The sequence below is a fragment of the Sciurus carolinensis genome, chromosome 11, assembly GCF_902686445.1.
Source record: "Sciurus carolinensis chromosome 11, mSciCar1.2, whole genome shotgun sequence".
Classification (NCBI taxonomy): domain Eukaryota; kingdom Metazoa; phylum Chordata; class Mammalia; order Rodentia; family Sciuridae; genus Sciurus; species Sciurus carolinensis.
Genome location: NC_062223.1, coordinates 14,445,736 through 14,563,718, shown reverse-complemented (window position 1 = coordinate 14,563,718; position 117,983 = coordinate 14,445,736). Strand labels below are relative to the sequence as shown.

General features: G+C 37.6%; 3 protein-coding genes across 7 annotated transcripts; all 3 read left to right on the top strand.

Moving 5' to 3' along the window:
* Positions 1–4,484: 4,484 nt before the first annotated feature.
* Ms4a1 (membrane spanning 4-domains A1) lies at positions 4,485–16,551 on the top strand. 2 transcript variants are annotated; one of them, XM_047518832.1, is made up of 7 exons: positions 4,485–4,599; positions 10,071–10,245; positions 10,696–10,815; positions 12,112–12,168; positions 13,752–13,988; positions 14,692–14,793; positions 15,679–16,551. In XM_047518832.1, exons 2-7 carry the CDS (start codon positions 10,087–10,089, stop codon positions 15,895–15,897), a joined length of 894 nt encoding a protein of 297 aa, XP_047374788.1. In that variant the 5' UTR covers positions 4,485–4,599; positions 10,071–10,086; the 3' UTR covers positions 15,898–16,551. The 2 variants fall into 2 exon arrangements, with proteins under 2 accessions (XP_047374788.1, XP_047374789.1); XM_047518833.1 differs by lacking the exon at positions 12,112–12,168.
* Positions 16,552–39,764: 23,213 nt separating this feature from the next.
* Positions 39,765–53,171, top strand: Ms4a12 (membrane spanning 4-domains A12). The gene is made up of 6 exons (XM_047519540.1): positions 39,765–40,016; positions 45,174–45,311; positions 45,899–45,955; positions 47,973–48,089; positions 52,574–52,684; positions 52,848–53,171. The coding sequence occupies exons 1-6, from the start codon at positions 39,765–39,767 to the stop codon at positions 52,953–52,955; spliced, it is 783 nt and encodes a 260-aa protein (XP_047375496.1). The 3' UTR covers positions 52,956–53,171.
* An 8,528-nt stretch (positions 53,172–61,699) lies between these two features.
* On the top strand, positions 61,700–100,516 carry Ms4a13 (membrane spanning 4-domains A13). Of its 4 annotated transcripts, none has more exons than XM_047518976.1 (10): positions 61,700–61,986; positions 64,011–64,120; positions 65,140–65,280; positions 67,036–67,092; positions 68,024–68,143; positions 72,866–72,961; positions 74,871–74,955; positions 75,152–75,223; positions 75,412–75,498; positions 99,270–100,516. In XM_047518976.1, exons 2-9 carry the CDS (start codon positions 64,076–64,078, stop codon positions 75,471–75,473), a joined length of 678 nt encoding a protein of 225 aa, XP_047374932.1. In that variant the 5' UTR covers positions 61,700–61,986; positions 64,011–64,075; the 3' UTR covers positions 75,474–75,498; positions 99,270–100,516. The 4 variants fall into 4 exon arrangements, with proteins under 4 accessions (XP_047374932.1, XP_047374934.1, XP_047374935.1 ...); XM_047518977.1 differs by lacking the exon at positions 61,700–61,986 and adding an exon at positions 62,404–63,265; XM_047518978.1 differs by lacking the exon at positions 64,011–64,120.
* Positions 100,517–117,983: the final 17,467 nt, after the last annotated feature.

Here is a 117,983-nt window from a genome sequence, read left to right as displayed (position 1 = left end):
GCCTGGATCCTCCATTTGGCCCTTCCACCTGCCCATCTGCTCTGGCCTTTTGGCCATCCCACCAGCATCTCCTGGGCCGAGTCACGTAGGCAGGAAGGAGAGAGATAAGCGGGGAGAGAGCAGGAGAATAAAGGAAACTGTAGTCTATCAAAGGGGCAGCGCGCTCTCACTTCTTGGGATACCAGAAGACCAGCCATGGTCCCTTCTCCCTCCTGGGAGAAGTCTGTGTTACTACCTTTAAATAAAACCTGCTTTACATGCTTGCCTCAGCGTGCTTCTCTAATGTTCAAACTTCAACATTTGAGGAAGCAGAACTTGTCACTGCTAACAGCGGTATCGCAAGGAAACTGATGAATAGAAAAGGTATGTAATTTGCTTAAAGTCACAAAGCTTGCAGTGACATAGCCATAATATCCACAGGCAGTCTGGCTGCAGAGCCTAAGGTCTTAACCTTTAAACCAATCCCTGTTAAGGATGTCGGTCTCAGAAACCCTTCACACCTTTTAAAATTAAAAAGGAGTCTTTACACATTAGTACGAATAATATTTTTCCTAAAGTATATTTTTCAAAATAAAATAGTCTGTTTTCAGTAATCTCTTTAGTGCAATGGTTCCTAGACTCAATTGTATATTCAAATCAACTAAGGAACTTTCATAAACGCTAGTGCGCCAAATGCAAACACATACCTATTGGATCCAAATGTGGTGAGAGCTGAGTATCAGTCATTTTGTAAAGATTTACAAAGGATTCCAATGCAGAGAAAAATTTGGACGCTACTGCTTTACTCCAGCGCAATGGAAAGCAACTGGATTCTCATCATGGCTTTGCCATTCACTGTCATGTATCTCAGGTTCTGAAGTCTGTGGAGTAACTCCATTGTAATCCCATGAAAAACAGAAATAAGTTCTTAGTATTATCAATGAGAATAGTTTTGAGCTCATGGGCCCCTGAAAGCGTTTTGAGGACCCCAGGAAATTCCCAGACGACATTTTGGGAATCATGGCCTTCCACTGACAATATCTACTTGGCATTTGAGATCTGCCCCGGTCATCTCAGTTTTGCTGACAGCCCTCTGAGCTAGCTGCACCTTTGGTCATGGATATGAAACCGACATTCCAAGTAACTGACTTTCCTGAGACCACAAAGGGAGTAGGATTTAGAACCAGGATTTGAGTCTAGATTCCCTAACTCCAATTCCCATTATCTTATGCTCACATGGACATTGAACAAACAAAAAACTTAGCATAGTAAAGAAAATAAATTAGCAGGCTTATGTTTATAGGTACCTAAGAACGGAAATGGCAGGAGAAAAGAGGGGCCATTTTTTATTTCCCAGGGGGTGAGGATCTGATAAAAAATATTTTGGCAACTGAGTGATGTTCAGATGTGGGAGGCATGAGAAATATTTAAGGTTGACTATCCTCACCAGGTAATGGAAATGGTTTTTAAGTCAGACCTAGGATCACATATTGGTTTTACCCCATAAAACTGTGTGACTTGAACTGGCTATTTAAACTTTAAGAATTTTAAATTCCTGGACTAATATGCAATAATAATAATATCTACCTAGTGGGTTGACTATAAAGCCAAAATGAAATGTGTGAAGTGATTTTATCAGTACCTAGAACTTAAAAATCACTTCATAAATAGTAGTTTTTTTTTAAATTTATCATTGAGATTATCCTGCTCCTGAAACATCACTTACTTTGTGATTTACTAGCTGTGTGATTTGGGTCTAGTTTTCCTCTTTTCGTGAACTATAGTTTCTGCGATTATTAAACAGAATCAATATAATCCATGTTATGATACTTTTACATGGATGGTGCTTGGCAAGTAAGTAGGTAGTCAATGTTACTTACTGTGGAAAAAATAAAGTAGTCCCGCAGGACAGAAGGAAGTATAAAGCTTGTAAGTACTTGAATTTACACTTTCCTTAGCATGACTTATAAGTACAACATTTTCTGATCTGTAATCAAAATTCTATTTTAAATTAGATATTTTGCCTCATTTCTCAGGGAGCCTCTATCTTCCTTACCAATGCTCTGAAATGAAAGCCTTCCAACAGCAGATAATCATTCTGGACGTCGGGTCTTGCTGAGAAGTTGGTAGTGGGCCATATTGTTACTTCCTAATATCGGGTCATCTGGGAGGGAGCAAAGGTTCAAGGAGAGCTGTTGTTTCTCATAGCACTACAGAAGGCACAGCAATGGGAAAAACCAGCCCTGATTCTGAGGGACATGGAGACCAAGGGCTGAGTAAGGAAAGGACACAAATAAATATGAAAAATGCAGTTTTCATAACAGAGGAAAGGAGTTTCAAGGATTTAAAAAATCAGGGTATTAGGAGATAATGGAATAAACTAAAGAAAAAATTTATACCACTAAATAATTCAAACACTAAATAAAACTGGTATAGTTTTTATGTTCACTTCATGAAATAAATCATATTTTAGAAATGAGAAGACTGCTAGATAATGACATCTTGGTTAATTCAAAGAAAAACTTTTCAGTGTGTCATGGATATTACACAGCAATGAAATATCCTCAAACATGCAACAGGGAAGAAAGTGACTGATCCAAGAAGAGGCTACTATCAACCCTCGTTGTGGGTGGGCATTTCGGCACACTCAAGCCCGGAGAGGACCACCCATCCAGACCTGCAATGATTTCGTGGAAGTTCATTTGTATGAAATCAGTTCAAACCTCATTGAGAATGTATTGCCCACAAAGATTAAACTAACAAACAACCCAAGACTGATGGCAGGAGAAAAGAAGGCAAAAGACTAGGTTGCACACAGTGAGCTCAAACCTCTTTGAGTCCATACATTGGCCACCTCCTGGCCCGGATCCCACACTCACTAAAACGAAGACACACACCTCTAACCAGCTCACTGTCCTACACTCCATCCTTGAACCTCAGGATCATCCACAATTCAGACCCCATATCCTGCGTTCTGAATGTGTCCTCCAAAGTCCAGGTGTTGGAAGCTTAATCCCCAATACAAGTGTTCAGAGGGGGGACCTTCAAGAGGTAATTGGGTTGCAAGGGCTTCACCCTGGTGATGGATTATACCATGATCATGGGAAGGGGTTAGTTATCACAGGTGTGGGTTCCTGATTAAGAGATGAGGTCAGCTCCCTTCCACTCTCTAACATGCGTGTGCCCACTCCTGCCCTGATGCCTTCTGCCAGGGAACAATATGGCCCTTGTCAGATGTAGGGCCCCTGACCTTGGACTTTTTAGCCTCCTGAACTGAAAAAAATAAATCTCTGTTCCTCATTGGTTACCCAGTCTCGGGTACTCTGTTACAGCAGCCTCAAACAGATTCTGACATGATGTAATTACCATCCCTGTCACCAGCTGATGTGCACAGACCCACTTCAGCAGATATGCATAGACCCACAACTAGAGTCTTAATGAAATCTTACCCTTTGTTCTAACCATCTTAATGAAAAGAGAGGCAGAGAGAGGAAGAAAGGAGAGACGAATTAACCTAACATTAGTCAACAGAGCTGCCATAATTCAACCATTTAGATTAAATGAATGATTACCTAACTATAGCTCTGTGTCTCTCATGAAATAAAGTCATAGACACAGAAATTCAAGAGTAACCAAAAATTCAGCTTATGAACATAAAGATTGCATATGAAGGTGAGCGATGATGATATCTTTAAGTAAATCTTTCCTTGATTCGTCTCCTGATTGTTTAGATAAAGATTGCATATGGAGGTGAGTGATGATGATATCTTTAAGTAAATCTTTCCTTGATTCGTCTCCTGAATGTTTAGACTTTCCCGGTGCCACCAATTTCTACCATTTCTCCCTTTGATCTAGCACCAAGCTTGATGGCTATGCATCGAACTGAAAAGAGAGCAGACACGAGGGAACTCAAGAGATGGATGAAAACGCTGGATTCATACAAAAAGTGCTATTTCAATTTATATCCCCAAATATGGAAGTTGACTTTTGCTTCAAGCCTCTGGGCACCACATTATATTTTTAGGCCGTTTCCGCTAATTCTGACATAAGACATATAGGGTCTGCAAAAACCCTAAATGTGAGAAATTGAGGCCAATATTTGGGAAACAAAAATACAGTACTCCCAAGTGTACATGCTTGATGCTTCTTGAGTCTCTGCATGGATACCGCCTCCCCACCTACTCACCACCAAAAACGAAACATGAGGGTCAAAGGCAGCCCAAAAACCCATCTTTGGAGAATTTCTCGGGCCCTTCTTTCCCTAGGGACCCACCATCCGCACCTGCTCACAGGGTGGGGGATGCAGAAGTTCTTCTAATTGAGGTACCATGAAATGTACCAGGCAGTCCCTTGGGGTATTTTTTAAGAAGTGAAACCCTCCTGGTAAGGCAGAATTTTTTTTGTATCTCCTCTGACTCTGGTAAGTTTATATCAAACCAAAATAATTGGAGCAAAACTCAAGGTAGCAGAAGCTACTGATTTCCTGTCACCTGGTATCTGTCAGAGGTACCACCCCTAGGCCTAGACCATCTTGTTGGCCCTCCAGTCCTTGAGAAACCAAAGCAAGGACTGAACCCAGAGGCAGGTACTCAAATCAGCCCTTGAGCCCTGGAGAGCCAGGTAAGGAATTCCTTTTCCTTTGATTCAGTGCTATGGGGAGGAGATAAAGAATAAGATGATTTTAAACACTAGAGGTTCTGATTTAATTCTAGGGACTTCGAGTCAGACTTCCTAATAGCCTCATGATTTGAGCCAGAGTGATTTCAAGGCTTACTGTCCACCAACACCCTTAGCTATTCTCTCTCCCACAACTACTCTGAGTCACTCTACAAAAGTGGCAGATTGCAGCATGTGCCTTAAAACATGGCTTCTCACCAGCCGGGTTTAAACTGGAGCTCTGCCTCATGCAAGTCCTATACTTTAGGCCAGTAATTAAACCTCTATGTGCCTCAGCCTCCTCATCCATAAAATGGGGCCAATAGAAATGCTGCATGATGAAGATTAGATGAACTAAAATAGAGAAGTGCTTAGGACTCCCTGCTACCAAATAAGAAAATGATCAGTCATGGTCCTATGAAAATATCTCCATGAATTTTGCTTTAAATGCTTTGGTCTCCAAAGATATACTGCTAAACCTCACCAGCTAATATTTCTGTAGGGGATATTGGCTATGAAATCCTGCCTCCCACCTATGACCTCAGAAGCCAGGGCTGAGAGTGGGCCCTGGGGACAGAGATAGAAGGAAGCTCTAATGACAGCAGCAAGTAATAATTTTAACCATGTCATAATGGTCTCCTGAAAGCTGTGTGTATGGTGTGTGTGTGTGGGTGTATGTGTGATTTCCTTTCCCTGTATCCCTTAAAATGACTTGATCTCACCAGTCACCTTTTGAACCTCCATCCTGAGCTTTTGTAAATCTGCTCAGAGGAAGTAACTGAATTTGATGTTTAAATTTGATGTTCATTTTAAATTTGATGGTCAGTTCAGAGTAGGCAGGAAGCAGGTTCCCCATGTGATCCTACTGGGATGCATGATTCCCTTAAGGAATGCACACTCCATTAGAAGCGTTAGAATAAACATTAGGAAGAAAGTGGTGGGGGAGAAGTGACAGATGCTGAGAGCTGGGGGCTCTGAAGGGGAAGTTCTTGCAATCAGGTGCTGAGAGCAAGAAATAACCTCAGGTGATGAGAATGTCTCCTGCAGAGTTTGACAGAACCTAAAGAGGGAAGGAGAGAGAAGCGTTTCTAAATAGAGCAGATTCTGAGAAGGTAGAAGACACGTCCACACCAGTGGCTCTGGTGGAGACAGGAGCTTTGGAAGTCGTTACAGCTGATCTGAAAAGATCTGGAGGGGCCGGGAGAAGGGTTTTTCCAGCAGGCAGTAACAGGTCAGCAAGAGTTGAAGCTCAGGAAGAGCATGACTTGAGCAGAGATTTAGAGAGTTTGATCTAGCAGCCTGTGAAGAATGGATTAGAAAAGAAAATGACTCGCATCCGTATATCAGAAAAAACATTCGGCCTTTGGTTTTTTGGGGATTGGCTTATTTCACTTAGCATGATATTCTCCAGTTCCATTCATTTACCAGCAAAAGCCATAATTTCGTTCTTCTTTAAGGCTGAGTAATATTTCATTGTGTATATATACGACATTTTCTTTATCCATTCATCTGTTGAAGGACACCTAGGTTGATTCCATAGTTTACCTATTATGAGTTGAGCTACTATAATCATTGATGTGGCTGCATCACTGTAGTATGCTGATTTTAAGTCCTTTGGGTATAAACCTAGGAGTCAGATAGCTGGGTCAAATGGTGATTCCATTCCAAGTTTTCTGAGGAATCTCCATAGTGCTTTCTAGAGCGGTTGCACCAATTTGCAGTCCCATCAGCAATGTATGAGCGTACCTTTTTTCCCACATCCTCACCAACATTTATTGTTGCTTGTATTCTTGATAATTGCCATTCTAGTTGGAGTGAGATGGAATCTTAGAGTCGTTTTGATTTGCATTTCTCTAATTGCTAGAGATATTGAACATTTTTTCATGTATTTGTTGATGGATTCCATTTCTTCTGTGAAGTGTCTGTTCAGTTCCTTTACCCATTTATTGATTGGGTTACTTGTATTTTTGGTGTAATTTTGAGTTTTTTCTATTTCTGGATATTAATGCTCTGAGGCACATATGGTAAAGATTTTCTCTGATTCTGTAGACTCTTCACATGGTTGATTGTTTCCTTTGCTGAGATTTTCTCTGATATGCAGATACTAATTCACAATAAGGGGGAGGGCTGAGAAAGAATAGAATTACTTTGGATTAGGTAGAGGGGAGTGAAGGAACAGGGAGGGGATATGGGGAGAGGAGGAGTAGTAAAATGAATCAGATGTTATTACCCTATGTACATATATGACTACACGACTGGTATGATTCTCCATCAGGTACAACCGGAAGAATGAGAAATTATACTCCATTTACATATGATGTGTCAAAGTGCACTCTACTGCCATGTATAACTAACTAGAACAAATTGTAAAAAGGGAATTTAGGGTTTACTACCTGAAAAAAATTTTAAAAAGAGACAAACTAGATAAGTTTTGGATTTAAGCCTTGAATATACTCTGTTGTATTTTGCACATTGTTGGCTCTTTTATAAAAATGGTTTTATTTTAAAAAAAAGAAAAGAAAAGAAAATGATGAGGATGGGATTCCGTAGCAGAGCAATAGCCCTGCAGGCGTGATGCCCTGGGTTTGATCCCCAGCACCAAATTAAAAGAAATATTTTCTGGTAAATGAGAACCAAACTCATAGAATAAATGGACAGATATAGAAAAAAAAAAATAAGGTCCACATGCAAGATACCTTGCGAGGGAGAATTGGCAAGATTTGGCCACTGGTTGCAAATGGGAGATGAGGGAGGTGGAGTTTAATCTGGCTCCAACTTTTGAAGTCTGGGGAATAAAGGGAATGAGAGCAGGGGACCTGAGGCTTGTTGCTGAGAAAGGGGTCCTGGCTTTGCAGCACAGTTTTTAAACAGAGAAGTTTCAGGAGGGGGACTCTGACAGAAACTAGTCCAAATCACTGAGGAGAGAGTGTGGAAGTGGGAGGAGGGGAGCCCAGTGCAAAGCTTGAGGAAGCAAAGGCGAGGGAGACGGAGGGTGGTGGCTGGGGTCATTGGCAGACTTAAGAAAGGGAGCTTTAGGACTGGGACAGGGCAGCACAGTTTGGTCATAAAAACAATCAGATAATAATTATTTTTTGAGTATTTCGTACTTTATCAATTGCAAATTATCTTATGTTCTCAAAGCAGTAGTTTGAAATGAGCAAGGTAGCTCTTATCCTAAATTTTAGATCACAACAGTAACAGGCAACAGAGGCGAAAGTGTTTCTGCAGCATAACACCATGAATGAAGCAAGAGACTGCAGCTGCAAGTAAGGGCCCATTTCTTGGAAGGGCAAATGTCTTGTAAAAGGAGATGGACAGAAGAGCACAGAGGGGGGGAGAAAAAGAAAGTCGGAACTGCGTTCTCAGAGACAAGCACCCACGTGGGCGGAAAGGATAAAAATGCAAAGCTATTCTGAGCCCCAAAGGAGGAAGTCAGGCAGCTTTGAACTTCTCAGTACATGATGGAGTTAGTGGACCTAAAAGTCATTATGCAAACAAAACCCATAGAGGCTGTAAGAGCTTTAGTGCATGGACACGGAAATGGCCATGCCTCCAAAAATCCAGAGACTTGCAAAAGTTGCTGTAATAAAATAGGGCAGTGCCTGATCAACTGAGTCTTGATTTTAGCATCAGTGCTGATTTTAGTATCTGTGAAAATAAAATCCTATTTTTAACACATTTTGGCCGGTGTAGTTAGAAGTCCCTGCTAATCTCCCAGCTGGCTTTTTTGCATTACTGTGAGTTGAACACTATGAAAGGCATTAGGTATAATTATTTTAATGATAAGGCAAAGTTGTGGGAGTGTACACTATCCTTAGGAATAGGTAGGCTAGCTGTAGTTTCATGTATATATATATATGGTCATGTTCTTCTTTATATAATGCTATTTCATAGTAATATTTGTTGAAGAATTTGTAGAACTAGAGTCGTCATAGTGAGATACTATTTAAGAGAAAAATAAAACATCTCCCCTTCCGTGGTCACTGCTGCCATTAGCCTTTACAGACAGCCCTAGTTGAACTTGCCCACATGAAAGGTTTACCTTACCAATAATACAGACACAGCCTTAATCAAACAGCTGACAAGTAAGGAGAAATGAAAACAATAATTACCCAATTATCTCCTTCAGTCCAAACAATTGATGACCTCTGCATTGTACGTTATCTCGCTACAGTTACTCCTCTGCAGAGGAGGGTAGTGAGTTCCAGCTCATTCCATACCTGCCTAAGGACCTCGGTAAAGTTAATTACTTCTCTGAGTCACCATTTTCATAGCAGCAAAAAGGAGACACAATGCCTGCTTAGGAAGAAAGGTATGGGGAAAGTTGGAAATGGCACATACAATATTCCTGCTACATTGTAAGAGCTCAATTATTTTTCATTTTTCATATTTTTTTATTTTTGTAGAAGCCTTTAAGTTCAAGCATTATTCTAGATACTGAACACGACAGGACAAAATCTCTACTTCGTTGGAACTTACATTCTAGGGGAGAGACACACAATACAAGCGAATCTCCCTCAAGGATAAATGCCAAGAAGCAAATCAAACAGGATGTTGCGAAGGAGAGAGTGAAATAGGAGTGTGCACTATAGGTTGAAGGTTCAGGGAAGGCTTCTCTGAAGAGATGACATCCAAGCTACATCTGCCAGGAAAGGCACCAGCCTGTTTGAGTCTGACATCCATCTATAAAACAACAATCATTATTAGTCCCACTTTATAGTTGAAGAACCTGAGGCCCAGAGAATTTAAAGAACCTGTTCAACACCTCAGAGCAAACAGATGAATGAGTGTTTAAACCCAGGCAATCTGACTCAGGAAGCACCTGAGTACATAATAGCAGCGTCCTTTGACGTGACTTCCTCGAGGTCACATAGTTAGAGCTCCTCCAGATTCCAAGGACGGTCTTCACTGTGCTCTCTGGCTTGTTGCAATGTGCAGGGGAAGCTAAGTGACAGGAGCCAATAGAAAGCACATTTTCCAAGAGTAAAGTATAAATAAAGGCATCCAGGACTGAGGAGGCAAAGAAGACACGCAGAGGGGTCCGGGTGTAGCTCAGTGGTGGAGCCTTGCCCAGCATGCACAGGGCCCGGGGGTGGAGGCCCGGCACTGGGGAAGAAGGGTGAAGAAGACAATGACCACACCTGGATCACACTCATGGAGTTTTCTTATGAGGTAAAGTGTACCCCAAGTGAGGCTGTCAGGAGCGCTGACACAGACTGCTAGGCCCATGTGTCCCAAGAGCCCCTGCAGATGGTTCTCAGAACTCAGCAGTAGGTCCTGCCTCAGATCCCAGGACACCAGGGAGGAGCACTGTCTACCCCAAAGACACCCACAGGGGGATGCTGAGCAAAGCACTCAGATGCCTGATGAGAGATTATCAAAAGCCTTGTCTTTGCTCTCCTTATTTTATTACTATTTTTTTTCTTTATTTTTAGGAGTTTTGAGGACAAAATGACAACCCCCAGAAATTCAGCGAGCGGAACTTTCCCAGTAGTGCCTACGAAGGGCCCTATGGCCATGCAGCCTGCTCCAAAAGTCAACCTCAAGGGGATGCTGTCGCTGGTGGGTCCCACACAGAGCTTCTTCATGCGGGAGTCTAAGGCTTTGGGGGTAAGTCAGACACCCTCCATTCCCAGTCCTAGAGACTCTCTGGTCTACAGAAGCTGACGCTGCAGGCCATGGCTGGAATTCAATCCAGCTTCACGGGGTGTTATCCCACCCGGCATGTCCCTTATGGCTGACCCAGCAGGTCCAATCAGCAATGTGCCAAAGGAATAATCAACTGGGTCACTGCTGCGGGGGGGGGGAGTCTTAGTCACCACTGGTTTTGAAGCAAGTGTCTTGAAGGACCTTTCATCTCAGTCTCTTGCTGGAATACCTGTTCCTTGGAAAAATCCTCCCAAAAAATGGATCTGAAGAAGAAAAAGGCAAAATCCTTGGCACCGCTGCCACTTCCCTTAGGCAATTTACACGGTTCCAAGTTAGAGCCAGGGCTTCCCACCGTGCTTTACCTGCCGGTAGTGATGAGGTCAGCTCACCATCCTCCTCTTCTCTCCCCAGGCCGTCCAGATCATGAATGGGCTCTTCCACATCGCCCTGGGAGGTCTGCTGATGATCCCCACCGGGGTCTATGCGCCCATCTGTGTGACTGTGTGGTATCCCCTCTGGGGTGGCATCATGGTGAGTGAAAACACAATGACCACTTGTAAAATGGTGAAGAAAAAAATACTAAAAAAAATTTAGACTATTTGTGTGCTGCGGAAAGTATATGAACAGGAAATAGCCTCTTGGTGAGGTGGGACGAGAGGTTGACTAAACCGAGCCAGCGCGACTCCCAGGGTTGGGGGTCAGTGGTCGTGCTTCGGATGAATTCAGAAAAAGATGCTCTGCGTGATCCAGGCGGGAGGGAAGAGCGTTGGCGTTGGGCCTCTCCAGTCAATCATGGTGAGGGGAGGCACTCGGGTGTGGTGTCTGGGAAAGCCAGAGGGAGCATGTGCTCCCATGTGCTCCCATGTGCTCCCATCTGCTCCCATCTGCTCCTCTTCCCTGCGATTCTTTACTTGCTAGGGCACCTGGGGAATCAGTCCCAGCCCACGTAAATTTCCTTTTGAGTATGAGCTCAGCAACCTTGCCTTCGGCTGTGTCACCTGCATGCTGTCCACACCTGAAGTCCTGTCAGAAGGGCATGGGGCAGTGACATTTATTTCCCCAGGGCTTTCATGGCTGCCACTATGAGTCCAGAGTTAAGAATCCCAGAACAACTAGAAATGAGTAAGAGCAAGGGTCTCCCTCCACGTTGCAGGTTGAACCTCAGGAAAGCAAGATGAGAAACCATCACGGTACTTTCATTTTAATGAAGTGCCTATCGATTCAGGCCTTTCCTTCTTCATTCGTATGTACTTCGTGGGCACCAGAGTCACTTAGATCACCGTGACCCCAAAGAACATTCTCACAAATTAAAAACAGAAAGAAAAGAAAACTCCTAAAACTTTTTATTCACACTGACATTCTGTCACCTGTGCTACACAGGGACATCAGCCCTAACGGTAGCTTGAAAGATGGTGGTCTGGGACCTTCTTTCCCACACAATAAAGAGTAGGGGTTTTATTGTTGCTGCTGCTTTTTGTTTCAATTTGATGGGACCAGTCAAGATGTTTCTATCTGCTTGGTGTACTAATTGAAAAGAAAATGTCAGTTCTCTTTGCTCTTACTATATTAATCCAAGTTACACATTTCCAGATGGTTGAATAACATGGACTAAACATAGACAAATCTGAATTAAAAAAAAAAGAAATATGACTAAAGAGAAGTGAATGACCTTCATAAAAATGGGCGCATGGTTTAGTGAAACTGGCTGGAAATGCATAGGACTTCTTTCTGACCAGTTCTCAATGTTAAAACGTGATCTCCCTCTCTCCCCCTTTTCCCAACTCTCCCACCCCCACCCCACCCACCACCTCGCCTCTCTTCTTATAGTACATCACTTCTGGATCACTCCTGGTAGCAGCAGAGAAAACCTCCAGGAAGAGTCTGGCAAGTAACCGTATGTCCTTCTTTCCCACACGTTAGAGAAATAGCTATTTTCTCAGTTGAAAACAAGAACCTTTAAAGAGCTCGAAAGCAAAGGATCCTCCACAATGCCAGTGATGATTTTATTCATGCAAAACCTGAAAGTGAGATCTACCCTACGTATGTCCTCAGAAACACAACTGAAGGCAGAGCCACGAAGTCTGTGCTTGCAATTGCGTAAATGTTAAGTGCGTGTGAAAATAACAGACCTTTCTCAAAGCCATGCTATTTCTCCTAGCCCAGCACTGAGGACAATTAGGTCATCAACATTGTGACTGATTCCTTTTCTAGCTCAGTTAGAACCTTAAGTCGTAATCTCGAGCAAGTCCGTTTCTCTGTGAACCTCTGAGTTTTCACCTACTAGATGGAGATGGTGTGGCAGCAAATGGTCACCATACCTATGTCCTCCAGAGGAAATCAGTATGAGGATAGAATGGAATAATGTCTGGCGGTATTTCAGAAGCTGGGAGCTTCCATGTGCTCTTGTTCCTATAACACCTAGGAGTTCACACCCAGCTCCTGATTTCTGGATGGGTGATGAGGAGCTTACAGCAAGTGTCCTCTCAAGAAATCCTCTCCCAACACTTGCACTTACTAAGCTGAGTCACTTGTAAAGTCTGAGTCACTTGTAACTTCAGTGATGGACTGAGGTGGTTCCTTTCTAGAAGTGGTCTAACAAACTCAGTTTTGGGGGAAAGAAACTGTGTAGATCAGATGCTTCCAATCTCCAAATGCAGCCAGACTTGCCCTCTGTAGATCTCATAGCCAGGGATGAAATGTGTGTGTCCTAAAATAATCAGCAACAATCCCATGCCATTGTGCCACGTGTCACATAGATCTTCCTGTTTTAACCTTTTATCATCCCTGAAAGGCAGAACATTCACACTGATATTCTCTCACCTACACTGCACAGAGACGCCAGTCCTAACTCTATCTTGAAAGATGGTTGACTAGGGTGGATTGAAACCGATGTCAATAGGCAGTGGTATTATTGCTGCTGCTGCTTCTTTTTGTTCCTGATTGATGGTACAGTTGATGGTACTGATTGATTGGAGGATTCTAGTTCCTTCCCAACCTATACCCACAGTACCATACTTAACTGTGATGCGAGAATCTCTCTCTCTCTCTCCTCTGCCTTCTTATGCAAAGAGATAATACTCTGGATGTCATTCATCTTCACTTACTTAACAAATATTTTTTGAATACCTAGTAGGATGATGGCACTGATATGATACATGATTTGAGATTCAGGGATCGCTCCTAGGTGTTTGCCTTAAACCCAACGGATGGTGATAGCATAAAATGGAATGGAGAAGACTGAAAAAAGGAACAAGACACTTGAGTTTTTATTTACATAAATACAATATACATGTACAATGTAGATTTTATTTATAGTGACGAAGAGGCTAAAAACAGCTTAGAGAAGACCTCCAGTAATTTTAGGTGCAGTACTTTGAGAGTCAGAGAGACGACATCTGGGATTCCTTACTGATATTCTCCAAGTGGAAGTCAAACATAATTAATGGATCTGTTTGTCTCTGTTTCAGGTCCAGGTGAAAGTAATAATGAACTCATTGAGTCTCTTTGCTGCCATTTCTGGAATAATTCTTTTGATCATGGACATACTCAATATTACAGTTTCCCATTTTTTAAAAATGGAGAGTCTGAATATTATTAAAACCCCTGTGCCGTATATTGACATATACAACTGTAAACTCACTAAGCCCTCTGAGGAAAACTCTCCATCTACAAAATACTGTTACAGCATGCAATCTGTGTTCTTGGTAAGTGTGAAACTGGATTTCTCTCCAGAGAAGGAATATGGCACTTTTATCCCGATTATCAACTCTGGATCCATAATGTCTGTCTGCTACTTATTGCATATGTGGTTTCGGCAAAAATTTTTACCTATTCTCTGCCTAAGTTTCAACTGTAAAATGAGGATAGTAACAGCAGTCATTTCATAGGCTTTTCTTTCTCTTTTTGTGGAATAAATGAGTTAATATATGTGAAGAACTTAGAACAGTGCATGGAATACAAAAAGTGCTGAGTGTTTCAAGATTAATTATTAATGTTATATGTGGTGTTAATATTTATCATGATTGTTAATATAATCATGGAAGAAAATCCTAAGATGTCAGAGTTTGAGGGAAAAGATTTCATCCCTCAAGTGTGAAGGGGTGCACTGAAAGCTAAATACAGTTTAATTTAGGACTCAGAACTTACTATTTAATTTACATAAAACTGATTATTCAACTGACTATTCTATCAGCAACATGCATTAACCATCTGCTATGTGCCTGAAGTCATTTTAAGGGTTCAGGTTATAAAGACACTGTCTTCCATATTAACAGTTTTCCTGGTTAGTTGTTACTGAGCTAAAGAACAGATCTTTTAATCATTTAGTCATCAGTCATTTACAGAGCATCGGACGTGTTCTGTGTGCCCTTATTACATTCTCACCTTCATTCTTCTGTTGCTTTTCAGGGCATTTTGTCAGTGATGCTGATCTTTGCCTTTTTCCAAAAACTCGTAACTGCTGGCATTGTTGAGAATGAATGGAAAAGAGCCTGCTCCAGGTCCCAAGCTGTAAGTGGGAACCACTCTGTCCCTAACATCCCTTAGCAAATGCACATCGACAAAGGATCATATAAGGAGAAGGGGATCCATTGAGACCTTAAAACTGGAAGCTTCACACACACACAAATGGTCTTGCTATGTTTCTGGAGAGCAGAAAATACCAGTAATGAGGGAAAATATCTTCAAAATTGAAAATATTTCTATAGCTAGACCGAAGGGATAGTTCTATCATATGCAAACCTTCTCACTACCCTTTTCTTCTACTTGGTCTCATGATTCCATACTGGATGTTTAAGGACGGTTGAAGGTTAAAGGCCGATTTAAATCACTAGTTCTTTGATTTCATTTCTCAGTAATTCCTTCTTCCTCCCACCCATTTCCCCCAGTTTCTCTTCCAAAAAGTAGATAGGTCCAAAGAAGCTCCAAAGTTGGGAAATATGAACATCCCAAGGATAGTTCTATTGATAGCTGCTTGGGAACCACAACCTATTAGACTTGGAATAGAACTTAGAAATCATCATTAATTCCTTTACTGTGCAGATGTGGAAAATAGAATCAGAGAGAGAGAAAATTGTTCTGTCAGGATTGCAACACCTAAGGGCAAATCAGAACCAGGGGCTGAATCCTCTATTACCACAAGGTTCTTTGCCCATGTTGTGTGATCATTCCAGGTAAAGCGGCAATTGGCCGCAGCCTGGGCATTTACTCACACTTCAGTTTTGATAAGTGACTTGATAAGGATTTTAGCACCTGGGAAATCAATCCTGGTTATGGGAGGCATGTAGTAAGTAACATAAGTTGCCTAAAAACTTGAAGGTCTTTGATAAATATGTGTAGAGATGGTTGAAAGAGGCCCCAATGGTAAAGGTCAAGAAAAGTTTGTTTGTGTTCTAGAATGTGGTTCTTCTGTCAGCTGAAGATAAGAAAGAACAGACCATTGAAATAAAAGAAGAAGTAGTTGAACTCAATGAAGTGTCTTCTCAAACAAAGAATGAAGAAGATATTGAAATTATTCCAGTCCAAGAAGAAGAAGAAGAAGAAACAGAAATAAATTTTCCAGAACCTCCTCAAGATCAGGAATCCTCACCAGTAGAAAATGATAGCTTTCCTTAAACTGTTTCTTCTGGGTTTTGCTTCCTCTTTTAAGCATTAGTGTTTAGCTTCCAAGAGACATAGTTATCCCATTTCTTGAGGCACTCTGAGCTTATTCTCCATGTTTCCACCTGGTCTTTGCATGGAGTGACCACAGTCCCATCTCTAGCACATTCAGCAGATTTAGCAATTGTAACAGATTGTATTGTCATATTTCTTGTTTGGAGAAACTTTCATACATTGGATAAAAGCACAGATTGTGTTCTCATATTTCTTGTTTGGAGAAACTTTCTCCAAACAAAAAGCAGAATAAGTGCCGCAGCACATGTTTCCCCACTAGATCTTTCCTTGGTTAAGCTTTTTAGTAGTAGTGTTTTGTGGTTGTTTCTTCCATTAGCAACAGGACAACTCAGCATCTGATAGAAAAGAAACATGATTGATCCATGCCATTCCCTTAAACTGTCTTTAACTCCTCCCACATCTACATTTTTGGGGAAGTTCCTTTTGTACCATTGTGTAAAGCAATAAAGAATCAATCCATCAACATATCATAGAGCTGACACTGTGGCATGTTCTTGGAGTCTCTGCACCCACTAGGGAAGCTCTAAGTGGTCACTACCCAGTCCCTTATTTGTCCAAATGGTTCAGCTTCTATTTGAACATGTTTTTGTCTTAACTTTCCCCAACTCTACTCTGACCCTTGGTTGCATTGTCTCCCTTCTTTTAGCCTTTAGGCAAAAAGAAGAAAAGAATGACTGGAGAAAACTACCCTAATGAGTATCCAAATCTCAAGTAATAATTAGCACTTTTATTTACAGAATGTTTTATAGGTGACTATTTTATAAAAGAGTTTTGTTTGATCTTCCATATTCAAGAAAGAATCCCATCCCCACTGAATAAGTAATTCAAAAAGGTGAACACAACCTGTCAACAGTCACAGCTAGCAATCATGAGAAACTTGTTTCATTCCCAGATCTTCATACTCAGATCCTGGTGATGTTCAAAGCAACCGAACTATCTAATCAGTGTCTGCATAAATCACCAGAGCCATGTCATCAGGTAGGATCAAGAAGCTACATAGAGAGTTACATAGAGAATCAGAATCAGATTTCACCCCTTTGGAATAAAAACCCTTAAAAATTCACAACATTCAGAAAACACGTTATAGCATAAATATATAATCAGCTGGTAGACTATATAATGCAGACACTAAGTACTGCAGACATCCTCAGGAAGAGGATCACGTATGAAAACAGCGTGATTTAAGTGCCAAATCGCAGGCAATAGCCACCCTGCTTTCCAATTCCTGTTCACGTTCAGAGATACCAGTACCTTACCCCGAAAGAAAGTCAACCTGGAAGATATCACGGTCATTCTTCTACCCAGAGCTACAAACTACCAGCTTCCAGATGTGGTAGGTGTACAGAACAAGGCAATTTCCATCCCCTGGGATTTTTCCACTTTGTTAAGGACTATCTGAGGAAGATATTTCCTGTAATTACAAAAGAAGGAGATTAACCATTTCTCCATGTAAAGTCCTCAAAATTTGCTATAAGTGAATAAAGTTTTGGGTTCTACTAAGCACAGTAGGTGATTCTCATCTGAGTGTCTCCCCATCCTTTACACTTGAAATGTCAGACCTTGGGGGTTCATCATCTTCACATAAACCCAATCTGGGCTGCAATGGTGAGGGGTTAGGTCATTAATATTCATGTTGGTGCTTTCTTATGCACAGTCCCAAGGAATATCTTCACAGACTGGGTTGTTAATAATGTATGCTCACTCTCAGCAATCACGCCATGACCAGAATACATGGCAGTTCTTCCTGCTATAAATAGAGACAAGAGTATGGCAATGGCAGGCCCTTAAAAACAAAAATAAAGTCAGAAAGACTTCAAAAAACACATTTGATTTCTTATTTTCTCCATTTCTAAAGTCCATCTGAGAACCCCTCTCCAAACTCATGCTTTCCTTAGGAATTTCATTTTACTCATTTTTATGATCTCAAGTAATTGTTTTTACTGAATTCACATAACTCATTATAAGACACTATCAATGCCCAATAGAGAAGAATGAAAATTGTTGCCATAACCTTCTCCCCACTTATCCCATCAACATAGAATCAAATAACATTAGCCAAAAGAAAATATGCTTTGTCCTAAAGTGAAAGACGCATTCTCTAGCTTTAGTTTTTCCTCATCAATTTTTACTTTTGTAAAAAGAATTTTATTTATTTATATACTTTTGATACTAGGGATTGAACCCTGGGGCTCTTTACCACTGAGCCACATCTGTATCCTTTTTTAATATTTTATTTAGAGACAGGGTCTTGCTAAATTCCTCAGGGTCACACTAAGTTGCTGAGACTGACTTTGAATTCATGATCCTCCTGTCTCAGCCTTCCGAGCCCTAATATTACAGGCATGTGCCACTGCATCTGGCTGTAAAAAGAATTTTATAACCACAGAGGAAGTTACCTTTAAAAATTAATTTCACCCACTGATTAGATTGACTTACCTCCTTTCAATTTTCCTTTTTTTCTTTAGTTTCTTTTTTTTAATTTTTATTTATGTTTTTATTGTAAACAAATGGGATACATGTTGTTTCTCTGTACATGGAGTAAAGGTGTACCATTTGTGTAGTCATAAATTTACATAGGGTAATGTTGTTTGATTCATTCTGTAATTGTTTCCCTTCCCTCCCACCACTCCCACCCCTCTTTTCCCTCTATACAGCCCTTCCTTCCTCCATTCTTGACCCTCTCCCTAACCTTAACCCTAACCCTATCACTAATCCCTCCCACCCCCCATTATGTGCCATCATCCACTTATCAGTGAGATCATTCATCCTTTGGTTTTTTGACATTGGCTTATCTCACTTAGCATGATATTCTCCAATTTCATCCATTGGCCTGCAAATGCCATAATTTTATCATTCTTTATGGTTGAGTAATATTCCATTGTATATATATACCACAGTTTCTTTATCCATTCATCAATTCAAGGGCATCTAGGTTGGTTCCACAATCTGGCTATTGTGAATTGAGCAGCTGTGAACATTGATGTGGATGCATCACCTGTAGTATGCTAATTTTAAGTCCTTTGGGTATAGGCCAAGGAGTGGGATAGCTGGGTCAAATGGTGGTTCCATTCCAAGCTTTCTGAGGAATCTCCATATTGCTTTCCAGAATGGCTGCACTAATTTGCAACCCTACCAGCAATGTATGAGTGTTCCTTTTTCACCACATCCTCGCCAACACCTATTGTTGCTTGTGTTCTTGATAATCGCCATTCTAATTGGGGTGAGATGGAATCATAGGATAGTTTTGATTTGCATTTTTCTTATTACTAGCGATGTTGAACATTTTTTCATATATCTGTTGATTGCTTGTAGATCATCTTCTGTGAAGTGTCTGTTCATATCCTTAGCCCATTTGCTGATTGGATTATTTGTATTCTTGGTGTAGAATGTTTTGAGTTCTTTATATATTCTGGAAATTAGCGCTCTATCTGAAGTATGAGTGGCAAAGATATTCTCCCACTCTGTAGGCTCTCTCTTCACATTACTGATAGTTTCCTTTGCTGAGAGAAAGCTTTTTAGTTTGAATCTATCCCAGTTGTTGATTCTTGCTTTTATTTCTTGTGCTATGGGAGTCCTGTTAAGGAAGTCTGATCCTAAGCTGACATGTTGAAGATTTGGACCTACTTTTTCTTCTAAAAGATGAAGGGTCTCTGTCTGATTCCGAGGTCCTTGATCCATTTTGAGTTGAGTTTTGTGCAGAGTGAGAGATAGGGGTTTAATTTCATTCTGTTGCCTATGTATTTCCAGTTTTCCCAGCACCATTTGTTGAAGAGGCTATCTTTTCTCCATTGCATATTTTTGGCACCTTTGTCTAGTATGAGAAAATTGTATTTATTTGGGTTTGTGTCCATGTCCTCTATTGTGTACCATTGATCTACCTGTCTATTTTGGTACCAATACCAAGCTGTTTTTGTTACTATTGCTTTGTAGTAGAGTTGAAGTTCTGGTATTGCGATACACCCTGTTTTGCTCTTTCTGCTAAGGATTGCTTTAGCTATTCTGGGTTTCTTATTCTTCCAGATGAATTTCATAATTTCTTGCTCTATTTCTGTAAGGTATGTCATTGGGATTTTAATTGGAATTGCATTGAATCTGTATAGCACTTTTGGTAGTATGGCCATTTTGACAATATTAATTCTGCCTATCCAAGAACATGGGAGATCTTTCCATCTTCTAAGATTTTCTTTAATTTCTTTCTTTAGTGTTCTGTAGTTCTCATTGTAGAGGTCTTTCACCTCTTTTGTGAGATTGATTCCCAAGTATTTTATTTTTTTCAAGGCTATTGTGAATGGGATATTTTTCCTAACTTCTCTTTCTGAAGATTCATCACTTATGTATAAAAATGCATTGGATTTATGAGCATTGATCTTGTAACCTGCTACTTTATTGAATTTACTTATGAGTTCTAAAAGTTTTCTGGTGGAATTTCCAGGTTCCTCTAAATATATAATCATGTCATTAGCAAACAGGGATAGTTTGTGTTCTTCTTTTCCTATTAGTATCCCTTTAATTTCTTTGGTTTTTCTAATTGCTCTGGCTAGAGTTTCAAGGATGATGTTGAGTAGAAGTGGTGAAAGAGGGCATCCCTGCCTTGTTCCTTGTTGGGGAATGCTTTCAGTTTTTCACCATTTAGAATGATATTGGCCATGGGCTTAGCGTAGATGGCCTTTACAATGTTAAGGAATGTTCCCACTATCCCTATTTTTTCTAGTGTTTTGAGCATGAAGGGGTGCTGGATTTTATCGAATGCTTTTTCTGCATCTATTGAAATAATCAAGTGATTCTTAACTTTAAGTCTGTTGATATGGTGAATGACATTTATTGATTTCCGGATGTTGAACCAACCTTGCATCCTTGGGATAAAACCCACTTGATTGTGGTGCACTATCTTTTTAATATGTTTTTGTATGTGATTTGCTAAAATTTGGTTGAGAATTTTTGCGTCGATGTTCATTAAGGATATTGGTCTGAAATTTTCTTTCCTCAATGTGTCTCTGTCTGGTTTAGGTATCAGGGTGATATTGGCTTCATAGAATGAGTTTGGGTGGGTTCCCTCCTCTTCTATTTCATGGAATACTTTGAGGAGTATTGGAATGAGCTCTTCTTTAAAGGTTTTGTAGAACTCTGCTGAGAACCCATCTGGTCCCGGACTTTTCTTTGTTGGTAGGCTTTTGATGACTTCTTCTATTTCATTGCTTGAAATTGATTTATTTAAGTTGTGTATGTCCTCCTCGTTCAGTTTAAGTAATTCGTATGTCTCTAGAAACTTGTTGATGTCTTCGAGGTTTTCTGTTTTGTTGGAGTATAGATTTTCAAAATAGCTTCTAATTATGTTTTGTATTTCACTCGTGTCTGTAGTGATATTTCCTTGTTCATTCCGAATTTTAGAAATTTGAGTTTTCTCTTTCTTTTTTTTGTTAGTGTGGCTAAGGGTTTATCAATTTTGTTTATTTTTTCAAAGAACCAACTCTTTATTTTGTTAATTTTTTCGATTGTTTCTTTTGTTTCAATTTTGTTGATTTCAGTTCTGATTTTAACTATTTCCTGTCTTCTACTACTTTTGGTGTTGGTCTGCTCTTCTTTTTCTAGGGCTTTGAGCTGTAGTGTTAATTCATTTATTTGTTGATTTCTACTTCTTTTGTTGAATGCACTCCATGAAATCAATCTTCCTCTAAATACTGCTTTCATAGTGTCCCAGAGATTTTGATATGATGTGTCTTTGTTCTCATTTACTTCTAAGAATTTTTTTATTTCCCTCCTGATGTCTTCTGTTATCCATTCATCATATAATAGCGTATTATTTAATCTCCAGGTATTGGAGAAGTTTCTGTTTTTTTTCTGTCATTTATTTCAAATTTCAATCCATTATGATCTGACAGGATACAAGGTAGTGTATCTTCTTGTATTTGCTCACAGTAGCTTTGTGGCATAAAATATGGTCTATTTTAGAGAAGGATCCATGTGCTTCTGAGAAGAAGGTGTATTCATTCTTTGTTGGATGGTATATTCTACATATGTCCATTAAGTCTAAATTGTTGATTGTGTTATTGAGATCTACGGTTTCTCTATTCAATTTTTGTTTGGAAGATCTATCCAGTGGTGAGAGAGGTGTGTTAAAATCACCTAGTATTATTGTGGTGTGGTCTATTTGATTTCTGGAATTGAGAAGGATTTGTTTGACGTACAATGTTCGGGGCATAGATATTTATGATTGTTATGTCTTGCTGATTTATGCTTCCCTTAAGCAGTATGTAATGCCTTTCTTTATCTCTTCTGACTAATTTTGGCTTAAAGTCCACATTATCTGAAATGAGGATGGATACTCCAGCTTTTTTGCTGTGTCTGTGTCAATTTTCCTTGTTTTTTTTTTTTTTTTTTGTTTGGTTGTTGTTGTTTTTTTAATAATTCTTGCTCACAACAGGGTAATCCACCATCCCAGTTTATCCAGGTTAAAAGGATTTCCTAGGATGTGGGATTTTCAATGTTTAAACCAAGACAGTTCTGGTAAACTAGGTGGTTGATCACCACAGTTCATAATACTATGTAATTTCAAAAAGTTACAATCACTTTAGCAGTTACAATATAATATACTTTCTACATGTAACAACATGTCATGATTTTCTTTAATTTCACAAGTATCATTTTTAAATTGCAACTGAGTATACCATGAATCAATCAAGATTAATTCAGCATTCTACTAGTCCACTATAATTGGGTACTTGAGGTGTTTCCTTTTATAGCTTGTTTTCTTCTTTGGTTGTTGTTGTTATTGTTGCAAATCACTTTTGGAGCTGCAGAAACTAAGTAAGGTACATATTTCCCCTTCTTGTTATCCAAAATGTGGCTTCATATTCAAGCCTTGTCAATGTCTACCAGAAGTATTGTCACCTGTTAAAATCCAGGAAAATTAATTTTGAATTTCACTGGTCAAAGTGAAATTGTCAAAGATCCAACCCACAGACATGGTAGCTTCGGATGAACTTAGTGTGAGTTCATTTATGGAATTTCATTTGTTCTAAATCCTTGGTCAATAACCTAGAGGAGGGTTCAAATATGAATCTTTTCTAGGGTAAGGCTGCAATTATTAAGGAGGCTCCCTTTAATTCAAACCTGGTTATGTGCTGTGAACATACAGAACCGAGCAATAGAAAACGAATATGGTAGAATCGTGTAATGGAAAAATCAAAGCAAATTTAGGATTATCCTATGGAACCATGATTGGCCCCCACTCATCTCTTCCCTTGTAACTTCCAGTAAGAAAGTATGCATTCTGCTGCAAGTGAGAACAAAATCCTAAAGGAAGACAGAACTGATCATTGAAAAACCATTGATTCATTTATCAAAAAATAGTTATTGATCACAGACTACTCTGCAGCACAAAATGGTGAAGAAAATAAGCGAATTGTCTCCTTAGAACTTACTATCTGGGTGGAGAAAGAGACATTAATAGATTATCTATCAGGCATCTACTAGGAGGTGCTAATCAGTTTTCTGTCATTGTGACAAAATACCTAAGAAAATCAATTTAAAAGGAATGAAGTTTGGAGGAGCTTGTCATCTCAGGGGTTTCAACCCATGGTTGGTTGTTCCATTGTGTTTGGGTCTGTGCTGGGACAGGACATCACAGTGGGGAGCACGTAGTGGAGAAAAGTCATTTAGCTCATGGCAACCAGGAAGCAAAAAAGGAGAGGTGAAGGGGCCAGGGTGCCAATATCCTCTTCAAGGGCACACCCCCAATGATATAACTTCTCTCCACTGGGTCCCACCTCCCAAAGTTTCTGTCACCTCCCCATAGTGCCACAGGCACAGGGATTGGATCACAAACTCAGATTAGAGTAGTTCTGTAGTTTTCTACTGTAGATGGGAGATTCCCCATTAAATACTTTTCACATACCTGGATACAAGGCTTGGAAAACAGAAAAAAGAACAGAATCAAAAATGAATTACATGAATTAGGCACCTAAAGTTGCTAGATTGAGTTACAGGGATGGATGAGGGTTCCCAGTGGACACTGACACTTTGTTCTGAATGTCCCCATTTAGCTGTCAGAGAAAATACAACTTGTAAAGATGAAATCGAAGACATCTAAGAAAGTAGGAGAAGGACGCAAAGAGATTCTTATCTTGGAAGCTGGGGAAGGACAGGTGTCTCAAAGAGCAGGGAAGCAGTGTTGTTGAGAAATCCTGAAGAATAAGAATTGAGTAGAGACCACTGGATTTGGCAATTAGGAGGTCAGTATCAGCATTAGAAGAAACAGCTGTAGGTAAGCATTAGTGAGAGAAGACAGATTGTAAAGCACTGGGAAATGAATAATGATGTGAAAGCATTCAAACTGTGAAAGCAGACTGCTTTTGAGATATCTGATTGCACAGGAAAGGAAAAATGACAAGTCAGTAGTTTGTATGAGAATCAAGGCAAGTGATCACTTTGAATAGTGGGTAGTCTAAAACCTGCAGGCACAGAGAAGTACAAGGCCACATTCATTTAGCAAATTGAACAAACATTTATTGAGCATCTAAAAGACAGAGGATATTGCAGTAACATAGGCAAAAATTGCTGTATTCCTGGAATTTATAGAATTCAGATGCATTAGTCTGCTTCTTACTAGCAAGTAGTCAAGAAGACAATGCAAAATTTGAGACCTATATTCACTTAGAGCTAAGGATCAGTCATGTCATGTTCACCTTATTAATATTCTAATAACGTATTAACAATTGTGTCTTTTGCAGTATTTTCAATCTTCACACCAATATTGTTCAGCTTTGATAGAAACAATCATTATGGCTAATGTGGTAGAAACAAATTTGTAGGCTGCAGTATCAATGGCAAGAACAGTATTACCGAATGGACCAGATAAGATTGAGGAAAAGTCCAGGAACTTAAAGTGTCAAAAGCTATTGTCATGTAATAATTCTGGTACCATTTTTCATCAGCTTCGACAGTAATGGAACTACCCAGTGATCTATCCACAATTCTCTGTGCTTTTGTCTTTATAGGAAATGAAACTTGTTAAAGCTATGCTTTTGCATTTGGCAGGAAACAGCTGCGATGAAGGCAAGTGTATGATAGGAACAATGTGTGTCACCAGATAGTAGAAGACTTATTTAAAATTTATTAAATGAGACAGAGACATAAACTTGAATTTGGCGACAAAATAATAAGCTAAACTCTATTTAAGAGCATTATTCATAGACCTTTTGTTTGCCGATGTAGAACTGCAAGAGATGCTTTTAAATGTCTTTTTATTCCCTGAGTCCCTGAAAATTTATAATTGGGAAATCTCTGAGAAAGACAAATTCAAAAAAGGATATCATTGAAAGGGAGAAAAGGAGTAGACATAAGCTTAATTACGTCTTGTGTTGGTGTTTTAGTATTTTAACCTGGAACGTACAACATTTTTCAAAGTCAATGGTTTTCAATAGCAGCCATGCCTTGGAATCATATCGGGAAATTTCAAAACATTCTGATATTTCAGATGTTAAAACTAATTACATCTGGCTTGGCTTGAGTGTAGGGTTGTTTTGGTTTTGTTTTGTTTAAGTTCCATGTGATCCCAGTGTGGATTAATTTGAGGACCTCTATTCTAAATTATTTCTAAGGAGTCCAAGACATACCTGTTATGGTTTGGATGTGAGGTATCCCTCAAAAGCTCACATGTGAGACAATGCAGGAAGGATCAGAGGAGAAATGATTGGGTTGTAAGAGTCTTAACCCAATCAGTGACTTAATTCCTGAGATGGGATTAATTGAAGTGGAAGGGTGTGGTAAGAGGAGGTGGGAATTGGGGCATGGTTATGGCATATATATTTTGTAACTGGGGAGTGGAATCTCTCTGCTTCCTGATCACCATGACGTGAACTGCTTTGTCTGCCACCTTCTCCCACCATGATGCTCAGCCTCACCTTGAGTCCCGAGGAACGGAGCCAGCTTTCTATGGATTAAGACCTCTGAAACCATGAACCCTCAAATAAACTTTTTCTCTTCTGTAATTGTGCTGGTCAGATCCTTTCAGTCACAGCAGCAAAACAGCTGACTAAAACAATACCAAAACACAAAACAAAACTGAAGGGAATAAGATTTGTCAGGTTGTTCCTCCCCTCCTTCTCTTTTCCCCTTCACTCTGCTTTTATTTGTTTTGTTGTTCTTTTGTCAAGTCTTGCTTGGGAGGCAACACCTTTAAAGAAAGTAGATGACATAATTTCTGGAGAAATGAAATAAGAAGAATCCTTTGAGTAGACAATTTAATAAAGAAAGTAGAGCTGGTGACAGAAAAGATGCAATGAGTTAAAGAGGGTATGATTAAAATTTTATTAGAGAAAAATAAAAACTGGAGAGTCCATATTTAACAACATTCTATAGTATTCTCCAGGAGGAAGACACCTAACCTGCGGGATACCCTTGCAGAGTCGAACTATTTCCTTAAGATGTGAAATGATAGTTGGTTTTTTTGTAATCATATGTGGATATTCAATAAGCCGAGGATGCTTGTACCCACGTGTGAAGTGGTTGGTGTATCAACCACTGAAGACCACGTTTCGGTCAGCAGGACAAAGAGCAAGGAGACTCAGGTAGCAAGACAGAACAACATTAAGACTAAGACTCCTTCTAAAGCAACTCAATTAAAAATTATGCCTGCACTGCAGAGACTCAGCCAAGAGGAAATGTATTTAAATTGATACAAGAAATGCATTGGTTGAAAAGAAGAGGAGGAGAAACTCAGTGAAGTACACACTAATGCCTGTCATTAAGTATACAGCCCAGCAAGCATTAGAGTAGAAACGTTGCATTCAATACGTCATTTATTCCTCGCTTCAACCCAATTGATGTGTGATTCCTTTTCACAGATGAGGATATGGAATTTAAAGAAATGTCATTTCCCAAGGTCACATGGCTTGAGAAGGGGACTGGGATACAAACCAGCCTAATGACAAAATTTTCATCCTTTCCCCTTTTTCTTAAGACTAAAAAGAAAAATCTTTATATTTTCCATAAGGATACACCATATGATATTAAATATCATCCTGGAAATCCTGCAGTATCATAGGTTAAGTAGCAGAGTCTTTCTTTCTTGCATTATATAAAATAATGGTACATTTCACCAACCATGATATGAGAGATTGAATGAAATGCTTAGATATGTGACTTACTTGAGGGAAGTTCCACCAGAGATATTTAAGAAATAATAATAACAAAATTGTTTAGATTCAGATATTCACTCTTGGCTGAAAGGCAGGGTCCTGGAAAAGAACATCTCCAAGAGGTGGCTTCATTTAGCTATGTTCTTCACTCTTAGTTTGATGAGGCTTCATTCTGAAATATTCTACCTTCCAATACTTGGGGGGGGATCATTTTTTTAACCAAACTTCTTTTGCCTTGGTTATCTGAAAAACAAACAAACAAACAAACAAACAAACAAAAAAAAGACTGTACTCACGAAAAAGAACCTTTCACTAATAATGCAAAAGTTAAAGTGTGTTTGGGAATATTCTGTAAAATCAGAGCAGGATCAGAGAGAAGAAAACTTGTCCCTCAAGAAACTGATCCCATGCTGTAGCCCCCAAGCCTCTTATCCCACAGAGCAGAAACTAATGGGGAAGAGGAAGTAAACAGGGTGTCCATCTGGTGGTGGAGATGGGGCTGGCCAGTCCTGTGTTCCCCAAGTCCCTCCACCTCAGGCTCCCAACACAGGGGTGGGGTGGGGCTCCATTGCAACTGGAGAAGAACACGAAAGGTGGACACCAGCCAAGACCAGGGGCCTCATCCTTTTCCATGGGTGAAGTTCAGACCTGGGGAAGTGTAATGAGACAAGGAAATAATAGGAATTGCTGTAGTTGTGTGTTATGTAGTAAAAATAAGCTGTATTTGGTATTTGCCTAAACGTATAAAACTAAAATCATAAGATGCAGCAGACACCTGGTGACAAACTTGCTGTGTGGAAGCATGACACAATGCCAATATGAACCTTTATCTATGATTTAGTGGGGGCTCCTAGTCTAGTCATGTTCTGTCTTTATCAATGAAGACCAGAGCATGACTGGGATGAAAATCACTATTTACACCCCTGGACTTTTGGAGCAAACTGTCGGCAGCACCATGACCACAGGACTCCATGTCGCTCTGTCTCTTAACTGCCACGACTGCTGTCCACACCATCACTGATTGCTGATGGACCGTTGTCACCAATCCCAGATGACTGACCACCTCTCCCATGATAATGACTGCCATCCAGCCTCTGACTCATTGGAAAACCGAGGACATCCAAGGACATCTGAGGAGCTGAGAGAGGCTACAGCTGAGAAGAATCTCCTCGGTCTTGCTGACTGACTTCTTGGCTAAGAGATGTTGCACTAAGTAAGTCCATGGAGATTGGACTCTAGGTGAACAAGGGAGTGAATCTTCAATGCATTCGTTACCCGCTATTAGGAATGTTAAGTTGACTTGCTATTATTAGGAATGTTAAGTGAGCGTGCATTGCATGAATAAAATCCACTTGTTAGAACCAAATTCAATTCCTCTCTTACTTGCTGCTTGAGACAGGAAGATCAAGGAGTGAGGATAAAGAGGTCTCTCGTACCTGCAGCCTGGGCCAAAATTAAATCCTCGTGCTGCTGCTTATACAGCAAAGGTTGCTTCTGAGCCTCTGAGGCCCCACAGACCCTCTGTCTCAGAAGTCCTGCCCAGAGGTAGATTCGAGAATGAGGGCGCCTGGGAAGCTTCACCCACCACGCACTCCACCTGCTTCTCTGAGGTACTGACTGGATCTCAGAGCAACTGTGCACTTCGTCGTCTGCCTCTCAGCCAGATAAAAGCTTTTAGAACGTAAAAAACATCTTTTACTCACCCCTCAGCTTCCCGTCCCTACTCAATCAATCCTTCCTAAATAGTCATTTTAGACTCTGTTCTTTAAAACCCAGGGAAGAAGTTATTCCCAACACTATTTCCATCAGCAGTGGTAACTCCTCAAGGCATTCAAACTGGAATGTAAGTAAAGATGTTTTCTCTTCTACATAACTTTACTTCCTTTCAAATAAAAAGAATGTGAGGGGATGGCTATGCTGATCAGTTGGATTTGACCACTTGACAAGGTATCAGAACACTGTGTTGTATACCATAAATATATACAATTTTTCATTTGCCATTTAAAATTACCATTTTAATCCAGAGTACTTCATTTTTAATTTCTTGACTCAAACCGTTTGAGAGGGGAACATAGTTCAAATCACAATTTGTAGCCAGTGCTCTCATCTGTATCTTCCTAATGCCCTTCACTACACTAAGCTGTGTGTCTACCTTTCCTGCTTTATCCTCACAATACCCTTTGGCAGAGATACTGCTACTTTCCTCTTTTCAAGACAAAACCCCAGAGTGGTTGACTAAGATGCCCAGGGTTCAAGTATTAGAAGAGGTAGATCAGGAACCCACATCCTGCTTATCCTCCATGGGGTCTGCCTTCCCTTTTACTTTACAAATGCCATGTTCAATCCTTACATTGATGACTTGACTTCTGCCTTTACAAACGCCATCTTCAATCCTTACATTCATGACTTAACTTCTGCCTAGCTTTGTTATTGTTTTGTGCTTACATCTTTTTTTTTTTTTTTTTTTTTTTGGAAATAATTTTAGATTCACATAGAAGTTGATAAAATAATCTGAGATGTTCCTGGGTACCCTTCTGCCAGCTTCCTCCTCATTCACATCTTATGTAACGTAGGACAACTGGCCAAAGCAGGAAATTGACATTTGTGGAACACTGCTAACAAACCTCAGAACTTAATCAGATCTCACCAGCTCTTGCGTGCACTCACTATATGTACTGTGTGTATGTATAGTTTATTTATATCACATGTAGAGATTCATGGAACCACCACCATAATTGGAACTCAGAACAGTCCCACCAATCCCTAAAACACTCCCCAGAGAGTGTATATCTTCCAACATCACCGACTCCATTATTGTCCATTTGCAGTACAAGTCCTATTCCTAACTTTAGTAATCACTGGTCTGTTCATCATCATATATCTTGTCACTTGAAGAATATTCTATGGATAGAATCATATATAGCATTTTGAGATTGGCTTTCTTTTTTTAACCACATGGTTTTTTTAACCCATGCCCTTGGGATCCATCAGTTGTATGTACCAAGAGTTTATTACTTTTTCTTAGGAGTAGTATTCCATTAAATGGGATTTTACTTAACTACCACTTACGTGTTTATTTTTTTTTTTCTCTAGCCCTTCTATGGTTCTTCATAATTCCATGATTTTCAAAATTCATCAGAAGGCCTTCCTTCAACTAGGTATAGAGTTAAAAATGCAGAATTCTGGGTCTCATTTCAGATCCACTCAATCTGAATGTCTTTATACTGGTAAAGACCAGTCTTACAATATCTATAGTTCAAGTTCTTCAAGGTACATGATACAATATTGGTTGCTTTTCAGTTGCATTCAGATAGAAACCTGTGTAACTACCACTTCAATTAGGAATGGTGATGGTTAATTGACATTCTAATCACAAAAACTATTCTCCAGAGGCACATGGTAGTATTGATCCACATCAGACCCCTTTCTAGTTAGAATAGTTAAAGTCAGATTTTTTAAAAAATGAGTGTCTTGTCTTGTTACATAGCATGTTAGTAATGAATTCTCACTGATGAAAATAAGGTACTGATACATTAGAGATAGACCCCATTTTAGCATGGACAGGACATAAGTATCAAAGAACAGTGTCTGTAGGCCTTACCCTTATGCTCCAAACATGCCAGATATTCTGTTCCTTTGTGAACTTGGAGAATTGATGATTGGTTTGCTTGACAATTGCACCTTCCATGTAGAACAGTGTAAATGGGAAGATTTAAAAGGATACCGAACCTAGGGGTGTGGTAAGCATTCTTTTATCATGGTCACTTACCAGTGCGTGGCACAGAGCTGGCCCTCAGTAAATACTTTGTGAATTTAAATATTGTATCCTATTCTTGATAGTTCCTCAGTGTTAGCCAGAATCACAAATCCAATTAATCCTTAACTAGCAGAATTCAGGTCTTCAGTAGACAAATACTTAAAGTTCATAATACTTGACCCAAATTGACATAATATACCAAAGGTTATACATGGTTATAACATTCCCAATCATTTGTCACTTTTGGGGTTGCCTGACATCAAGGAAGAAGCAAAGAAAGACATTTTTTGTGCCTCTCCTCCAATATAACATTCTGATGTCTGAAGAGAGAGAGGGAGAGTGAGAAAAAAAAGAGAGAGAAATATAATTGTAAACAAGCAAGAAACTAAAAAAAAAAAAAAAAAAAAAAAAAAAAAAAAAAAAAAAAACAGAAGAAAAAGAAAGCAAAGATTAAGCATGAAGGACACCTGGTGGTGAAATCTGTCACATCATGTCACAACTGATGTCACAACTGCTCCTGTGCACCACACTTGCCCCTGAGGACCATTACCAGCCTGTGATTCCACAGTTTCAAGTCTGTGGAAAATCACACCGTAGAAGCCTCATGTGTTTGTTCTCAAGCACACTCCACCTGTCTCGCCCCTGGTTGACTCATGTTTCCCTGGGGATGTCCTGCTTTTAGAGAAGCAGAACAAGGCTGAGACTCAGACATACCTGGACACAGACCCTCTGCCATCTCCTAACTCCGTGACCTTGATCAAATTGCTCTCCATGCTGAGAAATGGATTCCCTGTGTATAAATCGGCAATTAAATTTAGTGTGGAACTGCTGTAACAATTAAGTAAAGGAGATTTATATAAACAAACATCACCCAATAAATGGCAATAATATTATTATCCTAGCTTGATACTGATATACTACCAGCCTTACCTCTAGTGACCAAGGTTTGGAATTTCTCTTATTTCCAGTACAGTATCTTCAATAATGTGCTGATTATAGTAATTCCATGAAGATAAGGATTCCAGCATTTTTACAGTGGCACATAAGATTGAATGTTCAAAACAAGTGTAAGAAGAGAAGAGTGTTTACATAAAGTGATGACATATTGCTTAATTTAACAACTAGTAACAAAATGTTTGAGGATTTTGATACTACGTATCTGCAAAGGTTAGTAGCAATCAATCACCTTACGAATTTTATATTCCATCAAAAGAAGACCCAAAAGTTAAAAATTAATCTTCCTGGAATCAATTTTTTATCAAAAGGAAAAAAAATGTCATTCTGTAGCTTTAAAAGATAAATTGCTGGAGCTGACTACTGATGGGCTGAAGGTGCACTTCGAAAATACTTTATCACTTGTTTGATTTTGCTTGAATTTTAAAATAAATATCCTGTGTTTCTGAAATTATTCTAAAATGTCTTCTATTCCTGTCCACATGACTCTATGAGACTGATTTCTGGACTACGACTATTATTAAAACAAAATGTAGAAACAGTTTAAAAGCACATTATCTTCTGCAAGTGGCTTTGCCATCAATCCAATTTAGATTAAGTAAATTAATAAACACAAAGGAAGCTCATTTAAATAATGGAACTTTAAATAGTGATATGTATCATGTTCATGCCAAAAACAAGTATAGATTTTCAAAGTAGGAAATCATGATTTCCTTTGTAACTTTTTGTTTATTTGCAATTGTGGAAAACCAAAGTTATGTGTAGTTGTGATTATACTAATTACTGATCAATGTTTTCAGACTTGTAATTCTTTTCTGCTTTTCTAAACTATATTTGTTTATATTTATTATGATTTTATGCCTACTGACTGTAATGAAAATTAGACTTGAATTATTGTTGTTTTGATTTTATTTTTCTAGTAAAAAATAAAGGTATTTTATTTACAAAAAATATTGACCCAAAATGAATTGATTCTTTTTTTTTTTCCCCCCAATGGAAAATGGTCTTTCTCTACAGATAGTTTGTGAGCTTAGAGCTGGGACTGCCCTGGGGCCAGTGCTGTTGTTATTTGATACCACCTGCAGAATTGGGGTGTGGAGCAGAAACCAAGCCCTGAACCACACCTCTCTGAATCTTGCTTGAAATTTGGCCTCATGACTCATTTCTTAGGAATCCAGTTCCATAATTAGGCCAAATTTCCCAGAATTGAAACTTTCTAAAAATGTCTTTCTAAATATTTATCAGAAAAGCTAACTAGAGAAGTGTTTTTGTGTTTAATTTACAACAGATATCATGGTTATGTAACAGACCATGAAGCAGCATCCACACACACTAAAATTTCACTGTCTAAAAAAAACAAATCATTTGCTCCCATAATTTACCCATATAAGTTTACTCAGTAATTTGTGTGCAAATACTATAAGATTGGGATATAGACATTTTAACAAATGGACCTGCAATTTATTTGTTAATACATGACAAATTATCTTACACTGAAACAAACGTAAGGGCAGCAACCAACCAGTTTTTACTACAAAGTCGCCTTGGCAGCCAGCCTGTGTTCCTGAGATACAGTACCAGAAAAGAGAGTACTCTATGAATTTTTGTGGTATTTTCTAAAAGGATCATACCCCTCTCCTGATTCTTCCAGTTTCTGAGAAATCAAGTAGGCATGGATCAATGCACTTTTCAAATGTTAGTTCAGTGTCTGTAGAAAGCCCGTGAGACTGGCTGCTTTCTTGCATTAGTGACTCAGCAAGGAAAATCAGATGTGGTATCACCCTTGTTTCAGAGAAATAGGGTGGGAGACTATTTTGAGATGACTAAGAAATAAATATAGTTGATAGATATTAGATGAGAATACTTGAAATATTGCTGAAAATTCATAGAAAAATAACGAGTATTTTATTTTTGGTAAAACTAAAGTAACTTTCAAAAAAACAGATGAAGCTCAGCAATCCATGCACTGGCATTTTATTTTTCTTTTATGAAATGAAGAGATGTGATCAAGAAAGCAATACAAGGAAATCTGGACTACAGTATGGTTACCCTGTTTTAGAAAGGTACAGAACCTATTGAGAGATTTCCATCCAAAAAGGTTGACAGGAAAATATTTGTATGCCTAAAGGGTTAATGCTCCCTTTTTCTACAGAGATTCAGTTTCCCAATTAGGGCATGAAAGCTGTTACAACATATGTAAAGTAGTCTTTGTGGGACTTTATTCTTAAGTACTAACTACCTGTATGACCTGGAAAGTTACTTCTTTGTGACTCAATTTAAGAAAGTTAATCTACCAGAGTCTTAGAACTAGGCCTTGTCAACTTAAATATTCTTAGTGAATGCTATTATACCTATGTTATAATAATGCAGTAGTAATAATAACAGCAACGTTATTCCACACCCCTTCTTCAGTTGAATGTTTCTTTACCTGCGAGCACCATTTACATGCTTATCTCTAGAGATCTTTTTCAGTCATACAATCAGAACTCCATAGAATATGCCCACAGGTATCACTTTCCCCAGCTAGTTGGTAAGATCCCTCAAGGTAGAGAAAATATTTTCTAAATTACTTATAGAACCTAGTAGCCCATAACTCAGAAGTCTGAATAATGAGTGTCATGCTTGTTTAGAAGTTTTCTCTCTTTTTTTTTAATAAAGAGAAAATAAACATTTTTTTTTAAAAATTAATGTTAAATGACTTGAGTCATCCTTCATAAACATTAAATTCAATTTTACAAGCAGGTTCCTATGTTAATGGTACAACAGAGATTATGAATTGATGCTATGGCTCTTTCCCTTTTGGAAGCCAGGAGATGGTTGAAGAAATAAGTCAGAGTAATGCACAGGAGGACCACATGGCATCCATCACACAGTTTGAGAGCAGGAAGGAGCGAGGACAGCAGAGCAGTCTTGAAGAAAGATTTACTGCATGGAGCTGAATCTGGAAGGTCACCAGGAGAAGGAGAGAATCAGGGGATTAATGAACACCATTCATTTTCTACTTGCCTGCTGCCCGGATAACAGGAATCAGGTTGCTTATGTGATACCTTATCCAGCAGCAGCCATGATTCTCTGGCCTTCCTAAAACAATGCTGACTCCTTATCCCTTTAATTATGCTCAGCTTTTCAGCAATAGATAGCCTGAAGCTGTCACTTTCTTAATTAAGCTCATAACAGCAGGAATCTTCAGCATCTGTTTTTTCCCATTTTAGAAAAATACCCAAAAATGTAAGCCCATAAGAAAGAGAAGAACAAAACTTCAATAACACACTTGAAAAAGAAAAAAGCTTGGAAAAATGATCTGCACTCATGCCACCAACTCATTCGATATACATTTAAAGTTGTTCACCATGTGGACACCATACCTGGGACTAGAGGTGAGAGTGGATGCTAGCCCTTTACACGAGGATCTCTGACCTTAAGGTACCCACTTGTACCTGTGAGATAGGACTGAAAAATAAGTAACTGACATATAACAGGACACTTCCGAAAATATAATATCATACCACTGCTAAGAATCATAATAGGGCTGGGATATAGCTCAATGGTAGAGCATTTGCCTCACACGTTTGAGGCCTTGGGTTCCATCCCAGTACAGCAAAAAAGACCTTAAAGTCTAGAATTGGGTTTACCTCTCCAGCCTACAGAATAGGATGCATTATAGAACCCACCAGATAGACCAACCTCGTTTTGGTTTGGGTGCAGAGATAGGGAGAGCTTTTATATATATATATATATATGAGAGAGAGAGAGAGAGAGAGAGAGAGAGAGAGAGTGAGAGGCATATATATCCTAATTGACAAAATCATGTCTATAAAAGACATAAATACTAAATTTACAAATCTAAATAAAATAATATTGTTAATTATGCTTAGTGTTGGGATTATGGGTCCTTTTTCTCCCTCTTAAGTTTCTGCATTTCACTGTGCTGTTTATCTAAGTTAAAGGGATTAAAATGCAATCTGATATTAGATTGAAGAGCATCAGAAAGCACAGGGGGACTGGAGAAATGAAGACCAACCTGCTGGAGGAGTCAGAACAGGCTTCCAGCATAATCAGGAAGAGAGAGTATCAGTGGAGCATGTTCCAAAATGTGAAAATGAGCTTGCGCATTCACTTGGGGTGAAACAGTGAACAATAAAAGGACTTTGGAATTATACGACTATGTGAGACAGTTTGGTTAGAAGCAAGGAAGTAAAAGGTACTTATAAAATCCAGGGACATATCTGTGACGGGAACAGAGTGAGGAGCAGAGACCAAGAGAGAACACAGAGGTGCCAAGGGAACCGAGAGAGTTCACTGAACAGCTCTGCCTACCTCCGTGCTCCAACCACAGGGCATAAGGTGAGGAGGGTCTGCCTGGGGGTAGACCCTGGCTGCACACTGTTCTGTAGGCTGCAGAGGGGAAGTCAATTCTTGATTCTGTGCTGAGACCAGGAGATAATGAGTGGGAAAGAAACCTGGAGGGAAATGGAACAGGACGGAAATGAAATGGGAGAAGAACAAGAAGGAAGTCAGTTACTGAAAGACAGATAAAAGGTACTTACAGAAAAAAAATAGCAAAGCTAATACTGAGACATAGCAAGTTCAAGTGTAGCCTATTCCATGAATATTAACCAACAGGGGGGAGCAGTTGCTAGGAATGTGGCTGCCACAGGGCTGCACACATGGTAGAAATTCGGTAGCACTTGGGTTTCAACACATTCCTTAACTAGGGTGCTGCTTCTTTCTGGAAAAAATTGAGGAGGGGAAAATCATTCTTTTTCACTCGGTCAGCCCATTTACTTGTGGAAGTTCATATACTTGTCTACTTTTGGATGTACTGAGTGATTCTGTGGAAATGATTTGATATGCTATTTCACTATATATTATAATACATTCTAAAAGATAGGAATCATCTTTGCTGTATTAAAAGTAAAGTTAACAGGGAAGAGGGGTCACAAGAAACTAGAAAAAAGTAAATTTTTGCAATTTTTTTTACAAATTATCTGTTCATAAAGCACATTGGTAAGTTTTTCTCTTCTTGCTATGGTTGTGAACTTTTAATCTCATCAGACATTATAGCTGTATGTTTCCCTGTGCTTAAAAACCCTACAATTGTTCTCATTTTAGAAGAGAGATAACAGATGGTGAGTATCTTAGCTTGTCAAGAGAAACATCTTGCTAAATCAGTGGATGGAATCTGTGAAAAAGTCCTCTTCATTGGTTTCCCTTTTCTTTTATCATTTACAGGATTACCCTCATTTATCCTCATTTCAATTCCCCAAGTATTCTAGCTGTTTGCACAGTAAGTCATTTTGGCATAAACCAAATGTATCAAACCAGCCTCTTTAATATTTTTTCTAAAACCGGAACTTGGCCTAGCAAAAATACATTTTGAGACTAACCATGATCTTTCTAGAGCCAGATGTTAATAATTTGGGTTCTAAACAAAATGTATAGATCTTAGTCCAGAAACTAAATAGCAGATAAAAAATGAGAAGTAATTGATAAAGGAAGGTCTTGAGTTCTTCTTACCAATTTTCTGAAAGAGGCAAAAAAAATGGTCAACAGCAAAGAGGAAGGTAATAATATCACATACACAGAGAACCACAGGACAACCATTTAATTGTGTACTTATTAAAACCTCAAGAAAATTCTGATTCTGGTTAACTACCCCCACACCTTCTCCTATCTCCTTCCTCCTAGCATTGACCTTCTGAAGTTCAATTGCTCAGGAAAACTTTTCATATGTGCACATCATCTACTTAAAACAAGAGAGAAGACTATGGGTTTTAGAATAAAATAGTAGCTACCCTTTACCAAACTCTTGTTCTATGTTGGGCACTGTTGCAAAGGTTTTATGAAAAGTGCAACTATTTGATCTTTGCACCAGTCTCTTCAAATAGCATCATCTCTCATTATACAGCAGAGACACAGAAACTGACAAGGATTTAGTTAAGGAAGTCCCCCACGGCCCCAGAGTTAACAAAATAGCAATTGGGGATAAGAAAAGAAAGAGCTGGAGCAATATTTATCCACAGACTCCAGAACCACAGACTTCATGATTCATATTCTTAGCTGTTATTTGAGAGTTGTAGAGAGATACCCCAAGAATTCCAGTCTGGAATTCTTTTATTCCTTGTTTAATACAATTTTGTATGGATTAAAATTTGTTCCCATTTTGAAAAAGTAATCTTTTTGTAATTAGACATTTCAGAAATGTGTTTTCTCCCCTTCCACTGAGTGTTCAAGATTGTTTTTGTTTTTATCTACCATATGAGCAGCCTAGAATAAGGACTGTGAAAGGAAGTGACAGGTACTTATAAAATCCAGGTAAATATCTGAGATGGGAACTGAGCTTAGAGCAGAGGAAAAGAAAAGAAAGAAAGAAAGAGAGAGAGAAAGAAAGAAAGAAAGAAAGAAAGAAAGAAAGAAAGAAAGAAAGAAAGAAAGAAAGAAAGAAAGAAAAGAAAAGAAAAGAAAAGAAAGAAGGGGGATGGAGGGAGGGAAGGAAGGAAGAAAGGGACGAAAACATGGAGATGCCAAGGGAATGGATAAGTCCATTATATTCTCTCACTGTAAAATAGGAATAATATTAGTATCTACCTCATGGGATTTCATAAAGAAAGAGACAATATATTGTATGCATATGACATAGCAACAATAATACAGTAACCCATGTAGCAGTGATTCTATGAGTCCACCCTCTGAATAAGTGACCCTATTCAAACACCAGCGGTGCAGTGCATAAATGGGTTATTCCTATGATTCCTACCTCATGCCAAGGATAAAGACATTCCTTACTCCTATTTTCTTAAATCCATGAAGTATGAGAAAAAGTTTTGCAGAGAAGGTGTCAAAAAAGAATCTAAGGCTACTGAAGAGAAGATTTTGTGTGTCATGATTTTTTTCAAGAATTAATGATTTTTGTCCATATCTAGTTGTGTTGACTTATTTCAACAAAATCTCCCTTAGCCACAAGGGGCCTCAGATGCTCTAGGCTTCTTGAAGAACAGAGATGAAGAAAGAATCTCAAGAATATTTTCCTTAAAGAAAAGGAAAATCAACAGGAATGACCATAAATGAGTTATCTACTTTTCCAGTTATGGATAATTTTAATCCCACACTGTCTTCCTTACCATACAGTTGCATTATTGACCCTTCTACAGTTTTCTAATTGTTACTCTCACAAATTATCGCAAACTTAGTGGCCTAAAACAACATAAATTTTTATCTGGCATTTCTATAAGTCATTGGGCTAAGTGCAAAGTGTTTGCAGATCTAAGGTTTTCTGGAGACTCTCAAGAAGGATCTGCTTCCTTGTTTATCCACCTTCTAGAGTGATCCATCCTCCTTGTTTCACAACCTCTTCACCATCTTCAATGTCACCAGCATTACATCCTAACCTGCATCATTGCTTCTTCTTCTTTTATTCTATTTTTTTTTTTTAATTCTCTTATACTGTTCTCTCAATTTTAAGGGTTCTTAAGATTGGGCCCACCCAATAATCCAGGACAATCTCCCTATTTCATGGTCAACTGAATAGCCTTAATTCTATCTGCAACCTTAATTCCCCTCTGCCAAGCAGGCTAACATAGGCACAGATTCCCTGATTAGGATGTGGACATCTGCAGATGGCTATCTACCACAGTTCCTTTCCTCCTGCTAATCTTCAGAAGCAAGGAACTCAGGAAATGCACACACACACACACACACACACACACACACACACACAACTAAATACGAAGAACTACAAAGTATCACCCCTCTTCTTCACTTCCTCCAAACCACAGGACATACAGGATTCCAAAATCAAAGGAGAATCTGATTTATGTGAGTCATCGTTACTCATTTCCTGCTGTTCACTTGCTCCCCTCTATTTGGATAGACAACTGACATTTGACAAGATGTTCTTTAATTTATTTTCTGGATTAATGTATTGCTTTTGTATGTTTTGTAATACTCAGGACATAAAGATGTCATCCCAGGTCACAGCCTACCATGGAGCACATGAAAGCAATCCTTACCCACCGAGCAACTCCCTGGCTCCTGGGTCTCAGCAACCTCTGGGTCTAATAAACCAAGGAAACCAAGTTCAAGGTGGTCAGCCTTACTTCCTCGCATCTCCAGGAATCGTTCCTAGCAGTCAAGTGGGTCAAGGAAACATACAAATAAATCCAGCTTCGGGAACAGTGCTCACAAACTTCAAAGAAGCAAAGACACTGGGGGTGAGTCTATTTGCTACCAGAATTCTAATTTTGCATTTGCAAGGGTTTGTTTGGTTTTGTACCTATAAGCTATAGATAGATTTACTATCCAATTATTAAAGAACTCTGAACAGTATTCAGGAAACTGTGTCCCTTTCGGGTAGAAATAATCAATCTGCATATAGACCTTACCTCAAGTTCACTTTATTTTGAATTCAAGCAAGAATCTAATGGGTGACAGAGGACCCCTTCCTAGCAGGGGCATTCAGTACCACGGGAGCACCACTGCACATAACTCAATCTCACTTCTGCAAAGGACTGTTTAGACAACCTCGGTCCCACTTCTGGAATGATTACAAGCCTGGTGTTTTCATACAGGTGAATTCACAGGTAGCAACCACCCTAAAAGAAGTGGAGTTACTAACAGGAAGTCCAGGAAGTCCAGGGAAGGCCCAGGGTGAAAGAATTGGAAAGCATTTCACCTGCTGGGCCTCCCTCGGCAGTCCCCTGACTTAACTGGAGCTGCTGACTTAACTGATGCCTTATTTCTACAAAGGCTAATTTGAACTGAATACCCACAATCTTGTTTCTTCAAAGTTTGGAAAACACGCCATACTTGGAGGTGAAGTAAGAACAGGTAGAATCACTAGTCCTTTTGCCAAGAATTCCAAGGACTCCTTTCATACATAGAACATAATTCCACCAAACTGCATCAAGTCCTCCGTGTGCAGCTCCAACCTCCTGGCTGGAGAAGTCTGTGAATACTGAGTCACTATTTGGGCCAGACTCCTCTAGCCAGCTTACTACCTACTTTAAGTCTCAACATTTTAAGAAAGTAATAACGAGTCTCAGTCCCCCTCCAGCAGCCAATCTAAGCTGAGAAGGTGGCCCCTCAGATCCTCCTCCTGCAAGATTGAGGAAAGTGTCTTTTCCTGCTGAACAGATGGGACAAACCAGCACCCCACACAGGTGAACCCACACAGGGGCTGGGATTATTGTCCTCACAGAACGTACCACCTAGTGGGGGAAATCAGCTGCGCATGTAATAAGGAAGTGAAGTACGGGGTGTGTTGGAAAGTGACAAATGATACACAGAGAATAAAGTGCAAAAGGGATAAGAACTACCAGGCAATGAGGCAAGAGCCATTTCAAACTGACCAGCCTGGGCTTTCCCTAGAACATAACATCAGAGCACAGATGTGAAGTTAGGAGTAAGCCATGCAGATATCAGGGCAAGAGGGAAACTGATGTAAAGGTCTTTAGAAAACAAATGTGTGTGATGTATTTGATGGACAGGGAGGAGACCAATAAAGGAGAAGGGAATGTAAGGCAGGGAGGAGCTGGAAGGAGATGCAGAGGCACCGTAGCAGCCAGAGCCCGTGAGACTTAGAAGACAAAGGCTTTGGCTTTTGCTGAGTGGAATGAAATACCACCGGCTGGTACCAAAGAGGTGTGAAATGAAAGTACTTTTAAAAGTGACTTTTTTTAAAAAAGCTGCAGTTGGCAGAAGCTATTTCTGCATGAAGACTATACATCTGTGCCACTAGCAGCCCCAGTCACAACAACAGTGCAGAGACCATGGGTGATGGGACGTAGAGCATCCACACCAATCAGCTCAGAACTTCAGGTGGTCCTGTGACCAAAAATGCAAAATGAACTGAAAACACAAATGGTTAAGTTTACTGGTGATTTTGATCAGTAAGTGGTACAATCAGAATGAAGATGGGAAGTTTGTAGCTAGAATATTTTGGAGCTGATGAGAAGAGCTCGTGGAAACCAAAGATAAAATCTCATGCAGGAGTTCTTCACCCAAGATGTATCATCACTAGAGGCTGGTAGCTCCCTGAAGCCATGTGCAGATGTGTGACTTGCACAGATGGGCAAGACTGACAGGTTCACAGTTCTTATGAGAAACTCAAAGAGACTCATTATTCAAAAGTACATCAATCTCTTAGCTCTGCTTATGAAACTTTCTAATTTTAATTCAACTTAATGATATGCAGTAACTATTTATGGAAGAAATAAACACAGAAGTTTCTGTGTTTGTCATCTTCCTGGATAGATAAGAGACACACTGGGAAGAAATGAATCATGTCTTCCATTGACTTTTGCACCAATTCAGCAATTGTCATTTCTCAGAAGTATATGTTTACTCAGGACAAAGAAAGGTGTGACAAGAGGTACAAAAAGTATTAGAGGTGTTGTCTTCAGATAGATATATATATCTATATTTATATATATAGACTGATAAGAAAATGACTGCACACCTGAATTTTTTTTATAAAAAGTAATATAAGTGAGTAGAAAGCCAAATAAAAAGGTGTGTTTATATTTTAAAATGCAACAATAATTGGGGGAGGGGGTGTTTGGAAATTTTTTATTTCTTTATTACTTTATATATGCATGACAGTAGGGTGTATTTTGACATATCACATATACATGGAGAGCAACCTATTCCAATTTGGGTCCCATTCTTGTGGTTGTACATGATGTGGAGTTACACTGGTCATGTATTCATGTATGAGCATAGGAAAGTTATGTCCAATTCATTCTATTCTCTTTCCTATCCTCATCCTCTCTCCCTTCCCTTCATTCCCCTTTGTCTAACCCAATGAACTTCTATACTTTCTCCCTACCCTCCCTTGTTATAGGTTAGCATCCATATATCAGAGAGAACATTTGGCCTTTCGTTTTATGGGATTGGCTTGTTTGACTCAGCATAATATTAGTTCCATTCATTTACTAGCAAATGCCATAACTTCATTTTTCTTTTTGGATGAGTAATAATTCATTGTGAACATATGGCACATTTTATTTATCCATTTATCTGTTGAAGGGCATCTAGGTCAGTTCCATAGCTTGGCTATGTGAATTGAGCTGCTATAAACATCGATGTGGCTGTGTCACTGTGGTATACTGATTTTAAGTCCTTTGGGTATAAACCAAGGCATGGGATAACAGGGTCAAATGGTGGTTCCATTCCAAGTTTTCTGAGGAATCTCCACACTGCTTTCCATAATCATTGCACCAACTTGCAGTCCCACCAGCAATGTATGAGTGAACTTCCCCCCCACATCCTTGTCAACATTTATTGTTGTTTGTATTCTTGATAATTGCCATTCTGACTGGAGTGAGAAGGAATCTCAGTGTAGTTTTAGCAATTAGACAAAAGAAAGAAATTAAAAGGACACTAATAGGAAAAGAAGAGCTTAAACTATTCCTATTTGTTGATGACATGATTCTATATTTAGAGGAACCAAAAAATTCCACCAGAAAGCTTCTCAGACTCATAAATGAATTCAGCAAAGTAGCAGGATATAAAACACTCATAAATCATTTGGAATTCTATACACCAATGATGAATCAGCTGAAAGAAAAATCAGAAAGATTATCCCATTTACAGTAGCCTCAAAAAAATAAAATACTTGGGAATCCATCTAACAAAAGAGGTGAAAGACCTTTACAATAAAAACTACAGAACACTAAAGGAAGAAATTGAAGAAGAACTTAAAAATTGAAAATACTTCCCATGTTCTTCAATCGGTAGAATTAACATTGACAAAATGGCCATGCTACCTAAAGCACTATACAGATTCAACGCAATTCCTATTAAAATTCCAATGATGCTCTTTATAGAAATAGAAAAGGCAGTCATGAAATTCATTTGGAAAAATAAGAGGCCCAGAATAGCCAAAGCAATCCTCAGCACGAAAAGGGAAGCAAGAGGCATCACAATACCAGACCTTAAATTATAATACAGAAATACAGTAACAAAAACAGAATGGTATTGGCACCAAAACAGACATGAAGACCAATGGGACAGAACAAAAGACAAACCCACATAAATACAGTTATATCATACTAGACAAAGGCACCACAAACATACAGTGGAGAAAAGATAGGCTCTTCAATAAATAGTGCTGGGAAAAGTGGAAATGCATATGTAGTACATTGAAATTGAACCCCTATCATTCACCCTGCACAAAACTCAACTCAAAGTGGATCAAGGACCTAGGCATTAGACCAGAGACCCTGTGACTACTAGAAGAAAATGTAGGCCCAAACTCTCCATCTTGTCAGCTCAGGAACAGACTTCCTCAAAAAGTCTCCTAAAGCACCAAAAGTAAAATCAAGAATTGATAAATGGAATGGCATCAAACTAAAAACTTCTTCACAGCAAGGGAAACAATAACATGAAGAGAAAGCCTACTGAATTGGAGAAAATCTTTACCACCTGTACCTCAGATAAAGCATTTATCTCCAGGCTATATAAAGAACTCAAAAAACACCAAAAGAACAAATAGCCCAATCCATAAATGGACAAAGAAACTGAACAGGCACTCCAGAAGAAGAAATAGGAATGGTCAAAAAATATATGAAAGAAACATTCACCATCTCCAGGAATTAGAGATGAAAACGACAGATCATGCAACAGAAATTTAGAAAGAAAAGGTGGTAAGTCAATTTAACAGGTATAACCAGGAAGACTTAGTGGAAGGGATGGACCTGCATCGAGCCTCAGCAGGGACAAGGCCAAAGAGTTCAAATGTGGGCTCTGGGGTGAAATCGCAGCCGAAATCCCCAAATCTGCCCCTTAGTAACTGCCTGACCTTCGATACCTAATTTCTTTATATCTCTGTGTCTATCCATCCAGTTGTTGGAAGGATTATGAGGAATAATAAGTATAAAGTATAACATAAATAATAAATGTAATATATAACATTAACAAGCAGAAAATTAATGCCCAGCAAATGATTTTATCTTCACTGATCTATTTACTCACAACTGGCATCACCCAAGCAGAGAACTGCTTTTTTTAAGAAAGAGAGGCAGTGGAGTCACATTTAGTAGTAGTAGTATTTTTTAAGTGTCTTTTAGAGGCTCCCAGAGGATGCTAATGGATGCATAAGTAGTTGTGCTCTCTGAAGAACTCTCCTTGGGCCACCCTGCACGCTTCCTCCAAAACCTCAAGCAAGACTTTACACTGATACTTTTGCTCCCGTTTTCCTAGAGTCTATCAAAAGCTCCACAGTCCAACTCCTGCTTTGTGGACATGCTCGCAGGATGCCTACGGAACCTGGCAGAGAGGTGGACGAACGAACGGGAGCAGCAATGACCGTAAGGTTTCACAGGCTGGAAATGAAGAAGTAATTTTCAAATGACTGTTTTCTCTTCCAGGCCATCCAGATTGTGATCGGCTCGATGCACATCGGCTTTGGAATCATTCTGGGCCTTTTGAGTTACAGTACTAACGATGTTTGGGGTTTTGGCTCCTTGACTTTCATTGCTGGATATCCATTCTGGGGTGGAATCTGTGTGAGTATATGGTTGGGACACCTGTCCCTACATGAACACCTCCAGCCTGCATGTAACTCAGTTCTTAATAATCTCTGTATCCGAGGGTGGGAGAATCTAGAGAAACAACATCTCTGATTGGGCATAAAAAAGGAGGAGCATTTGTCCCCATTTCTGACTTGCAGCTTAAACCATCCTCTAAAGTTCACTCAGCTCAAGTAATCTAGCCATAGATTTAGATCCCTTCCACATGGTAGATGGAAATGGGCATGTTGGGTGGAGAGTGGCAAAAGGAGGTAATTGGAAGCATGATAAAAAAAAAAAAAATAAGCAACATTTCATGAAACAGCATTGGGCAGAGAGGCTCAGGAATCTTCGACAACAAATACTTTTAGGAAAATGAGTTCTTTCTGGGCGAGGATGTTAGGGGTAGGGAAGAGTCAAATCATATCACTCAGCATTACTCAAGAAAGTTGAGAAAAACAACAGGCAATTTTGAGAGTGAAACTAGATGAACATAGACAGACCAACTGTCCACATAAGGACAAGTTCCCAGGCACAATCAGAGAACCCACCCCTTTGCAAATAATTTTTTCCTATTTCTACAGTTCGTTATTTCCGGCTCACTCTCTGTGTCAGCATCCAAGGAATTTTCCTCTTGCCTGGTAAGTGAGAATGTTTCTACTTTTTCAACCCCTTTAAAGATTAGTTTAAATTACTGAAGAAGAAGCCTGAGGAAGTAGACTCAGAAAGTGTGAACAGAAGCATTTGCTCAAAATATGTGGAGGAGTGGTCCATGCAATTTGCCAGTCGGAAGTGTCAAACCTCCACATCCTGACACTCGAACTCACAAGGGTGGAGAAATAGTAAAGATAAGGTTTGTTTAAGCTTTAACCTAAAGACACTCTGGTTCACCTAAGTCAAACTTCATCCACAGAAGTCCCCCAAAAAATCCAGGAACTAGGAAATAGCTACATGCCCCTCAGTATCAAAGTCTCTGATATTCACTTGCCAATTCTCAGTTCTGCCTTGTGGCTCTGCGTGTGTGTGTGTGTTCAAGGACACATATTTCCTATTCTTGAGATTGGGTTTTTGATGTACAATTCTTTAAATCAGGGTTAATCTAGCTCAGAACATAAGAAAAACTTATAAAAAGATCATCAATACAGGACTTTCAATTCTCCAGTTCCCAGCACACCAATTTCCTGGTTGAATTACAAACCAGGAGAAGGAAACAGACTTAACGAAAATTAAAGCAGAGGTGGTTTCAAGACGATGTAATCAGGCACAAGGAGAAAGAGTGGGGAAGTGGGAACATAAAATCATGTTGCTCATGCTCTTCCTGTTAGCAGGAAAAGACTGGGCAGGATGCAAACCTCACGTGTCATCTCAGCTCTTTATTCAGGGAATGAAATGGTGCCTGTGGACCCCCATCCTGGTGGAAAATGAGCCACTGAACAAAGAAAGGGACTGGGTTTATACAGGTCATTTTGAGGGGTGGTCTAGTGAACATGCCAGTTTTGCCTAGACAGTCAAGGTCAGCGGACAGTGCCTAAAAAGGATTTTGCTTTGGAAGAGATAACGCCGCCTAGAGACTGTTTTCTTTTGAGGACGATAAAACGTCCTCTTTGCCTGCAACCAGCATCTGGAAACATTTCGTCTTGGGAGATGAAAGCTGTCAATGCATGACCTTCATTTTTACTCCCTTTTCTTTATCTCAGGCCTCATTATTTTGGGAATTTCCTCTTCTCCATATCCATTACTTCCAGACAATACAATACAATTAAAGTTAGCCTAATCCGGATCAAACACCCTTTATGTAATCCAGAAATGAAGTAAAGCACCTTTCACCTGAATCCTTTGCAGGTCCTGCCCTCTGAGATTGTCCAAGAATAGACTCTGTGCTTTTGGAATAGGCAACCACTGAAGCCTAACGAAGGGCTCTTTCAAAGGGCCTCTCAGAGGCCTTCTGGAGAGTCCAAGGTCCGCTGACGCAGTGCACATCCTGAGAACCCTAGCTGTGCCACCCTTAGCAAATCAGTTGATGGCTGATTTCACAATTATTATGCCAGATGCCATGGCGCTGTTGTCAAAAGTGGGACAAGTTTTTCACTCTGACCACAAGCCTACTCACAAAGCCTAAAGGGTTTCTCCTTCGAAACTTGGAGTTCATGGCCTGGTCCCTAGAGAGTCGTTGGGGCTGTCATTAGTTCTTAAATCTATCAGCAGCAATTTTGGAGGTAGATAGTTTCCCTTCTACAGAACCAGATGCCACCGTGCGACCTCATACCACGGCTACAGGAGTTCATTGTGACAGTGTGTTCCAAACATTTAACATAGTACCTGTCGCAAAACAATGCCCTTTAAAAGTTTATTTGTTCTGCCATTTTTAAAAGAGAAATAAAGTTGTTATGAAGCACGAGACTTTTAAGTAAATATATTAGATGAACTCCTGCTTTACATCATTGACATTTCACAACTTTTTACAAGGACCCGACAACGAGGTTGCAGAGTGATTTTGGTGTTAATCACCCATAACTGCAGCAGACAAGAAACCATTTCGACTTCAAAAATTGTTGCAAGATGTCAACGATTAAGAACCACATAACTGTGATTCTTATTTCGTTTAATATTATTTATCCTCTAGGTAATTTATTTATTTTTTTCCATTGTCTCCATTAGATAAAAAGCAGCCTGGGAATGAACATTGTGAGTTCCATCTTTGCACTAATTGGGGCGATTCTGCTGCTGGTGGACATGTGCATCAATCACCTCACTATTCAGGCCTACTGGGCACTGGTGAGTGACCTGTAAGCTCCTCATTTATGCTCTTTCTATTCCACAGGATGTCTATGTTTTAAATCTCCTTTTACCATAGGAACAACAGTGGAAATCTCTTCTTTGATTCCAGCCCCTCTCCTAGAAACGAGATTTCTGGGACTATAAAGTGGAAGAGTTAAACCTCTAGGAGGGACTGAAGCAGAAAGAGCATTATCGGTCCATCCCACTGTTAATTCCAGGAACAAACACAGGGAAAGGACTTGGATAGGCCCACTCCTCAGAATACCCCAAAATTATTTCCCAATAATTTGAAATTCTGTGTCAATAAGAAAGTGAAGCTACTGAGTGGCTTCTTGACTTTAGGTTAAGAACGGGGTGACAGGGAAATGACAGTGACGAGGACATCCAGTGTTCACTAGAGAAGCCCAAAGAGTGATGCGCTTTCAAAACGAAGCATGTGCCTCTGCAGGTGTTCAAAACACGATCAGCCATTCAGGATCCTCATACAGGCCAAGCAAGGAGTCTGAGCCTTAGAGGAGATGGGTGGTCTCAGAGCCAGAACGGTTACCACAGATGAGGAACGCACTCTTGCCTTGACAACCCAGCAAATGGCTTTGTTCTTCATTCTGAGAGTAAAGGGAAATCACAAAAGAAGAGTTTTTTTCTCCTGTTTTTTTTTTTTTTTTAATTTCAAGTGGGTTTTTTTGTTATTTACAAAAGTAAAGTTTATTAAATTGCAGTGAACTGCATATATCTTAAGAAATAGAAGAATGTCTCTCATATATATAGAAAATAAAACATTTAGAAAATATCAACAAATTTTAAACACATAAACATGATAACATTTCCCCTATGGGTCCATTCGGCACTGGATAGGTAACTCTGTTCCTCTGAATTTTGGAATAGCGGCAGTCTTATGAAGTCCTCTGCTTCTCAACTAAAGGGCTCCAAAGTCCTGACTCCAACCACCAGTTTGATATGAAAGTTGTCTACACACTACCAGAGGCCCGCCCGAGAGTTTGATCTCCGAAGTGTCAATAGTTTAAAGTAACTGCACACTCCTTTTCCACTGAGAATTTCTGAGATGATCCTTTCTTTCTAAAGACACAGAAGAGTTTTAATCAGAGAACTGAGATGATCCCATTTGTATTTTGAATGAATTGTTGCCTTTACCATATAGAGAAAGGTATATAAGAAGGCAAGAATAGATGAAGTGATATTTTAGTCTATTTTGTGTTGCTATAACTGAATAAATGAGGCCGGGTACCTTACAAAGAAAAAGAGCTTTCTTTAGTTAATAGTTCTGAAGGTCCAAGGCATAGATAGTGTCAGTATTGGCTTCTGGTGAAGGTCTCTTGGGAGATAGCAGGAGAGCACGCATCCCATGCATCCCATGGAAGGAATGCATAAGAAAGACAGATAAAAGGGCCAGGCTTGCTCTTCTATAACAACTGCTCTTGTGAAAATTGACCTGCTCCTATTCCATTCAGTAGATGAGCAGTAACACCTTCACAAATGCAGTCCTGACCAATCACCTCCCACTAGGCCCTACATCTTCAAGTCCCACCACCTTCCAGTGCTTACGCCTGTAAGATTGGTTCATGTCGCCAGCGCATGAACCCTTGGGCTATAAGCCATATCCAAACCATAGCAGGGGACTTCTTGGTAAATAAGGTGGAGTTAAGCAAGAAAATGAATTTCATCTTGTACAATGTCAAATGAAAAGAACAAAAAGTTACTGAAAACTCAGCTTCTAACCAGGAATCCATGTACGGAAACAATTCCGTCGTGACTCAAGATGGCGGAGAAAACACAGCTCCTAGCCCTGGTTCTCACCCAGCCCACAAGAAACCAAAGTTAGGAAAGAAGGGAAGCCAAGAAGTACTGAGAAGCCTTACCAACGTTCTCCCATCTGAAGTCGGAAGACTAAGGTGGAAAGCTGCCAATGCTAAGAAGGAATAGAGCAAATGATTTATGGCAGAAGCCCTCCCAAAGCACTCTGGGGCCTCAAGGGAAGTAAGAAGGCCACCAGTGTTAGTGCTTCTTGGTGCAGTTTGCTCATGTGGAGGAAGGAGAAGAAATCCACAGGAATACAATCCACCTCTGGCTGTGGAGCAGACAATGGAATCAGTCACAAAGCAGACTCTCAGAAGAGAGAAGTGAAGTCCAAGTCAGTGTGCTCAGCACCAGCTCAGCTCTTGGTCCCTGCCTGGTAGGCATTCAGGAAAAAAAAAAAAAAAATGTGGCAGGGGAGCGCATAACAATTGTAGCCTTCAAGTCAGAGCCAGCGACAAGGAAACGAATTGGCGTCAAATGGTGGAAACACAGATCAAGGAAAATTCACCCACCCTACCTCTGCACAAGGCCCAGGTGGCTCTCTCCACTTTAAGAATGAAACGCTGACAATAAATGACAGGAAATTAACCAAACCCATTAGCGTGTTGGAAAGTGGGGAAAAAAAGAAAAAAGAAAAAAAAAAAGGAAGGAGAAAAGAAGACCTAAAATTCTGTCTGGTGAGTGAGTCAGCAGAAACCCACAGACACACATTATCCATTTTTAGTAAAGGCATAATCCAGCTCATTAGGACACTAAAGACATCGAACGATAAGATGGATGTGAATTTATATGACTTCCTTCTTCCTCATAAATGTACCTTGGTTTGATGAGGGTGTGGGTCATATAAACCAAAAAAAAAAAAAAGAAGATGAAGAAGAAAAACAACGCTGAGCTTCCTCATTCTTAGGGTTAAAATCCAGGAAAGCTGTATCCTCCAGTTCTAAGCCAATCGCCACCCAAGGAACAGTGAAAGTACTCAGTGACTACCACAGGACCCAGACCTGACATCCTGGTTTCCAGGCATCTGTGTAAGGTTTTCAACTAAACATAGAAACTATAAACCACAAAGCGGCAGGTTTTGACGCACCATGTGCTACCCTAGCAGGCCCATGCTGCCGCTTCCACATGGAAGGAGACATTACCCCACCGTCAAGACGAAGTCCCACGTGCATTTTATGATGCTCTTGAAAATCTGATACTAAAATGACAGAATGAAATCATGTATCTAATATCGCATATCTAATAAAGACATGAGAAATGGCCTCAAATAAAAATGGTAGCGGAACAAAATGTGAGCACAGCCCTGTAGAACAAAGAGATTAAAGTCACCTGAAAAATGATAAACATGGAAGGCAGGCAAGTTTGGTCCACTCCGATCACCACTGGACTCTCTGAGGTAGAGAATCCAAAAGATAGTACAGAAAAAAGAAGTATTTATCATTTCTGAAATCATTCCTGAAATACAAGAAAAAATTGAACATTAAAAAGGAAAAAAAATCTAGAAAAGAGGTACAAAATAACCGAGATTAGATAGATAGATAGATATCCCCTTGATAACACATAAGGTATAAACAAATAGTTCCTTACAGTTTTAGGCAGAAAAAAGCAAATTACCTACAAGGTGAGGAAATCAGCTTGGCTCAGTCTCCATCACAGCAACATTCTAGGAGGGAAGACTGTGGGACAATGTTCACAAGGTTTTGATGTAAACAAACTGACTCACAAGTATCATATCCAACCACAGCCTTGTGGAGGCATAAAGGCATGAGAAGATACTGTAGTAAAGTGACCACATATTGGTGATGTAACACTCAATCACAGAGGAGTTAAATCAAGGATTCAGAAGGCAGCACTTAAGGGGTCAACTAAAACTGAACAACTGGGGAAATGACAATTATACAACTGAATATGCATGTGTCATTGTTTCATCCCAGAAAAAGTAAAAAAAAAATTTATATATATATATATATATATATATATATATATATATATATATGGTCACCAAAAACTGGGAGGTGAAAAGAGGAGAGGTAAGATAAAATATTCTTCATTTTTTCATGATAATCATTTAATCCTGTCTGAAATGGAAATGTGTAGATTTAAAATGACTTCAACTCCTTTATAACTATTTTTTTAATTTAGCAGATTTAATTTGATTTCCTTTTGTTCTTTTAAAGTCAAGCAGACTTAATACTTTCATCTCAAAGTAGAAAGTATGAAAGAAATTCTGAGAGCCTCTCTCTGACTCTCCTGCCCTCTCTTACTATTTTTCCTTTCTTGCTGTCTCTCCACGCATCCATTCTTCTCTTTGCCTTGTGTCTGTTCATACAGATCCAGAATAAACAGCCATCACTGCTAATTTTGGTCACTTCTAGGCAGTAGCATTTGAGATAATGGATTGGTTTCTATATTGCTTGCTTTTTGTGAATGACATTTAAAAAAAACAAGGAAACTATTGGAGGAAAAAAAGTACCTCTTTTCTGATATTCTAAGTAAATCCGTCTACTTGCCAAAAAAAGTCTTCTGGTATTGTAAAGAAAAATCAAAATAAATCCATATTACCCTGAAGTAAGCACTTAATGGTAATGGGGAATCATTTTCATATAAGAGTGAGCAATATCACATTTAAGGAGGCCCTCCTGATTACTATTTATTTGTGATTTCAGATTTCTGGGAAAGGAATTTCAGCCATGCTAATGATTTTCTCCCTCTTGGAGTTCTGCATAACTTGTACCACGGCCCATTTTGCCAGGCAGATGGTAACCAACACCAATGGGGTGAGTTGGGTCTCTTCTTTGTAGAATATCCGGTATACGGGCTGGAGAAATTGGAGAAATACAGACATATAAGGGTACTTTTTGTCCTTGAGTTGAATGGGGCTGGAGAAGGTCAAATAGGATTGTATTAACAGTACTGCTTGTTTTTATTCATTCTTTCTAGCCTGTCCTGGTTATTCCAAATGCATATGCCAACTACCCCGTGGCACAAGAGTCTTCCTCAGCTCCTCCCAGAAGTAATGGCTACCCAGCTTATACCCCTAAATATTAAAAGAAAAAGGGGGATAATGGGCCGATATCATGGGGGTAAAACTACTCTGCAGAAACTGCTTACAATGCTGGCTTTTCCTATCTAGGATGATTGCTAATCTTCAAAGACTGCATTTGAGATTTGCGCATCACTAATGACAACCGTATCTCCCAGTCACTATCTTTTTCTACTTACCAGTACTCCACACTGGCAAAGGTGAAGGACCAGAGGACAGAAAACACAACTCTGAAACTCTCTGAAAGCTAACTATTTTCCTGTTCACATTACCTTTCCCTCAATAAAATGCTGTTATGAACATGATCCTTTCCTTGGTATTTTTTTTTAAATGTTTGATCTGATACTGGTTGTGTAGTAGCTCTGACAAAATGCTGCAAAGCAGACTGACAGAACTTTTTGTTTTGCTTTCTCTTTTTTTAATTAATATTTTTTGATTCATTTTACACAAATGGGGTACAACTTTCATTTCTCTGGTTGTACACAAAGTAGAGTCACACCATTTGCATAATCATACATGTACACAGGGTAATGATGTTTGCCTCATGCTATTATCTTTCCTTCCTCCTGCACCCTCCCCAACCCTCATTTCCCTCTACACAATCCATCCTTCCTCTATTCTTCCCTTACCCCTCCCCCACCCCGTTATGTATCATCATTCACTTATTAGAGAAAACATTTGACCTTTGTTTTTTTGGGGATTGGCTTATCTCACTTAGCATGATATTCTCCAACTTCATTCATTTACCTGCAAATGCCATAATTTTATTATTCTTTATGGCTGAATAATATTCCATTGTGTATATATACCACAGTTTCTTTATCCATTCATCTAGTGAAGGGCACCTAGATTAGTTCCACAATCTAGCTATTGTGAATTGAGCAGCAATGAACATTGATGTGGCTGTATCTCTGTAGTATACTGATTTTAAGTCCTTTGGGTATAGACCAAGAAGTGGGAAAGCTGGGTCAAATGATGGTTCCATTCCAAATTTTCTAAGGAATCTCCATACTGCTTTCCAGAGTGGCTGCACCAATTTGCAATCCCACCAGCAATATGAGTGTACCTTTCTCCCCACATCCTCTCCAACACCTATTGTTGCTTGTATTCTTGATAATCACCATTCTAATTGGGGTGAGATAGAATCTTAGGGTAGTTTTTATTTGCATGTCTCTTATTACTAAAGATGTTGAACATTTTTCCATATATCTGTTGATTGTAGATCTTCTTCTGAGAAGTATCTGCTCGTTTCCTTAGCCCATTTGTTGATTGGGTTATTTGTATTCTTGGTGTAGAGTTTTTTGAGTTCTTTATAAATTCTGAAAATTAGCTCTGTATCTGAAGCACATGTGGCAAAGATTTTCTCCCACTCTGTAGCTCTCTCTTCACATTGTTGATTGTTTCCTTTTCTGAGAAAAAGCCTTTTAGTTTGAATCTATCCCATTTATTGATTCTTGCTTTGATTTCTTGTACTTTGGGAGTCGTTAAGGAAGTCTGGTCCTAAGTTGACATGATGAAGATTTGGACCTACTTTTTCTTCTGTTTGGTACAGGGTCTCTGGTCTAATTCTTAGACTGTTGATCCATTTTGAGTTGAGTTTTGTACAGGGTGAGAGATAAAGGTTTAATTTCATGTTGTTGCATATGGATTTCCAGTTTTCCCAGTACCATTTGTTGAAAAGGCTATCTTTTCTCCATTGTATGTTTTTAGCTCCTTTGTCTAGTACGAGGTACTGTATTTATGTAAGTTTGTCTCTGTGTCTTCTATTCTAAACCATTGGTCTGCCTCTCTATTTTGGTGCAAATACCATGCCGTTTTTGTTACAATTGCTCTGTAGTACACTGTTCTTAGATAGGCAGAATTAATATTGACAAAATGGCTGTACTACCAAAAACTATACAATTTCAGTGCAATTCCAATTAAAGTCCCACTGAGGTACCTCATAGAAATAGAGAAAGCAATCATGAAATTCATTTGGAAAAATAAGAGACCCAGAATAGCCTTCGCAGGAACAGCGAAGCAGGAGGTATCGCAATGCTGGACCTGACAAAGCTTTTCCGGTGATGACCTGCAGCATGTCCAAGTCACCGTAGTTCCTTCACTGTTCAGAGAGGAAATGCCCGTCTGCCTGTGTTAAGGGCTACATTATTCTATACACTAGTCTCACCAAACAGCTTGCCTCTTGGAAATCTGCAAAGCTTTGATGTTTACGGAGTGTTTTCATGGACTTAAAATCATTTACAAGGGACCAACAGCAGGACAAGAATGATGCATTGGGTTGTTGTTGTTGTTGTTTCCATTTTGGTTTTCTGCTTTTGAAGTGGAAGAAGCATTCACATTTAAAAGCCAGTGGGAGCCAGGCACGGAGGCACCCACCTGTAATCCCAGTGGCAAGGGAGGCTGAGGCAGGAGGATCACAAGTTCAAAGTCAGCCTCAGCAAAAGTGAGGCCCTAAGCAACTTAGAGAGACCCTGTCTCTAAATAAAATACAAAATAGGGTCGGGAATGTGGCTCAGTGGTTAAGCAACCCTGGTTCAATTCCTGGTCCTAAAAAACAAAAAGCCAATGGGAACAATTAAGGTAAGAAAGAAGGGATGAATTGACAGAGTAAGTTTTAAGAGGTCAAAATCACAGATGGAGGACATGACCTAAGTTGTAGGAGGAAGGGAAGATGTAACTTTGCAGAGAGCCACAGGTTGGTATGAGGGTAGTGAGTATATAAGGAGCTTCCAATATGATGGCTCTGGTCATGTCTGTCAAAGTAGAAGTGAGCTCATGTCCAAGGTGAAGAGCATGGGCAGAATCAGAATATGGAACAGAATACAATAAAATGTCATGGAAGTGAAGACTAAGCTGGCAAGAGAAACAGGATTGTGAGGCTCTGCTGAGGGCATGTTTGAGGGGATGATCACAAATTTACAGTTCAAACAAACTCCTCTGCAGAGCTTGGGTGCTCAGCTCTAGATCCAGAAAAAGCACCTATCTAGCATTAGGGTTGTTTCTAGAGAGGATAATAAAATAGCAGAGAGAGAAGAAGGTCAAGGACATCATTTAAAGTATTATTAAAATAATGCCACGTGAAATCTAAACTGGATAGAAGTGAGAAAAACGGAAAAGGACAGATGAACTGATTTTAAAAAATTGAGATATCTGCCTTTATCCAGTAGAGTTGTTACGAAGGATGAATTAGATATTGGGTGAAAATGGTTTGAAAACAGACAAGCATTACCCATTTGTGAAGTTTTAAAATTGTTCAAGAAGTCAGATGAGGAAAAAAAACACACAATGAATGAATAGACCCGAGAAATAAAAGTCACTGGAGCAGCAGATGAAAAGAGATGTTTTGCGTCTGAGAAAGCAGGTGTGTTATGTCAGGGGAGAGTCACACCATTTTGAAGTTCTAGGTCTGCCTGCATCACCGTCAGATCAGCAAAAGTGAAGGCATGTATTGTGGTCTGAGGGTCTAGAAACGAAACAGTTGCCCTCCCAAAGGTCTGGGGGCAAGGTGTGCAGTATATCCACGCACACAAAACCACCAAACAAGGAACACTTTCTCTAGGGACTGTTGCTATTCCCAACAAAGTTCATTCTTAAGAGAAATTTCTAACAAATATATCCTATTTTTTAATTTGTTTAAGTAATAGTAATTACTAGTAATTATGAGAGAATTTTGGCAAAGAGGTTAAAAAACTTGACATGCCACTGTCGAAGGATAATGCAAGGATTTGAACCCCAAAGTCTGATGACTAAGTCCAGGCAGTTCCTACTGGTTCAGATGTAATCATAGATTTTCAGCTTCAAAACAAAGAAATGAAAACATATTTCTCTATAGTAAACTTGTAGTCCGGAAGGAACTGCCTTATTCCATGATAGGCACTATGTGGGTTAGTAATATAACAGTACTGCTTCCAACACTTGCTTCCTGAAGGTGACCATCACCTTTGAAACACTCCGGGGAACCCCCAGACAAAACTTCCAAAGTGTCAAGTGCTTCCTGCCAAAGGCCCCACACCCGCCAACTGCTCCTTTGACTAGATAGTCAAAAGATGCTGAGAGTGTTGAACTCAACTATCCAAAATTTTATTTGATGCTCTTTAGAATACAAAACCAAAATTACCTACTTTAGCAGTTTAAACAACACTATAAGCATAAAATTTTTAAATAGTGGACTCGTGTTAAACAATGAAATCAACTGGATTTTTATCCAAATAAGAACAATATTTACGCATCATTTGACAAATACTGAGTGTATACTCTGGACAGGGCAGTATTCTGTGTGCTTGAGAAAAATAAAGATTCTATTCCCTGGAAGCTTATATTATTTAAGTGTTAGACCTCCTGTTAAAATATAAAATCAAAGGTTTGACTTTGAAGTTTAAAACTTGTAAATCTCCTGAAAATGTACCTACGATCTGATACCTGAGGTGACTGAAATATAAATATTAAAGCTCAACATAGAGGTCACATGCTCATTATTATTTGCAGTCTGAACTATTTTTTAAAAAGTGTTTATTTATTCATTAGTTTCTCCAAAGAAATATAGTATACTATACAAACACTATTAGACTATTACATAAAATTTAGAATTCAAATATTTTCTGTTTTAGAGTAATATAAAACAGAATGGAGTGGACTTTATCTAAATGTTGATGCACATTTTTTAACTAATGCTGAATTTCCGTACAAAAATCTTCACCCCCAAAATTATGACTTAAGCTACATGTAACTCACATACATTCAAACTTGAGTACCCCATATTTAGCCTTTTCCTGCCTCAGAAAAGCATGGGTTATTATCAGAATTCTAGAATGTCTTCCAATTCTAAGTTTGAAGGCTTTACTGAAGGTCAATAATTCAGTATAGATACATGAGTTCAAGAGATATCTTTTTTGAATTCATAAATATATCTCAGATAAATGTGTATCTTTGATTCATGCTTGGCCAATACAACATTTATGAAAGCTCTCTTTCCCAAAGTATGTTTTGCAGTTGTCACACCCCTCTAATAATCAATTATTCACAACTGTCCACTTTTCCCAAAGAGCAGATGCTATCCAAACTTGCCTTGAGTTTGGATGATAGAAAGTGGGGTGCAGGGTCCTTAGACATCGATTTGCAAGGATGATTTGCACCAGAGGAAAGATCCTGCAGAAATTTTGAGTTCAGGTATGTGAAGTTCAAACTGAAAGACAAAAAAATGAAGACCAGTCTCCAGTCTAGCCTCAAAGAGCAGGTCAGATCCCTGTGGAGAAAGGTGAATACTCCTCAATTGTGCATGGACTCAAACAGACTCCTGTTCTGTAAGAAGAAATGAAGAAAATGCAAGTCTGTTTGAAGACTTCCAAAGCTTTGAAGGTAATGGAGCCCTGGGACACAGTCCCTGCGGTGGGGCAGACTTTTCCCAGGAAATCTGCAGTGAAGCCTGAGAAGACACTACTGGAGGACACACTCAGGTGAAGCGTGGTGGTCCCACACAGTGCAGCAAAGGCTCAGCGGAGGCCTGCCAGAGAACAGATGTGCAAGTTCTGGAAACTCTCTGAAATACTTTGGGAGAGGGGGGACTTAAGAAAATAGATCATTCTTCAGCAGATACAGGTACAAACCTGGCAAATTGGCCCTACAGATTATAGGTCTTTCTAATTGCCACAGAAAAATCTTGGATATCAGTGTTTTCACACAACTGTCTGATTTCTGTCTTTCTCCATTCATTTTGCACAGAAAACAAAGATTTCCTCCCTTGAGGCTATTCTCTACATGACTTATAAATTCTTACTATTTGCTCTGCTCTCCTAACTCCTCTTCTCCATTCCTCAGTTCTTGGCATCCAGTCTTAAGAAACAGCAGTTGTTTATTAAAATCTACCAGCTTGAAAGAGCTTAGGTTCTTCGTTCCATCTCCTTCTCCAAAATGGGCCCAGGGTGTCTCTATCCAGTTTTTTGCTTACAATCTGATTTTATGTTTCAGAGCTATTTTAGATCATGGTGTGGACTTTTAAGCCAAATGTCACTTCATATATTCTTATAATGCTACAATGGGTAGTTCAACATCCTCATCCTTTTACAATTGAGAAAATGAAGTGAGAGTTGTACAGGGAGTGTATGCAGTCAGAACTGGGCTGAGAATCATTCCTAAACTGTTGTACACACACACACACACAGACACACACACACAGACACACACATTTTTTTTTAAAACCAAGGATTGAACCCAGGGACACTTAACCACTGAGCTACATCCCCATACCTTTTTATTTTCATTTGGATACAGGGTTTTGCTAAGTTGCTGAGGGTCTCAATAAGTTGCTGATCCTGATCTTGAACTTGCAGTCCTCCTGCCTCAACCTCCCAAATAGCTGGGATTATACAACTCCAACAGTCACAAAACTAAGCCCTTCCTGAAGAAGGCTGAAAGGAAAAAAGGAGAGGAGGGGAGAAAAAAATTCTAAAACTAGGTTTATATTACTGAAGTCAGAATCCAAACTCTAGCATTTATAACTTATGTGACCACAAACAAGACCCTTAACCTCCTCTAGCCCCATTATTCTCATCTGTTAAAACAGAAATAATATCTAAGACAAGTTGTAAAGTGAATATGAACAATTTAAGGCACTAAAACATTGCCTAAACATAATAAATTAAAAAAAAAAGAGAAAACTATTTTTAAACTATTAGTTAGCATTTTATTAAGAACAGTATTCAAGTGATAATGGTAACTATATGAAAACTGAAATCACTGTATATGCATATATGTCTTGATGTGCATACATATATACACATACAATATAGTCTGTACACACATGCACACATAAATATTGCATTTATACAATAAACCCCAGTTACACAGATGGATTTCCATTTTTCTTACTAGAACACACTGGTGTTCACATGGAGGAAGCACCTGTTTTCTCATAGAAATAAAATGAAATTACTCAGAAGGATTGAGGCAAGGTATTTTATCAGGACTCACGGCCAATGTTGATTACAACATTGCCATAATCGTCTCCAACAATGGTTTTAACAACATTATAAAAGGCACGGTGGTTTCAGCACATTTCCTCTTACTGTCTCTTATATTCTGGGAACCAATTCAAGGGAAATCAAAAACATGATCCACATGGAGGAATACTGAAGATGAAAAAGAAAAAGAAGTGAGTCATGCTAGATGTCAAACTATGACTGGTTGCCTCCTCATTACTGAAGGACACAGAGAATATAAGAACAAAATGATAAAAATTTAAAAGAAAGGAATTCTGAATTTTTCAAATTCAGTTTATAGGTATAGAGAAAAATCAGAGTTGGATTTTTGCTTTGTAATATCATCAGGAATGAAGAGGTACCCAGGAACTGTGCTTATTGCAGTTTGACTTAACTATTTTATTCCTATGTTCATACTGAATCCACATTGTGGCCTCTATCAAAGAAAATGTTCAAATCCAATTTCCAGAGACTGTTGACTGAACCTTAAATGAAACAAAAAAATATCAGTCATGGTGGCCAGTTACTACAAAGACTCATTCCATTAGAAATGGCTATTTCCACCATGGATTCTAATATATCCATGATCATGGATTAATCTTGAAGAAGCATTCAAATTTGTTCTTCTTTCTACGCACACAAATAACTAATATTGTTCAGACCTTTCTGCATATAGACAAATCACAAAAGAACACGACAAATGTTAGAAAATGAAGTGTTATATTATTTAAGAATAAAATCAATAACTGCAATGATATTCTGATCAGTACAAAATGTAAAGACTAAAGTACAGGGCATTTTTTCTTCCTTTTCTTTGAAAGGACTTTGGAGTACCAATGATGTAAGGAAATTAACTGTAAGACTAAAAAAAAAATATTGGAGTTGACTTTTCAGGCTATAAAAAACTCACAAAATATCTTGGCAGCTTTAAACACCACTCATTTCTTTTGGTAGCTTTAGCTACTAAGAATGTTGGAGAGACTTGGAAAATTTCTTTAAAAGAGAAAAACATTTCTTTCTGAATATTTGATTCACTAGCTATCATTCACTAAATATTTACATCGCAAGCCAGAATTTTAACTCTCCAAAATGTCAATTTAAAATATCCAAGAACAAATCAAAGTTCAAAGCATGTAGTGGCCGAGGGAATGTCTGCTCTCCAGGTTCACCTCAGTTAAGTCATCCAGAAGATGATATGTACTTGCCAGGGTCCATTGTTTGCCTGAGCCCCAACCCCACCCAACTTCCTCATCCACCTTTCCAAGATCTGATTTGTTTCTGTTCCAGCTGCTGCTTCTGCTGCTCTCCATAAACATTGTTTGAAATACTGCCTACATCAAATAGAAAACTGACACCTTGTAGATGAGCTAAAACACAACCTCCCCCCTCTAGATTGGTCAAATATTTATTCTGGCCTCTTGCTACTTCTTTTGTTACTTATGTTTGCCTGAAAGGGAGGTGAACCATTAACTCAGTGCTTTGCCTTTTCCAAGTTTCACACCTGGTAAAGTGCACTTGTGATCAAATCTTTTGAGGAGGGCAGAAAGGGTGACTGGGCTGACTTTTCATCCTCTACCCCGACCCCTTCGCCGCCGGCAGGTTTGTAAGAAACACCAGGAAGCAATGCCCAGGCAAAGTCACTGCTGGAGACCCCCAGCAAAGGTGCGCAGGCGGGACGATCGCGTGGCTGCAGCCCCTGGGGAGTCTGCGCAGGCGCGCTCCCTCCGCCCCGCTCGGCCCCAGTGTTCGCGCAGGCGCACGAGGACAGCGCCACTGCCGTTGGACACCTTCGCCACCAGAGGAGCCTGAGGACCGGCGGAGGGCTGGACTCCGGGCAACCTCTTGATGGCCACGCAGCGACGTCTGGGGACCTGGCGCTGAGGCCGCCCTCGACCGGGATCTGCCTCTTCAGCGGACCCGGGCGCTGGAGTGAGGCCTCGGACTGGGTGCCAGACGAGCGCCCCGGACCAGGGTGACGGCCCAGGCGGGGAAACCTTACCCTGGGCCTGGACCGGAGAAGGGGAAGCTCGATCTTTGGGACTCTGAACAAGTAAAATGCGAGGTAATGACGTCGCTTTGCTTTCCTGAATGCCGGGAGCCTCAGAGGGGCCCGGAGCCTGCGCCCTGCGCGCCAGGTGCGGCCTCGCCCTCGCCTTGGTCCTTTCCTCCGGCTGGAGTCTCGCTCCCAGCCCGGGACTGGCCTTGAACATGCAGAAGTGAATCCCTGGCTTCCGGGAGCTCCTGCTGACTTGGGAGGCAGCCCCGAAAATCAAAAGTAGGAATTGTGGGCAAAATATTGGGAAACCCGGGCTAGCCAACAGACTTGAGAGTCACCGCCGCTTGCAGAGCTTCCTGCCGCAGCGTGAGACCGAGCCCGGGCGGTGGCCCCGGGGCGGTGGGGGTGAGCAGGCAGGTCCAGGGCTTTTGAAAATTTTGAACTTGTTTTTTTGCCCCCCCCCCAAGTTTTTTTTTTTTTTTTCTGTTCTTCTTTTTGTTTTAATCTAAAGACAACGAGGGTTTGCATCTCTACCAGAGATGCTCTACTGAGCATGCTGGAAGCGGATTCTAGATACAAGCTCTGTAACTGTTGTATAAATTTCTGTAGAAAGCAAGTCTGGGGGTGAGAGTAGGGCTTGGAATATGGACTAACAGACTTGTTCTTAGTCTCCTTTTGGGTTCGTGAGGGAACCACCAGAAAATAAAGGCAAACCAATGATTATTTACTTTCACAGAAACATGATGCATGATTGGGTTGTCGTGCAGCCAAATGTAGAATTTTTTTAAAGAAAGAATTCCAGTTAGTTATTCCATGAATATGTTGAAGTATTTCTTTCTTCCATTAATTAAGCTGAGGCTTTTAAACACAAACACACATTCTTTTTTCTCATTAGTATTTATTTGAATATTTCACTTGGGGTGGCTTTGGTAGGGGCCTGATAGAGATTATATTGTTGCTAAATATTTTGCTCCCAGAGTCACTTGATGTTGCTTTCATTGTCTAGCAGTGAGCATGAAAAGAATTTATCTACATATTCAAAATGATTTATTTTAATTTTCCTCTTATCTGAAAAGTGACAATATGACTTTTCATCATTGTTCTACATTAATTCTATAATTCTACAAATTATATTTAATCATATACAGATTTAACTTGTTTGCTTGTATATCAAAAGTTGCCTTTTTTCCTTCTCTCAAACTGTCCAAATATATAAAGTTTGTTTCAATTACTAATATATTGTTTTCTGTCTTTTGCTGTCACTAGCTCTTGTAGCATTAAGAGACATTGAGAAAATAAATTTCAGAAACCAAGATTAATGAAAACAAACCATTAGATTTTAAAGGTATGGGATCATTTAGTCAAAACTCCCTCCTTTCTGAAAAGGTCAAGGGTGAAATTTTAAAATTTCATCAGTCAGGTGGCATGACTCTTCTGTGACATCCTAATCACTCAGCATTTCACTTCTACAAAAGGATACAATCCTACAAGGGAATAGAATTATTAGTCAAGCTCTTATCTTAATACAGATACAAAGATAATCTAAACACTAGGAAGAAATGCAAGACCAAGGGGGGAAAAAAGAACAAGAGCCGCTTTTAGGATTGCAGAAGCAACTTCAGTAAGTTGTCTGACAGAAGAAAAGGTAGAGAACTAGATAGGAGGGATGTTTCCAAAAAAATCACAGTTGACCAATTCAAGTATATGAACTTGGTTTTGAAAATGCAAATGTGGCATTATGAATGGTATTAAATTGATTATGAATTGCAAATGAATTGTTGAATGCTTTACTGAAAATTTCTCTAATACTGTTCCTTGGGCGTCCCTTCTGTTTGGTCATCCGTAGACACAGTTTACCATTAAGAGATGATATCTGTAATATACCAGTATTTTTTAGTCACAGAGAGGTTTTCTCCATGAAGGCTGTCATTCAGAAGAGGTGGATGCACGTTGATACCTCTAAGAATTGAAGCACAGAAAGTACAGCTGTTACTTCTAAGTTTGGGAAGATGATTAAAACTATAAAAAAGAATCAAACATTTATTTTCTTCTGAGGAAATCATGTGTGTGTGTTTTGTATTGTTTTGTAGAAGTTTGCTAATAAAGCTATCACCAAAGGTTAGAAACAAAATCAAGTAGAAGAAATGCTTATAGTATGGCATGTGCACAGACCTCTGCAGCAGATAGTCTTGTTTTAGGGGTAAGTAATGTTTCACTTTGACTAAATTCCAGATCATGAAATATTTCAGTTTTGAAAATGATATTCTTGGATCTGGAAAGGGATAGATTTGGTTAAATCAAAGGATAAGAGTTTAATTTCTTAAAAATGTTTATTGTCTTCTACAAATTTTGACTTATTTTATATTCCTTGGTAAACAGATAAATGCTTAGATATAATTATATTGACTAAACCAACACACAAAGTGTTAGAGAAATCCAAACAAGGAATAAAGTTTTAAAAAGAATTTATGTGTGTGTTTTAACTTTAAGAGAGCCTATCATTGATCTTTTAATTACAGTAGGATAATTGTAACTTTGTTTTAGTTTTAGTTCTCTTAATAAATACTAAGGAATTATTAGTATCATGCACTTTTTACACCTCAAAGGAAGAAAACTTTCCTGTTGACTAATTCTTCCTCCGAATTTGAATACTGTGTATGTCAGTTGTCTAAGTCTTCTATCAGATTGTTAGCAGAGATCCTTAACCTTTTTGGAGTCATAGACCACTTTGAACATAGAAATGAAAACCTGAATCTTCTCCCCCAGAATCATGTACATATGGAAATTCTTTGTTCTTTTTACTTTTTTCTTTTTTTAAGTGGGAGGGAGTTTGACCTCCTGGAATCCACTTTTTGGCTCCAATTAAGAACTTAGATTTTATTTTTTCAGTGCTAGAGATGAAACTCAGGGCCTCCATGCACACTAGACAAGTGTTGTACCACTAAGCTCTATCCCAGACTTTAGGAACCAGTTTTAAATAAGAAAACCTGCCTGTCGGCAGAGTTCTTTATAACCTTTGACTACATGGATATTTCATAGTTTTATATAGAAAAGCATTCAGTCATATATAGAGAGACATTATTTTTCAAGCCTACCACTTTTATCATTGGGAAAGTCACGTGGAATAATATTCTTGATACCAGTATGCTCATACAGGAGGTATTGGAATTGTGTGTTCAATTACACTATTTCAGTACTAACAACGTTCTCTTCTTACAGGCTATCCAGATTATGATTGGCATCTTTCATATTTTCATGTGGTATTTCCTATTGGTTTTGTATATGGGACAAATTAAAGGAGTCTTTGGGACATATGAACCTATAACTTACAAAACAGGATGTGCTTTTTGGGGAATTTTTGTGAGTACAATACATTTATATTGATTCAATCATTTGATGGATAATATTCATTTGATGGATAATAATGTCAGTAGTAGAAGATAGAAAAATAATGATAAAAATAATTAATTTTCATGAAAAATCCAGATAATGATGCATGGTTGATAAGTGATGTACTGACTCATTAATAAATGATGCACTGACTCATAAATGCCAAAGCATTGCCTTGGGAAAAAAATAAGAGTTTATAGTAGCATGATTGCAATTCACAATAGCCAACTTAGGAAACAGCCTGGGTGCCAGTTAATAGATGAATGGATCAATAAAAAGTAATCAAACAAACACACACACAATGGAGTTTTACTCAGCCATAAAGAAGAATGAAATTATGACATTTGCTGGTAAATGGATGGAAATAGAGAACATCTTGCTAAGTGAATGTAAATCAAACACAGAAAGTCAGGAATGTAATATTTTCTCTCATCTGAGGAAGCTAAAGTAAAATAAGGGGTAAAATAGTGGTATGGGGGGGATCCCATGAAAATAGAAGGGAAATTGTTAGGAGAACGGTTGAGGAAGGACAGGAAGAGGGAGCATACTCCAAGTAAATTTTACCTTTAAGTCTTATCTAAACTACCAGTTTAAAAAACAAATAAATGGAAGATCAGTTGAGTAAAGAAAAAGGCAAAAGGTAGAGAGAGGAGGGTAAGGAAAGAGGAAGTACTAGGAACTGAAATGGAGCAAATGATGTTCCATGCATATGGGATTATATCAGAGACATCATGTCTAAAAAAACTTAAAAATATCATTTTAAATAATAAAATTTTCTAAAATATCAATAAAATGTAATTCAATAAAACTTCTCAGGTTGCAAATTTTGAAAGTCATTTTATTAAGCAAATGGCCATAATCTAGTTGAAGAGCATGCTAGTTTAAAATTCACAAGATATTTTCACTTTTTAGATTCTGTGTTAGCTTTTCTCTTCACTTTCTACCTCCTTAGAAATCTTAGCTTTGTTACAGAAGTGAACATAGAATATGTAATTTAAACTTATTCTTGTGGAATTTGTAAGTTTTGAAATTTGACCTTCTTAAATAAAGGGTGTAGCATGCATGCTGTTTTTTTCTAAAATTAACCTTTGCCAATAAAATCACTAAACAGATAAGGCAAGGAATATTTCAGGGGGTTGTACAAATCACTTTCAAACAATATGGCAATGTTTTCCTGTTCTTGGAAATATATTTCCAGTCATGAAATAATGGGATCTCTTTTTGAAAAATCAAACAAAAGCATTTATGAATAGCAGCTGTTACCTTAATAATTACTGTAGTTTTAGCTCAGAGTCATATTTTGTAAATCACAGTGTGAGATAGACTCACAGGCCACATTTTCCATATCTGGACATGTACTTAGTCATTATAGTCAATGTATCATCTCATTAGAAGCAACAGCTTTAGAAGTAATAACTGGGTTATATATGAAGTATCATACACACATACCAGCAGACTTGTCCCAGAATCAGAACTGATAGTCTGCATTCTGTCCACTCTCTCCTGTATATTTCTGTTAATGGTGACCCTGTGGTTTTTTTTTATAATAATTACCTTTAGATAACATTACTTCATGATAGAAAATTGTCCTGACCCCTTCTAGTTTTTTTTTTATTATTCTATTACTGTTTAGTGTTCTAAAAATACTTAGAAGAAAGAATTTTTTTAAAAAATAATGTTAAGTTGGCAAGCATTATCAATAAGTACTTATGTTTTTATATCCAGTATATTGTGTCAGGAGTTTCCTCAATAAGATCAACACAGAATTCAAGTCGATACCTGGTAAGTTGAAATGTTGGGGTTTCTCTAGAAATTACTGTCACTATGCTAAACAATAGGTCTTAAAGAAAAGATGATGTCAGAATAATGAAGTAGTCTACACACCTTATAAAGCAAAGAATTAAGTGAAAATCTAGGATCACATAAGTTAATAGAGACAAGTATGTTGTAGTTAGTCATATTACCTTATGTAAAAGCTTATAAACTTAATTATAGTTTTTAGGGTTTTTTGTTTGATGTTCTGCCTTTTAACATATGAATATTATGATTAGAAAAACTTTAATAGGAGCTGATACATTTATATGTAGGTACTGCAGTGCTGTAAAACTTCATTTTCTGAAATAGATTGTAAACAGGATTATGTCTTGTAACAAAAAAGTAGGGCATTTGTCCAAGGAAAAGATCTATCTGTGATGTAGGTAGAAAAGTATTGAAAAGAAAGAAAAAACAACTTAGAGGTAAAAGATATGGAAATTAGTCTAATCTTATAATTTTATAGACTATAAATTCAACATCTGTCTAAAGTTATTGATAAAATTTTCCCAGATAATTAAAACCCATAATTAAAACTTCTCTTTGATTTTATTTTCACAAACAGTTGTCATTTCCCATTGCTTTTTTTCTTCTTTTTTTCTCCTTTTAGTGGAAATTCTTTGGTTCAAATCATATTAACAACTGATTCACTAGATTGTAAAATACAATATTTTTTATCCCCAGTGGAACTTGAAGATTGATATTTGGTGATATTTTAATGTTCTGGGTTTCATGTAAACCAGAAATATATTTTGCATGAGCAGCAAGCATACAAATACTTCTGAAGCCTCACAAACTAGATCAAAGTTTTTAATTAGATGACTTTGTTTTAGCAAGACAAAATGTTTAACCAAAGTATTTATTCTGAATATAATAAATATACTTTATGTCTCCTTTTCAGAGCATATGGGCTTTGACCATGAACATCTTCTCTGTGATTACTGCACTTATTGCACTATCTCTAACAATAATTGAGTTGTCTACTTTTAACACTGTGTCATATAGGAATTATGGACAAGCGGTAAGTGGCCAGTTGTGTAGGAAAACCTTAATTTCAAAATTATTCTTTTAGTGGTTTTGAAGACTTAGGAGATAAAATGAAGCTTGTATTGTTCCTCACAAATTTTTTTTGTTGTGGCAGTGAGCTCTTGATTTAAAGACTTAATTCAAAAAAATGATTCTAAAGTAATATCATATTAACAAGCCACTTGAATTCTTGACTTTCCCAATTAAAATAAAGCAAGTAAAATAAAGACTTCAATAATAAGTGTCTATGTGTTAGACACAAAGTCTCTGATGATTCGTTTTATATAAGAAAAGCATAATCTTGGACCATAAAACCCCCAAATCAACATTCCCAAAATCAACAATTCTGCTATGTATGCATACAGTTCAAATTTTAAATACCTAGTAATTTCTCATTAAACAGAACTTTTCATAGCAACCTATCTTTGCATCTTACATAATTTTGCTTATATGATGTCGTTATATTTCTTCCTACAATAGTAACATTCTAAGAAACTACATTTATTCCAACTATTTGACTTTCAAATCCCAAAATTTTTGCTGCGAAAGATTATAGTAATACTTTAAAAAAAAAAAATCTTCCATTTAAAATGAGGAAAGATTGGAGGCAAGCCTCCTCCTTGGTCAACAGAACAAAAGATATAACAGTTAAAGTAATGAGTAAAAGAGTTATTGTAGGAGAAGTATATAACTTCCTGCTTTACCTGCAATATAGTATATAGAAGTCCATCAGTGGAAATAATTCAGAGAATAGAAAACCAGACTGGAGAATAATGAGACAATGGTAGGAAGTACAGTAATACCCGAAAATAGATCATGTGTAATAAATGATGATTTAAATAAACATGCCCAGATTCTCCCTATAAATTGTAAGAAAAATCTCCAATATATGGTGATTCAACTTATAGAAATCTGCAATTCTGATTTCACTTGCATAGAATAGGAAGAGAATACTTAAGTTATTAATTGTGTCTAATTGTTTCAGGGTACTTTCTTATTCCTAAATTTATAATCATCAATTTAAGATAGTATTGCGTAATTGTCAAAATGTGCTATATTATTCTGTTTTTCATAGCTATAACAAAATAACTGAGGCTATATACTTACAAAAAAAGGGACTGAAAGTCTCAAGATAGGCAGCCAGCCCTCTCTCGCCTCTAGTGAGGGCTTAATGGCAGATAGTATTATGGGAGAAAGTACATGACAGGGTCTACAGGCAAGACCTGAGGTCAGAGTAGGGAAGACAGCCTTGCTCTTTTATAACAACCCTTTCACAAGATTTAGCCAGGGTCTTAGGAGAACTACATTAATTCCTTTCAAGAACAGCACCTCCAATGACCTAACAATCCCTCCCCCTACGACCTTCTCCGAAAATTCCTTCCCACTTCTTACCATTACCAAATGAGAACCAAGTTTCCAATACATGGAACCCTTGAGGGGCATGCTCAAACCATGTCCAAATTATAGCACCTGTTTTTTGCAGTAAGTATTATGAGCCACCATAGACTGTAGCCATCTGAATCCAGTACTAATGATCTTCCCAAAACCACAAGTTTTAGCCTTGTTTTCTGTGGTTAGTTATGCAAAATTAACTTACATAGTAGACCTACATTTCTTATCCACTATCTTTTCCTGGTGGCATGGTCTACATTTATTAAGATAGCTAACATTTTTCAATATTTTCATATGCCTCTTTTCTAACATAAGCAAGGTGTTTGGCTACCTCCACAAAGTCATCAAGTTATCGGTGTTCCCATGAACACAATCATCTATCCCCCAAAGTGCATGCCTCTGAATTATGTCCCCCTATAGCCACGTGGTTGATAGTCTAGACTCCAGAGCCAGATTGCATTGTTCAGATAGGATCCTTAATACTTGCTAGTTTTGTGTAATGCTTTGGAGAAGTTTAGCTTCCTGTTCCTTAGTATCCTTGCATGTAAACCAAAAAATGTTCTAATTCATGCCTGTTAACTAATTATTCTGTTCCTTTTCTCAAACTCCAGGCCTATTCTGATGGCTAGCTTGACTTTTTTACTTGGATTCTATCATCTCAAACTCAAAAGTTATAAAATAGAAATCGTTAACTTACTCAAAAATACGGTACTGCATGACTCCCTTGTTTATAAATTTTCTAGATCCAAATTCTTAACCTTGACTGCTCTTTCTAGTGACTTTCCAATTACCAAATAGTATTTATTCTTTATTTAACATTTTAATATTAGGGTTCTCATGTTTTAAGTCATAGGAAATACAACCCAAGTTGACCTTAGTGAAAAAAGGGCACTTGCTGACTTAAGTCTGGTTCATAAGCTTAGATTATGTTTTAAGAATTTAGTCTCATATTCTCTCTGTTACTTTCCTATTTGAGCTGCCCCATCAGACATCTTGCCACTTCAAGGGAAGAGATTTGATAACAACACTAACTTATAAATTAAGGGATGTAGGCAAAATGACTTTTTATGTCTTGCCAGTGAAGAGTCCATAAGCAATCTCCACCTAAAATGTTGATTTTGTATTCCTGCCAACAAACTTAAATTAGAATTAAATCCTCTAGTCTTCCTAATCTTCCTGTTCATATTACATGTGATCAAACGCTATATTTAACTTAAAACTTCTTTATCATTCCTCAGATATGTTTCTTGCATTAAGTTGTTTGCTTGCACAAATAAGCTAGGTCATTGTGATATAGCTTCATTATTGGTTTTATTTTACGTCTCTGTTTTTTAATTATTTTGTCACACTTTTAACTTATTTGGGGGGGTCTATTTTTTTCCCACTTTTTTTTATTGATGCATTATGGTTGTACATACTGATAAGATTTGTTACATATTCATATATGCACCCAATACACAATATAACAATGTAATTTAGCCAGTGTCACTCCCCAACACTCCCCCCTCCCACCCCTTGGCCTCTTTACTCATCTCCCTTAGATTTTCGTGAGATCCAGCCCATCTTTCTTTTCTTTTCTCCTCTTTAACTTCCTCTTATGACAGAAAACAAATGACCCTTAACCTTCCGAGTGTGACTTATTTCACTTAACATAATGGTCTCTAGTTCTATCCATTTTCTTATAAATGCCATAATTTCACTTTATTTTCTGACTGAATAAAACTCCATTGGATATATCTACCACATTTTCTTTATCTCTTCATCTGTTGATGAACACCTAGGCTGGTTCCATAGTTCAACTATTGTGAATTGTGCTGCTGTAAACATGGGTATGCATATATCACTGGTAAGATGACATTTAATTCTTCAGGGTAGATACCGAGGAGTAGAAGAACTGGGTCATATGGGTGGTTCCATGCCTAGTTCTCTGAGGAATGTCCATACTGATTCCATATTGGTTGTACTAATTTGCAGTCCCACCATCAGTGTAAAAATGTTCCTTTTTCTTTCCATCCTCTCCAGCATTTATTATTATTTGTACTCTTGATGACTGCCATTCGGACTGGTATGAGATGAAATTTACATTTCCCTAATTGCTAATGATATTGAATATTTTTTCACATATTTGTTGATCATTTGTATTTCTTTTGTGATGTGTTTGTTTAAATCATTAGTTCATTTATTAATTAGGTTATTTGCTTTTTTTGGCATAAATTCTTCCTGAAAACAAGGTTGCAATGAAACAAGTAAATAAAAATTAAAACTGCTTAAAATTCTGCTTCCTTCTTCCTTTTTTCTCAGCCCTACTCTTATTTCAGAGATCCTACCTCTTTGTGAAGCCTTTTTAGATATTAGTGGCTTTGAATGAACCTCCTGTTCCCTGTAATTATTATGCACATTTTTATTCATTTTGACTTACTGACCTTACCATATATGACTTATTACTTTTCCATCTTTTCTACTTGATTATAAACTCTGAGAAAGCAGGAAGTTTTTATGTATTAGTGTATTCTCATTATTTAATCTATAACACCTTTTTTTTTGCATATAAAAGATAGTAAATAGAACCAATAAGAAAAAGGAGAAAGAAGAGGAATAGAAGGAATTGAAGGAGAGTGAATTACGATGCTATTCGTTGTAGTTCTGAATATCCTTGTTACATAGCCAGTACAAAGACTGCCTATTCAGGAAGAGCTCTGTTATGATTCACTTAGCTCACCCATAATGTATGTAGTTGAAAATATTTCCAGTAACATTAGAAGAGATCCATTTTATTTATCCTGACTTTCAAGTGAAATGTTCTTTGAATTCTTTTTTAATTTGCTCATTATCATATGCTGTTATAGCAATATGAAATGTGCTATAATGAAGTTTTTATCACCACAAATATAAATGTAAGTTTGTTTATAATTACTAATAGCTGTCTTATTAAACAAGGATAGCTTATCAAAAAACCTCTGGGTTGCCATCTTATCCTTGAGATAGGAGGGCCAAATCTTACTAACTGAAGACTTTGCATAGCAAGTTGTGCCAGGGACTCTGTAGTGAAGATGTTAACAGGAGTAAACATTATAAGAAGTATAACAAGAAGGCTAAGTGATGAAGATCAACGATGAAAACCGCAGATAATGAATTGGGAAGAATTATAGCATGAAAAATTAAGAAGCAAAAGAATAAGAATGTCTAGGGAAATCACATCGGGAAAAAGGTCCATCTATTATTTTCCTTCTTTTCCTTGGTTCTTATACTATGAGCTCCTTCCAAGGGCATGTTTGTGCTTACCAAAAATAATAATGTAAGATTTCTCCCTATTTCCTGATTACAGAAACTAGGGAGGGAAGTTTCACGTGTTTTATTGACCACGTACCTCTTGGAAATTGGTATTGCCCTTACACATGCAATCTGCTGCTGTTCACAGTTGGTAAGTGTTTACTCAGGCAAATGAAGAGATGTTAGTTTCTAGTAAGCATACTCTATGAGATGATGAAGCACACTGTCCAATGTTTAGTATTAATAAAATGGAATATATTATTTAATTTTTACTTTTTCCTTCATTTAATGAATAGAAAACACAAAATGACAAAAGCAATACAGGAAACTACATATCAAAAGTAGAAAAAATTATAGAGTAAAAAGTGATTGTTCACTTAATATAGTCTACACATTCCCACACATTCTAATCTACTACATAGAAAGTTTTTTACTAATTGTGTGATCATTTTCTCATTATTTTGTTACATGCCTTTTTTAAGCATCTTTTCATTACAAAACATCTAAAGAAAGCCTTTTAATAACTTTTTTTAACTTTTGCATTCCCTTATTACTGTACATTTAACCTTGTTTCCAGTTTTTTCTAAATATAAACAATGATTCAGTGAATATTTCAATACAAACATTTTTGCATATAAGACACTATTTCTGGAAGTGGTAGATTTGTAAAAATATAGTTGCAGGGTCAAGTTTAATAATATCCCCAAATGCCATAATAATTCACAATACCGCAGAAATACATGAGAATGTCTATTTTCTCACAAGCTTAAAATAAGTAGACACCTAACATTCATTCATGTTTTTCTCAGATATTCATGAATATTAGCTAGGCTTTGTAATAGGCACTAAGGATGCAATGACTAATAAGACAATGTCTCTATGAGGGAGTTTGCATTCAAGTCGGGGAGAAAGATATATATAAAATGACTATGTTATATACACACACACACACACACACAGTACATATAGTCACAACAGGAAAATGTTATGAAGTAAAGGCAGAATAAGGAGATAAGGCAAAGATATTTTACATAGGATGGTCAGGTAAGACTCAGGGACTGACTAAAGTACACCAGCAGAGACGGGAAAAAGTTTTGGGACCGTGTGTGTGTGTGTGTGTGTGTGTGTGTGTGTGTGTTTTGATATGTGTCCACATTTATTGAGATAAAAGGACTACAGTATATTTTGAGAGAAAAACATTAATGAATTAATTTGGCATAATTAAAACCATATTACATAATCCATATAGATATATTTAATTGGTGTGTATTCATTATATAAAGCAGTGGGTTTCATCGTGTCATATCCATACATATATGTGACATAATTTGATCAATTTCACTCCTCAGTACTTCCCCTTGCCCTCCTCTCCCTCTGATCCTCTTTCTCAACCCTAATGGTCTCCCTATTCTCATGAGATCTTGCAAAACAGGTTTCAAAAAATATAGAATGAGTAGGACTTCCAGAATGACTAAGGGCAAAGCGAATATTCCTGAAAAGTAATTCTGGAAGTTGGCCAATGTGTACAACAAATTATGAAGTGTTTTTGAATTTATACTGGATCTAAATAAAAACTGGATATCTCTGATATGTTAGCTTGGGACTCACTTTAATTCCTTCAACAACCTCAGTTTCATTATGCAGAAGTTTACGTTGGTGAGTCACACAGTGGGGACCAACAGTTTGCTGCCTGAGAGTTAATTTTATTTGAGGCAGAACAGAAAGTTCCATGACTAGGATTATTAAATCAATAGAGATAGCAGTCACAAACAAGTAGATAACACCAACGTCACACTTTGAGATTACAGTACTGTTGGGCAATAATTGACTAGCAACCAGCCAGAAACTCGATTCAGATAACAAGACAGCCACCATGGGATGTTTGCCTTGATAATGTGTATCCCTTGTGGTCTGGAAGAATACAAATATGTGCAAGGGGAAATTGGAGGAAGCTCTAGTGAGCTACTCACCTCTAGCTAAAAAAAGAAGCATGCAAAGTAAAGTAAAAGCTGAAATAGACGTATAAGTAGCCTAAACTTTGGAAATATTCTTCAATTCAGAACAAAACGGATCAGAGGACCCCACACCCTCGTAGCAGCTCCCTGAAACTGAACAAAAAACACAGTTCTGCAATGGGAAGTCAAGGTAGGAAGGCTATAGAATAACATTTACCCCTTATAGTCTGGAAGAATATAAATATGTGCAAGGGTATGCACACTATGGAAACTGGAGAGAGCTCTAGTGAGCTACTCACCTCTAGCTAAAAAAGAAGCCATGCAAGGTAAAGTAAAAGCTGCAATAGACTTATAAGCCTAAACTCTGGAAATATTCTTCAATTCAGAACTAGGAGTGGATCTGAGGCAACCACATTCTCGTAGCAGCTCCCTGAAACTGGACAAAACTGCAAGTGAAGGTAGGGAGACTAGAATAACATCCCTTATGGTCTGGAAGAATATATGTGCATGGGTATGCACACTATGGAAACTGGAGAGAGCTCTAGTGAGCTACTCACCTCTAGCTAAAAAAGAAGCCATGCAAGGTAAAGTAAAAGCGCAGTAGATTTATAAGAAGCCTAAACTTTGGAAATATTCTTCAATTCAGAACTAGGAGAGGATCTGAGGCAACCACGTTCTCGTAGCAGCTCCCTGAAACTGAACACATAAACCGATTCTACAAAGCCAAGTCAAGGTAGGAAGACTGTAGAATAACATTTACCCTTTATGGTCTGGAAGAATATAAATATGTGCAAGGGTATGCACACACTAAGGAACTGGAGAAAGCTCTAATGACACACTCACATTGATAAAAAGGAAGCCATGCAAAGTAAAAACTGAGACTTATAAGTAGCCTAAGCTTTGGAAATATCCTTTGATTCAGAACAAAATGAGGATCAGAGGACACTAAAAAGTCATAGGAGCTCCCTGTAAGTGATCTAAAAACCAGTTCTGCAATGACAAATTAAGATGGAAAGACTGGGGAAATGGTGATAGACAAATCAGAACTAGCAACCAGGTTAAACTCTTTAGTATTGGTTTTTAGAAAGAATTAATAAAAGGTGGCAGTACTTGGCGGGAGGTGCGGGGGGGGGGCTCCCCTCCAATAAGCTGAAAAACATTCTCCCACCAAATTTAAGACAAACAGGCATTGATGTCCAACAGACTTACAGTCTAAACAAAATAAGCTCTGATCTTGTGAGCTGAGCTGGCATGGGAGAACCCTCAGCACTTTGCAGCGAAGGTAGTAAAAACTGGGAAGTGGCAACAACTTTAGAGCCAGAGAATAGAAATCCCTACAGTTTACCTTTATTTTCCATATATCTCTTTTTTCCCCTCTATTGCCTTGTTCTAAGCATACTCTCTTTTTGAATATCCAAGACCAAACAGCCACTTATGCCTTTCCACTGTATTATTGGGTGCACATGCCCCATGCTGTGAGTAGGTCTGGACGCAGAACGAGACTAACATTTGAGAGAAACACAGGGTGATTATATGAGCCATGGACTGCTTTTCCAAGGCATGTTTATTTGAAATTGGCACTCTGAACTCTGGATAATGAGCATGGCTGACAAGGTGGAACTGGGACAGATTATGGTTAGGTGGAAAGCAGCAATCCCACAACATCCTGCATGCCCAGAAGGATGTAGAGAATAAACGTGCATTCCACATACCACCTCCACCCACACAGACTGATGTTCTCAGAATAAGGGGTGCAAAACAATACAGTCTACAGATGCATGGTTGAAAGGACTAGCCTACAGGCCTGCCAGATTTACATTCCCATTCCCATCCCTGGTCACAATAGCAGACATTTTGAGAATGAAGTCTGCTCTGAATCATAATGGTACTCCACTAATAGAAGCTGCCAGGCAAGGAGGGTGTAGACCAGTGCATACATACTCCTCTAACAAGTTTGGCCAGTTTGACTAAGAACTGACAACAAACAGTACAATAATTCTGTCAAACAACCTTCCTCAGCTGGGAGATTGTAAATTCAAAACCCTGAAAAATCAGGTCTTCAATTTCAAATTCTCAACAAGAAGAAAACCAAATTCTTTATTTTGTCAATTGGGTCCTCTCTCAAAACCTCTTTATTTTGCTCTTATCTCATTCCCTTCTCTCCATCCTTTTTTCTCTCATTTTATCTTTTGTTGCCCCAACACACTTTTTTTCTATTTATTTTTTATTCTTCCCCTTCAATTTAGCATACTATCATTTATACTTAATTTTTCCAGATAATTCTATATTATTTCTCACTCACTTTTCTCTTTGGTTGTACAGTTGTAGAGATCATTTGGAATAACTTATAGGATATGTTGGTATGAGGTGTGCTCTTAAATTTCCACTGTTATTAGCAGTTATTCTTTCAGAGTTGTACTGGTGGTTAAACTTGGCACTTTGATTATGCTGAAGCTAAGATACCCTCACTCCAGGGATGATTATAAGGAGATAACTACTCACTGAAGGACCCACACATAAAAGGGGAAGAGGGATTCATCTCAGTGGATGTGCATGCAAATATATGACATCAGGAAACATAAATACTCACCTCCAATAGTTTATAACCTTCCAAAAGATACTGAAGTAGATGAAGTTCCAAAGATTTTTTTTTTAAATGTTTAAATGGTCAGGGAACTAAAAGAAAATCTTAAGTAATGAGGTAAGAGAGAAAATACAGGTTGTATAGGATCTGAAAGAGCATTTCAATAAAAATATAAAGATACAGAAAAAGAAACAAATCCTGAAAATGAAACTATAAATCAAATGAAAAATTTATTTGAAACTTTTTAGCAGATTAGATTATGTATAAGACAGAATTTCACACCTTGAAGACAAGACAGGTGAATTTGAACTCTCAGCTAGAAATAAAAAATAATCATGATTACAATATATAAGAACTCAAGGACAACATTAAGAACTCAAACATAAGAATCATTGGATTTAAGGAATGTAGACGTAGACTAATGACATTCAAAATCTTTTCAGTGAAACTCTAGAAAAATTTCCAAACATTGGGAATTAGATGGGGATCCACATAGAGGGCATTTAAAACCCCACATAGACAAGATCAAAATGGAATGTCTCCATGACACATTATTCTTAAAATACCAAATATATAGGATAATGATAGAATTTTAAGAGGTTCAAGAGAGAAACATCAGATTATAAATAGAGGCAATCCAATCAAAACAACATCTAATAACCTCAACAGAAACCCTAAAATCTAGGAGGGCTTAGAAAAATGTGTTTCAAACCCTGAATAAAATGACTTTAAACCAAAAGTGCCATATCATACACAGCTACATTCAGAATCAAAAGAGAAATGAAAACCTTCCAAGATAAGCATCAACTAAAAGAATCAATGACTACTAAGCCAGCATTATGAAAAATACATAAAGAAATCCTGCACACAGAAAAATTGAAAACAAATACTGGAGCTCAGGAGAGGATGAATCTCATTGAAAGAGTAGTTAAGTAAATTAAACAGCTCTATAATAACACTGAATGTAAATAGTTTCAATTCTCCAGCCAAACACCAGACTGGCAGATTGGATTTCAAAAAAACAAGGTCAAACTATATGTTGTTAGGAAGTGACACCTCTCTCAAGCAAAGATATCTACGAGCTGAAAGTGAAAAAAATGAAAAATGATATTCCATGCAAATGCAGCCCATAAGCAAGCAGGGGTGGTGATTCTCATATCTAACAAAGCAGACCTCAAAGTAATCACAAGAGACAAAGAAGGTAACTTCATATTAGTGAAGGGATCAAGTCAACAAGATGATATAATGATAGCAAATATGCTCAATGTTGATGAAGCTAATAACATAAAACAAACACTACTTGACAAAAAGACTCTGATAGACCCCACCAGAATAATACAGGATAATATCAAACACCTTTCTCACCTACAGATTGGTCAGCCAAATATAAGTTCAGTGAAGACACTTCAAAAATTAAAAAATACTATAAAATGGCTCTAACACATCTGTAGACTATTTCATCCAGCAACAACTGGATTTACTTTCTTCTCAGCTGCTCATGGAACTTCTCTAAAAAAGACCACATTTTAGTCATAAAAAAAGTATGATCAGAAAAATGAAAGATTACACTCCATTTATGTATGATCTATCAAAATGTATAAATGCGTTCTGTCATGTACAACAAATTAGAGCAAATAAAAACAATTTAAAAAGAAATATGAAAATATCAATATATCTCCTTACATCTTATCAAAGGATCACTAGGGACTATTTTAGAAGTTTATATTCCAATAAATTATAAAATCTAGAAGAAACTGATAAATTTCTAGACATGAACAACCTACCAGTATTAAAACAAGAGGAGACAGAAAACACAGACTGGTGACAATCAGTGAAATTGAAGAAATAATAAAAAGCCTTCTGACAAATGCCCAGGACCAGATGAATTCACATCTGTATTTTACCAGACCTTTAAAGAACTAATGCCAATGCTTCTCAAATTACTCCATGAAATAGAACAGGGGACAACACCTAATTTATTCTATGAAGCCAGTGAGACACTGATACCAAAATCAGATAAGTATAAAGAAGGAAAAACTACAGATCCATAGCCTTGGCAAACACCAATTCTTAAATATTAGAAAATCATATTCAAAAATACATTGAAAAGATTGCACATGATTTAAGTTGGTTTCATTCTAGATGTACAAAAATAGTTCAATGTTGACAAATCAATAAATTTAATTCACCACATAATAAAATTAAGGACAAAAATCACATGATTGTCTTAGTAGATAATGAAAACACCTTTGATAAAATTCAGCACCCATTCATGATAAAAACATTGTAAAAACTAGGAAGAGAAGGCCTTACCTAAATGTATTAAAGGCTATATGGGAACCAATAGGATACACAAAAACAAAACCTTTTTTTTTCTAAGATAAGCATGTGTACCCTTACCTCTCTTATACAATGTAGTATATGAAATTTTAGCCAGAGCAAAGCAAGAGAAGATTAAAAAGGGGTACCAATAGGAAAGATAGTTAAATAATTGTTTGCTTATGATATGATCCTGTACTTAGAAGATTTACAAAACTCAATCAAAACTTCAAGATCTGTTAAACAAATTCAGCAAAGTAGTAGAATACAAAATCAACATACAATAAGCAATAGCTTTTCTATGTACCAATATCAAATATGCTGAAAAAGAAACCAGGAATCAATTCCATTCCCAATAGCCTCAAAAAATAAAATACCTATGATTACATTTAACCAAAGAGATGAGAGACCCTATACAATGAGAATTCTAGAACATTAAAGAAAGAAATTGAAGAAGACACAAAGTGGAAAGACCTCAAAATTATTTTTAGGCAGAATTAATACTGTTAAAATGGAAATACTACCAAAGGCAATACACAGATTCAATGCAATCCCCACCAAAATACCAATGACATTTTTCACAGAACTAACTAGAAGTGAAATTTGTTAAATTGATATGGAAGAATAAAAATACCCAGAATAGTCAAAACAATTTTGATCAAAAAGAGCAATCCTAGAGGAATCACTGTACCCAATTTCAAATTATAGTACAGAGCTTTAGTTATAATAACATCATAGAACTGGCATAAAAATATATGCATAGGCCAGTGAAACAGAACAGAAAACACAGGGACAAACTCACACACATAGATGCAGTGATTGGATTCTTGACAAAAATGCCAAAAACACAATTGGAGAAAAGACAGCCTTTTTAACAGTGCTATGAATACTGGATGTCCATATGTAGAAGAATGAAACTAAATCCTCATCTATCACCCTGAACAAAAGTTTATTCAAAATGGAATAAGAACTAGAGATTAGTCTAGAAACACTGCAATTGCTAGATGAAAACTTCAGAGTCAATACTCCAACATCTTGGTGTAGGCATTAACTTCCTTAATAAGACTGCTAAGGCTCAAGAAATAAAAAAGAAGAATCAATTAATGGAGTGGCATCATGCTAGAAAACCTCTGCATAGCAAAGGAAGCAAGAAGAATGTGAAGAAACTGGAGAAAAGATAGCCTATTCAATAAATGGAAAATTGAAAATCCATATGTAACAAAATGAAATTAAACCCGTCTCTCACCCTTGCATGAAACTCAAAGAGGATCAAAGATTTAGGCACTAGACCAGAGACCCTGTTCCTAATAGAAGAAAAAGTAGGTCCAAGTCATCACCATATCAGTTTAGGATCTGATTTCCTTAACAAGACTCCTAAAGCATAACAAGTAAAATCAAGAATCAATAAATGGGATGGATTCAAACTAAAAAGCTTCTTCTCAGCAAAGGAAACAATAATGTGAAGAGAGAGCCTACAGAATGGGAGAAAATCTTTACCATATACACCTCAGATAGAGCATTAATCTCCAGAATATATAAAGAATTCAGAAAACACCAAATCAATAAATGGGCTAAGGAACTGAACAGGCACTTCACAGAAAAAGAAATATAATGGATCAACAAATGTATTTTTAAAAGTTCAACATCCTTAGCAATTAGAGAAATTCAAACCAAAACTACTCTAAAATTTCACCTCACCACAGGCAGAATGGCAATTATTGAGAATACAAACAACTATAAATGTTGGCAAGGATGTGGGGGAAAATATACACTCATACATTGCTGGTGGGAATGCAAATTTGTGCAACCATTATGAAAAGGGTACAGAGATTCCTCAGAAAACTTGGAATGGAACCACCATTTGACACAGCTATCCTACTCCTTGATTTATATCCAAAGGACTTAAAATCAGTATATTACAGTGATGCAGCCACATCAATGTTTATAGCAGCTCAACTCACAATATCTAAACTACGGAACCAACCTAGTTGTCCTTCAACAGATGAATGGATACACACATATATACAATGAAATATTACTCATCCTTAAAAAAGAATGAGAAGGTGACATACATTTGCCAATAAATGGATGGAGCTAAAGAATATCGTGCTAAGCAAAATAAGTCAATCCCCAAAAACCAAAGGCTGCATGTTTTCTCTCATATGTGGATGCTAATTCACAATAAGCAGGGGTGGGATAGGGAAGAACAGAATTACTTTAGATTAGGTAGAGGGGACTGAAGGGAGGGAAGAGTGTATGGGAATAGGAATGATAGTAGAATGAATCAGACATCATTACCCTACGTACATATATAACTATATGACCAATAGGACCCTACATCATGTACAACCAGAAGAATGAGAGATTATACTCCCATTATATATGATGTTTCAAAGTGCATTCTATTGTCATGTATAACTAATTAAAACAAATTTTAAAAATTTTAAAAAGAATGTGAAGAGAGCCTACAGAATGGGAGAAAATCTTTTTCAACTACTCAGAGGATTGATATCCAGAATATGTTTTTTTAAAAACTCAAAACACATATCACCTAAAAAATAACCCATGCAGATGTATGTTTTCTCTCATATGTGGAAGCTAGAGAGGAAAAAGGGTGGTGGGGAGATGTGGGTAGATCTCATGAAAATCTAAGGAAGATCAGTAGAGGAAAGGGAACAGGAGGTAGAAGCTGGAGAGGGTGGGGGAGAGTGATGGAGAGTGATATTGGCCAAATTTTATTGTTATATTGTATGCATGTAAAATATGTTACAACAAATCACATTATCCTGTAAAACTATAATGCACCAATTTAAAATGTGGGAAAAATGAAATTTAAGCTCCACCAGTCACAGTGGTCAATAGAACATTAGTTTTATTGTCTTGAACTACCCACTGAGCTACTTTAAAGGCAAGAGTTCAGTCTTTAACCAAGTCATTTCCTTGTTCAACTTGGGCATTCCCCCTATAAAAGTCTTCCTCTGGGTCTCTTTGGCAGAGCCCAAACCACTTTTGGGCTCAAATCAATAAATTTAATTATTATTTTTGAGTTGGGGCTGCCCAATTCATTTATCAGTGACTGCTTACATAAATAAACTTATTAACAATATTAATAACAACCCATTAAACAAATGGAGCAAATGGCCAATAAATACATGGAAAAAAATTCAACACATTTAGCAATCAAGAAAATGCAAATCAAAACTGTGATGTGATTTCTTCTCACTCCAATTCAAATGCACAGACATCAAGAATACAAATTGAGGGTGCTGGGGATATAACTCAGTTGGTAGAGTGCTTGCCTAGCATACACAAAACCCGGGGTTCAATTCTCAGCACCACCAAAAAAATAAATAAAATAATATAAATAATAAATGCTGGCAAAAATGCAGGGAAAAAGGAATATTTATATGCCCCTGTTGGTATTGTAAATGAGTACAGCTGCTGTGGAAATCAGTATGAAAGTTATCCAGAAGAGTAGGAATAGGACTGCCATATGACCCAGCTATACCACTCATTGGTATTTGTCCAAAAGAAAGTCAGCATACTATAATAAGTTACGGTACAAGCCTAGATGTTCATCAACAGGTAAATAAATTTTTTAAATGTGGTGCATAAATATACAATGGAGTCTTAGCCATAAAAAAAGAAGGAATTTTATGTCATTTGCAGAAAAATGGATGGAAATAGAGAACATCATGTTAAGTGAAATATGCCAGACTCAAAATCACAAGTGATGTTTTCTGCATATGTGAAAGCTAATGAGACAAAAAAAAGTTGGGGAAGAGGAAATCTCATAAAAATAGAAGGGAAATCAGTAGAATAGAGTATGGGGTTCTGGAGGAGGGGAAGGGGAGAGAAAGGGCACATACTTGGGAGTGAAATTGACCAAATTATTTGCATGTACAAATACATCACAGTGAATTCCACTGTTATGTATAATTATAATGTACCAATTAAAATTTTAAGAAATAATAAAATTTAAAACTATGTTTTTCAAGCTGCACTAGTCCTTCAGAAAAGAGTAGAAGTCTTTCTATCTCAAGGAGTGTAATACTTTACTATTGCTACCATAACACAAGTACCACAGATTATGTGGCTTGAACAACAGAAACTTATATTCTCACAATTCTAGAGGCTAGAAGTTCAAGATGAAAGTGTTGATAATGTTAGTGTCTTAGTTTGAGGTCTCTTCCATAGCTTTCAGATGACTGTCTTCTCCCTATTTCTTCAGATGGTCTTCACTCTGTTTATGTCTGTATCCTAATCCCTTACTGGATTAGGGTCCAACCAAGTCACGTAATTGTAACTTTTATTATACTTCAGAGACCGAATATCTAAGTATTATCATATTCCAAGATACCAGGAGTTAGGATTTCAATGTATTAGAGTTTTGTGGGACATAGTGCACATAACAAGGTGTTTAAGCATACCCTGTGAGTAGTCATTGACTGAGCACTTAGACTGACCCAGAGAGAAGCCCAGGAAGTTAGTCTTAAATATAAAACCAAGAATTAAAAAAATGAAAAAGTGAATATCTATTTTAGAGGCCACATACTGCAAGGGAAATAGACTCCAGACATTAGTGCAAACAAATTGCTAAAGCAATAACCACCACTCTTGTAAGATAAAGCCACTGGAATCCAAAGTTGCTTATTATTATTATGTTATATATTAACATAATATCTTAAAATGTCCTGTTTTCAGAAAAAAAAAATTTTAAAAAAACCCTGAGGAGCAAAGTATATATGATTTTTACCCTAAAAAGAGCACGCAAAATATAGTCTCTTCAAAGAAAAGCAGGGGTGAGGGGAATGGTGGAATTAATGAAGAATGATGTAAAAACAAAAAGGAAAAAACTAAAGGAAATATGTTTGAGTTAAAAGGTGACAATAGTGACTCATCAAATAAGACTATTGACAAAAGAGACAAAAAAGAATGGAAATTCTGGATTTTAAGAACACAGTAACTGAAAAGAAAAAATTTACTATGGGGCTTAAGAGTATATTAGAGCTGACAATATAAAATCAACAATCATGAAGATGGCATAAAAGAAATCAGAATTAAAAACAGAGGGGGGGGGGCGGGGAAGAAAGCCTCCAAAACCATTTAGTGTATAATTACAGTCCCTTAGAAATTGAAGAGAAGGGGGGGGGGGAAAATGAAGAAATGATGGCCAAATATTTCACTAATTTGATGGCAAATATTATTTTACACATCCATGAATTCAGTGATCCCAAATTACAATAAACACAAAGATTTTTCATAGACATCTCAGTCAAAATGATGAAAAAAAGGAGAGAGAAAATCTTGAAAGTAGTAAGAAAAATATTACTCTTCATAAACAAGGGAACCACAATAAGGTTAACAGTTGACTTCTTATCAAAAATAATGGAGGTCAGAATAATGAGATGGCATATGAAAGTGCTGGGGGAAGAATGCTTAAGCAGGAATTCTGAATCCTTTAAAATTATCCTTCAAAAATGAAGATAAAATAAAGACATGCACAAAGGACTACAGAATGTGTTGCCAGCAGAATTGCCTTCTAAGTAACACTGAAGGAAACTCTTTGCATTGAAAGAAAGTGATAGCAGATGAAATTCAAATGCACATGAATGAATAAAGAGCACCCATAAGAGTAACTGTGGTCATTACAAAATCAAATAAATACATCTTTTGTTTTATTTGGTGGAACTAATTTACAAGAAAATTGTGTAAATTGCAGGATTATCCAGGATAATCTCCTTGATGTAAGCATGTTATCAGCAACATTAAGTTCATGACATACTACTCAATTCCAACTTTTAGCATGAAAGCATTCATGGATAATACATAAATGAATGATTATGCATTTTTTCAATAAAACTTTGCTTCCAAAAATAGATTGATTCACATGTCAGTTTATCACCCATGCATAATAGGTATAAAATTTTAAAAACAACCTTATAAAAACAATAATTGTACCATAATACTGTTGAGTATATAATATATGTGGATATAATACATAATGATAATAGCATATTGGAAGATGGAGGTAATAGAACTATATGAGAACAAGGTTACTCACTATATCTTACTGAAATTGATATTCATCTGAAATAGATGGTTGTCAACTTAGATGCATATTAATGACTAAGAAAACTCAAAAGTAGTTTAAAATCTAAGGTATTAATACATGAAGTATTTTTAAAAACAGGGAAAGGAGGAAAACAGAAATGAAATCTATAGAAAAATGTAAGATGTGAGACATATATCCAGCCACTTAGACAGTAACATTAAAATAAAAACTAAATGAGAGTAGATGTCAGAATAGACAAGATCACTTTCCTAGTGTGAAACCAAGAAAGCATATAGGCAGCTTCTCAGCAAGATGGGTGGAGAAAAAAGGGGGGAACTTTGCTGGAATGTAATACTAGATATTCTAAGGATATCAGGGACTCAGAAGGTTGGATATAATCAAATAAGGAAGAAATCCAAATTGCCACAGTCACTGCCATGTCTAGAGGCAAAAGAAACTCACACTTTTAGGAGGCCTGAAGCATGTGTGGGTACAGAGAGCTTAGAGATCAAAAATATTCTCTAACATGAAAGGTGTGCTGCACAATATCCTTGTGCAGGAAAGAAGTCCCATCTCTCCTGGCTGGACAGATGGAAGGAGCCATTTTGTAGTCATGGTGTAGGGGCCAGCAACTGGGGACAATTCCTGGCAAACCTGAATTTGGCCTGAAATACAGGTCTGGCAAACAAATACAGCACTACATGAAGTGTGTCTAAATGACCAGGAGAAAATTAAATGTGGAGAAAGGGATCTACTGGTTGTGGAAACCCACCTAGCTTTTCCTCTCCCCATTCAATCTGGCTGCATGCAGAACCAGCTGGGAGAGACACGCTGGCTGGGAATTCAAAAGGGCAAATGGAGAGATTGAGTTTGGAGACAGAACCTGAGACCAGGAAATATGGGATCCACAGGTGACATAGTGAACATGAGTGAACCCAGGGGAGATCCCTGGGGAGCAGTCTTCCAGTGTGGACTAGCAATTGCTGGGTTCTGGAGGTGCACTGATTTAAAATCTCCAGACCAATTGGCATTCAGCAAAGAATCTAGAGCATACTTAAGCCTAAACCCTGCCTCCAGGAGTTCCACCAATGGGATTACCTCTCTCACTCCAGAAACCCTACCCTGAGGGTGAAGTAAGCATTGCACCAGATGACCCCACCTACCACTGTTGGGAAGGAAAGCTGAGAATCTTTTGAACTCCAATGGAAACAATTCTTTAATTTTTCATCAAGACATTTTTACGTTCTTTTTCCTTTTCTCTGTTTAATTGTGAACATAATGGCTCATGAAAATTTATACACTTTTTTCCTCATTTCCACCATTTGGAAAGCCAATTATTTTTCATGGATCAGTACTTTGAGGACTAGAATATTTGATTAGTATATTTCAGTTTTGCTTTGTATTCTCTTATTTTTTAATATTTTAAATTGTTACTGTATGTACATTTTTTCTCTCTTATCTGTTTCTCTTGATTCATTTTTTTCTTCTTCCAACAGCCAATCTCTATTGTTTTCCCTTTCACTCTTCCTTTACTTTTTTACTTCTCTCTTTTCTCCTCCTCTCTGATAATCATCACATCTTATATCACTTCTGCTCTATCCATGTCCACCAATGAAGACAAAATATATAATCTTGAAAATAAAGGGGACCATGGAGGAAAGATGTTAAGACACCATGAACAGAATTTCCAAGAAATATGTGATAACATGAAAAGACCAAATTTAAGATTTATCAAATTAGAAGAAGACTCGGAAATACAAATAATACAATAAGGATAGAATATTAAAGGATGCCAGAGACAAACAATAGGTCACATTTAGAGGGAAACCCACCTGGAGCCAAGCTGATTTCTCTATCTAGACCCTCAAAGTTAGGAGGTCTTGGAATAAATGTATACCAAGTTGTAAAAGAAAATGAATGCCAGCCAAGAATATAATACCCAACCAGATTAAGCTTTAGAATTGAAGATGAAGTGAAAACTTTCGACGATAAGCGAAAGTTAAAAGAATTCACAATTAGAAGACCTGCACCACAAGACATACTCAATAAAATATTTCATGAACAGGAAATGAAAAATAAAAGTGAACACAGGTGAAGGGAGGAACTACACTAGGAGAATAGACAAAGGAGAAAATGATTCAAATTAAAAACCAGAAATAAAATGAAAGGGAAAAAATCATTTTTCAATAATAACATTGAATGTAAATTGTCTAAACTCATCAATCAAAAGACATAGACTGGCAGATTGGATTTAAAAACAAGACCCAACAATATGCTGTCTCAAAGAGACTCACCTCATAGGCAAAGACATCCACAGACTGAAGGTAAAAGAATGGGGGAAAAAACATTATTCACATGGATCTCATAAACAAACAGGGGTTCCTACCCTCATATCAGATAAAGTGGACTTCAAGCCAAAGTTAATCAGAAGTGATAAAGAAAGACATTTCATGATACTTAAGGGAATTATACATCAGCAAGACATAACAATCATAAATGTTTATAACCCAAACAATGGAGCATCTCCATACATCAAACAAACCCTTCTCAATTGAAAGAAGCAAATAGACCACAACACAATACTGGGTGACTTTAACACACCTCTCTCACTACTGGATAGATCCTCCACACAAAAACTAAATAATTAACTATAGAACTAAAAATTACAATTAATAATTCAGACTTAACAGACATATATAGAATACCTCATTAATGACTGAATACTTTCTTCTTGGCAGCAAATGGATCCTTCTCAAAAATAGACCATATCTTAGGCCATAAAGCAACTATTAGCAAATACAAAAAAATGAAGACAATGCCTTTCATTTTATCAGATCATAATGGAATAAAATTAGAAATCAATGATGGAATAAAAAGTACAATCTACTCTAACACTGCAGACTAAATAATACACTATTGAATGACCAAAGGATAGCAGAAGAAATCAGAGATAAAATATTAAAAATACTTAGAGACAAATGAGAATAGTGATACAACATATCAAAATCTCTGGGACACTCTGAAGTTCATTGCATTGAGCTCATTCATTATAAGACTAGAAAATCCAAATAACCTAATGTTACATCTCAAAGCCCTACAAAACAAACAAATCAACACCAAAACCAACAGAAGACAGGAAATAATTAAAAACAGAGTTGAAATCAATGAAATTAAGACAAAAAATTTTAAAAACTGACAAAAAGTTGGTTCTTTAAAAAAAATAAAATTGATAAACCCTTAGCCAAGCTAATGAAGAGAAAGAAAAAGAAAACTCAAATTACTAAAATTTGTGATGAAAAAGGAAAGATCATAATACACACTACTGAAATGCAGATGAAAAGAAAGTATTTTGAAAATGTATATTCTAATAAAATAGAAAATATTGAAGACATCAACAAATTTCTAGAGACATATGACCTACCCAAATTGAATAAGGAGGACATATAATATTTAAATAAATCAACTTCAAGCAATGAAATCGAAGATGCCATCAAAATCCTACCAACAAAGAAAAGCCCCAGGACCAGATGACTTCTCAGCTGAGTTCTACAAGACCTTCAAAGAAGAACTTACTCCAATAGTCCTCAAATTAATTCATGAAATAGAAAGGGAGGGAACACTTCTGAACTCATTCTATGAATCTAGTATCAACCTGTTGCCAAAACCAAAGACCAAGGAAAGAAACTTCAGATCAATATCCCTGGTGAACATAATTTCAAAAATTCTTAATAAAATTCTGGCAAATTGCATACAAAAACAAAAACATAGTGTACAATGATCAAGTAGGGCTCACCTCAGTGATGCAAGTTTGGTTCAACATATGGAATTTAATAAACGTAATTCATCACATCAATAGACTTAAAGACAAGAATCACATGATTATCTAAATAGATTCAGAAAAAGCATTTGACAAAATATAGCATCCATTCATGTTCAAAACACTAGAAAAACTAGGACTAGTAGGAGCATACCTCAACATTATAAACGCTATATGTGTTAAACCAAAGGTCAACATCATTCTAAGTAGAGGAAAAACTGAAGGTATTCCCTCTAAAAACTCAAACAAAACAAGGATGCCCTCTTTCACCTTCTATTCAGTGTTGTTCTTGAAACTCTAGCCAGTGCAATTAGACAAGAAAGAAATTAAAGGTATAAGAAGAGGAAAAGAAGAACTCAACTCTCTTTGCTGACAACATGAATCTATATTTAGAATACCCAAAAAAACTCCACCAGAAAACTTCTAGAACTCATAAATGAATTTAGGAAAGAAACAGGATATAAAATTAATACCTATATATCAATTGTATTCCTGTACATCAGTGATAAATTAGGAGAACTATCCCATTCACAATAGCCTTGAAAAAATAAAATATTTAGGAATCCATCTAACAAAAGAGGAGAAAAACCTCTACAATTAAAACTACAGAACACTAAAGAAAGAAATTGAAGAAGACCTTAGAAGATGAAAAGATCTCCCATGCTCTTGGATAGGCAGAATTAATATTGTCAAAATGGCCATACTACTACCAAAAGTGCTATACAGATTTAGTGTAGTGCCTATTAATATTCCAACAATGTCCTAAATAGAGATAGAAAGGGTGGTCATGAAATTCATCAGGAAAAATAAGAGGCCCAGAATAACCAAAGCAATCCTTAGTGAGAAAAGTGAAGCAGGAGGCATCACAATACCAGACCTTAAATTATACTCCAGAGCTATAGTAACAAAAACAGCAAGATATTGGCACCAAAACAGACATGAAGACCAATGGGACAGAATAGAAGACACAGAGATGTACTCAAATAAATACAGTTGTCTCATACTAGACAAAGGTGCCATGAACATACACTGGAAAAAAGATAACCTCTTCAACAAATGGTGCTGGGAAAACTGGAAATTCATATGTAGTAAAATGAAATTGAACCCTTGTCACTCACCCTGTATAAAATCCAACTAGATCAAGGAACTAGGCATTATACCAGAGATCCTGTGCCTACCAGAAGAAAAAGTAGGTCCAAATCTCTAGCATGTCAACTTAGGAAACTGAATTCCTCAACAAGACTTCTAAAGTGCAAGAAGTAAAATCAAGAGTCAGTAAATGGGATGATATCAAACTACAAAGGAAATAATCAAGAATGGAAAGAGAGAGCTTACAGAATGAGAGAAAATCTTTACCACCTGCACCTCAGATAGAGCATGAATCCCCAGGATATATAAAGAACTCAAGAAACTTAATACCAAAAAAAAAAAAAAAAAAAAAAAAAAAACAGCAAAAATCATCAAATAATTCAATCTATAAATGAGCAAAGGAACTGAACAGATACTTCACAGAAGAAGAAACACAATCAATCAATATATAAAAAATGTTCAATGTCACTAGCTATTAGAGAAAAACAAATTATAGCTGCACTGAGATTCCATCTCACTCCAGACATAATGGCAATTCTCAAGAATACAAGTAATATTAAATGTTGGTGAGGATGTGAGGAGAAACGTACACTCATACATTGCTTGTGGGACTGCAAATTGGAGCAACCACCCTGGAAAGCAGTATGGAGATTTCTCAGAAAACTTGAAGTGGAACCACCATTTGACCTAGTTATCCCAGTCCTCAGAAACTCCCAAAGGACTTAAAAATCAGCATACTTCAGTGACACAGTCATATCAATATTTTAGCAGCTCAATTCACGATAGCTAAGCTATGGAACCAATCAAGGTGCCCTTCAACAGACGAATGGATAAAGAAATTGTGGGACATATACATAAGGGAATATTACTCCGTCATAAGGAAGAATGAAATCATGGTATTTGCCAGTAAATGAATGAAACTGGAGACTATTATGTTACATGAAATGGGCTGATTCCAAAAAACCAAAGGCCAAAATGTCCTCTCTGATATGCAGATGCTAACACACAATAAGACTGGCCAGGAGAACAGAAGTTCATTGGATTAGACAAAAGGAATGAAGGCAAGGGAGTGGGATGGGAATAGGAAAGACAGTAGTGAGGTGGACATAACTGTGCTATGTTCATATATGAATACATGGCCAGTGTAACTCCACATTATTATTTTTTCTTTTTTTAAATTTATTTTTATTGTAAACAAATGGGATACATGTTGTTTCTTTTTGTACATGGAGTAACAGCATACCATTTGCGTGATCATACATTTACATACAGTAATGATGTTTGATTCATTCTGTTATTTTTTTCCTTCCCTTCCACCCCTCCCACCCCCTTTTCCCTCTATACAGTCCCTCATACCTCCATTCTTGCCCCCCTCCCACCCCCGTTATATGTCATCATCCGCTTATCAGAGAGATCATTCATCCTTTGCTTTTTTGAGATTGGCTTATCTCACTTAGCACGATACTCTCCAATTTCATCCATTTGCCTGCAAATGCCATAATTTTATTATTCTTTATAGCTGAGTAATATTCCATTGTATATATATACCACAGTTTCTTTATCCATTCATCAATTGAAGGACATCTAGGTTGGTTCCACAGTCTGGATATTGTGAATTGAGCAGCTATGAACATTGTTGTGGCTGTATCTCTGTAGTATGCTGATTTGAAGTCCTTTGGGTATAGACTGAGGAATGGGACAGCTGGGTCAAATGGTAGGTCCATTCCAAGTTTTCTAAGGAATTTCCACACTGCTTTCCAGAGTGGCTGCACTAATTTGCATCCCCACCAGCAATGTATGAGTGTACCTTTTCCCCCACATCCTCTCCAACACCTATTATTCCTTGTATTCTTGATAATCGCCATTCTAATTGAGGTGAGATGGAATCTTAGTGTAGTTTTGATTTGCATTTCTCGTATTACTAAAGATGGTGAACATTTTTTCATATGTTTGTTGATTGCTTGTAGATCATCTTCTGTGAAGTATCTGTTCATATCCTTAGCCCATTTGTTGATTGGGTTATTTGTATTCTTGGTGTAGAGTTTTTGAGTTCTTTATATATTCTGGAAATTAGTGCTCTACCTGAAGTATGAGTGGCAAAGGTATTCTCCCACTCTGTAGGCTCTCTCTTCTCATTGCTGATAGTTTCTTTTGCTGAGAGAAAGCTACTTAGTTTGAATCTATCCCAGTTGTTGATTCTTGCTTTTATTTCTTGTGCTATGGGAGTCCTGTTAAGGAAGTCTAATCCTAAGCCAACAAGGTGAAGATTTGGACCTACTTTTTCTTCTATAAGATGCAGGGTCTCTGGTCTAATTTCAAGGTCCTTGATCCATTGTGAGTTGAGTTTTGTGCAGGGTGAGAGATAGGGGTTTAGTTTCATTCTGTTGCATATGGATTTCCAGTTTTCCCAGCACCATTTGTTGAAGAGGCTATCTTTTCTCCATTGCATATTTTTGGTACCCTTGTCGAGTATGAGAAAATTGTATTTATTTGGGTTTGTGTCCGTGTCCTCTATTCTGCACCATTGATCTTCCTGTCTATTTTGGTACCAATACCATGCCGTTTTTGTTACTATTGCTTTGTAGTATAGTTGAAGGTCTGGTATTGTGATACCCCCCAGCTCTTCCTGCTAAGGATTGCTTTAGCTATTCTGGGTTTCTTATTCTTCCAGATGAATTTCATGATTGCTTGTTCTATTTCTGTAAGGTACATCATTGGGATTTTAATGCATTCAATTGCATTGAATCTGTATAGCACTTTTGATAGTATGGCCATTTTGACAATATTAATTCTGCCTATCCAAGAACATGGGAGAACTTTCCATATTCTAAAGTCTTCCTCAATTTCTTTCTTCAATATTTTGAAGTTTTCATTGTAGAGATCTTTTACCTCTTTGGTTAGATTGATTCCCAAGTATTTTTTTTTTTTTGAGGCTATTGCAAATGGAGTTGTTTTCCTCATTTCCCTTTCAGCTGTTTCATCACTTGTGTATAAAAATGCTTTAGATTTATGCATGTTAATTTTATAGCCTGCTATTTTGCTGAATTCATTGATGAGGTCTAGAAGTTTTCTGGAGGAGGTTTTTGGATCCTCTAAATATAGAATCATGTCATCAGCAAATAGTGACAGCTTAAGTTCTTCTTTTCCTATTTGTATCACTTTAACTTCTTTAGTTTGCCTAATTGCTCTGGCTAGAGTTAAGGACAATGTTGAATAGAAGTGGTGAAAGAGGACATCCCTGTCTTGTTCCCGTTTTTAAAGGGAATGGTTTCAGTTTTTCTCCATTAAGAATGATGTTGGCCATGGGCTTAGCATAAATAGCCTTTACAATGTTCAGGAATGTTCCTGCTATCCCTATTTTTTCTAGTGTTTTGAGCATGAAGGGGTGTTGTATTTTGTCGAACGCTTTTTCTGCATCAATTGATAGAACCATATGATTCTTATCCTGAAGTCTATTGACATGATGGATCACGTTTATTGATTTATGAATGTTGAACCATCCTTGCATTCCAGGGATGAACCCCACTTGATCATGGTGCACGTTTTTCTTAATATGTTTTTGGATATGGTTTGCCAATATTTTGTTAAGGATCTTTGCATCTCTATTCATCAAGGATATTGGTCTAAAGTTTTCTTTCCTTGATGTGTCTTTGCCTGGTTTGGGTATGAGGGTGATATTAGCTTCATAGAATGAGTTTGGTAGGGTACCCTCCTTTTCTATATCCTGGAATACTTTGAAAAGTATTGGAATGAGTTCTTCTTTGAAGGTCTTGTAGAACTCAGCTGAGAATCCGTCTGGTCCTGGGCTTTTTTTGGATGGTAGGTTTTTAATGGCTTCTTCTATTTCATTGCTTGATATTGATCTGTTTAAATTGTGTATGTCCCCCTGGTTCAGTTTGGGGAGGAGCATATGTCTCTAGAAATTTGTCAATGTCTTCGGTAGTTTCTATTTTGTTGGAATACAGATTTTCAAAGTAGCTTCTCGTTATGTATGTATCTCAGTGGTGTCTGTTGTGATATTTCCTTTTTCATCATGAATTTTAGGAATTTGAGTTTTCTCTCTCCTTCTCTTTGTTAGTGTGGCTAAGGGTTTGTCTATTTTGTTTACTTTCTCAAAGAACCAACTTTTTGTTTTGTCAATTTTTTGAATTGTTTCTTTTGTTTCAATTTCATTGATTTCAGCTCTGATTTTAATTAATTCCTGTCTTCAACTACTTTTGCTGTTATTCTGTTCTTTTTCTAGGGCTTTGAGCTGTAATGTTAGGTCAATTAGTTGTTGACTTTTCATTCTTTTCTGGAATGCACTCCATGCAATGAATTTTCCTCTTAAATACTGCTTTCATAGTGTCCCAGAGATTTTGATATGTTGTATCATCATTCTCATTGACCTCTAAGAATTTTTTTATCTCCTCCCTGATGTTTTCTGTTATCCATGTTTCATTCAATAGCATATTATTTAGTCTCCAGGTGTTGGAGTGATTTCTGTTTGGTATTCTCTCATTGATTTCTACTCCCAGTCCATTATGATCTGATAGAACACAAGGCAGTATCTCTATTTTTTTGCATTTCATAAGGGCTGCTTTGTGGCATAACACATGGTCTATTTTTGAGAAGGTTCCATGTGCTGCTGAGAAGAAAGTGAATCCGCTCGTTGATGAATGGAATATTCTATATATGTCTATTAAGTCTAGGTATTGATTGTGTTATTGAGTTCTATGGTTTCTTTGGTTGGTTTTTGTTTGGAAGATCTATCTAGTGGTGACAGCGGTGCATTAAAGTCACCCAGAATTATTGTGTTGTGGTCTATGTGATTCCTGAAATTGAGAAGGATTTGTTTGATGTACAGGGATGAACCATTGTTTGGGGCATAAATATTTACAATTGTTATGTCTTCCTGATTTATGGTTCCCTTAAGCAGTATGAAATGTCCTTCTTTATCCCTTCTGACTAACTTTGGCTTGAAGTCCACTTTATCTGATATAAGGATGGAAACCCCCGCTTTTTCACTGTGTTCATGTGTGTGGTATGTTTTTTCCCATCCTTTCACCTTTAGTCTGTGGATGTCTTTTTCTATGAGATGAGTCTCTTGCAGGCAGCATATTGTTGGGTCGTTCTTTTTAATCCATTCTGCCAGTCTGTGTCTTTTGATTGATGAGTTTAGGACATTAATGTTCAGGGTTATTATTGACATATGATTTGTATTCCCAGTCATTTGGCTTATTTTTGGTTTTTACCTTGGCTTGGTTTCTCCTTTGAGTGGTTTTTTGCTAAGGTAGTTCCTCCCTTTGCTGACCTACATTGTTCTTTTTCATTTCCTCTTCATGGAATATTTTGTTGAGAACATTCTGTAGTGCAGGCTTTCTATTTGTAAATTCTTTTAACTTTTGTTTATCATGGAAGGATTTTATTTAATCTTCAAATCTGAAGGTTAGTTTTTCTGGGTATAGATTCTTGGTTGGCAACCATGTTCTTTCAGAGCTTGAAATATGTTGGTCCAGGCCCTTCTAGCTTTTAGAGTCTGGGTTGAGAAGTTGGCTGCTATCCGTCTTGGTCTCCCCCTGTATGTAATCTGATGCTTTTCTCTCGTGGCCTTCAAAATCCTATCTTTTGAATGCCTAACATTTTGAACATTAAGTATTTTCATTATAATGTGTCTTGGTGTGGATTTGTTGTGATTTTGTGCATTTGGTGTTCTGTAAACCTCTTGTATTTGATTTTCCATTTCATTCTTCAGGTTTGGGAAATTTTCTGATATTATTTCATTGAATATATTGTTCATTCCTTTGGTTTGTATCTCTGTGCCTTCCTCAATCCCAATAATCCTGAAATTTGGTCTTTTCCTGATGTCCCATAGTTCTTGGAGATTCTGTTCATGATTTCTTACCATCTTCTCTGTTTGGGCAACTTTATTTTCAAGATTAAATATTTTGTCTTCTTTGTCTGAGGTTCTGTCTTCCAAGTGGTCTAGTCTTTTGGTGATGCTTTCCATTGAGTTTTTAATTTGGTTTATTGTTTCCTTCATTTCAAGGATTTCCGCTTGGTGTTTTTTTGAGAATCTCCATCTCTTTGTTGAAATGATCTTTTGCTTCCTGCAGTTGCTCTTTCAGCTTATTGGTATTATCATTAATTGCCTGCATTTGCTCTCTCATCTCATCCTTTGCTTCGCAAATCATCTTAATCATGTATAATCTGAAGTCATTTTCTGACATTTCTTCTAACATACTGTCATTGAATTCTATTAATATAGAATCTAGATTTGTTTGGATCATTTTCTTCCCTTGTTTTTTCATGTTGTTCATGTACCTTCCCCTCTAGTAGTTCAGATCTGGGGTACTGCAGATTTCCCCCTATAGGCTTATAGTGGCCCTATAGGTTTCCAAAACCCTTTCTTTAAGGGGAGATCAATATTAGCAGTGCCCAATTCAGACACTATGCAATCCTAGACCAAATAGCCCCTATGAGGACAATAACAAAATTGTCCTAATAAACAGAATGTATTCGAATATTATCTTCAGTAAAACAAACAGATTTGCAATAAGGTCTGCAGTTTCTATGGAGGACAAAGAGGATGCAGAGGGGTGTAGAATGTGGCTGTTAATGGGATAAGAAAAGAATATACAGAAGTTCTAGATAATAGAAAGTGTGAGAGTGTAATCAAAAGAAATTGGATGTTAACATGCAAAAAAAGGGAGAAAGAGACTCTGAGGGAACAGGTAAACAAAAGGAAAAGAGAGCAAGAAAATAAAGAAATAAAATCTTAAATGTTTTCAATAAGGAGAAAAAAGAAAATCTACAGTATAACAGTCATATAGTAATGAAACCTCCCAGAGTTCAGTAGCCTGATGCATGAGAGGTACCTGACAATGAGCTTTAAGCCTCTAGCAGGTGTCTTTGGATGGAATTTGCCCCATCTCGAGATCTTTGCAATGGCTTCCAGGATTACCCAAGATGGCCGCTCTGGCTTCGAAATGTGTTGGCCAATGGGGAGCTACAGCTCTGGTTGTGGACATGGTCAGCTGAAGGTCCTGGAGGTGGGATGCGATTGGTCAGGCAGGGGTCCTGAAGGTCAGGTGTGTTTGGTGTGGTTGTGGGATCCTGGAGGCCGGGTGCAATCAGTTGGTCTGGGGTCCCGGTGATAGGGCACAGCCAGTTGGTCTGGGGGTCCTGGCAGCAGGGAGCAGTCAGTTGATGTGAGGGCCCCAGAGGCAGGGAGTGATCGGTCGGGCTGAGGGATCCTGGAGACGGGGCTCAGTCAGTCCGGCCAGAGGTCCTACAGGGCCTGGCTGTTGTCTCAAAATGGTGGCAGCCACGTGTAATCAAACCTGCAGGTACTGTAACAGTGAACTTCCAGGCAACAGCAGGCAGCTGGTGCTCCACTGGCAGTTGGCGATCAGTTTGCTGACTGTTGTCGGACAATCAGGAGGTGAACCTCGTGCATTGGGTGATGGATAGGTGTAAGGCAGGTGATGGACAGGCAAGAGGCAGACAAATGGCGGATGATAGGTGCCTGACAGTGAGCAATGTGCACTCAAAAAAGGCGTTGATATGCTGGCAGACTGCAGGTGATCACAGCAGACGAATGGGGTAAACAGCAGGGGATCGATAAGAAGCAAAAATTGCCTCACCAAGAAACAGATATCCTCTGCTTGAAACTGGAGTTACGAAGCGACAAGGAACGTACCCTCCCTCTAGTCCGCCATCTTGGATCTCCCGTAACTCCACATTATGTACAACTATAAGTATGGGAAGTTAATCTCCATGTATGTACAATATGTCAAAATGCACTCTGTAGTCATGTATCTCTAAAAAGAACAAATAAAAAATTTAAAAAAGAAAACTAAATGAGACATTATTAAACACCTAACAATAATTAAATGTCCAATTATTAATAATTCTAGGTAATATTAAAGACTATAGATAAAAGAAACTTATGCTTCTCATTAGAATATAAATTATCACAACAAATTTTAAAAACCTTTAGACATTACCTATGAAATGCTTAACCATATGATCAGTAATCTAACTCCTTGTTATACACCCAGTTATTTTTAATAGTTCCAGAAAGGAAACAACAAAAACGAGTGAGAGGTGAATAAACTGGGGTAAAATTCTCTATTATAATTCTATGTAACAATTAAAATGCACTAAACTTATACTTAGAAATGTAAAGGAAGACTCTAAAGAATTCATTTTGTATTCCATTCAAATGAAATTTGAAACCAGGAAAACTAAAGCTAAATTACATTGTTTAAGTAGGAATACAAGTTCATTTGGTGAAACTAGAAAGGAAAAAATAAAGGGGTGGGGGGCTGATTACCTGAAAGTCAAAATGACACTTACCTGGGAGGGAAGGAATAGATAATAGTTGGGAAGTATCATGAGAAATTCAGGTGAATTTTGGGGTCCTGACATCTGGCAATGAATATTTTTATTGAAAAACCCAGGAAGTATACCAAAAGTTAGAAGCAATTCCGTAGGAATTAAGAATGTGAGCTAAGGTAGGAATGAGACAGTAATAAGACAAAAGACACTTGAAGATTTTATTCAATAAATATCAACATTGTGTTTTGAAAAATTATCTATTTCTTATGTGATTTTAAGAAACCTGATGTGACTTGTAATTGGTTAATTTTTTTCCAGGCTATGAAATCTGAAGATGTTTCAATTAATACAGAAGACATTGAGAGCTCTTCTTGAAAACCTTAGAAATGTGAGATTTTTACTGGTGTTGATACCTGATATGGGTGATAATGATGTTTCCATAGAACAAAGCTGGTACAAAGCCCACAGATTTTGTATAAAAGAAAATACCAAACAAGTTGGATTTTTCACCTTAGTATTCAAGAAATTTCTATATGTAAATTTTTCTAAGCTCCAAGGGGAAAGCTCTTCCCTACATAAACACGAGACTATTAGGAGAAAGGATTTGTTATCTAGATACTCTACATTGCTCTCAACTTTCCCTTACACAACTTTTATAAAACAGCATAAAAAAGATTTACTTCTAGAGTGCAGGTCATGAAGACTTGAAGCACAATGTATAATTCACAGAAAAACTAATTTATGTTTGTATGAGTAAAAAGCACATTTCATCTTCTGAGTTCTTCTACCTGAACTAGCCTCAACCTTAACAAAATACGAATCAAAAGTATGAATCAAAAGTATGAATCAAAGTATGAATCAAAGTTCCTTCATTGTTCCTTGACTTCTCCTCTTCTCATTAAAGTTCCTTTCTGCCCTGAAAGCTTCTGCTGTCTTTCTTCCCCTTTCATTCCCCCTGCATCCTGCTTATCATTGTTTGGGTTCTCTGTCCACTTGCTTTTCAAAGCAAACCGCCTTTACCCAATAGGAAGTTCCCAGGAATCTGATCTGAATTCAGTTTACCCTCTTTTCCATTACGGAACATTACTTCAGAAAACTTGGTTCAGCGATATTAATCATGCCATTGAGTTCATGTAACTCTCTTTTAAAGGTGATGTCGTTTTGTGTGTTTTCTGCCCTGTCTCTGAGGTGTTTCAGATTGTTATCTACTACGGTCAGTTAGAATCCTTTCTGTCTGGCCAAGAGAAGAAGGGAAGGGAGGAATGTGGCTTACAGTCTGCCTCTTATCAGCTGTGCTCACTCATGGTTCTCAATGAAATTCTCAGGGGGAAGTAAATACAATGAATAGGGATAAACAGCTCTGAACACTTCTAAAAGTGACAATGTTCCATGAGCTCGAGGTATACATAGAATCATGATTCATAATTATACATTTTTAAATATCTGCTTAATTCAAATGAAGAAAAAGAAGAAACAAATAATAAATAGTATGGCATCAGAATAAAAACCAAATATATCACAATGGATTGCTAAACCCAGTGCTGCTAACAAGAGACAGAAAATAAAGGTAGCAGGTGTATGTAAGATTTCTGGAAAAAAATAACCCATAATATTGAACTGAGTGTAAACAAAGAAGACCCAAATAAATGAAGAGATTTTCTGTGTTTCTTTATTTGAGAGGATCAGTAATGAAAGGTGTCAGTTCTCTCATTTTTGACAACAATAATGGGATTGAAATTGACATCAACAGTTATGTGACTGCACATGAGACAAGGGGGCACTGGAGAAGCACTGGAGTCTGACTCCAGAGTCGTGACCAGGCAAAACCCTGAAATACTGTTTCTTTGTTTTTAGAATAATGAGCAAAAAAAGATATAGACTACACCAGACCACATGCCAGGCATGTGGCTACTTGGAGAGGCAGGGGAAACTCCCCTCTAGATTGTCCAAAAAAAGAAAGAAAGGAATCTTACTGAATTAAAAATAAAAATCAGACTCTACCATCAGAAGATTAGCAATCCTAGCAGAGAAGTAATATTGCGCAGTAATAAGGTGTGGAAGATGAGACTTCCATACTGCATTTCTCTACACCTTCTGTGTAGGAGATCAGAAATCTCTCATTTTTCACTGGGCACCAGATGACTGGACCAGGCTCAGCAGTGAGACGGCATGAAACTGTGGGGAGCTCTGGGCTACAGCAGGCATGAAAACAGGTCCTTGGAAACTGGCCATCTAAATTTTAGAACAAGGTCTGAGAGCAGCAGGGTGTGGAGGTGTGAGTGGCCTGGGTAGGAAGAGTGTGACTCTGGGTTTAGTGGGGCGCTTACCCCTGCAGTGCTTCATCCTAGGACAAACAATACAGGCCTGACTGCCTAACCCATGCTCAAAGGTGTTTGGAGGAGTCACTGCAACTTGGACACTTCCCCACCCCATTCCAGTCCCCTGCCACACACACACACACACACACACACATGCTCAACACATAGATTGACCCCTGGGGTATAGGGCTTAATGCAAATTAAATCAGTCCCCAGACTCTGCAGGCAAGAGGGCTAAGCCAGTGGCCCCTACTATAGCCATGCCCATATTCCCAGGCACAAAATTCAGAAATATTGAGGTGAATTTATCTCTGCAATGAATGTTCCCATAGTACTTCTTGGTGGGCAAGAAGGGGTATAGCTGAGCCTGTAAATTTCACTATCAGGTTTGGCCTTCATGGGTTGGAACTGAGAAAAAGCAAACTGATCTGCAATTACACCCCACAAATTTACCCATAGCTGGTGTATCTCAAATCTGAAGATCCATAAGTTTCTCCATTTTTATCATCTCAGCAAGATGGTGATTTTCATTGTTGTTAGTTTTTGCTTATGCTTTTATGTTAGTTTTCCTTATTTTTTTCATGTTCTCTAATTATATGTATGTTTTAATTAATTGAATTTTTGTCAATATCTTTTTGCCTTTCTCATTTATACTCCATTCTATCTCATCTTATTTCTTTTATCTTCCCTCCCTCTTCTTCTTTCTTTTCCTTTCCGTCTGTATCTTTCATTGTTAAGTATATTATCAATGCCTAATTTTTCAGCCTAATCTATATTATTCATCCTCTTTTCTCTTTGGTTAGTGGAGTTGCAGAGATCATACATATATAAGTTTTTATCATATGTTGATATATGGTTGAATCTGAAAATACTATTGCTAGTGGTGGTTATTCTCTCCCTTCACAGTGGTGCTGGTAGATGAATTTAGTTCTTATATTATGCTGAGCGGGTGCTTTGACACTGAGGTATACCCACAGCCCAATGCATATAGTAAAGGCATAATATCTCACTAAAAGACTCCCCATACAATACTGAAGGAGAAAGCCATCCCAACAGATGTGCAAACCTCAACATAGAATGGTAAGAAAAATGAGAAAATATGAGATGCCTCCAAAAGTTTGAAACTCCTCAATCACTGAATCCATAGATATCAAAGTGGATGAAATTTGGACAAAATATGCAGAAAATTGAGAGATAAAATAATCAATGAATTCAAAAGATACAAATAACTTAATGAATTAAAGAAGACATGGGACTTGGGTTGTAGCTCAATGGTAGAGCACTTGCCTAGCACACGTGAGACACTGGGTTTGATCCTCAGTACCACATAAAAATAAATAAAATAAAGGTATTGTGTCCACCTACAACTAAAATAAGTTTTTTAAAAATAAAAATTAAAAAGGAAGACAATACAGGATATGAATGAAAAATCCTATAGAAATTCTGAAAAAGAACCAAACAAAAATGAAAAGCACAATAAATCAAGTGAAAAACTCAATTGAAAGTCTCAGCAATAGACTAAGTCAACAAGAAGACAGAATTTCAGGACTGAAGACAAGGTTGTGGAGCCTGAACATATAAATAGAAATAATGAAAAAAAAATCAGAATACACAAGAACTCTGGGGACAATATAAAGAGAAACAACTTAATTCTCGTAAGTCTGGAGGAAGGATAAGAGATACATTCCAATGGCATTGATAACCTATTCAGTAAAATAATAGCAGAAATTTCCCCAAACCTTGAAAATGAGATAGGCATTCAGACATTGACTCCAGTTAGAACCCCAAATTGGAAAAAAGAAGAATCTCTCCACAACACATTATAATCAAAATGAAAAAAATTCAGAACAAAGAAAAATTAAACAGCTGCAAGAGAAAAAGAGTAGATCACATTTAAAGCAAATCATTTGTAACAACATATTTTTCAGCAGAAACTCCTAAAGTCCAGGAGGACTTGAAACAACATACTTTAATCCCTGATAGAAAATAATTGCCACCCTAGTTTTCTATGCACACCAAAACTGTCCTTCAGAATTGAAGCAAAAAAAAAAAACCTTCGAAGATAAAACTAAAGGAATTGAAGACCAAGAAGCCAGCATTACAGAAGATACTCAAAGGAATTCTACACACAGAAGATAAACACAACCATGAGCACATAGGAAATAATAAATCTCATTAGAAGAATAGATAAGCAAATGAGAAAAAAAGAATGAATTAAACATTAAAGATAAAATGACAGGAAGTAATACACACCTCTCTATAATAACACTGAATGTAAATCATCCTAATTTTCCAATTAAAAGACATTGATTACAAACTATATTATAAAGTCCCAAATATATGTTGACTTTAAGAAACACTACTCATTGACAAAGACATACACAAACTGAAAGAATGGAAAATTATATTCCATGCAAATGGAATGCACAAGCAAGACTAGCTATATTCATATCTAACAAAGCTGACTTCAAGCCAAAATTAATCAGAAGAGACAAAGGTCATTATGTACTGGTAAAGGAAGCAATCCGACAAGTATATATAATGACTGTGTGGAATGAATCTGACCTAATTTTCCTACATATATATGTGAATATACCACAGCAAATCTCACCTTTATGTATTTCCACAAGGCACTAATTTAAATATTAAGTAAATAGCAGAAAGGTCAGCAGAGTAGAGGGAAGGGAATGGGGAATGTGGGAAGGAGAAAGAGAGGGAAAGGGGAAGTACTACAGACTGAATTAGAGCAAATTATATTCCATGCTTTTATATTATGTCAAAATTAACCCTAAAATTATAACTACAAAGAACAATAATTTTTTAAAAGAATATATAATGATTGTAAATATTTACGCTCCAAATGCCAGTGCACCCAATTTCATAAAATGAACAATACTTGACAGGAACACATAGGCCCCAATACAATAGGAGTGGGTGATTTCAGTGTACCACTGTCACGAATGAATAAGTTATCCTAACAATAACAAAAAAAAAAAAAACAACAAAGATAGAGTTAAAACAATTTTTAGACCAAATTAATTTAGCAGACATTTGAAGAATATTTCACCCAGTAGCAATTTCATACACTTTTCAGCTACCTATTGAACTTCCTACAAAATACATCATATATTAGGCCACAAATAAGTTATAGGAATAAAAAAAAAATGAAATAATTCCTTGCATCTCATCAGATCATTATGGAATAAAATTAGACATAAATAGAAAAAAACCTACAGAAACTACACAAACTATACAAACACATAGAGTTTGAAAAATATACTTTAAAAAATATTATTAATGCATTTCATTTATATGTAATATTGGGATTCATATTGGCATAATCACACATGCATGAAATATGATTTGCTCCACTTCGGTCCCCAGTACTTTCTCTTTCCCTCCCTTGTTCCCACCCTCTATTCCTCTTTTTCTGCTCCACAGATCTTCCTTCCATATATTTATTGTTTTTTAATCAGTGCTTCATAGATATATATAAAGGTGAAATTCACTGTGGTATTTTAACATATGTATATAGCATAACTTGGTCAATATCATTCCATGGTTCCTCCCTTTTCTCATTCTTCCTCCCTTCCTCTTAGTCCCCTTCCTTTGCTCCACCATATCCCTTTTATTTTTGGGTGATCCCCCCTCCTCATTTCCCCCCCTTATTTTGCTCTAGCTTCTGCATATGAGAGAAAACACTAGACTTTTGACTTTCTGAGTCTGGCTTATTTCACATAACATTGTGTTCTACAGTTTTCATCCATTTATCAGCAAGTGTCATAATTTCATTTTTATTTATGGTTGAGTAAAAATTCATTATTTATATATACCATATTTTCTTAGTCCATTCATCTGTTGCCATTTCCCTAGGATGGTTCCATAACTTGGTATTTGTGAATTGTGCTGCTATAAACACTGATGTATCACTTTATCATACTGATTTAAATTCTTTTGGATAAAAACCAATGAGAGGGGCAGTTGGATCATATGCTGGTTTCCTAGTTTCTCGAGGAATCTCCATGCTGCTTTCCAGTTTGGTTGTACTAATTTCCAGTCCTACCAACAATTTATGAGGGTACCTTTTTGCCCACATCCTTGCTACTTCTGAATGATTGATGGTTATCAAAGAAATCAGGAAAATGAGCAAACCCATCCCAAAACTAGCAGAAGGAAAGAAATAATGGTCCAGCTGAAATTAGTGAAAATAAGTATCAGGAACAGGACAAGGATGCGCCTTTCACCTGTGGCATTCAACATCATACCGCAAGTTTTAGCAAGAGTTATTAGACTGAAAAAGAAAAAGCATCTAAATTGGAAAGGAAGGGCTAAATACTCTCTAATCACAACATGATCCTCTAAATAGGAAGTCCAAAAGAAACCACAAGAAGGCTACTAAAGCTAATAAACGAATTCTACAAAGTTTCAAGGTACAATTCCTGAATTAAAAAACTACTACAAAGCTAAAGTTACTAAAACAGTGTGATGCTAGCATAAAGACAGATATACAGACAAATGGGACAGAATAGAGAAGACAGAAATAAACTCTTGCATATTTACTAAATAGAGTTTCAACAAGGGTGTCAAACTGTTTAATGGGGTAAGGACTTTCTTGTCATCAAATTGTACTTGGAAACTGGAATAGCTACATACAAAATAAATGAAGTTATATGTTACACTAAGTACAAAAATAAAGTAGACTGTTAAATTATTCCTATTTTAGATATTCTGTACACTGAAAAGTAAAGAACTCAACCAAAAAACTATTAGATCTGATGAACAAATTCAGTGAAGTAGTATACAAAATCAACATATGAAAATCAGTAGCATATTTATACACCAATGATGAACTTCCTGAGAAAAAAAATCATGAAAGTTAGGGATATAGCTCAGTGGTAGAATACTTTCCTAGCATGTTCAAGGCCTTGAGTTCAATCCCCAGTACAGAAAGAAAAAAAAAAAAAGTATCAAAAAAGCAATGCCATTCACAGTAATGACAAACAAATAAAACAAGTATCTAGGAATACATTTAACCAAGGAAGAGATTGATCTCTACAATAAAAATTACAGAATACTGAAGAAAGAAACTGAAGATACAAAAACTGGAAAGACTCCCCATGTCCACAGATTGGAAGAATTAATATTGCTAAAATGTCCATTCTATCCGAAGTGATTTCTTGCTTCAATGCAATTTCCATCAAAATACGAATGACGTTCTTTACAGAAATAGAAATTAAAATAAAATGGAACTAAAAAAGACTCCAAATAGCCAAAGCCATCTTGAACAAAATTGAAGGAATCAAAATACTTGCTCTCAAAACATTCTACAAAGCTATAACAAATACAAAAATCATGGTACTATTACAACTGACACCAATGGAACAGAATGAGATTTCTGAAATACATGCATGTCTACACCCAACTGATCTTCAACACCCAAAACTGCATTAGATGAAGGACAACTGCTTCAATTGATGGTGCTGGGAAAATTGAATATCTATATGCATAAGAATAAAATAACTCCATTCCTCACCCTGTACAAAAATCAACTCAAAATGGATCAACGACCTAAACATAAGACCTGAAACTATGAAGCTACTAGCAGAAAACACAGGAGAAACACTTTAAGACATTCATATACACAACAGTTTTTTAAATAAGATTCCCCCAAACACCGGCCACCAGACCAAAAACGAACACAGCAAAGGAAACAATCAGCAGAGTGAAGACACAACCTGTAAGATGGGACAAAATATTTGCAAACTATCCATCCAACTTGAAATTAAAATCTAGAATATATAGATTTTATAGATCACAAATTCCAGACCAGCCTCAGAAATTTAGCAAAGCCCTAAGCAATTCAGTGAGACCCTGTTTCAAAATTATACAAAAAAAAAAAAAAAAAGAATTAAAGGACTGGGGATGAAGCTCAGTGGTAAAGTGCCCCTAGGTTCAATTCCTAGTACCAAAAGAAAACCTCAAGAGTGTGTTTTATCCATCTTTTTCACTGCTGTGACAAAAATCCTAACAAGAACAATTTTAGAGTAGGAAAAGCTTATTGGGGGCTCATAGTTTCAGAGGTCTCAGTTCATAGAAGACGGGCCCCATTCCTCCAGGCTTAAGGTGAGGCAGAACATCAGGGTAGAAGAGTGTGGCGCAGAAAAGTATCTCACATGATGATCAGGAGGCAGAGAGACTCCACGGTTGGATACAAAATACATACCCCAAAGGCTCCCCCAATTCCCACCTCCTCCAGCCATACCCCACCCACCTTCAGTTACCACTCAGTTAACTCCATCAGGGGATAAATTCACTCATTGGGTTAAGGCTCTCATAACCCAATCATTTCTCCTCTGAGCCTTCTTGTATTGTCTGACACATGAGCTTTCGGGGGACACTTCATATACAAATCATAACAGAGAGATAAATCAGACACATAAGACAAAAACTTCTCCCAAAAAGTTGATCTCATAGAAGAAGGGTGTAGAAAACTAATTATGACAGGCTAGGAAGGGTTTGAGGGAAACAGAATAGGGAGAGATTGAGTAAAGGGTGCCAAAGCACAATTAGATGGAAGAGATAAGTTCTAGCATTCTAGAGAAAAGGATGACTGCCGTTTATAGCACTTCCATGTGTATTTTATACAGAACTAGTAGAGTGTTCAAAGCCTCCCTGTATAAGGAAATGATAAATGTTTAAGAAATGGTTTGATCATTATAATATATATATAGAAAATATCTTGAATTATCACACTGTACCCTATAAATATGAACAATTATGATGGATCAATCATTTTTTTACGTGGATCAGAGATCTAACTTAAATGTTAATGCTGTAAAATACTGAGAAGAAAACATTCTGAAAAGTCTTCATTCCAAAACACTGGATTTGGCAATGATTTCGTGGCAATGACACCAAAGACACAGGCAGCAAAAGTAAAAAGTAGGTAAATGGAAAATGGCCAGGAGAGTGCTAATCCAGAGGACACGGTCAAGAGAGTGACAATGTCAGGAGAGTGCACCAGAGGACATGGTCAAGAGAGCGCTGATCCAGACACGTTCTTCTAACACCAGGTTCTAATAGAAATTTGTCTTGAAGTATAAATGACTAATAAAGGACAGGAAATAAACAGTTCAAACTGCGTAAAGAAAGAATTATAAAGGAATTTTAGATATGAACTTTAGACGGGAAGGACATAAAATTAAAAACACATTTACCAAATCAGAGAAGACTTTTGGGTTTCATTCATAACAAATAGTAAAGGATATTCATTAAGAAAGGTTAGAGTGAATGTAGGATTTTTTAAATAAACTTCTCAGAGGGACATTTTATAGAAGAAACTGGCAAGGAGGAAGAAAAAGTGCAGCGATCATTTGACAATAAGTTAGTTTTATTAATTAAACTTTTGATACTTTCAAACTATGCATACTGACTTAAACCCACACAAAGTGCCCTCCCATGAACGCTTTATTTAATCATTAATTTATATGTGTGAATGGAACCCAGTGCCTCACACACGCCAGGCGAGCGCTCTACCACTGAACCACAAACCCAGCCCCACACAGTGTTTTATCAGTTAAAAATTAAGAACTAGCTTCTGAGGCTGAAGAGAAATGGGAAGATACATGAATGCATTCCCCCCACATAACACACAATTTCAAAACTTGATAATGGTATCTCCTTGCTTACCTAACTTTACCAGACTCAATCAAAATCTCAATATTGCAAAGGCAACTTGGCCTTGTCTGACCAAGAGAGAAAAGCATGGCATATTTACAGAAAGGCAAGTAGCTTGATGAGGATGAAACACTGTGCCCATAGAGAGAGAGAAGGCAGGAAAAGTTTCTCAGACAAGAGGGAATCGTGACATTACTTGAACGATACGCCCAAGCTTTGCAATTGCAGCTTGTCAGCGGTAAAGTGCTCTGGAAGCATGAGTCGAGTCAACATTAGAGTTTGGTTAGTTGTTTTTGGTTAGGATATGGAGGGTCAAACTGAGGAAATTTATATACTAAAAACAGGTAATCAAGGTTAGAAGATGATCACAGTTTTTTCCAGAGGAGAAATGATGCATCCTTCAACCACAGTAGTGGGAAATATGAGCTGAGTATGAGAGATCAATTCAAAAGGATTTGGAGATTGGTTAGATGTGGAAGTGAATACAGTGCTCTAGTTTGGGCAATTCCAAGGTGATGCTATTAATCAGAATGAAGAAACACTTTATGGCAAAAGATGTTCACATCAGATTTTTTTTTTTTTTTTTTTTTTTTCAATCCGGGTGCTTTTGGATAAGCCGTGCAAAACACTGAGTAGGAATTCAGTAGTGAGTTCTATGGTTGGAAACTCAGTTTGGGAAGTTATGTCTAAGGTCGCAGTGCCCCCTGTATAGCAAATGGCATTTCCCATGGGAAAAGCCCAGAGGCAGCATTCAAATACCCACTACTGAAAAACAAAAACAAAAGCAAAAACACAGGTTAAAAATAATCTGATGGAGTCTAGGGAAAGTTAAAAAAAAAAAAAAAATTACAAAATAAACCAAAGGTCTTTCTAACTTTCTAACTGTGTGTTCTTTAAGGAAGAATATAATTTAAGACCAAAATGTAAGGCCATGGAATAGAGAGTTCAGAAAACTAGGAGAGGGTGAAACGTTGAACCCTCAGACACAGACAACCGTGGGGGGTGGGGGGGCAAAGTGCCTTAAATTAACTTTGTCATTTACTTCTACTTTCTGTAATATACAGTCACACCACTGGGGCTGGCACAGGCAGGAAAGGGGCCTCCGCGACAGCTCCCTCCTGGGGCCGCATACCCGCCCGCTCCCTGGCGGTGCCCGGAGCCCCCAGTCTCAACCCCCTGCGCTGCGCGCGCTCGGGTCTCGCGCAGCGACCCTGCCAACTGCGCTCTTGGCCACAACCGCGGCCTTGGAACCACCAAGAAGGTGCACGAGCCGCCCCCGTAGGAAGCAGAGCCCACCGCGCAGGTGCTGCCTCCAGGACTGCCTGAAATGGAATATCTGCAACTGAAAGCGGCTCCTGCACCATCCCGCCCCTTTAACCCGGTGATCAAGTCAGCGTAGGGATCCTTGCGCCAGCGGGGACCACGCTGAGGGCAGACTTTGTCAACACTGGTTCTTCTTGGCTTTCGGTTGTATACCGGTTTCTCTCGTTTGCTCCCCAGTACAATCCTATGGGTGTTTTTGTTTGTGATTGTGTTTTCTGCGGAGGACAGAACCTTTGGAAAGAGTAAACGAATGAATGGACAAGGTCACCTAAAAACTGGTAAGAAGTGTGCTCAAGTTTTTCTTTCCTTACACCTTTCTGTATTTTCTCATTCTCAAGCGCCAGTGGGCCATCCCGAGGACAAGGTAACCTTAAGACTTTATGGTTTCTATAATTAGAAGGAAAGTTTGAAAATGAAGAATTTGAAGATAGGACTTTACACTCCAGATATGGTTATAAATAAGGGCTGAAGAAGAACAATTAACCGTCAGACATTGGAGATTGAGGCAAGTAGATGGTAAGACCCATGTGAGAAAAACTAGAGGAGAAGACCTTTAAAAAACAAAACAAAACACAGCAAAAACCTTCTGGTTATAAGAAACAAATCACTGTTTAGTCATTTTATCAAAATTAAGACTTATTTATTGTAACATATAAACAGGTATATTTACATAGTAAAAGAGCAAGAAGTCAGCCAGGTTTCCAAAATACATGGGCACTAGAGAATTGAAAGTCATCAGAAACTTAAGGAATTCTGTTCCTTCTCCCTCCTTGTTTTTCCTCTTTATTCTTCTCACTCCCAAAAGAGCATGGCTTTGCCACTACTCCTAATTCTTACAGTTAACCAATCCCGGCTCCCAGTCATCTGGGAAAAAGTATGTCCTGGGCCCATCTTGAGTGAGATAATCATTTTGTCTCAGTCAGTTAGGATCAAGAAGTAATTTCTTTCTCTTTCTCTCTCTCTCTCTCTCTCTCTCTCTCTCTCTCTCTCTCTCTCCCCCCCCCCCCACCCCTTTCTTTCCCTCTCTCCCTCCCTTTCCCCCTCAGCCTCTCTCCATCACTCCTCCCCTTCCTTGCCCTGGTGGTGTTGGGGATTAAACCCAGGTTCCTGGGTATACTAGGAAAACTCTCTACCCCTGAGCTCCGTGCCCAGCCCAGAATAATCCTCATGGATAGTAAGTACCGAAGCTAGGAAGGACTGATGTGAGTTGTACAGAACAACAAAAGTCGATGATGGAAATCTGGGGGTCATGATTTTTCCAGTTGAACACCTTCCTTATATTTTTATTGGTCCCTAACCTATAAAGCCCATCTTTCAAAAATACAGTATAGGGCACTTTATTTTCCAGCCTCTTCTGAAGCTGGTGTAAGCATGTGATGTGGAGTCTTCCCGTCTGGCATGCCTGAACTAGACTTCAATTTGAAAAGCAACAAGTAATAGAATAAACCAGAGTAACTGGAAGTCCAGTTTTCCACATCCTGTAAATGTGGGAATATGGGTCACTTCAGGAGGGGTCAATGTGAAGGGGCAGCCACAATTTAGTATTTTCTAATACTATATACTCTAATTTAAGGTTGATAAGTGAACAAAACACCTTTGAAAAGATAAGTATTGGATTTGGTCAAAATAATAGTATTGGTGATGTGATGCAGAACTATCTCCTGTGGGACTTCAAAGTAGTGAAAATGAGTAGCTGTAGGATCATATTTCCTCTCAAGTTTCTTGGGTATCTTACCTAAGAACATAATTAATATTAACTTGTCTCCATATTTTCCTCAGAAAAGAAATATTTACCCTTTTATTTCTCTGTTGCATCTTAGTGAAAAATGCCGCAAGGTCGTCTGTTGGTGAGAGATGAAATGAGAGCATTGGGGGTAAGATCTAAACGCCATTTGAGTGAATAAATGACTGTGATGTTACAATTACTAAATATAAAAGGGAGAAAACGTTAACCACCTCCATGAACTCCCCACAGGTAGGAAGGTTCACGAAAGTGTCCCTACAATGGTATCTCAGTTTTCCACATGCAGCCTGAACACATAAGTGCTATATTAGATGAAAGTCAGAGCAGAAATTGTGGGGGTATCAGCCTTGTTTCAATGGCCCAACACCATTACAATCTGCTCATGACCTCAGAAGACATACCCCAAGTCTGGAATGGGGTAGAAACTCTTTTTTGCAACTGTAAACGATTTCAACCCTAAACTGATAGCAGAATCCTAAACGCGATGGTCAAATTGTGGGAATTACATTCAGAATAAACTGCAAGCCCCAGAACTCTGTGGACTATGGTCATGACCACATTATCCCCCAAACACGCCAGTGTTCTCCCAGTCAACCCTATCCACCAGGGCAGGAATCCCCCTTGTTGCTGGGAGACTTAGCATTGACCACTCATATTGTTGAGCCAGACTAGGAGTCAAACTAGCAGGGTTAAAGATTTATTCAGGGAAATTCTCAATAATCAAAAAAATTTAAAAGTGTGGGAGGGCATCCTCAAACTATGAAGTGAATTGAGCAAAGTCACAGGATATGAGATCAATATACAAAATAAATTGTGTGTCTGTATAATAGCAGTGAACATAAGGGAACCTGAAATTTAAGATGCAGTACTATTCACAATCACTCAAAAAAATTAAAATACTTAGGAATACGTCCAACAAAACATGTAGAGGACTTGAATTCTGAAAACCACCAAATACTGATGAAAGAATTCAAAGACATGATTGTAGATTACAGAGTTCAACATAATAAGCTGTTAATTCTCCCCAAATCAACATGTAGACTTGGCACAATTCCTATCAAAATCCCAGTAATATCTTTGGTAGAAATGTAGATAAGATTATCTAAAATGTATATGGAAAGGCAGAGAAACTAAGACAACTAAGTTTTTATATATTAGTGCACTATAGTTACACATAATAGCAGAGTTCATTTTGACATATTCACAAATGCATATGGCATAGTTTGCTCCATTTCAATCTCCAGTACTGTCTCTTTCCTTCTCTCCTCCTTTCCTCTGATCCTCTTCCTCTGCTCTGCTGGTCTTCCTTCTATTTACTGATTTGATTTTAAATTGTTGTATTATAGTTATATATGAAAGTGGAATTAATTGTGATGTATTCATACAATCATGTAGTATAATTTGGTCAACTTCATTACCCAGTTCTTCTCCTTTTCCTCCCCTCTTCCCTACCTTGTGGCGCCCACTTCTACTCTATTGATCTACCTTTAATTTTTGTGACATCCCTTCTTTTATTCCCTCTAGCATCCACATATGAGAGAAAATATTTGACCCTTGAGTTTCTGAGTCTGGCTTATTTCACTTAGCATATTATTTTCCAGTTCTATCCATTTACCAGCAAATGTCCTAATTTCATTCTTCTTTATGTCTGAGTGGAACTCCATTGGATATATATACCACATTTTCTTTATCCATTTGTGTACAGGCACCTAGACTGGATCCATAACTTTGGGTATTGTGAATTGTGCTGCTATAAACATTAACATGCCTGTATCACTTTAGTATGATGATTTTAGTTCTTTTGGATACATGCCAAGGAATGGGATAGCTGGGTCATATGGTGGTTTTATCCTTGTTTTTTGAAGAATTTCCATAGTGCTTTCCAGAGTGGTTGTACTAATTTGCAGTCCCACCAACAATGCACGTCTCTTTCCCCCCACATCTTTGTCAGCAATTATCATTACTTGTCTAAATTATTTTTAAAAATAAGAATAATGTGGGAAAAATCACACTGCTTGATTTTAAAACGTTTAGTAATTAAGACTGTGTGGTGTTGTTCTAGCAAGAAAAGCATAAACAAGTAGAACAGAACACACAATCCAGAAATAGACCACAGAAGTACAACCAACTGCATTTTGATAAAGTTAATTCAATGGAGGTAATATAGTTTCCTCATCAAATGCTGTTGGAGAAGTCATCAGTTAAAAGAAATAAAAACAACTTCAACCTGTCTCCCACCTTATAGAAAAATAAATTCGAGATAGATCAAAGATGTAAATATAATACATAAAGCTATATCACACTTAGAAGGAAGTGCAGGAGACAACATTTGGTATCTTGAGCACAGTGGAAAGTTCCAGATATGACACCAAAAGTACAGTTAATTTACATAAAAGAAAAAAATCAATAAATAAAACTTCATTAAAATTAAAATACTTGTGCTTTATGAAAGACTGTGTTTTGGAAAATGAAGTGACAAGGTACAGTTTTGTGAGAAAATACTTGCAAACTATATATCTGACAAAAGATTTGTATCTGGGATATATTTTTTAATTCTCAAAACAGTAGAAAAGATCACAAATGGTTCTATTTTAAAGTCAGCAAAAGACATAAAGAGACATTTCACTGAAGAAGATACAAAGATGGCAAATGAGCACAGAGAATAATCATTTACCACCAAAGAAACAAAAGCAGACTATGTAGAGCTATCACTACCCATCTAATAAAAACAACTAAAATAAAAAAGTGACCACATCAAATGCTGGAGACCACGTAAAGAAATTCGATATCTCTTAACATTGGTGAGAATATAAAGATGGTACAGCCACTCTGGAAAATAGCCTTTTTAAACGCCAAACACACACTTGCCGTTTAACCCGGCAAACACATCCCTAGGCATTTTTCCCAAAGTACGGAAAACTGAGGTGTGCATGACACATGCACTGTTCACAGCATCTTGATTTCTTAAAGCACCAGAACTGGAAACTCAAATACCGTTCAACAGGTAAATAGTTGAACCAACTATAGAGTCTTCACCCAATGGTATACTACACAGAAATAAAAAAGGGATGGACTCCATCCCTTGATGGACCTCACAACAACTTGATGGACCTCAAAGGTGTTATGCTAAATGAAAAAAGCCAGTCACAAAGGCACTCACTGAATGTCTCCACCCTGTGACATTCTCTAAACGATAGAAGTCATAGGTACAGGAAGCATCCTAGTAAATGCCAGGAGTTAAGACTGTTGGGAGTGGAAGGACAAGAAAGGTGTGGCCCGAGGGACACCTTTGTGTTGATAGGGTAGTTGATTGTGGCAGGTTACACAAATACATTCATGCCAACATAGCACACCACATAACATCAAGAGCAACTTCTTCGTCTTGATATCGTACCATAGGTAAGACATGACCGTTCTGTGAGGGTCTCACCTTTCTTCTTCACCTTCACATTTTCCTGATGTGTGTTTCTTACAGACGTTGGACTGAAATGGTAAGTGATTAAGGATGGTGGTTTTTTTCCAGGCCGTACAAATAATGACTGGTGTGATTAATAACAACCTGGGACTAATCTGGCTATATTTGTTCTTAACACAATCTGCGATATTAGAACGAAGGTACCTGCCTATTACATTGCTGTCGGGATATCCGTTTTGGTCATCTTTGTGTGTGAGTAAATAATTTAATCCCTGATAGTTACGTGTTCATTTATTCATTACATTTGTTAACGCTTTCTGAGACAAGCAGATAGAACACTGAAAACACACAATCCCTATTCTCAAGAAATTCATTCTTACATCCCGTTGAAAAAGGCGAAATCAACATAAAAAAGCTTAGATTCTTTTCATTGGTATTCTTTCAAAATAAAGGTAGATTTTGTTAAAAGGCCACTTTTATATTAGGTGTGATGGTAAGGTGCACACAAGGCATTTGGGGAAGACACAAAATTGTTAGTTACCCATATGGTATTTATTTTGCCAGTAAAGCATGTAAGCTGAGAAAACATAATTTCTGAGGAAATAATGGAATATATAGATCTTGAGTAGGAAGAAAAATGAAACCTCTGTGTTCTGTTGGTCCAAGAAGAACTCAACAGAATTGAACAGAGATTTATAAAGTAATTTTATTGTGTATGATAATGATGAATTATGTGCCATTGTAGTTAAATAATGAGATCCTGAAGAAAGGCTGTCATGATCTGTGATGTGTCATTATCGTCCCCAAAATACTGAGTGACACTCGTGATGATAGTAACACATTTGAAGTTTGGTTATTTGACCAGTGTTTATTGAGAACTTACTACTAGCAGTCGCTCTCTCCCTAAGATGCATCAAAAAACAAAACAATGATCTCGGTTCTTTTTTTATGAGAGTAGAAAATCATAGGCTTATTTTTTTCATTGTTTTTTTTTTAGTTATATATGACTTGAAGCTTTTTTTCCTAGCAGGGGGTAGCACCTTAGAATATAGTGTAGAAGGAAAAAAAAGAGGATGGTAAGAGGGAGTGGAATTTCTGGGAAAGTGTAAAAGGGATATAGCTTTTTGTTTAAACTAGATGGTTGAAGTAGGACTCTGGGTCTAACTTATGAGGCACTAAAAGATACACTGACTGGTGAGAGACCTGTTCCAATTAGATGTGTGATGCCTTTACTCCACTGGACAACCTTATCACAAGTAGGTATTTTATCTACTTGAAACTTACTGGAGAGATATTGAAGTTAAATTTATATAAGGGGGAAAAAGTGACTATTATCAATCCACTGCCTAACCACACAACAGCATTTCAGGTCTCACCTTGGATTATGGCTCCTAAATTCCCAGCCAAAGCAGATACGATGTCCAAGTTGTAGGTTAAGGGGCAGAGAATCAGAGCCCAGCAACTATGAGACCATGGCGGGAATATGTGAATAGGTTGTTACTACTCGAAAGTAAAGAATTGTAACCGATCAAACTGTCATAGTCAGGTTTGAATGAAGACTTGAAAAACTGATGACTCTGTCCACGTGGAGATGTGAGGAAAGGCTATTCCAGGACAGGAAACAGTCAGGAAAGAGCCTTCAATGTCTGTTCCTGGAAGTGTTCCTAGAAAAGTGTGGTCAGTATTGTAGGAGCCAAGCAATCAAGAAAAAATAATAAAGAAAAGATCAGAAAAATAATGAAGGGCCGGATAATACCAGGGTTTGTTGACTTCAGTATTTACTGTAAGAAATTGGAGTTATTTTGTGTTCTACGAATACAGCTAAATAATATGACTCAAATTTTTAAAGAATCAGTTTTGTTTGCTGTGTTGAGGAAAGGAGTGTATCAAGCAGACCCTTCAGATAGATATCGCAAAAATCCACATGAGACTCAAGACAAGCTTGATAGTAACAAAGGTGGTGAAAGTAATTAAAGTAATTAGATGTATGTTGGGTTGGAGGTAATTGAACATCCTGAGAGGTTGGGGTGGAGTGTGAAAGAAGTTAAGGATAATGCCTGCTGAGGAGGGCAACAGGAATCAGAGCCAAGAGAGAGGCAATGTGAACTGCAACCAGCAAAGCCACAGAGGCAAAGCTACCAAGCCTTTTGGAGTGAACATCCCGCTGCCAGGTGCCCTAGATGCTATAACATTTACCTTTAGTATTAATGTCTTATTTTATTAGTCTACTATAATGTATTTCTCTAATCTAATAGATGAACATTTGAGTTGCTTCTAGTTTAGGAAACCATAATGCTTCCAGTTTGAGTTAGTAAGCTTCATGTACATGTCTTTAATTGTAGATGTAGAAATATGTATTTTAGATATATTTGTAAAATGGAATTAAAAGATCTTAGGTTATACACACACTCAACTTTAGTGTATATGCTAAAGTTTCCCAAGTAATTCTACAAATTTATATCCCTAATAGCATATCAGGAGAACTAACCATTGTTCCATATCTTTAGCAGTATTTTGTATTGTCAGTCTTCTTAATTTTAGCCATTCTGGTCAGT

What these genes read in the sequence shown, in the direction of transcription:
- Ms4a1 (XM_047518832.1), top strand. Translation starts at nt 10,087, where the DNA reads ATGACAACCCCCAGAAATTCAGCGAGCGGAACTTTCCCAGTAGTGCCT. An exon ending in AAACCTCCAGGAAGAGTCTG is followed by an intron (nt 12,169 to 13,751) that starts GCAAGTAACCGT and finishes TCTCTGTTTCAG; the next exon opens with GTCCAGGTGAAAGTAATAAT. An exon ending in CCTGCTCCAGGTCCCAAGCT is followed by an intron (nt 14,794 to 15,678) that starts GTAAGTGGGAAC and finishes TTTGTGTTCTAG; the next exon opens with AATGTGGTTCTTCTGTCAGC.
- Ms4a13 (XM_047518976.1), top strand. Translation starts at nt 64,076, where the DNA reads ATGGCATGTGCACAGACCTCTGCAGCAGATAGTCTTGTTTTAGGG. An exon ending in CAGATAGTCTTGTTTTAGGG is followed by an intron (nt 64,121 to 65,139) that starts GTAAGTAATGTT and finishes CTCTTCTTACAG; the next exon opens with GCTATCCAGATTATGATTGG. An exon ending in AGAATTCAAGTCGATACCTG is followed by an intron (nt 67,093 to 68,023) that starts GTAAGTTGAAAT and finishes TCTCCTTTTCAG; the next exon opens with AGCATATGGGCTTTGACCAT.
- Ms4a12 (XM_047519540.1), top strand. Translation starts at nt 39,765, where the DNA reads ATGTCATCCCAGGTCACAGCCTACCATGGAGCACATGAAAGCAATCCT. An exon ending in AAGAAGCAAAGACACTGGGG is followed by an intron (nt 40,017 to 45,173) that starts GTGAGTCTATTT and finishes TTTCTCTTCCAG; the next exon opens with GCCATCCAGATTGTGATCGG. An exon ending in CATTCTGGGGTGGAATCTGT is followed by an intron (nt 45,312 to 45,898) that starts GTGAGTATATGG and finishes CTATTTCTACAG; the next exon opens with TTCGTTATTTCCGGCTCACT.